Source organism: Ochotona princeps, chromosome 2 (assembly GCF_030435755.1).
Source record: "Ochotona princeps isolate mOchPri1 chromosome 2, mOchPri1.hap1, whole genome shotgun sequence".
Classification (NCBI taxonomy): Eukaryota; Metazoa; Chordata; class Mammalia; order Lagomorpha; family Ochotonidae; genus Ochotona; species Ochotona princeps.
The window spans coordinates 104,641,687-104,757,437 of NC_080833.1; the positions used below are offsets into that span (position 1 = coordinate 104,641,687).

Here is a 115,751-nt window from a genome sequence, read left to right on the forward strand (position 1 = left end):
TGCTATATAGGATCCTTTATCCAAACCCAAGAATCAGTGCTACCAAAATGTATAAATATTGTGCTTTAATGAACTTAAACAGAAATGCCACTACAAAAATTTACAGTTAAAGGAATGGGTGTGTTGCATACCCACTCTATCTCCAAAAGAACCTATCTGGAAAGAAATAGAGGTTGGAATTAAATAAGCAGCAAGTCAGAGTGAGAATGAGGTCTTAAGGCTGTATAGTTGGAACTAATGAACAGCATCTCCGAGGGAAGACTTGACAGCTGGCTAATCTATAAAGCAATTATATTGTGGAGTGTTAGGTTTCTTAATTCTTCAACTCATGAGGAACAGTTGTCTTCAGGACCCAAATGAAAGGATACGAATTGAAGATTAGCACCACCATCTGCAACAAACTCAAGTCTACTGAGTTTGTCCAAGAGCTGGAGTGTGAAAGTTGAAGCAACAAGGCCATCCATATACAAAACACTTAAGTATTAGAATCCTTCCTCCATCCAGACATCTCTGTTCTGCCTTTGGGAATGCCAGCAATTTCAACAAGAATGGGAAAGAATGGTATTTGGATCCGGCTTCTTGGAGTGATCATCAGGAAGTGTTCTTGGTGTCCATTTCTTTAACAGGTCCTGAAGATGGGCTAGCTCATCTTGGAGGCCAGAGATTGTGAGAGCTGAGCGGCCCACCTGGGAGGGATGCAGATAGGGGCAGAGAGGCGTGTTATTGCAGCTCTAGCCCTCTATAAGATCTGTCCACTCTTTCTGGTGTCTCTTTGCCCCTTCTAACTGTGCCCTAAATGAGACTTAATATAAGCTTCTAGCAGTTTCCCCCAATGGTACTTCACTTCCCAGCCCTCCCAGCCCCTGCCTGTTCAGTTGTCATGCCCCTTCTCCCACTCCCAATCCCTGTTTTCTCACCTGGGCCTCAGGCCTGCCCCTCAGGTAGCAGCGTCTCCAGAGCCTGATCTGGGGTCCCAGAGAGCCTGGCAGCAGCAGTCCTGGAGGTAAAGGGTAAACTCCCCAGTGTGAGGGGAGCCCCCACTCTTGGTCAGCCAGGCTTTCGGTGGAAACGGCAGGTCGGGGAAGCCAACGGGAAGAGACTGCCAGCAGAGAGGGACTCTCCCGCCAGGGACACAGCTGGTGCAGGGGGCTCAGGGTCCCTTTAGAAAACAACCACACAGAACTGGGCGGTCCAGGAGTCAGGAAGCTTGGCTAAAGGAGAAAGGGAAATTAATTGGCCACTGACAAATCGGATTACCTCAGTCTGGGATCTATAGGTTGCACTAATAACCAGAGCCACAAGTCTGCCCCTTAGGATTCTCATTAGGCTTCAACTAGGGCTCAGGACAAATTAAAGTTGATTTAAGGCAACTTATGAAATGTACATACATGAGAAAAAGATCAATAATCTTAAAGAAATATAGACGATAACCCTCTGTGCTATTTCTAAGACATTGTCTTTCCCGGAAAAGTCAGACTCAAGTGACAGCTGTAGGAGAAAAGTGAGGCAGCTTCACATGCGGAGTGGAGACGTCTGTCTCCACTTCTCATAGAGCAGCATAAGCCTGTGGAAAAGAGGACTGAAGAAGTCAGATATCTCACCTGTTGTTTAGGAAACCAAGAATCTGGCCCGTGCTTTGGGTTATAGCCAGGATTATGGAACTGTAGTATTTGTTCATTACTGTAGCGTAAATCCCAGTCCCAGACAGACAGTTGCAGGTTCAGGGAAGTCCCAGCTGGAGGCTGGGCTTGTGTGTAGGAGTTGAACTGGCAAGGAAGCAAGAAAAGCATGATTAACAACAACAACAACAATAATAATAATAATAATAACTCTCCCCACTGTAGAGACAAAGCATGAAGTTCTAACCTCTTATCCTGAGAATCACTTCTCATGAAACAAATTGGGACTAAACTTTAAAAGTTCTTCTCAACAAGAAAAAAGAGGGGGACCACCACAGTAGCCTAGTGGCTAAAGTCCTTGCCTCGCATGTACCCGGATCCCATATAGGTGCTGGTTCTTGTCCCAGCTGCTCCACTTCCATTCCAGCTCCCTTCTGGAGGACTGCCCAAAGCCTTGGGACCCTGCATCCATGTGGAAGATCCAAAAGGAGTTCCTGGCGCTTAGCCTTGAATCGGCTCAGCTCTGGCCATTACGGCCACTTAGGGAGTAAACCAGTGGATGGAAGATCTTTCTCTCTGTCTCTCATTCTCTCTGTAATTCTGAATTTACAATAAAAATAAATAAATCTTTTGTTTAAAAAGAGGACAAATGAAAATAGAGGCCACTGACCTGTGCACCCTGCTTTCCGCGCTCCCAGGGAGTATTTCTCAGGAAAGTAAGGGTGTCAGGAACCCTGACACTGTCATGAAGGGCAAGAAGGAAGAACTCCGAGAATTCAAACTCAGCTGGAAACTGCTGGAGGAGCTGCCAGACACAGTCAAGGAAGAGGAGAAACACAGGAGCCTGGGAAGGGAAGAGATTGGAAGCATGATGGGGACCTTAAGAAGGAGGACAGCAACATGTTGGAGGATGGGGGGCACAGGAATGAAGGGCATTAAGGAGGTCAAGAGATGAAAATACGAACTGAGGGTACAGGGTGTTATGAGCTCCATGCATGCTAGTCCCTCGAGCTTAGCCAACCTCAGGACCATGGGGAGGCAGTTTGCTCCCAGTGGATTCCCCTGTCTAATCCTCTCATCCCCTTAACTCTTTGGTAATACTCCCCTACAACACCTAAAACACTTCTAAATTATTCTCACCTCATCACTGGCCCCAGTTCCTCCAAGCCGGGTCAAGAAGGGGTGTCCAGCTGCCACCCACTCTCGCTGGACTAGTGATTGGAAGCCATACAGTGTTCGGGCTTCAGGGGCTGCAAGCAGCTGGACGAGTGAAGAGAGGAGGCCATTGATATCACGATCACCGCGTTCTGGGTGATAAAGAGGAAGAAGAGATGGAAGAAAGAAGGAAGGTCCAGGAAGCTAGGACAAGAGAGAAGGAGAAAAAGGACACATGGTAAGAAGTGAGAGCACAGAGGGGTAAGTTTGGAGGAGGTAGGATTGAGAGGGCACATAGAAGTGAAGAGAAAACAATGACCTTGAATGATTCACTTCATAGACCATCCTGAATAGAAATCCCCAGTTTCACACACATGAGACAACCACAGTGGCCAGATCAATTTGTCTGTTGTTCTTCCCAACCCCACCCCAACCCACCCCAGTACCAGTGCACTGATGGAAGGATGGGCCCAGAAGAGTTGAGACCACCATCATGTTGGGGTCCATAAGCAATAGTGTGAAAGCAAATGTAGCACCGAAAGATGGGAGCTGGAGCTCATGGGCAGGAAAGGAAAAGGCAACTGGAAAGGAAGATGCTAGCACTAGAAGGGGAAAGGAAGCCAAGGGTTTCTCTGCATGACCACAGCCAGTCAAGTGGGCAAAAGAAAAAGAAAAGGAATGGAAGAGGCTGACCCAAGGAACTCACCTTGAAGTACTACAGAACGAACCCTGGATGTCACTAAGACTGAGATGTCACTGGCTTTACGAAGACAAGACCTGGAAGGAACAGGTAAGGAAGATGGGGGAACTGATAAACTTAGGCAAATAGGAACAGGCAATGGGATGGAAGCAGATTGCAAAATCCTGCCCCTTCTTCCAAGACCTGGTAAATGGCAGCTTTCTGGGGAAACCAAGAAGACATATTGGAAGGCTATTTAAGAATCCAAGTAGGGCCTGGCAGTGTGGCCTTGAATGCCCTGGGATCCCATATGGGTGCCGGTTCTAATCCTGGCAGCTCCACTTCCCATCCAGCTCCCTGCTTGTGGCCTGGGAAAGCAGTTGAGGACGGCCCAATGCATTGGGACACTGCACCCGCATGGGAGACCCGGAAGAGGTTCCAGGTTCCTGGCTTTGGATCGGTGCGCTCCGGCCGTTGCAGCTCACTTGGGGAGTGAATCATCGGATGGAAGATATTCCTCTCTGTCTCTCCTCTCTGTATATCTGACTTTGTAATAAATAAATCTTAAAAAAAAAAAAGAATCCAAGTAAATGGAAAGTTGGAAAAGGTTGAATCATAAATTAAGAAGTGGAGAATACCTGACATAGTCCAACCATCGTGTTCCCTCCAGGGCTGACAGCCATTTATCCTCAGCTACAGATGAATCTGACAGCAAATAGAGGGATAAGAAGGGCGAAAAGATGAAAATGCAAGATTCACGTCTACAGCTGGATGGGTAAAGAATAAGTTGGGTAGGAGGTAGGTGTTGTGGCTCAACAAATTAAACTGCTGCTTGCATTCAGTATACAAGCACTGGTTTGCTTGCCAGACAACTCTGCTTTGGATCCAGTTTCCTGATAATGTACCTGGTAGGGCATCAGATGATGGCCCAAGTGCTTGGATCTCTGCCATCAACATGGGAGCCCCAGACAGAATACAAGGCTCTTTGTTTTGTCCTGGCAGCATTTGAGGAGTGAATAAAAGACATCCCTCTTCCTCCCCCTTCACCCTTCTCTCCCTATCCCTACCTTTCACATATTTAAAATATAACAACAAGTAAATAAATAACTCATGTGGGGGTTGCCTAGCACTGAGAGTAGAAATGAAAAGTAACTGTAACTGGCCATGACATTTCCAAGATTTAAATTGTGATGATTATACAACACTGTAAATATAATTCATTGAGGGCCAGGCACGGTAGCTCAACAGCCAAAGTCCTTGCCTTGCATGTGCACCGGGATCCCATATGGGCGCCGGTTCTAATCCCAGTGGCCCTGCTTCCCATACAGCTACCTGCTTGTGTTCTGGGAAAGCAGTTGAGGACGGCCCAAGGCCTTGGGACCCTGCACCCGCGTGGGAGAACTGGAGGAGGTTCCTGGCTTTGGATTGGCGCAGCTCCGGCTATTGCGGCCACTTGGAAAATGAATCATCGGACGGAAGATCTTCCTCTCTGTCTCTCCTCCTCTCTATATATCTTACTTTGCAATAAAAAAAAATGAGTCTTTAAAAATATATATATATATATAACTCACTGAATTACACACTGAAGCAAGATGAAAAAATGAATTTTGTGGAATGTGTACTATAGCCCAAGTCATTAAAAAAAAAAAAACTAAGTTTGGGCCAAGAAGACAAAGTCAGTGAGTCCAGGAGGAAATGGGAGTTGAACAGAAAGCTAAGGGTCATTGGGCTGAAAAGTGACTCGTACACAGCAGGCAAAAGGGCAAACCAGGTTGGGACCAGCAGGTGAGGGCTGCGGTGAGGGGCGGGCATCTGAGCTCAGTCTCACCAGGCACGCAGAGGGCCCTGAGTCTCAAGTGGGCCAGCTGGACATCTGCGAGGCTCGGCAGCTCATCCGTGGTGTCTACCAAGACGACGTCAGAATGGCTGGCCTGCAGCATCGACTCCACCGTTCTGCATGGGAGGGAGCCAGAACATAAGGGCAGAGTCTTTCCTAAACACCTAACTGGTGCCTCCCGTCAGACCTTCCCTCACCTGATGTCCTCTTTGTTAGGGTCGCTGGCCATATAGAAGCCTCCACAGCGGAGGAGGTCACTGCCCCCAGGGTGATGCCAGCACAGGCGCTTCAGGCAGATGAACAGAGGGTCACTAGAGGAGAAACGCCTGGCCCCGAGCCACCCCTGTCCCCACACTACCTTGTGGGGAATATCCCTCCCTCCATGTTGTCCCCTGACTGCCCATGATTCCCTCATGCCCAGTCATTACCCTCAGCCTCACACTGACCGGTCCACGGCCCTGGTGGAAGTGGCCAAATGCTCTCCTGACCTCACTGTCCAGAACTCGATTAGGGACCAAGAAGTAACGGGGAAGGCTGTAAAATGGAGAGTGATGTCACAGTGTGGTTTGTGGAAACATTTTAATGCGAAGCTGCTCTAGAGCACCCAAGACAAGGGAGCTCAGGCTGGGAGGCAAGGAGGACGCCCTAGGAGGCTGGAGTTTGCGGGATGTCCTAGCTGTAAGAGATCTGGGACTGTGGGGAGCTTGGGTGGGGGTGAACCAGGAGCTCACCTGGTAGCAACATCGAACCTCTCATTGACCGTGCTAACCCTCCAGCCTTTGGCTCCCTGCTGCTTCCGCTCTGACTCCCAGTCTTCTGGTGTCTCCAAGAGAGGAACAGGGGGTTTTCTCGACTCAGAACCCTGGCCTGGAGCAGGTGTGAGGTGCCAAGGGAGAAGCAAAAAATGAGAGAAGGCTTCTCAGCTCATGTGTCTTCAACCAGCCTCTGTGTTTTGTTTTTTGTTTTTTTTTTCCCCATGTAGCTCCCCCTAAAGCACCCTCACTCACGAGCCTTGCGCAGTGTTATCCCCAAACACTGTTGGCCTTGACTAGTCTGAGCTCTGGCTTGAACGATGGCCATGGTCACCTGTGGACGAAAGGCCAATGCATTGTTTTGGCTCAGACTGAAGTGAAAGAAAGAAATGGAGCCCGTGGGTGGCTCTCCTGTTCATCATCAACAGAAAGCTTGAAGCTGCACAAGGTGGGGAGGGGCGGCGTAAGCGATAACTGGACTGGGGTCAGGAGAACAAATCCAGAACCACCAACTCTGAGGGGAATCCAAGGAAGGATAGAGTCCAACCCTCCCATGAGGAGGAGGCTCACCCACAGCTGCAGTATCCATAGCAACAGAGCCAGGCTAGCATTCAGGTCCCTCCCTGTCACTCTACCGTCATATTTCCCAGCCTTTTCATCTTTCTTTGAGGAAAGCAGCAGGGGGAAGGGTGAAAGGGACCCCTGAGGGTGGGGTTGGGGGATGAGAGAATTGGGAATGGCCAAGGAAAGAGTCCCAAGGTTCTCAGCAAAAGACAAAAGGAGCCTGCGGTTAGCTTACCTGAAAGGCTTGTGGCTCCAGCCCTCCTGCCTCAAAGCCAACTCTGAGCAGCCGGAAGTCTCGGCCATGAATCAGAAGCTCGTCAGGGATGAACTTCAGCTGGGACCCTGGCCGCAGGAGCTGGACTCGGGACCCACCGCTCACTGGAAGCAGTGGGCTCTTGGGTCAGGGTCCCTCTGAGGAACTCTTCCAGCCCATCCCCCAGCCCATCCCCTTCCACCACTAGCAGTTTTCTGAGATGAGGGGGAAAGGAGCAGCTTCCAGCCCCACACCTCCATCCCTCCCTTTAGTGAGCTCCTTCCCCCAACCTTCAGACTCACCAGCATCTAACCGCCCGATGTTGACCAGAGCAAAGTCATATTCACTGCTCAGGGGAGTGTCCTGGAAGCATATGGCAGATGTTACAGACGACTGAGGGGTACCCCCGTAGAGATAATCCCCACCCAACAACCCTGCAACGTTCACAAGACAGCCCTTAACCCATCGTGTTGGTCTACATCCCTCTAGACTCCCCTACTCGTGTTGCCCTAGCTGTCTCACCTGACTCCGCTGCCATCCACGGGGCTGGAAGGTGACTCGAAAGTTGGTGCAGATCAAAGTTCCAGGCAATTCAGGTTCCAGCCCTTTTCTCAGTCCTGGGGCCCAGGCTAGGATTTGCTCCCCTACAGACAAAGAGAAAGAGCCAGGTTATGTCCACCTCTTGTGCACACCAACTCCTGAGACAAAAGGGAATATTAAAGTCTCCCTCTAGTGGTTAGCATGTGGCTTATCACACCAAGCCACCATCTGCAATGCTGGCTGGCATCCCTTATAAGAACTGATTCATTTCCTGGCTGCTGCACTTCCGACCCAGCTCCCTGCTTGTGGCATGGAAAAGCATGGGTCTTTGGGCCCCTGCACCCATGTGGGAGACTTGCACAAAGCTCTTAACTTTGGTTTGGCCCACTGCTGGCTGTTGCTCTCATTTGGGGAGTGAACCAGAAGATGAAAACCCTCTCTCTCTTTTTCTGTAACTCTTAAAATAAGTTGTTTTTTTTTTTTTTTTTTTTTTTTTAAATCAAAACACTTGGGCCCGGCGCGGTGGCCTAGCAGCTAAAGTCCTCACCTTAAATGCGCCGGGATCCCATATGGGCACCAGTTCTAATCCCGGCAGCTCCACTTCCATCCAGCTCCCTGCTTGTGGCCTGGGAAAGCAGTCGAGGACAGCCCAGACCCTGGGGACCCTGCACCCGTGTGGGAGACCCGGAAGAGGTTCCTGGTTCCCGGCTTCGGATCAGCGCAGTTCTAGCCATTGCGCTCACTTGGGGAGTGAATCATCGGACGGAAGATCTTCCTCTCTCTCTCCTCCTCTCTGTATATCTGACTTTGTAATAAAAAATAAATAAGTCTTTTAAAAAAAATTAAAACACTTTACATAAAGAAAATCTTCCTCTAACCTCAGCACAATGTCCGCTTATGAGGAAATCGAAGACTCTTACCTCTGTAACAAGAACAGGGCCTGGCATACAGTAGGTACTCCAATATTTATTACATAAGGGAATGTGGAAAGCACTGAGTAAGAGGGCCACGAAAACCGAGCTGATCCCAAGGACTGAGTTCTAGGGCGGTTGAGGATGGAGGGGGAGTGAGCCTTGGGCAGAAGCACCAGGAGCCAGGCATGAAGGCACACGTTTGTTTTGGTTGGGGCAGTGGCGGTAGCGGGAGGGTGCGGAGCGCACAGAACCAGGATGGGTGGGGTGCAATCTGGAGGCAGCTCTGGACATCAAATGTACTGGAAGGGTATGGTTACCTGGGAGGCATCCAGAAGCCAGGCAGCCGCCCAGCCGACGACTCCGGAGCTCCGGCATCCTGCTGCCCTGCTCAGACTTTGGTCGGGAGAGCTGAAAAGGATGCAGGGTTAATCCTCCAGACATCCTGACCCCAAGGGGCCAGAAAGACCCAGTACCTCCCCAGAGGCCCACACTCAGCCTCTCCGCTGTGATCAGTGTCTGTCTGTCTACAGGAGCCCTGGACTGGGGCCCACAAGTAGTGTAGGGAGGGGCTGGTTAATGGATAATGAGCCTCGAACTTGAGACCCAGAAGGGCAGAGCATGCCCGCATCATCTGAAGTTAGTATGACACACACACCCTCCTCCTCCTCCTCCCCCTCCAGAAGCTGTTCTTCCCCCTAGGACCTTCACCTCGTCCCTCTCCACACCCTCTGGCCAGCCCCCACCCCTACAATTCCCTCTCCTTACCCCCAGCTCAGGCTCCTCCTTGTGGGGGGCAATGTTGAAACTCTGGCCCCTGCCCCCCCACCACATTGCTGTGGCTCCATCCGGGGCACAGAGCCTTTAAGGGTGGGAGACCTCAAGGATGCTCAGCCCTCGGTGGGAAGAGGCTGAACGCTGAAGTCGAGAAGGCGAGGAAAGGGGTGGGGTGGGGCAGGGCTCGCGAGGCAAGAGCATTGAGGTGCACAGAATACTTTCAGGGGTCTGTTGAAAGGTGTGTCCACCCCAGCCCGAGTAGGCTCCTCGGAAACTTCTTCAGGCTATTCCAGAGGCCGGGAGAGATGCCCAGCCCCTTAAAGGAGAAGACACACAGTTTTGGAGAAGTGGGGAGGAAATGGAGGAACCTTTAAAAGATGGGGAAAACTGGGGAATTGGGAGACAGACACCCAGACTCCCGTCTCCCTTCCAGGCCCAGAGATAATTCTCTTGTTCTTGGGTATTAGAGCTCGGTGTAAGAGGAGCAGTAACACTGATCAAGCTGGAAGAACTAGAGGTACCTTTCCAGAGCAGCTCAGCTTTCTGTTTTCACAAGGGGTTTTGGGGGGGTGGGAGCACTGACAGAGCTCAGGCCTGCTAAGGACTTCCCTTTTGTGAAGGGCAAGCAAAGAAATGGAAATTGGGCCCCTGGGGATTTTTGTCTGCAGAGTTCAGGACCTGGGGAGGGGGTTGTGTAAAGTGTTATTCTTTCTCTCAAGAGCCTTAAAGTAACCCCCTGTGAAGGGCCACCGGAGTGTTGTGCAGCATGCAGATATGTGCACAGGTATGTTTCTGTGCAGGTCTTGGCAGTAGGAGGTCCACGGAAAAGATCTTTCCAATTAACCCTGACCCTCACCATCCCCAGATACCTCCAAACTGCAGTAAGAACCCACTCCAGGTACCTGACTCCACCCCTGCAACCCAGACACCAGATCTCCAAATGAATGATTCATGCTCAGGACCCGCCAGCTGAGGGCTGGAACCCAATCCTCAGCCAAAGTGTCCCACCCCTCAGCCTTCTCCCCCTGTAACCTAAGAAGCAAAGATGGGCTTTGGGAGGGAAGAGCCAAGAGGAGGGAGGAAGGGAATTGTAGCTAAAGGTGATTTGGGGGCAGCCATGCGAAAATCTATCTATAGGCACGAAAAAGACAGGAAACAAAATACAAAGAGTTAACGAGCTGCTGTTTTATTGTTTTCGAGTCTGTACAGAGGCTGCAGTCCTTAGGTGGGGGCCCCAGTTTTCCAAAGTGACACAACTCTCCCCCCACCCCCCCCCGCAGCACACACACCCTTCCGGCTGCAGCTTTAAAAGTTCAGTCTTGGCTGCAACTGTGGAAATAGTGAAGATACTGCGAGACAAGGAGTTGGTCTTAAACAGGAATGCACCTGCTAGGAAGGGAGTCCAGAAGCCCAATTCAAGAAGTGTTAAAAGATACCAAGCACATCTCACCTGCCTGCCTTCTTATGCCCTTGGGAGAAGAAAGTATTCCCAATGCGATACCATTCTTTTATCCCCCCTACTTCTCCCCACCACCCTTCATTCAAGAGCCTCATTCCATTCTTTAATACTTTGAGGTATGGGAGAGGGGAGAAATACAGAGAAAATGTATCAGAGGAATGGGTACCATCTCAGGGATAAAGAAATGAGATCAGCACCTAACTAGGGATGCAGAGGGGGCAGCAGCTGAGGTTTAAATAGCAGGAAGACTACCTCTCACTGCACCCAAACACAGCTAGCAGGTAACTGCAGGAGAGGAAGGGTGGAGAGGCCAGAGGCTGCATCAGATTTTTCCATTTCCAGAATCCCGGTCAGCTAGCAGGTTTGTGCCTGGAGTGCAGCTGCTGGGAGGGGCGACTGGAGGAAGGAGGTGGAGCACTGTGACTCACGAGATGAGTCATGCAGCCAGTTATAAGCACAGAAACAGGCCAAGGTCCTTCCCACCCCCACTCTGCTACCAGCCAGTCCCACCCCCCTGCTCTTTTCTGAAAAGTTGGCCCCTAAGCACGTGGCCTATGTTGGAAGGTGGCATGGGGCAAGTCTAAATGGCGCCCTCCTAATAAATACCTTGTTAATCAACTTGAGTGGAGGGAACCAAACACCCTGGTTATTTGCAGACTGCTTTCTACAAAGAGAGTCTGCATGACTCACCAACTGCAGTTGAAGGGCCTGGAGGGAAAGAAAAAAAAATGAGGAAAATCTGGGGTGCAGGTGACTGCAGGCCAGGAAGGGGCTTCTAATTCTGTCTCGTCATCCGTGGCTGTGTCTGGGACACTGCCTCCCTGGAGAAGAAGACCGAGTTCAGAGGTAGCCAGGTAACTCCAGGACATTCGTTTCTGAAATGCTCTAGTATTAAGAAAAAAGAAGTGTGACTAGAACCTCACACTCAGCTCAAAGCAGCAGGAATGGCAAGACCCCAGTTGTCAGCAGTCACCCCAGGCCAGCTGCATTCCTCTGGCCTTCTCCCATACAGGGAGTCACTGCTGTTTGATTGTTCTGTGGACTTCCCAGCTGGAAAAGGAAAATACTCCTCTGTTCAAGGACCTGCACAGCATTGCGTTTTACACCATCCCCACTGCTTAAAGAAATCCAACAACTCTTATAAAAATCACTGACGGGGCAAATGTTGTTCAGTAAGTTAAGCCACCGCTCGCCATGCCAGCATCCCAAATTGCAACGCCAGACTGAGTCCCAGATGCTCTGTTTCCAAGCCAGCTCCCTGCTAATACAACTTGGGAAAACAGTGGAAGAAGGTCACAAGTACTTGGGTCCCTGATGCCTGCATCAAAGACTCCTCATGGGGGACTGGCCCAGCCCCCAGCTTTTGTGACCATTTGGAGGGTGAAACAGCAGACAGAAGCAAGACATTTTTGTTGTTGTTCCATTTGATAGGTAGGGTGACATAAAGAGGGAGAGGCAGAGAAATCTTTCATCTGCTGGTTCATTTCCCAGGCCAAAGCCAAGAGACAGGTCTCCTTCATCCAGGTCTCCCACATAGGTGGCAGGGGCCCAAGGACTTCAGCCATCCTCTGCTCTTTTCCCAGCCACATTAGCAGAGAGCTGGATCGGAAGTGCAGTAGCCAGAACTCACTGTGCCCACATGGGAGGCAACCATCACAGGTGGCAGGTTTACTTGCTATGCCACAAGGCTGGTTCCTCAGATATTTTTTTTTGAAATATTCTCCCTTTAATTTCTTGATATAATCTTTTTTTATTTAAAAAAATCGTATGAAAGAAAAACTTCTTAACCAGCATAGGTTAAGAGGCATATCCCACAGTTATGTCTGCTTCCTTGGGGATGGGACAGAGAATGTAAGAATGGTAGCATCGCTTAAAATCAAAGGGGTAAGAAGCCTGGAACGGCCCTGCTGTTAAAGTTCAGTAGGTACCCCAGATGCCCTGGATGAAAGGAACTAAGTGCACTTCAGTTTAAGCCTGAGATGATGTCGTGGTTCATCAAGGGCTACAGGGTTACCCCCTTCACTCATAACCCTTTTGTAACTATGAAGTTTTTGCTCATCTTGAGTGCATGACCTACCCCTCCCCAACACAGTAACTGCCCGTTTGCCTCTTCTACCACCTTACCTTCCCCAAATACCACAAACCCAACCTTGTCCATGTCTTTATTTCCCAGGCATTGTGCAACCACCACCTCCTTCCCACCCAACACCTCCCCACAAAAATAAAGCACAACACACTTTAGAATCCCCTAGAAAAACAGCCAGCACCCCAGGGCCCCTCATCCTTAGAAGGGAATTTTCAATGCCTCAATAAAGTTATCTTCCCAAGTAAAAATTTATTTCTTAATAAAAAGCTATAGAGCATAAAGCCCTCATTTAGCAATATTCATCCTTAGACCACCCGCTTTAATTTCCGTCTTTTTTCTTTCTCTGAAAACAGGGTGAAAAATACTTGGGATTGAATAATTTATAAACAAAAACAAGCATGATACAAAATTTCTGTTTGTGTTCATTTTCCTCAGATTTTAAAAACAAAAGTATTAACTAGAAAGTCACTAACACATCAAATCCAAACGCAGCAGGCAACTGGAGAATTAAAAATTTCCTGGTTTTATTCTCTGGGGAAAACCTTGGTCTGTTCCCATTCCTACTGGTTCAGGCCAGCATCCTAAGATACAAGAAGTCTACGGGAAAGCCAGAATTGTGCAAGTTTGGGGCGCAGTTTGAGAGCCACATGTTGGGAGGGGCATGGGGGGAGCATGTGGTGATGGCCTCACTAGGCTTGTTCAGTCCCCAGAACCAGGGACTGGACTAGGGCGAGGTGAGCAAAGCACTCACCCTGCACGTGTCAGTTAACCGGAGACCAGAACCCCAGTCCCCAAGATGAACATTATTTTAATATGATATTGTAGAAGAGTAGATTATGGTAAACAAATCTATGATGAACAATAAATCAACAACTCACAGAAAGATAGGATTTATTCCCATATTGGTTCAATTCTGATTCATTCATCCTGGTCCTGTCAGATTCTGCCTTTAAGATTTTGATATTTTGCTCAACATGGATTTTTGCAGTAACATTTTAAAAACAACACTGCATTAAAAAAAAAAAAAGGACTCATCTGAAATATGAATTACTGAGTACCCAGCAACATTTTGCACTTAAGGGGAGTGCTTTGTCTCCCAGGTTTTACTCCTGCCCCAAAACACAAACATCCCTTCTTTTGGAGCAGCATTGCTTCCTTAAAACCAATCTATTTTCAAATAAAAGCCTAAGAGTGAATAGGAAATGATCAAACTAGCACTCAGATTTGGAAAATAGGTCACTTCCAGGCTTGTCCCAAGGACTGTTGCTAACCTGTGAGCAGTTCCAACATGGAGAAAAGGCTTGGTGAGCTTTGTTCCTGAAGGGGAGCTAGGACGGCAACTTTCCCAAGAAGAAGGAACAAGTGCGAACAAGAGGCCCTTCAACAACCCACTCCCCTCCCTTCACCATGTCTGCCTTGGATCAAATGTGGGAATTCCATTCCATGGGAATATTATAGGGCTCCTGAACACAAACCTCAAGGGAGAAATCCAAAAGCACAAAAACAACCCCAATTTACACTCTGGACACTTAAGTACACTTATTTTCCTTCTTCATATGCACCCAAGAGTGTATACAATTGCATAGTTGATTCTAACTATCTCCCAACCCTCCCCCCAACCCCCAAAAAGAAGAAGAAAAAAGAAAATTGGCCCAGGACAGGTCTTCTGGTTTAAAGCTCTTTAGAAACGGCTCTGGCCAGAGCAGAGGCTGGCCAGACTTGTGCTTTGTGCAAAATGCAAAGGCGCTCCCCCTACTGTGTCCACACCCCCACTCCAGTGGCCAAGGACAGCGTGAGGCAGTGGAAGGGAGTGATCCAGAGACAGACCAGCTCACTGGGAGGAATCTGTGATCTGTGATTAGAGTTCACTAAAATAGATTTCTCTAACTACCTTTTTATAAATTGCCCCTAACCCTCACCCCATGTTTTAACATCAATCCTAATATCAAAAATATCTCTTCTTACAAAGTATTTTTTTTATTATTATTTTAATAAACTAACCACAGATTAAGGTCAACTATGGCTTAACAAAAGAAGCCGGGATGTTAAATTCATTCTCCAAAAGTACAGAGGAAGGAGAAAGAATCACTTAAATAGGAAAAAAAAATTATATATATTTATATATATATAATGTTTTTGATCGTTGGGTCTTTTCCTTTAAAACAAAAAGTCAATAATGTATAAATTGCTTCCTACAGAAACACAGCAGCAACAGATGGAAGTGCTCTGTTTAGGTTTTTGGTTTTGTTTGAAACAGTCTGGCCAAATGTGCGTCCTTCCCGTAACCCCTCCCAAGGCGTAGCTGACCCTCGTGTACGGTTATTGCTAAGTAGTAAAAAAGAACACCTCTGAGTGATTCACCCGGCAAAAATGCAACACACACAGCTACTCTGCTCTCACTTGTTCTGTTCTCAGAGGGATTTTTTTTTTTAAATAAAATTAAAGTCTTTCTTAATAAAGGAAAATCAAACTTTCTTAACTTAGCTGAGCTCAGCCCTCATAAAGGCAAACACAGGGGGGCAGCCAGCAACTACTTCTCAAACTACACAAGGTGACAGAATTGTTTAGAAGAAACTAAAACACAAGAGGGAAAGGATGCCGCTTCTAAGTTGCTCCCTTTGCCGTCTCACGAAGCTGGGGTTGAAACTAGCCCTCTTCCTTATCTTTCCAGATCCTTCCGGAGGAAGAATTTATCCAACCCTCAATCTCTACCTTAATTCAAATCAACAGTAAATTCGTGCCTCTCCTCAGTTTCCCTCCACACTCCCAGCTCCGCCACCATGTGCTTTTGTTCCAACCTAGAAGAACTTTGGTCTGTTTTTTCTTTTATTTACTGAGAACTTCCTTTCCCTGTTCCTCCCCCAGGCTCCTGCCCACCTCCCACCCCCACACACCAAACCTTCCCCTACTACTTTCCCTTAGGTCATGAGGTGGTACTCAGTTGTTTACCAGACAGAAGCACCATCTTTCTCTCCATGAGCCCCCCAGGTTCCATCAATTTCCCCAGGTACTCTGTCAGGGGAACAGTCCAGCCCTTGAGGCAGTGGCTAGCCCTGCCCTGTGCTTGCTAGCATGGCACCATTCCAATGTGCACCACACACTTAAAGGTTTCTGACCAGGCTCCCAGGAAGTTACTGCATTTGCCCACTTCAACATGGAGGCTGGGTCTAGATGAGCCAGTTAATTGAGCTTAACTTTCTTTGTTTAGCCCCCTTGCCCTCCAGGGTCCCACCCACTCAGAACCTGTGCACCAGCAGCTCCCCAGGTGGCTCCCGTTCCCTCCTCCTCAGTTCTTCCCTGTAACAGCAGGAGCAGAAGTTGTTTGTCTCAGGGTGTCCGTAGAAGCTGCAGTTCGGCTGTTTGCATTTGGTCTGGGTTGGGGGGAGTCTCTGGGGACCTGCGGCCCATCCATCTGGCTCCGGGGGCTCCCTGTAACCATTGCTATAGGAATCAGCCACGCGATAGGCAGGTGGTAACAATGCAGCCCTGTGAACTGCATCCTTGGAGTGACTGCCTGGTTCCAGAGAAGGGATGGTGTCCTGGTGTGGATAGGGTCGCCCTGCAGGGCATTGTCTGGGGAAGGTGGCATATGGTGGCAGGCTACCCCCACATGGGCCCCCTGCCAGCTGCCTCCGGGGCTCCTGGCAGTGGACTCCACCCCCAGAAGGCCTGGGGATGGTGAAGCCCCCCGGGGAGCCAGCAGAGAATGCCACTGCCTTGGGCTCTGCAGGAGCAGGCAGCTGCTCCTCCCCACCTTCTGGCTCGGGCTTTTTGGCTGGAGGAGGCCCACTCACTACCCCTCCATTCATGATCTTCCGCTCTGCTTCCTTCTGTTTCTGCTCTGCCAGGAACCTCTCCTCAGCATCAGCAAGGTAGCGCTGGATCATCTCCTCCTGGTACTGGTGACGGTGACCCATCTTCAGGGTTCCGGCAAAGATGAACTTCCCCTCGCCTTGCATCGCGATCCTCATGATGCTCAGGCTTTGCATCACCTCCTGGCTGTACTTGCTGCCCCCATTCCCAGCAGACTCGGACGTGGGTTTCTCCGCCACCGGCCCATCCCCTGCCGCCTCCTCTTTGCCGCCCTTCCAGCTCTTCAGTGAGCTTTTCTTCTTCTTCTCCAGTGTCTCAGTGCCACCGCTCACCCCTGGCCCTGCTGCCACCCCTCCAGGCTTGGAACCCTTGCTGTGCATCAGGCCTCCCATGTTCTTCTTGAGCTTGCTGCCCAAGGTTTTGCCAAAGCTGCCCAGCTTGTTTGCCACAGAATCTGCTCGCCTCTTGTCCTTCTCTCGATCCCGCTTTGCCTTGTCCTTCCGCCGGCTGCCCTCATTGCTGGTAGAACTGCTGCCAACAGACTCCTTGTCTGACTCCCCAGACTCGGGAGTAGAGCGAGGCTCATCTCCAGCTGAGGCCGTGGGGGACTCAGGCTGGGCCAGAGGTGCCTGCAAGAGAGAAGAGCAGTGCTGTTGACAGTTCTCCCATGGGTCTGGGTCTTGCTGAGAGCCCAGGGGCCTTTGGCCACTCAGGAGCTCATAGGGATCTTGGCACCTGTTGCCAAGCAGGAAACGATAAGAATGGCCCACCATCCATTTTTTGGAAGGGTGACTATTTGAGTCCAGGAAAGGGTCACAGAAGTGGGTGCTAGTCTCCCATGGTGCTTGTCAGCAAGTCCACAGGCCAAGATGCACCTGATGTTTATCTCACCTGCCACGACCGACTCCCCTCTGTAACAAGGACACATCAAAATGAAACTTAACAGGCTCAGCATGGTAGCCTAGTGGCTAAAGTCCTCGCCTTGAACACGCCAGGATCCCATATGGTCGCCAGTTCTAATCCCGACAGCCCTGCTTCCCATCCAGCTCCCTGCTTCTGGTCTGGGAAAGCAGTCGAGGACGACTCAAAGCCTTAGGAACTTGCATCCGTGTGGGAGAACCTGAAAGAAGCTCCTGGCTCCTGGCTCCTGGCTTCAGATCAGCTCCAGCTGTTGTGGTCACTTGGGGACTGAATCATCAGACAGATGATCTTTCTCTGTCTTCCTGTCTGTATATCTTATTTTCCAATAAAATCAATCTTTAAAAAAAATGCCTAGGTTTTTTAAAAAATGAAGCCTGACTGCTCCTGGCAGTATTCTGGGGTGAGGACGGAAGAGGTTTTATGGACACGATGATGTCCTTTATTATAAATTTCTCTATGCCCTAGCTGCTCAAACATTTCTCAGAGAACCAGCTCTGACCACTATCATGCTGCAAGCTTTCCTACATTCAGTACTGCAGTTGGCCAATCTGTCCTTCCACCTCTCTTCTTGCTCTAGCTCAGAACTCCCATGCTCAGGAACTCTGAGCTCACCTAGCTCCCTCCGGCATCGCAAACAAAGGTGTAACTACAGAGGGCCAGGGACAAATTAATGACAATCTCACAAAAAAGTCCAGGAAACATTCCTTAAACAATGTGTTTTAGTATCAGAAAGCAGAGCATGGCTGAAGCTAGTGTACAGCAGATTCAGAAGGTACCACTGGATCAGCAAGCTCTCTGTCTCCACAAATGAACACACACAGGGAGAGTGATGGGAGAAGTCCTCACCTGTGAGTCGGAGGATAGGGGGATCCACTTTACATTCATGTAGCTATGCAACAGGTGCAGTTTGACCTCTAGTGACAGAATCACACTGTGGAAAAGAGAAAAAAAAAAAAACACTTAAAAGCCTACTATGACCTTCTAAAAACACAGCTAGAAGGGTGGATGAGGACTATGTGGCCTGGTAGTCAAACCTGGCTGGACTTGAACTGCAGCTCTGCCCATCAGTGAGCTTTATGACCTTGAGTTAGTCACTGAAATCTCTCTGCGGTTCATCTGGGGTTGACAACAGGTATGCATAATAGTATCTATGCTACAGGGCTGCTGGGAAAGGCTGTTGAGAACAACAACAAAGGTTGTTGAGAAGGGGCTCATCAGCACAGTAGCTGAACATTAAACAGTAGCCATTATTATTTCAAAGGAAGTTTTACAAGTTAGTGAGAACTAATTTTTTAAAAAGCTATGAACACTGGATAAGAAGCAGGGCTGCTGGGATTAGAACCAGTGCCCACATGGGATCCTGGTGCATGCAAGGTAAGGACTTTAGCCGCTAGGCTACCGCTCTGGGCCCTGAACACTGAATTTTTAAACCAAGCTCTTGGCTAGGGCCCAGAAAAGCAAGAGCTATTTCATTCATATGCTCTCCCTGGGGAGCTGGAGGGAGATAGGAGAAGGCTATGTAAGCTACAGGGAAGTGGATGGAAAAAGGGTGGCTGGGAGAGAGCTTCTTTTTGTTGTTGCCTATTTAAATTCCAGAATGTGAAAACCTAGAGCCAACTTTTTCAGTTAACTATGTAAAATCCCTCTCACTTGGGCAATAAGAAGTGTGATTTTTTTTTTTTAATCTTGATTTTCTGATCACTGTTTTGGGGATTCTGGGATGTGTCAGTGCAAGAATAAGCTTCTTGTTGTCATACAAAAACAAGGTGAAAGCCCAGCATTTCCTTTCTCTTTTGGAAGGAAAAAATGCAGTTGCATAACACTAGAGTCCTAATACATAACCTATTTTTGACCCTCTACTTCTCAAAGATGCTGAAGTTGGGATGTGACTGATTTGCCTCTGAGTTGAAGAAAACTTCCTGGCGGACAGATATTGTTTGTAAGGATATCCCAGCCATGAGGTAGATGGAAGAGGTAGGCCTGCCTCACCTGGCCAGTCGGACATTGTCACTGTCATCTTTGCCCCACTCCCAGCCTTTTCCAGGGTCCACAGCAAAGTGCAAGGGCAGCAGCTTGTGCTCTGAGTCCATAAGTGGGATCACAGCTGAGAAGGGAGAAACATGCCATCAGTGAGACCCCTTGAGGAAAAACTACGGCAGCTGAACATAGAGTGACTTCGCTAAAACCATGCCATGGGTCTCAAATCCATTGTAGGCACTTCCACTTGAATTATCCCTAACACTAAAATCCAACAGGCAGGGGTGGAAGTTTTGCCCAGTAGTTAGGACACTGGTCTCAGATCTGAATCTGATGCCCGCCTCTGCTCCTGACTCCAGCTTCCTGCTAATGCAGACCCTGGGGAGGCAGCACTGATGGCTCAAGCAGTTGAGTTCCTATCACTCATGTAGGAGACCTGGATTGAGTTTCCAGCTAAGGCCCAACCCAAACCACCACTGCAGACATTTGGTGAGCGAATCAGAAGATGGCAGTGTTAAGCTGGATAGCGCAGAAGCAACTCACTGATGACTAACCTGTTAAGCAGACACTTCCATTGAGCAATGCTTGGAATGCCAAATCACCCTGACCTTACTTTTGTGCAAAAGATCAACACTTGCCATGATGAGTATTTCGCATTATGCATCACAGACATGCGCAAACTGAGGAGCTTCCACCTTCTCCTATCCCTTGTACCTAAGATATATAAAGCCTAGTGCTGGCAGCCATTTCCCTCACGCAGTTAGCCCGCCATGCGGAAGTGGTCCTGGTCGGTTTCTGCCAGGGAGCAGTCTGTCAGACTCTCTACTCTAATAAAATCCTTTACCTGTACTAAAAGCCTCTCTCTCTCTCAAGCTAGTCTGAGTGCTTCTGAACGTAACAGGCATCTCTCTCTCTCTCTGTCTCCCTCCCTCTCAAACAAACACTTTAAAAGCTAGGCTACACAATGTAGGCCAGTAGTGTGTAACTCCTCTACTGGTCATTTAACTCTCACAATGTTCTTGCTGGTTAGGTGTAGTCAGAGATTTCAAAGCTATTGTTAAGACAGGGGCCAACAAAGCATATAGGCTAAACTGGCACCTGCAATGCCAGCACCCCATATGGGGGAACCAGTTAGGAGTCCTCACTCTTTCACTTCTGATCCAGCTCCCTGCTGATGCAGCTGAGAAACCAGAAGATAGTCCACGTACTTGAGTCCCTGCCACCCATGTGGAAGACCTCGATAGAGTTCTAGGCTCTTGCCTTGGGCCTGACCCAGCCCAGTCATTGCAGCCATTTAGGGAAGTGACCCAGGAAATGGCAGATTTTTCTCTATATAACTCCAGTTTACAGAGAGACAAACACAGCAAAGCATCACTGGAAGGACCTATGACCTTAACACATAAGCTTCTACTATATACAGAAAGGAAATAAAGGCTGTTTTCCCAAGGATTTTTTTTTCTGAATTTTAAAATCCTGGTATATCTTTAGTAAAACAGTGTCAACATGTACTGTCTAGACTTCTATGTGTTTTAATTCCTCCAAAATTCCTCCTCATTTCTACTTTTCCAAGTATAAATAACACAGCCCAAAAAATAGCAGGGACAGACACTTCATTCAGTACCTTGTTCCTTGGCATTCTCCTTCTGTTCCATGGACACAAGTGCAGAGAAGTGGGCCTGATCATAGGCGAGCACCAGAGGAGAGCGGTGACACTGGCTGGCTGGGACTTCCAAGGGCAGATAGATCCCTCCAAAGGGGATGGGAGCAAACGCTGCAGGAAACCATGAGGGTTGTTATTAAGGCAGTGTGCTGGCCTAAGAGACAGTCACTCCATCCCTTTCTGCCACTGGAGTCCCTCTTCTTTGCAACTTATTGAGCAATTTCCTCCTATAAATCTGATCAATGAACTGTAACTGCTTTGCTCGGAATCCGAGAAGTTTGCATTGTTCTACTTTACATCCTTTTCTTCTTCTTCCTTCCAAGGGCCGATGCATCTCCTTTCCTGCCCTCCTCCCCCTGCTTGGTCCAGGGCTCTGTGAATAAGGGTGCTCACCTTCCCCTCCAGAGTCCCTCAGCATGGTGTCTGCCACGACGACTATGGGTCTCCTTAACACATGAGCGAGGACAAAGACATGGAACTCTTCTAGGCTCTCATATACTGGCTCCTCTGAACTCTCCACCCTAGACGTCCAGGAGGGAAGAGAATGAAAGGGATGCAGCGGCAGGGAAGGGGGACGGGGAGAGGACAATAAAACAAGAGACCCCTAGAGATCAGGTGTTCAAGGAGGGAAGACCAATGCCCTCTCCTGCCACTAACACAGCTGATTATTTTATGCTACCATGACTTCCCGTTCTGCTTCACAGATGGGGAGAGGACGCTGGGTTGAACACTGTGTTAGGAGTCTGGAGGTAATCCCTATCTCTTAACAATCACCCTGCTGCTCAACCACCTCTTTATGCAATAGCCTACACAGCAGCCTACAGCTGTGCAGCCTCATCCTGTGCACCCACCACAAACATCCCTGTAACATGCTCTTTTATTTTACCAAAAAACCCCTTCTTATAGCCTTTCATTTAAAGAATAGCCTCACAAACACCCAGTTGCCTAACCAAACATTTGTTTAATACTTATTGTTTTGGATCTTTCACCTCACCATTAATCCCTGGCCTCATAAATTCCATCTCCTTGGAATCTGGCCTGTCTTCAATCCACCACCCTATTCACATCATTGGCCCTCTTTCCTGACCTCTACAGTTTACTCACTGTCCTCCACTTTATCATCTGTTCTAGTGCCCATGTAGGCACATTTGGTCCTGTTGCGCTCACACTCAAAATTCAGTGGTTCCCCAGGTCCTCAGGCAATGCTGTTTGACAGTGGATACTTGTTACAGATTTCTGGGTTTTATCTCACCCCAACTGGACTGGACTTTCCTGGAACAGAAGTCCAGAAATACACATTTTATATAATTCTCCCAGATTATTCTTATATATGCCAAAAAGTTTGGGCAGGTTATCATTTTAATCTTCCATTATGTTAGATTTCAAAATTTTAAGCCTATTAACCACATTAAATTAAGCTCTCACATCTCCATAACTCAGCTCCAGCGGCTATAATCACATGATGGATCTTGTTTCAACTACACCTCAATCAGCTTCCCTACAACTCCCATCCCCACCCCACTGGATTATTTGAAACAAATTCTAGATATTATATATTTTTGCCCATGAGTATTTCAATTATGTTCCAAAAAACACAAAGGACTCCTTTCCTAACTATAATGTCATTAATGTCACACTTAAAAACAACAATAATCAAACAGATATGGCCTACCTCTCCCCAACTGTCTCATAAATGCCCACATATTTCCGTTGGTTGTTTCAAGTGTATTTAAATGTATAGATTCCTTTTTCCTTTTTATTTTTCTTAGATTTCACTTCTTGAAGATACTGGGTCATATGTCCTACAGTTTCTAAAAGTCTGGCTAAGACATGATTACAATTTCTTAATGCAGCCCACAAAAATGTAGATTCCCAGCTTCTATCATTTTACACCCTTACTCTGTACTCCAGTAATAATGGACAATTTGCAAAACTCTAAAGCAGAATGCTGTTAATACTTCCGTTCCTCGTCATGGCTCTTCTTCTAATACCCTCTCAGCACAGAGACCTCTAAACGTTGGGGTTTCTAGACAATGGTGCTTCCACAATGCAATAAGGGCTCTGTAAAGATTACTTCCTATTTCCTGACTTCAGCATACTTACCCACCACAGTTGGCTCCATTGGTACCTAGATGCATGCGGGGTTCACTTGAAGCAAGCTTGATCAGTTCATTCCATTCCTTTTGCCATTCATCCTCTGTGTATACCAGCCCTGACTGTGTGACAAACAGGAATGGGACATCAAGCAAATGAGAGGTAACACTGATTCCAACTCACCCACTGTTCCCTGACTCTGATCTCTCAGTCCTTGGTTCAGAACTGTACCACAAAGACAACTCTCTCTCCCTTTCACAGTCAAGATCATAAAAGAATAATCTGTGATCTTTTTCATATTTTTTCTTTTTCTTTTTTTTCCCCTTCAGACAGAGAAGTTTTAATTATGAAGTGAACAGGTGAGTGTGAAAAGAAGGAAGGGGAAAGTACCTCCCGGAAGGGATCCGGGAGATGGGGTGCTTCTTGAAAACAGAGAGGGAGAGACATGCTCTTATATTTCTCTGTCTTCTATTATTTTTGACCCATTATAATCTGACTTCTGTTTCTGTTCTCTACCTACTTCCCTACCCTCTCATATATCATTTTACTTAACTGACTCTAGCAAAGGGAAAAAAGTGATCTTCTAATTGCAAAATACAGTCTTCTCTTGGATTATCATTCATAGACTCCATGTGATTTGTTTTCATGTTAATTTAATAATCTTTAAAAAGATTTATTTATTTTATTTGAAAGGCAGAGAGACAGACAGTGAGACGCAGGGAGAGACTCCTTAACAACTGCTGGTTCACTCCTCAAATACTGCAATAGTCAGAGCTGAGCCAGGCTGAAGCCAGGAACCACAACAGGTATTCACTACAACGGGCATCCCACAAAGGTGGCAGGGACCAAGCATTTGGCCATCTTCCACTTCTTCCTAGGCACACTGCAAAGCAGCTGGATTAGAAAAGAGCAGCTGATATTCAAACCAGCAGCAGCTAACACAATGTTCGTCCCTTATTCTCCAGTTAAGACATTATTTTCCTTTAGTTTCCATAACACTACTTCCACTTATTGCTCTGAATTCTGCCTACCCTACCAAAAATATTGGTATTGTGGCAATTATTTTAGCTTTGATTCCCTTTTGGTGACTTCTTCTGCCATTATAATCCCATCCACTACCAACTATGCGTTTATGACTCAACTCTTCCTCTCTAGGCCTGTGAATTGTTGTATTTATATATCCAGCTGCATAGTGAAGGCCGCCACCTGTCCATGCTACCTCTATTCTATACACACAATCAAAATGGGACTCCTGTCTCTACCAAAACACTCTTTTTAAAATTTTGTTTACATATTTGAGGGACAGACATAGACCCAGAGTTCCCATCTACTCCTCAAATGTCCACAAGGTTAGAGCTGGGTGAGGGCTAAAGTCAGGAGTTAGGAATATAATCCAGGTCTCCCGCGTGGGTGATGGGGGTCCCATTATTTCAGCCATCAGTGCAGGCTCTTACGTTCTGCATTAGTAGGAAGCTGGAGTTAGGAGTCAAAATCCATTGGCATGTGAATACAGAGTATGACTGCCTTAACCACAAAGCCAAAGCCCACCTACCACACTCTTTCATATCTCTCAACTTGTGCATGGGTCAGCCCACTCCCTATCCACCTATTAAACAATTTTTCAGCTTGTAGGATGGAATTCAATGTTCTACTCTTCCATGAAAGTCTTTCCTAAATCTCCCTGGTAGATCACCCACTCGTTCCTTTAGGCCCTACCTCCCAAACTGCCACGCAGGACTTCCATCACAGAGGAGGACATACCTGTTACACTTTGTTGCAACCATGCCCTTATATCCATTTCCTCCTACTATTCTTTTTTTTTTAAAAAAAGATTTATTATTATTGGAAAGTCAGATATACAGAGAGAAGGAGAGACAGAGAGGAAGATCTTCCATCCGATGATTCACTCCCCAAGTGAGCCCAACGCCCGGTGCTGCGCCGATCCGAAGCTAGGAACCAAGAAACTCTTCCGGGTCTCCCACGCGGGTGCAGGGTCCCAAAGCTTTGGGCCGTCCTCGACTGCTTTCCCAGGCCACAAGCAGGGAGCTGGATGGGAAGTGGAGCTGCTGGGATTAGAACCGGCGCCCATATGGGATCCCAGGGCTTTCAAGCTGAGGACTTTAGCCGCTAGGCCACGCTGCCGGGCCCACCTCCTACTATTCTTAAAGGCCAAGATCCTGTCTTATGTAGCATGCCCAGTACCTATATTGCTGGAATAGTTTGTTTTTTTTTTTTTTTCTTTAAAGGCAAAACTGTGTCTTCAATTTTCAAAATGCTACCACAAGTTTCGTTTTGATTAAACATAAACACTGCACAGGTTATATATGAGACACTGTGGTCACTGTGAGATGTACATCCAGGAGGTCATTCACACCTTCCTCTGATCTCTATCCGCTTCCCGTTTTAATGTACACAGCCACTAGGTGGTGTATACTTCCAGCTCAAACATGAAAGAAAACATTCTTATTTGGCTTTTCCAAAATTCTAATACCATCAAGGAGGCCCAAAAAATCAAATCTACTTTTGTTTGGTGTTTGGAACTACAGAATTGAAAGAATCTCCTTAGAGCATCACTCCCTGTTTTGACACCCACTCCACAGGCAGGGTACACAGGTATGAATGTCTAAGCAAAGACATGTAAACAGGCCACATTGCCAGTATGGAGCTTTCATGGTGCTGAGCCAAAGCAGGAAAATGATTGCTCCTGCACTAAGCATTATTTTCCATACATAAATTTCCACTTGAAATTTTAAGAGAAGGGGCAACTGATCAAGAACACAACTTAACTGTTGGCATCTCCTGGCTAAGTAACATCATAATCTAACTTCTCTTCAAAATAATAACTGTAAGAGCAGGCATTGTGGCATAACTGGTTAAGCTGCAGCTTGATATGCTTGCATACCATGTTGACACATCAGTTTGAGTGCTGGTTTCTCTGCTTCTGATCCAGCTCCCTGCAAATACACCCAGGAAGGTATCAGGTGATGGCCCAGGTGCTTGGGTTGCTGCCACCTACACTGGAGACCCAGATGGAATTCTAGGCTCTTGGCTTCAACCTGGCCCAGCCTCAACTGTTGTGGCCATTTGCAAAATAAACCATGATATGGAACATTCTCTCTCTCTGTGTTAAACTTGCCTTTCAAACAAATCAAGCAATATATATTTTTTAAAGATTTATTGATTTTAGTTTGAAAGGCAGATCTTGCAGAGAGAGAAAGAGAGACACAGAGAAATCTTCCATCCTCTGTTCACTCCCTAAATGACCAAAATGGCCAAAGGTGAGCCAGCTGGAAGCCAGGAGTTTCTTTGGCCCATTCTCCACTGCTTTCCCAGGTTATAAGCAAAGAGTCGGATCAAAAGTGGAACAGCTAGGACCCAAGCCAGTGATCATATCAGATGACAGCGCTTCTGTACCCCATGGGAAATCTGGAAGAAGCTCCTGGCTCCTGGCTTAGAATTGGCTTAGTTCCAGTCTTTGCAGCCACCTGTGGAGTGAATCATCGGACGGAAGATCTTCCTCTCTGTCTCTCCACCTCTCTGTATATCCAACTTCCCAATAAAAGTAATATTAAATAAATCTTTAAAAAAATGTGTATAGCCTTAATAGAATGAAGAAAGGAAGCAAGGAGAAAGTAAAGGAAGGAGAAAAACAATGATTTCAACCTAGCTCCTGGAATTATCCTATCACATTTTACAGACTGACACAAAAGGCTATGGAGCAATGATCGGTTGCAAAGCACAATGTTAGCTCTCTTGTCCCTAAGTCTTAGCTTTCCCACCTCAATTCCCGTGGCTGCTTCAGAAGGCACTTACCCTGTGGTATTAAACTGCATTTTTTTCAACTTTCAGGATTTTATGGGGAATAGGCCCCAGGAGACAGTTTCTTCCCACAGGCATTAGGCAGCTTTGGTAACGAGCTATTTCCACCCAACCTCTCCTACCTCTTTGTTCTGCTGAGTTTGTTGCCATCTCCAGCGTCTTTTCAATGCTTCCTTCTCTATCCCCTTCTCCATCAGTGCATACAAAGCTTTCCGGAGCATCAAGTCCCTATCGTGGAAACCCCACATGCCTGTAGCAAGAAAGCAAGGCAGTAAGACACCTTACATTGACTCAACTCCACTTACTAACTGTGATACACAGCCCAGGCTGCATCACGCTCAGAGAGACTCCTGCTGTGACACAGGGATGAAGAAAGGGCATTCTGACTCTGGAGGTTCGGGGACTTTGAGAACTGCAAAGCGGGGAATATACTACAGCCCACCAGCCGCCAACAGGAAGTCCTTACTCCTTAGGCAATCGGCATCAAAGCTCAAGGAACAGCTGAGTTATGTGAGCCATTTTTAAAGCTAAGTGCAAATAATATCTTTAGCAAGCAAATAGACTCAATAATTTAAAGTAAGTGCCAAAAAATAATTTAAAGAAAACATACTTACATACACCAAAATAGTTACTAGTTCAGTAGATTTACACACACACCGAGCTTTATATTGCTGTCCACTGCTGCTCATTACTCCCACAGGTTAGCTCTCTGGGGGAGGCCCCTATTAATTCTGTGTCCTCCTAACTCCATGAAAAATCAGGTTGAGCTCTCACTTCTCCTGTGCCCACAACAAACAGGCGATCACACCCCACATACCCACCTCCCAGACCCCAGACACACTCAGTCTTACTGTGAACCACCACTGTGGCCTGAGATCCAGGTTGGCTGCATCAAGTTCTGCACATGAGATTTGACTCAACTGCTTCCTTTCTACAAGGAAAGGAGGATATGCTTCAAGACTCACCAAGAGAGGCTGCGTGCAGGAGACAGTTCCCATCTCCAGTAGTTGCCAAAGGAAGCAGCCTCTGACAGGTGGGGTCCACACTCACCCACCAGTTCAAACGCCCTGCAAAAACACAGCAGCAGAAAAAAGATTATCCAAGAAGACCATCACACGTCCGCATTAGTTCAACATTTTTGTTTTCAAGATTTATTTATTTATTTTTTTGAATGTCAGCATGACAAAGAGAGATACAGATCTTTACTCCCTGAAACAATTACAATAACCAGCACTTGGCTGGGCTAAAGACATGCGATAGGAACACCACCTGGCTCACACAAGTGACAGGCAGGTGTCAAGCACTTGAGCCTTCATTTGCTGCTCTCCCAGTTGCATTACCAGGGAGCTGGATCGGAAGTGGTGCAGCAGGACCTGAAGCAACATTCTAATAGAGGCTGCCAGTGTAACAAATGGCAATTCAACCTACAATGTCACCACTCTGTTTCCTCCCCTATTTCTAAAACTGATTCCAAATCAGCATCTTTTAGAAAGACTTTCCAGAATAAAACCATCACTCTCTTATACTTCATCTTGACTTCACTTATGTCTAATCAGCCAGAATTCCATGGGTATATGGTTTGATCAGTGGGTCTTAAGTAGGGACATCTGGCAATGTCAGGGCAGTATGTTTGCTTGTCACATCTGGTAAATAGTGGAGCTCAGGGATGCTTCTAACCATAACATAACACCTACGTCAGCTTATACAATAAAGAATGTCAATAGTGCCAAGGTTAGTGGTTCAGTGACAAGGCCAAGGTCAGAGGTTAAAACTGTGCTAGCTACATGGTCTGGCTCTGATTCCCTTTCTCTGGTCAGGAGATCAGTAAATCCTATAGCAGTGAAGCTCAGCATGAATATATCATGAGAAAAACAAAATCAGTTCTGGGCATGTAGGTCTCCCATGACTAACATCTGCAAATGTGAGACTTGGCATGTTAGCATATGTGTGGTGTGATTTTAGAGACATGAACAACCAGACAAAGTACATAAAATATCTAAGAAAATGAGTATGAATTCTCTGGCTATCTCATAATTGTCAACCACCATTTACATGACAAAAATATTTCATGAAGGCAGTTTAGTAGTTTTTGAGCTACTGAAAAGTCTCAAAGACCAATGCTGTGGCACAGCACATAAAGCTGCCAGCTGGGATGCCGGCATCCACTGTGAGAACCTCTTCTCAACCTGGCCATTTCAGTTCTGACCCAGCTCCCTGCTGATGGGCCGAAGAAAACAGCAGCAGATGACTCGAGTGTTTTGGCTCCTGCCCTCACAGAGGAGACCCACAAAAAGCTCTGGACTCCTGGCTTCTGTCTGGCCCAGCCCTGGGCATTGCATTCACCTGGGGAATAAACCAGTGGATGGAAAATCTCTCTCTCTTTCTCTCTCTTTGTTGCTGTTCTTCTGCCTTTCAAGTAAACAAAAAATAAATCTTTTTAAAAACGTCTACAGAAAGAAAAACTGTTCTATATCTGGCTAGTCTAGATAACATTAATTTTAAGTTTTAAAAGTTCCAAATAAATGCATGTGGCTAACATAGATGGGAACAAAATGAAAAATAGAAACTTTCGTTCCATGCCCCTAATTTCTACCTCTTTCTCTGATGACAGTTTTAAAAACAACCGACTAGCCCTCCTAGAACACCCAGCAGTCTCGCCCTATCACATGAGTTACTTTGAACAGCGGTTTAAAACAAACACAGCTATAAAGGCAAACAAACTCAGGAGGCGAGCTCCATACAAATAAATTTTAATTTTTAGCTTAATCACTACTGTGCACTACCTACAGCACTGATCTTTTCTGTTCACCAGGACTCAACTGTAATTAGTTGTATTTTTTTTCCCTCATATTGATTTTTAGCTATTGATTCCTAAGCCTTTCACATGTATGTCTGGCATCCTTCCATCAAATAGGAAATTTCCAGAGCAAAGTGTCTCACTGCATCCATTCTCTAACTTCAAAGAGCAGCCCTGCTCAGTACTTGCTTATCTGATTGACTCTTGGCTTTGACTAGTCAGATCACACAAACCGGAAGCTCCTGATTAGGGCCAGCCCACTGACAGACAGCAGAGAGCAGAGAGAAAGAGAGGAAGTACTCACGAACCTGCCTGTTCCAAGGCCACCAGCATGGACTGCTCAATGAGGTCTCTCTCTATGAAGCTGCGGAAGTCTTCATTATACACAGTGAGATCTGGAAGCTGGAAGGCACAGATGGGCATTTCCAGGGGGTGCTCACTGCTCCCCCCACCCCCACCATTGGAGGAGACATGGGAGCGGGCCAGGGAAACAATGCTGGAACTGGCGTGGGAGATGCCCCTAGACAGGCGTTTTTCTGCAATGAGAAATGGAGTCACCTTAGAATACACACAGCCCACTCAGAGAAATTTCCACTGAAGTGCTGGTGGTTACTGGGTTTCCAGTCAGGGAAAAACTTAGTCTGCCTGCCTACTGTATTTCACAGTCCTTTTCCATCAAGCCAAATACACGTGGAGAACTATGGAAAATAATATTTTTGCAAACACTCGTATTAGCAACAAGCAGTCACTCCTCCTACTCCTGCTTGGAATTTGCTTAACAAGCCCCTTCGTCTTCTCACAACTCTGTTTCTCAACATAAACTCCCCATTCACTTAACAACCTGGTCGTTCTGTGGTAGAAGGAAAATGTGGCTTCATCGAGCTAGATTTGTTCAAATACTCTGCTAATTTTCAGGATTTTAGAATGTAAAAAGGATTTGTAGTATAGAAAAGAAAACTAATGACAGATCCTATACACCTGGGAACTTCCCTCTTTTTAACAGTAATATCTAAAGTATCTATCACAACTGTGCTTAATACTCATATTATCAGAAATGTATAGTGACAGTCAATTATTAATATGCTGCAGAAGAAAACAGTAATGTGGAGAGTGCCTCAGATCACTTCATTTGTCTTGAATACATGGCACTTGAAAGTCTCTGGCTTTAAAAAAGTCAAAATAGCACCAAGAGTTATAAAATGCTTGTACAAAATAGTCTCTTCCTCACTCAACATTCCATTTCTTCCCCAAAAGCAAACTCTTTTATCCTTCTAGAAGTTTTATGCAAACCAAAGCAGAGACAGTTTTTAGAATCATCCTTCAAAACACAAATAGGAGCACTTTACATACACTGTGTTTTATCTTAAACTTTCTGAAAGATTTCAGATTTTTCCAACAGTGTATCAAATTCTACCTAATTCTTTCTAATGACTGAATATTCATGAATGGATAATTAAAATTTATTTAACCACTGCTTTAGTAATGGACATTAAAAATTGTTCAAGTTTTAATTACATAAAATAATACTATATGGGTACACTGCACGTATATGTTTATGTTTTTATCTGTTTAAAAATATATATATAATATATATGCATATGATATATTCCTAGAAGGACATAGCTTTTTTAAATGTTCCTAGACAGGGGCAAATATTAGTAAACTACCCTACAACAGGCAGTGAGTAGTGCTCTGTCTTATTCTGCCTTTCCTGTAAGTTTTATTCTGCCCATTAGATATTATCCTCTTCTATTTCTGCCATCTGAAGAAGGCCTTTATACAGGATAACAGTCAAGATGCAGAAGGCAACTTAAGCACCTGGACAGACCGAGGTCTCCTCCATCTGGATGTGCCAGGCGAAAAGGCAAAGAAATGAAAGCACCTCAGGATCATCAACTTTCTGTTGGCATTTAGCAGTCCTTCTGACCCCGCTGTCACTCCATACACAGATCCATCCCTCAGCCACCCCAGTACCTTGAATGATGTCATCCTGCCGCTGGAGCACGGGCCGGGGAGGCCGAGCAGCTTCTCTATCAGGACACCCTTTTTCAGGGCTCCTGGAGCCACTACTCCCTTCGCTAAAGGGTGGGAGCAGGTTCCCGGCATGGACTTGTCGCAGCTGTTCGAAGTCACTGAGAGCGGCACTCACGTCCCAGTTCTTTCCTGTGAAGAGATAAAGTGAAACGGCAACTGTGTACGCATGAGTGATAGGGAAGCTATGGAGACACAGAAGGATCAGTCTCGCCAGCCTATCAGAACCAGCAAACACAAAGTCTTGCACACGTCAGTAGGTCTTCTTTTCCTTATCCTGCTCCAGTGTTCTGTATGAAACTTGCACCTCAAATACCCAATTACTGATTTATTGCCTATTTCCTCAGTAAGTTCCCTGAAAAGAGAAACTTCCTCTCTATGAATAAGGTTCCTTAGAGGTCTCCTAACCTAAAAGGGAACCTCCTTTTACAAGTCTGAGGGGTAAAGTGATTTATCCACACTCACAGTTAGTGTGTACCAAGGCCAAGCAGGATTCAAGTCCAGTTTCCTAATGATAAGAACCAAAGAGATTTTAGCCTTTCTTTTTTTTAAATTACTTTATCATTTATTTGAAAAGCAGAGTTACGGGGGAAACAGAGAAGGAAAGAGAAGGAGAAAGAGAGAATGAGAGAGCTGTTCGATCCACTGATTCACTCCCTAAACGGGCTCCTCAGCTGGAGCTGGCCTGGTCTGAAGCCAGGATCCAGGACCTTCTTCAAGTTGTCCTATAAATATGCAGGAGCCCAAGCACTTGGTCATCCTCCTCTGCTTTCCCAAGCCATTAACATGGAGCTGGATGGGAAGTGGAACAACCAGGACACAAACCAGCGCTCATATGGGATGTCCACATGGTGGGTAGAAGCCTAACTTACTATGCCACAATGTGAGCCCCTATAGATTATATAAGGTTATGGACATGTGCATTTTTCTAGTGAAAGAGTTGGCAGTGCCTATCAGCTTGTCAAAGGGAACTATATGTTGCTCAAATTTAAGAATTACTAGTCTAATGAAGAAATGACTCCAAAAAATAGAATCATCACAGCGGGTTTTTCTATTGCTTTCTCCAGTTAAATTATTCAATTAAAACATAAATGTGCATAATTGTTCAAACTTCTTTCTATTTTATCCGCTGTTGTCTTAATTCAACTCCTATCACTTAGTCCCACCTCCAACCTACTTGAACAAATCCCATGAGATTTTTCTAAAGCTCAGTTTTGATCATTTCAGTTCCATGATCAAGATCTTTACCAATGGCTTGGTACAGTTTGAACCTGATTTGTTTCTCAAACTTTAGTAGACATTTAATCCCCCAAATCCTAAATTAATGGTCCTGGGAGGATGTAAGCTAGGTCCAGTTATGGTATCTGGAAGGTATCTAACGGAAGGTCTTCAGAACACTGGATACATACTCTCACTAGAGGGTTGGGTATAAAAGCCAGGCTACCCCAGACTCTGCTTCCCAGTCAACCAGTGATCCATGCTCTGCACACATCTGGCCATCCACTATCCTCATCAGACATGAGACCAAGGAGACCACCAAGTCTTGGACTTCCAAAATTATGAGCTGAAATAAAATTCCTTCCTTCATAAGTAATTTTTCTCAGGTAAATGTCATAGTGATTGAAATCTAACTGTTAAGACTTAACCACAGAATAAAACCCACACTTTGCTAACACTCATGGCTTCCTAAGATCTGGTTTACTTTTCCACCCACTTTTTTGTGTTTTAATTTCCTGAACTGTAAAAATACGAATGATGATAAATAGTTATTTCCTGGAAATATTATGAAGTTTGAATGAGTTGCAACTACTCAGAACAGTGCCTGGTTCAGAGACAGCACTATTTACTTACACTAGTACTGCTATTTTCCTGCTTAGTATGATTCTCCGGTTAAGCTTACTTTTTATCCATGCCTGATGATCATACCTTTAAGTCATGACATGCCCCATCTCTTTTCAAATTCTTTTCCTCACCCGGCTTGTTACCACCATCCCCATCCTATGGCGTTTTCACTGAATATTCCCACTGCCTCAAAGGCTCTTTGCAGTTTCTCTACATAGACACTCCCTCCTCTGCTTCAGGTACTTGCTCAAATGTCATCATCTTCATAAGGCCTACCCTGACTGCCTAATTAAAACACATAGCCTGGGCCCGGCACAGTGGCCTAGCGGCTAAAGTCCTCGCCTTGAAAGCCCCGGAATCCCATATGGGCTCCAGTTCTAGTCCCGGCAGCTCCACTTCCCATCCAGCTTCCTGCTTGTGGCCTGGGAAAGCAGTTGAGGACGGCCCAATGCATTGGGACCCTGCACCCGCGTGGGAGACCTGGAAGAGGTTCCAGGTTCCCGGCTTCGGATCGGCGCGCATCGGCCTGTTGCGGCTCACTTGGGGAGTGAATCATTGGACGGAAGATCTTCCTCTCTGTCTCTCCTCCTCTGTGTATATCTGGCTGTAATAAAATGAATAAATCTTTAAAAAAAAAAAAACACATAGCCAGCCTCATCATCCCCCTTACCATTTTCCATTGCGCCTACCACCTCATGACATACTTTATTATTAGTTAGTTATCATACTTATTGTTTACTGTTTTTCCTGCTAGAACGGGGGGGGGGGGTAAGGATTTCTGATTGTTTGCTAAATGAATGGAAGATTTATGTCCTAAAAAGCCACTATGGAGGACTATGTCCTCATGACTGAATGGAAGAATGACGTATCTTGAACACTACGTATTTCCAAATGTCTGTTAAAGCCCCTTAACAATCAGCATTTCCAAACTGAATGTCCACCATCTTCCTGGTCTCTGATTCACGTTCCCTAAATCAGAAATGATATCATGGCCCGTGTGGCAGCCTAGTGGCTGGAGTCCTTGCGTTATATGCACCAGGATTCCATGTGGGCACTCTTTGATGCCCTGGATGCCCTGCTTCCCATCCAGCTCCCTGCTTCTGGCCTGGGAAAGCAGTTGAGGACGGCCCAAGGCCTTGGGACCCTGCACCCACGTGGGAGACCAGGAAGAAGCTCCAGGCTCCTGGCTTCGGACTGGCTCAACTCCAGCCATTGCAGCCACTTTGGAAGTGAACCAGTGGATGGAATATCTTTTTCTCTGTCTCTCCTCCTCTCTGTATAAATGACTTGAAAAAAAAAAAAAAGAAAAGAAGAAATTGATATTCCTCAAGGCCCAGAGATTGCTATCATTTTCAGCTCTTCAGATCTCATCTTTCTCTTCCATTATCACCCAGTTGAGTCTCAGGAATGTTTAGATTCATTCCTTCTTGTGCATTTTAACTGCTCTGCCCCAGTTCAGGGTCTATTAATTTTCACTAAGTCTTGGGTCTTTCAAGGATGACCTCTTTAGCCTCTCTATTTCTAATCTCTTCTCCTCTGTTATTTGCTCTATGCACATAGGAAATTTAAAAAAAAAAATTTTTTTTTTTAAGGCAGAGCGAGAACGAGAGATTTTCCACTTGCTGGTTCCCTAAATGCCCAAGAGCGAGGTCTCCTAAGGGGCGGCAGAAACCCTGTCCCTCCATGGTAGACATCAGCAGGAAGCTGGAAATGGAAGCACAGCTGGGACTCAAATCTAAGCACTCCAATACAGGATGCAGGTGTTCCGAACAGCGTCTTGACCACTGTGCCAAATGTCATCCCTAAAATTCACTTTTTTTTTCCCTAGAGATTTATTTTATTTTCAGTGGAAAGACAGATATACAGAGGAGATACATAGATATACAGAGAGGGGGCAGTGACAGAGAGAAAGATCTTCCATCCTATGATTTACTCCCCAAGTAGCTGCAACAGCCAGGGCTAATCTGATCTGAAGCCAGGAGCCTGGAGCCTCTTCTTCCAGGTCTCCCACGTGGGTGCAGGGTCCCAAGGCTTTGGGCCGTCCTTGACTGCTTTCCCAGCCACAAATAGAGAGCTGGTTGGGAAATGGGGTTGCTGGGATTAGAACCGGTGCCCCTATGGAATCCTGGCACATGCAAGGTGAGGACTTCAGGCTATTGCACTGAGCCCCCAAAGTTCACTTTTAAAGGAAAAAGAGGGAGAGGCATAGGGAGTGGCAGAGGGAGAGAGAAAGAAAATAAAAATGAAGGCCAAGTCCTTTGATTCCTCTACATTATATCTATCCACTTCTCTTTCCACTGTTAGGCTGCAGCCCAAGTTACCATCATTTGTCTCCTGAACTTAGCAATATTCTTTACTGCTTTTGTCAGTGATCACTTCCCGACTTACTCCACACTCTACAAACAGTACTAAGAACTTGAAGTGAATCATGTCACTCCTGGATCAAGATCTTTCACCAGCTTTTCAGCCCAGTGAACTTAGAATAAAATATGAACTTCTTACTATGGCCAACAAAGCCACCTCTTCCCATATTCTGTTTCCTGCCTCTCAATCCAGTTTTCTGGCAGTTCTCATCCTACTTCACTGACCCGTAATTTACCCCAAAATGCCAAACTCTCTCTCCCACTGGGCCCTTCTGTATAAACATTCTCTCTTCCATTCCTTTTTCTTATTATTCCTACTCATTCTTCAAGTTTCAGCTCAACTCTTACTTCCTCAAAGGCTTTCCAGATCTACAATGAGCACTCTCACAGCACCGCAGCTTCTTTTCACACATGTGTATGTGCACAGCCATGTGTGCAAGTGTAAACAATAACATATGACTGTAAACAAGTCACAGTCTGAAAACTGCCTAGATCAGATCCTACTTAACCTCACTGAACATCAGCTTCCAAAGTTACAATACAGGGTAGTTATGAGGACAAAATAATGTATCTCAAGTACTTCATATATTGAATACTTAGAGGTATTAAACAACTGTGACAAGAAGACTGGGGAATGGTTAAGATTGCTTTATTTTTGGCTTCTGTGTTTTTTCTTTAAGGATTGTTCTATTCAAAAGGAAGTATTTGAATTAAATTTTGAAGGATGAAGAGAATAATGGAGGACCCTTCAGGTTGAAAATGACCAAATGTGACAGGGAAAGATGATAAGAAATGTGGGGGAAAGCAGAGGAACTCAAAAAGTTACGCTAGGGCCCGGCGGCGTGGCCTAGCAGCTAAAGTCCTTGCCTTGAACGGACCAGGATCCCATGTGGGTGCCCGTTCTAATCCCAGCTCCACTTCCCATCCAGCTCCCTGCTTGTGGCCTGGGAAAGCAGTTGAGGACAGCCCAAGGCCTTGGGACCCTGCACCCACATGGGAAACCCGGAAAAGCTCCTGGCTCCTGGCTTTGGATTGGTGCAGCACTACTGTTGTGGTCACTTGGGGAGTGAATCATTGGATGGAAGATCTTCCTCTCTATCTCTCCTCCTCTCTCTATATATACATATATCTGGCTTTGCAATAAAGATAAAATAAATCTTAAAAGAAAGTTACACTAACAAATTGCCCCTTCTCCGTGTGCTTACCAGTTGTGCCATTATATATTCTTCATTAAAAAGCACTTGTTAATTAAGATGCTAAAGAATACAGCAGATTTGACCCCAATCCTTCAGGGCCTTGAAATCCAGAATACACACACACACACACACACACATAGATATAAAGTAAACAAAAGCAGTAAAATAAAAACATTACTCAACATAGTATCCTTGTAAGTTAGGTATGGAAGGGAAAAACAGATTCATAAACACCCAAACTCAAATCATTTATTTATAAAGAAGCCTAGATCTAGAATAGGCTTTTAGTGGACTATTACAAATGTTCACTTAATTACCTTGAGCACAAACTTAGAATGGAGAAAGGTACCCCAATAATTTTAAGGCGCAAAGGGTGATTTTAAGGTGAGAGGATTATAGTGGGTCATACCCAAAGTAGATCATAAGAAGGAACTTAGATTTAAGACCTACCACACACAGTATCTTCTTGAGAACCCTAAATATTCCAAATTGTTTGAACCATAAACATCACATCTTTCTTTGTCTTTCCTTACTCTCCCCTACGACTTCTTACCTTCCAGGAGATCTCGGGCCAGCCCTGGCTCTGCTCCTGTGGAACGGACAAAATCCGACAGGAGAGCATCCATGTCCAGGGTCATGTGATCATCAAGTACTTTCAAGTAGCGGGATGCAGGCAGGACATAGATCAAAATTTAGCCTCCACCTGAGGAGGAAGTAAACACATAAAACTCAAATTACACTGCAACAGGATAATTAGAGCCCAATTTCAGCAACTTTTTAACCAAATGGGGAGACTAATTATCATGGTTCATTCATTTCAGTTGAATTGTAAACTAAAACAGTTCAAGATGTATTATGAAGACTAACATTTAGAAAAAAAATATTTAGCCCCCTAGCTCCTATTAATATTCCACCAAAAATAAGGTCTTGATTCCTATATTAATCACAAATCGATACAACTCTGAATAAAGCTTTTTTTCCTGCTTTTCTAGAGTATTAATTTCAACCACGAGTTTGCTTATGAAAATTAAAAAGAAGGCAGCAAATCATCAACCCAAAGAACCCCCTACCTGCAATGTTCTTGAACATGGCACCTTGCTTATTTTCCTCCCAGCATTTGAAATACTTTGCAGTTAAGCTGTCTAGCAACCTCCTCTAACACACACATTTCTTGAAAGCAGGCAGCCTGTGCATTCTATTTACTAATGTATGCCCAGCAAGCAGCACCAGGTACAATGCTCGCACACAGGCTCTCAGTAAATATTGTGGAATAAATGAAAACTGTGCACCAGATAATTTCAGAGTTGACTAGTGATCTGACAGTAGAAGACATGGGAGAACTGATTGCTAAAACTACGCAAAACTCCTGGAAATCAAATGAGCTATTTGGCATAACAAGGGGAATCCCAAAGGTTCATAACACAAAGGTTACCTCTGCCCAAGAAAAACATGATCTCAGGAAAACGAGCCTACCCCACACGTCTTTCTATACCCAGGAGAGATGGTTTAAGTGAACACCAAAGAAAGCAATCACTTGCAAAAGATGTCTTCTTTCAGACCTGACTGGTTCAAAGCCATGTCCCTGACCCCGATAGGCTGGCACCAGCCCAACATTCCTGAGGTTGACAGTCCCAGGTGAGGAAGCAGTAACAGTGAAGGACGATCTCAGAGGCAATTCTGTTTGGTTTCTAATTCTCTGTTGGAAGAAGACCTATTCAGAAGGTCGCCAGGTACCTCCTTGCCCTATCACAACCACCCTTCTCCTGCCAAAGGACAAAGGTAGAATTACTGAAGGCAATAGGTGATGATGCAAAAATGCCTTTTCCAAAACAGCCTACAACCTATAGGTGATTCCCAGGAACGTTTCTTAGCATGTCTCTCCCAACCCCAGGACTCAGCCTGTTCAGCAGCAGTATCAAATCCTGATTTTCTGTATTCCTTAGAAAGAAAAAAGAAGTAGACAATAAGGGTTACAGAATGTGGGTTAAAATTCAATAAGCCAGGCCTGGTGCAGTAGCCTAGTGGCTAAAGTCTTCGCCTTGCACACGCTGGGATCCCATATGAGCACCGGTTCTAATCCCAACAGCCCTGCTTCCCATCCAGCTCTCTGCTTGTGGCCTTGGAAAGCAATTGAGGATGGCCCAAAGCCTTGGGACCCTGCATCCGTGTGGGAGACCTGGAAGAAGCTCCAGGCTCCTGGCTTTGGACTGGCTCAGCTCCGGCCATTGCAGCCACTTGGGGAATGAATCAGCGGGCAGAAGTTCTTCCTCTGTCTCTCCTCCTATCTGTATATCTGATTTTTCAATAAAAATAAATATAATTTTTAAAATTCAGCAAGCCACTAATCTGATTACATTAGTATTTGTTTTCTAAAAAGACCCATTCTATTTTTATTTGAAAAGCAGATTTACGGAGAGGTCTTCCATCTGTTGATTCACTCCCCAAATGGCTGCAATAGCCAGAGCTGAAACAATATAAAGTCAGGAGCTTTTTCCCGGTCTTCTATGTGGATGCAATGGTCCAAGCACCTGGGCCATCCATCCTCCACTGCTTTCCCAGGTCATAAGCAGGATCTGGATGGGAAGTGAGGTAGCTGGATTTGAACTTGTATTCTCAAGGTATGCCAGTGCTGCAGGCATAGGACTAACTTGCTATGCCGTGCTACCTGTCTGTTTTTTGTTTTGTTTTTAAAAGAGATGGTACATGAGTGTTCTCCCTTACACTGCTCTAGTAGTACAGATTCATGACAGGGGAATGATTTATTTCTATTGTAGTCCTAACATTCAGCAAAGCACCTATAATACAGTATGTAGTCAATAAATGCCTAATGCATAAAGGATTAAGCAACTAAGTGAACCCCCATACCAGCCACCACTAAACCACTAACCTGAGCTTAGCAGCTCAGAAATTCTAAGGCACTATCCTGGTCCCAATCCTATCAAAGTTTTAGAAAGTCTCTGAACAGATATCAATCATATCATTACTCACACCACTCTCATACAATTTCTACCTATATCCATTTATATGCAAAAGCGTCAAACATCTCACGGGAAAATAGAAAAGATAATGCACATTTTCCAAGTCTGCTCTACTAATTGGATGACTTTAGTCAAAGGTGACTCTTTTCTTTCTTTCTTTTTTTAAATTTTAGATGATGTTTACATAGTTGATTAGGGTGGGAAGGGTCCAGGCACAGGGGAAAGTGGGTGAGACCATTGTTTTCAAATTTTCCTTTTCTTCTTGTATCAGGATAAGGGTGGAGATAAGGGAAGAAGCTGCACCCAGCCTCCCAATCACCTCAGTACCAGGAGATGGGGAACTGCATCCTGATGTCATCCCAAGGTCTCTGATGTGCAGCATGCTCCAAGGGTTCTGGTTAAGTGGTTTCCATAGTTCTGAAATACTGTCGATCTTGCCAATCCATGGATGAGGAATCCTTCCAAGGTCCATTAGCTGACACAGTCCACCCCAGAGTCTCCATTTGCCCAGATATTTGCTGTCTACGCTTGGCTGGGATAATTGATCAATGTGTTCTGCCCTCCTTCCTCTGCCATGGCACCTGATGTCCTCTGCTGGCTCCAATGTACTGCCATATCTTCCATCTGCATCTGGGTATGCCACCTACTGCTCCATCTAAACCACTGAAGGAGGACCAGTTCTGACACATGCACTCCATAGTTAGATCACAGATCCTGCAATTCTCCCCATGATTGGGGTTCTGAGTCCAGTGGCTCAGTCTGGGGTATCCCCAAAGAAACCTTGTCTGAAGCGATCCCAGACCTGATTCTTATATGTGGTTGCCAGTACAGGGCCCAGCCCTGTCTGTTAAAAGGTGCCTCTTTCATAACCTGGACTTGGACTACATGATTTTCAAGAAGATTCTTTCCAGGTCTGAAAGAGGATCTCCCTCAATTGGGCCTCATAAACTCTGAACCTTACATTCTGGCTCAGTCTGACTGCTTTCAGTGTCTAGCTTACTTTAGTTTCCATTTCAAATTTACCCTAAAGGGCTACTAATTAATAAAGAACTTTTGGCCCAGGATATCTCAAACTCAAAATATCAATTCATGAAATAAATTAGGTCCCTTCATCCTAAAAAACTAAATTCCTTCAGAATCAATGACCGCTCCCTTCCCTAACAAAAGCAAAAATTCCTTCTCCAACCCCTTTTAGTTACTGCATTGATCATAGCAGATATGAGCACTCCAAAAACCGCAAAAACATATATGATCAAAAACTACAAGTATAGCTGCAAAACAAATCTCAATCTTCTCTCTTAAAAAAAAAAGTCAAGTAACAGTAAAGCCACTTAAATAATTTTCCGAAGGAATGTGAGAAGTATACAATAAACACACAAACAGCAATCAGCAAAACGATGCTCAGTAGAAAGAAAAGATATCGAGCCACAGGCTTGTGGGCAATTTTCCAGACATAAACGTCCAGGCGGGGAAAACAAGAAATGTCAAAGTCATGGCATCACAGCCACCCATGTCAACATGGCAGGTTAAGCTACTTAAAAAAAAAAATTTAGAGGCCAACAATATCTAGAAAGACTTGCTCTGCAGCAGAAGTTTAAACTCTGACCAAACTTCTTGGAGACATGCGTCTACCTGATGTCTCCAGGTGCACACCACGGACTCCACCCTAACCTTACCCAACAGGTGAGGCCCTTGCTTTTGTTACATCACCATCAACACCTGGTTTGAGCTTCTCCAATTCTAAATGGGGCTATCAAAGCCAATGACTCATTCGCAGTCTGTGCCTTTCAACGCACAGGAAGGAAAAAATAAACAAAAACAAAACAACAACAACAAAAAAAAAACCCAGAACATTGGCTTTCAATCTTCAAAATACGCACAGGATGCACTCAAATATTTCACTGACTGGTATAGATAGATCTCATTTTAACTCTCAATCTTTTAATCTTCCAATTGGAATGGCTTTCAACAATTATTTAATCTAATTACTGCCCTCCATGCAAGAATCCTCCTTTTTCATTTCTGACAAACAAATCATTGTCTCACTTGAATACAAGTTCTGAAAGTGAACTCATTCCTTAGTCACGATGTCCATTTTATTGTCAGAAAGCTCCAATTATGGAAACCAGTTCTAATAATATTTTTTATTTGAAACAGTTACAAGACAGAGAACTTCATCCACGGGTTCACTCCAAAGATGCTACGTGTATAAGAGATCTTTAAAAATTTTGTGGTTGGTTAGATGGAACTAAGCTTTAATACCCATTGACAAGTACAAGAGCCAAATGGGATGGGGGACAGACTGGTCTACTGCTACACATACTGGCAAATCAGGGTAGGGGGCGGGCCTGGTGGGAGTTATTGTGGGTTGCCCCGACTAGGCTGCAGCTCCCACTGGTTGATGTAAGGGCCGAGTATGTGCTGGGCAGAACCAGACTGGACTGCAACACCCATTGGTTCCAGTGCAACTCGGGACTGAAAACAGAACCAACCCAGCAATTGCAACCACCAGCTGATCGGGGTGATGGACTGTGCCGGGCCCTGTGCTTGCTAGAACATACAAGAATCTGGTCTGGGAATACCTCAAGGTTTCTTTGGAGATCTCCCCAATCGAACTGCTGGACTCAGAACTCTAACCAAGAAAAGACAGAAGACAGAACAGGTCAATCATTCATCTCAGCTATATGTTGGCAGCGATATATGGGGCAAACGGAGACTTTATGATGGACCATATCAATCAGTGGACGACCTCATCGAGCAAAACTGGCAGCGATTCATAACTGGAGAACTATTAAAACCACTTGAGCAAATATCTCAGAGCATGCCCCACATCTGGGACTTGGGGTGGGCGGGAAACCAGGTGGGGCTTCTCCCTCAATATCCTCCTTTACCTCAGATACATAATGGAAACAATATGGACATAATAGTATTACCCACTTCCCTATACCCCCTCAACTTCCCTATACCCCCTCAACCTTTTTTTTTTTAACCGTAATTAACTATGTAAAGATTGTCAACAATACAATAAAATAAATTTAAAAAAAAATTTTGTGGAGAGTTCTTACTGTGAAAAAAACCATACCTGAGCTCAACTTCTAAAATACTGTTCATTTTTTCCCCCCTGCTGTTGGGACCTGGGTTTCACGCCCCCGCACCAGGCAGCGAGGGGTGAGCTGAAGCCCCAGTGGCTGTAGGCGCCAAGTCTCACCCACGGCCACGGCGATTTTCAGGTGGTGCCGTCCTCCCCGGGGGCCACACGTACCTGAGCCGGACAGGAGCACGGGAGATAAAATATTGTTCATTTTGATGTAAAAAATTGGGGCACTCCAAAGATAGTGTTTTCACAGTAAGATATTCCACAAACTTTTGAAGACCCCTTCATACATGTAGCACTTTCCTAACACCCATCTTACACATTAACAATAGTTGGTCATTATTTCTAATTTATAAATATAGAATTAAAAAGCCTTGAAAAGTCATGTGGCTGGTCCAAAGCCTGGATCATCTAAACCCACTGTACCACACTGCTTCCAAGCAGCACTTTTTAATTCCTGTTCCATAAGAAAGGGCTATGACTATCTTAATTATTTAAGACTTAGTTACCTGCCTTACCATTTTCCTCATTTCAAATCCTACCATCTTTCTGAGCAATTCCAATGCTCACCTGCATAATCCAGCCAACAATTCTGTTGGTTCAAGTCCTGACACCTCTGCGCTAATCCAGCTTTCTGATACTACTTCTGGGAAGCAGCAGACAGGGCTCCAGTCCTTGAGTCCTTGCCACCCACATGGGAAACCTGGACTGAGTTCCTGGCTCCTGACTTGAGCTTCACCCAACCCTGAGCTATTGTGGGCATTTGGGGAGTGAATTCGAAGATTGGAGATCTCTCCTTCTTCTGTCATTGGGCCCTTCATAAATAAATAAATACATATGTAAATCTTAGAACAAGCAAAAACCAGACATTTGGCTTAGTAATTGAGATGCCAGTTGAAAAACCCACATCCCATATCATAGTGTCTGCATGCAAGTCCCAGCTCCAATGCTGGCTTCTTGCTAACGCACACTGTAGGAGGCGGCACAAGTGGTTGTCCTTGTTACCTGCATGAGATTCAGTTTGAGTTCCTGGCTCTGAGTGAACCAATGAATACAAGCTATCTTCTTGTTTACCTCTTTTAATCTGTGCCTTAAATAAATTAAAAATCAATTATTTTAAAACGTGGGGAGCAGGCCTGACACAATGGTTCAGCAGCTAAATCCTTGCCTTGTTTTTTTTTTTTTTTTTTTATTAATTTTTTTTCTTTTTATTGTATTGTTGTTGACAATCTTTACATAGTTAATTACAGTTAAAGGAAAAAGAAGGAAAAAAAAAAGGTTTAGGGGGATAGGAAAGTGGGTAATGCTATTATGTCCATATTGTTTCCATCACGTATCTGAGATAAAGGGGGATATTGAGGGAGAATTAAATCCTTGCCTTGTGTGATCTGGGATCCCATGGGCACCGGTTCATATCCCAACTGCTCCATTTCCCCATCCAGCTCCCTACTTGTGGCCTAGGAAAGCAATCAAGGACAGCACAAAGCCTTGGGTTTCTGCACGCATGTGGGAGACCTGGAAGAAGCTCTAGGCTCCTGGCTTCAGACTGGCTTTGCTGCGGACATTGCAGCCACTTGGTGAGTGAACCAGCAGATGGAAGATTTTTCTTTCTGTACATCTGCCTTTCAAAAAAATAAATCTAAAAAAAAAAAAAATCAGGGGAGTAAACTGCTTTTTTGGTTCAGCAGTGAAGGTGCCACTTAGGACACCCACATCCTGTACTAAGCATCCTGTTTTGAGCCTCATCTCCAGTAATAATTCCAGCTTCTTTCTAAGGTACATCCTGGAGGGCAGCAGTTAAATGGATCAAGTAGTTGGGTACCTGTCAGTCATGTAGGACACTCAGATTGAGTTCCTAGTTCCTGGCGTTGGCCTGGCTCAGCCACAATAGCTACCGTGCAAGTTTGAGAAATGAACCAGGGATCAGAAGCATGTTCTCACTTCTCCCTTGCCCCTTTCTCTCTTTGAAATTCAGAAAAATCTTTGAAATTCAGAAAAATCTTTGAAAAATTAGAAACACACAAAGAACTTAACACAATCCCTCTGTGCTTACAGAGCTCCCAATAAGTTGAAACACACACACACACGTACAACTTCACAAACAGCTGCAATAAATGCCAGGGAAGAGAATATTATCTCCTATATGGAGTTGAGTTGAGAAACATTTGCCTAAGAAAGTAATGTTTCCTCTAATAATTGAAGAATAAGCAGCAAATGGGGAGACAAACTAGAAAGGGAAAAATGTCCCAAGGCACAGGAAAGATATCCAAGTTCTGTGGCAAGAAGGAACACATAGGAACAAAATAAAAAGAAGGCAAGTGAGTCTTGGAAAAGACTCGAAATTTCATCCTTTTATTAATGAGAAGCCACTGAGAAACAATCAAGTTCCCTAATCAAAAGAGCACCTTGATTATAGTGAGAATAGTTTGGATAGAACACAAGTGGTTTTGGCGATGACTCCACAGCCCCAGAATTTCCTCCTCACCTGGGAATCTCACAGACACTTAAAACCAACATAAAAACATGAGCTCATTCTTTTCTGTCTCCAGCTCTCTCAAATCAGTCCTTCTGCAATATTGCTGATTCTAGAACGTAATACCACATCCGGTCTACGACCTAAGCCACAAGCCTGACAGCCACCCTGGACTTCTCTCTGACCTTTTCCTTACAAACAATGTTTTACTTTAGAGGGTTCTCACATCTACCTGATGCCTTCCACAGGTTATTGCTCACTCTAATAACCCAGATGTGAGGAAATATCTTCCTACATTCTCCTTTCTCCTCTCTCCACTCACTAATAAGCCTCTTATCAGCAACCACCATGATCAACTTCAAGTGCAAATCTTACAGTATTATATCCCACTGTTCTAAAATCATCAGTGGGTAATGACTAAAGTCTAAAATCCAAATTTCTCAGGCCCGGCGGTATGGCCTACTGGCTAAAGTCCTCGCCTTGAAAGTCCCGGGATCCCATATGGGCGCCGGTTCTAATCCCGGCAGCTCCACTTCCCATCCAGCTCCCTGCTTGTGGCCTGGGAAAGCAGTCGAGGACAGCCCAATGCTTTGGGACACTGCACCCGTGTGGGAGACCTGGAGGAAGCTCCTGGTTCCCGGCTTCGGATCGGCGCAGCATCGACCGTTGCGGCTCACTTGGGGAGTGAATCATCAGATGAAAGATCTTCCCCTCTGTCTCTCCTCCTCTGTGTATATCTGACTTTGTAATAAAATAAATAAATCTTAAAAAAAAATCCAAATTTCTGTATAAGACAAATGAAGTCCTTTCTGATCTGGCTTCACCTAACTCTCCACCTTTAACTATCTCCCATTATTCTTTTCTTTGTATTGGTAATTTCTCAAGTACACTAAGTGTTTCAAAATTTAGTGTCTTTACACATAAATTTCCTCCTGCCTACAAAGACTCCCAGTCTAGCAGGTGAATTCTTAACTCTTCTTTAACTTCATTACTACCTTATCTACAAAACTTTCTCTAGATTCTCAAGTTAAACTGTCCACTTCCCGCTTCTGGAACATCAATGACACCTTGCACTGCTATCATAATATTGATCACAGAGCATGCTATTTGAGTTCATTTATGTACTTCTCTCCCCACTAGACCAGGAGCAATTCGAGGGCAGGAATCTATCTTATTCATCTTGTATCTGTAGCATCCAAACACCTCAAAGGCATTCAATTTGAATTCATGTGAACTGAAATTTATTTTTAGAGTACTCTATAAGACACAGACACACACAGACAGAAAGACACACACACACACACACACACACACACACACACACACACACACACACACACCAGCATTAACAGTGTCATACATGGGCAAGTCTAGAACAATGGCATATCTCAAACCCATTTCTTAAGATTGTTATATGACTGACTGCAAGGGATTTCTCTTTCTAAACACTGTTTAGCTCAGACTAATACTGTATCAAAATTAGTCTGCATGCTCTGAGTGCCCAGCTACTTACCAGCAGGAAAAATGACCCCAAATTAAATGATTATATTTAACAGAGATCTGTTAAAATGCCTTAAGAACATTTAACAACATCCCTCATGGCTTCTACATTCCTATTCCCAGTGCCTCAAGCTTTAGGGATCCATCCGAGTCCTCTGGAAAACCACAACATTCAAGACTGTGGAGAATTTTTAAAGGTCAAAGACTCCTCCACGTCTGTTACGTCAGCCCCAAGGAATCCAGAGAAAGGGGAGAGCGAGACAGAAACACTTAGAAATTTCACACAACTCTTGATTAGGTAGCAGGGAGAGATGAATGATTATCTTGGCAGATTGGTTATAGGTCATAATGGGGTCTTCCAACAAAAACAAATATAACCTTCTGACAGAGACAGAAAACATGACCAAATTCCAGTCTGCAGGGGCATATGTACAATTTAGAGGTATTAAGATGGTTTTGAAAGGAAGAAATGAAGAGAAAGAAAGTAAAATATGTGTTCAAACTTCAGACGTCACTTCATTTAAAAGTCTAACCCTAGGAAGTTTTTCTGATTAATTCTGTATTACAGAGGCAGATGCTGAAGTTCCCAGAGCTGAGCAGCATGCCTCGGCTACACAAGTAAAAGAGTGTAATGAGATCACAATACTTGCACACACAGTTCACATACAAGCACTGAGAAAACATAGGCTGTCGATATGCCAAGACTACCCTTACGGCTTTAACTCCTTTTGACACCACATTAAGAGAAAGAAATGGCTCTGGATTCAGAGATGCATAGGTAATATATAAACACTTTATGCCTCAGTTTCTTTTTTTAAGATTTATTGATTTTTATTGGCACGGCAGATCAGATTTATGGAGAGACGGAGAGACAGAGAGAACTTGGTGCCTCAAGCTTTAGGGATCCATCTGAACCCTCTGGAAAACCACAACATTCAAGACTGTCGAGAATTTTTAAAGGTCAAAGACTCCTCCACGTCTGTTAATGTCAGCCCCAAGGAATCCAGAGAAAGGGGGGAGAGAGACAGAAGCACTTAGAAATTTCACACAACTCTTGATTAGGTAGCAGAAAGAGTGTGTGTGAACCATCCCCTGGTTCACTTCCCAAGTGGCTGCAGCAGCCAGAGCTGAGCCAAGCTGAAGCCAGGAGCCAGGAGCTGTCCTCTACTGCTTTCCCAGGACACAAGCAAGGAGCTGGATGGGAAGTGGAGCAGCCAGGCCAGAAACCACACCCAAATGGAATGCAGCACTTGCAAGATGAGGATGCAGGGCCAATGCCTCAGTTTCTTTGTTTATAAAGTGAGGAATTATCCGCATTTCAGACCTCTTGTTGCGATTCAATTAAGAAACACAAACCCACTGGGGAGCACCTGGAACACAATAAATCTCAACGTCATTGGTTTATTTTTGCCCAACACTGCCTCACTCCACTGGTACCCAACATAGCCCCCCACCCCCAGTATCTTTACTTAAAAGCTCCTCTCTTCTGCCAAATAACTTCCCTCAACAAGTTCACACACACACTTTTCTAAAGTTTTGTTTTATTCTACCAGTCATACTTACCAACCTTCACTCTACTACTCTACTCATTTCAGGTTCAAAGATTTTATAATATTCTCTTAGTGTGGTGTGTGTTACCTAATTTTTTTAATTGGAAGGCAATGTTTACATTCTGCATATTTCTGGGTTGTTTACTACTTCTACTGCAGGGCAAAGCAGAAGAATGCCTATTTTCTCCTCCTAAATTAAATCTAGAGAAAAAAAAAAAAAAAACAAAAAACCTCAACCCAACCTTACAATTAACCATTCCCAAAATAATGCAGCTGTTTACCACATACTGTAGTTAGTGGACATACCCCAGCTGCTCCACTTCCCTTCCAGCTCCCTGCTTGTGGCCTAGGATATAGCAGGGAAGGATGGTCCAGGGCGTTAGAACCCTGCACCTATGTGGGAGACCTGGAGGAAGTTCCTGGCTCCTGGTTTCAGATGGGTGCAGCTCCGGCTGTTGAGGTCACTTAGGGAGTAAATCATCCATCAGACAGAAGATCTTCCTCTCTGTCTCTCCCCCTTTTTGTATATCTGACTTTACAATAAAAATAAATAAATCTTTAAAAAATAAATAAATAAAATAAGATGGCAAAACCCCAGGGCTACTGGGATTAGAACCGACACCCATATGGGATCCTGGTACGTTCAAGGCAAGGGGCGTACTAGGCCACGGCACCGGGCCCTGGAACCAATTTTCAAATATTTACTTAGCCAGCAATGTCTCTCCCCTGCTTGACTCTTTTTTTTTTTTTTAAAGATTTATTATTACTGGAAAGCCGGATAAACAGAGAGGAGGAGAGACAGAGAGGAAGATCCTCCATCCGATGTTTCACTCCCCAAGTGAGCCACAACGGGCCAGAGCGCGCGCGCTGATCCAAAGCCGGGAACCAGGAACCTCCCCTGGGTCTCCCATGCGGGTGCAGGGTCCCAATGCTTTGGGCCGTCCTCGACCGCTTTCCCAGGCCAGAAGCAGGGAGCTGGATGGGAAGTGGAGCCGCCGGGACTAGAACCGGCGCCCATATGGGATCCTGGCGCGTTCGAGGCAAGGACTTTAGCCACTAGGCCACGCCACCAGGCCCTCCCCTGCTTGATTCTTAACTACTAGACATTTTACTGTCAGCAAATTTCCATTTAATGACAGAAATAACACAAGGAGAAAAAAACTTTTAGTGTGCCTGGCATGGTATTCTAGTGGCTAAAGTCCTCGCCTTGCACACTTCATGATCCCATATGGGCGCCTGTCTATGTTTCGGAGGCCCCACTTCCAATACAGCTCCCTGCTTGTGGCCTGGGAAAGCAGTGGACGGCGACCCTAAGCCTTGGGACCCTGCACCTGCATGGGAGACCCAGAAGAAGCTCCTGGCTTCGGACCAGCTCAGTTCCAGCGCTTGTGGCTACTTGTGGAATGGATCAGTGGGCCGAAGATCTTCCTCTCCTCCTTTCTGTGTATTTGACTTTCCAATAAAAATAAATAAATCTTTTTAAAAAATTTACTGTACTATCTGCTCTTGGATAGCCATAAAAATTAACTCACTTTGTACATTTCCTCTGGTAAATTAATTTCCCTTTGCATAACTACTAATTTTATAAATGTTTCAAACAATTAAAAACTTTCTTTCCAAAAATTATATAATAGTTCAAAGACAGATTTCTTGTATTACTATGTTTTGAAAATTCTTATTTATCTGAAAGGCAGAATGACAGAGACAAAGACACAGACAGATGGATCAATTTCCCATTTGCTCATTCATTCCCCACATGACCACAGCAGCTGGAACTAGGCCAGGCCAAAACAGGAAGCTAGGAACTCAGACGGAAGACCCTACTACTGGCCAGCACCAGCTCCCTCCCAGGTGCAACTCAACAGAAATCGATTACGGAGCAGAGACACAACTCCAACCCAGGCATTCTGAGATGGAAAGCGAGCAGTCCAAGCAGCACCCACCACTAATACTATTTTTTAAATTCTCCACTATACAGTTCCATCTTTCTGAGCCGTACCTAAAACTTATTTGAACTCCCCCAGGCCAAAAAGGAAACAATGACCTTGTACTTGATATTGTTATATACTGCACTGTATTAGTTGGTCTTCCCAGTGTATCTTAAATCTTCAATTTTTCTGCCATTCATTCAAAAATTACCAGTAGATACCTCACAAATGTTTGTGGCTCTAAACTATTCATGCATATGGATAACTTAAAACTATCTAGCCCAAAAATAGACTTCTGAATTAGTTGCTGGTTTCAAATTAACTTCATCAATATACATAGCCAGAGTCTATATGAACAAATGTATTTATACAGCTGTTTGCACGCTAAAACTAACTTCTCTTTCACTGTATTTTTTCTTTTTAAAACACTTTCACAAATACAGTTTCACAATAAATGTTTAAATTAGTCTTCGAGGCACTTAATCTCATCATTTCAGATGAAACACACAAGCAGTGAGAGAAGTTTACAAAGTTAAAGTGATAACAAAATGACTGGACGCAGGTATTTCCACTGACTGTGGGCTATCAGCTCTTCATGGATTTACCAGTGAAATCACATGAATCTAGTCAAGCAAGCTCTACAGATTCAGAACCTTAATGTCTTGCCTCCCAAAATACCATCGACACTGTCTCCTAGTCATTACCATCCTCTCTACCTACCACAAAGCACATGTGCGTGCAACACACACACACACACACACACACACACACACACTTATTCCCAGTCTGGAGTTAAGATGCAATCCTAACGGAGGGTATCCTGAGCGCTATAATACATTGTGCCTTTCATAGAATAATTTTCCTATTGGAAACAATCAATCCTTTTGGGCCTGGTGTGGTGGCCTAGCGGCTAAAGTCCTCACCTTGAACGCCCCGGGATCCCATGTGGGCACCAGTTCTAATCCCGGCAGCTCCACTTCCCATCCAGCTCCCTGCTTGTGGCCTGGGAAGGCAGTCAAGGACGGCCCAAGGCCTTGGAACCCTGCACCTGTGTGGGAGAACTGGAAGAAGTTCCTGGCTCCTGGCTTCAGATTGACGCACTACCAGCCGTTGTGGTCACTTGGGGAGTGAATCATCGGATGGAAGATCTTTCTCTTTGTATATCTGACTTTGCAATATAAATAAATTAATTTTAAAAAAAGAAATCTAGGTTCTTGGCTATACCTCGAACCATTAAAAAAACAATCCTTTTATATTTACCACATAAAATTAGGTTATCTGAACATAATACAATCTGACAGATCCAGTACCTGAGACTATACACCACACCTTCTATCATTTACATAATTAAAACACCATGTTTGGATCTTATGCAGCAAAACAAGCCTGCAGATGAGGTACAGAAAGTCTGCTTTCCCTGCTCGATACTTTAGAATCATAGGACGTCTAGAACTAGGGCATCAGAGATCATTCTGCACCCTCAAGTTACAGATAAGAGCACTTACAACCAGTTGAGTGAGATTAAGTGGCTTGCCCAAGTCACAAAGTTAACCAGTAGTATATCTGGATGCAGAACAGAAATCCGTTGGCTCCATGCCAATTGTTAGTTAACTTCACATGTATCTCCAGTCTCAATTCAATTCTCCATGTGATCCACTTCATGTATTTATCCACAAAATTGCTTTTCTACCTGCCTTCTGACTAAATATCTTACTTCTATAGATGGGTATCAAAAAAAAGGTACAGGGCCCGGCGGCGTGGCCTAGCAGCTAAAGTCCTCACCTTGAACGCCCCGGGATCCCATATGGGCGCCGGTTCTAATCCTGGATCCACTTCCCATCCAGCTCCCTGCTTGTGGCCTGGGAAAGCAGTTGAGGATGGCCCAAAGCTTTGGGACACTGCAACCGTGTGGGAGACCAGGAAGAGGCTCCTGGTTCCCAGCTTCGGATTGGCGCAGCACCGACCGTTGCGGCTCACTTGGGGAGTGAATCATCAGATGGAAGATCTTCCTCTCTGTCTCTCCTCCTCTCTGTATATCTGACTTTGTAATAAAAATAATTAAATCTTTTTAAAAAAAGGTATATACTCATGAAATCTAATCACTTAAGCAAATCATATTTAGAAAGAGAAGTCCCCTCTATGGGAATCATTCAAGTATGCCAAAATGATGTGGAAATATTCTAACACTACATCCCTAAAGTTTGAAGTTTGGTAGCAAGAGGGTAGAACAGAATTATGTGTCATAGAAGAATACCATTTATTTTCCACTGATAGATTAAAGCTATAATATAGCTTTTTAAAAAATATAATATAGCTTTTCAAACAGTGTAGAAAAATCATGGCTTTCACTAAATTCTGAAAAGGATAAAACGTAAAATGAAACCAAGACAAATAAAGCACCAAATTTTAACATGGTATTTCTCCTTATTCAAAAAAAGTCTGAAAGCATCAAAGCAGTAATTTCCTCCACATTCACTTACTCAAGGTAGTGGGACAGTGACACTTTTTCTGGTTAAGAAAAAAAAAAAGCCATCATCAATCATTTCAGGAGCCACCCCCCCGCCAGGTCACTGTGGTTGTTTGCTCATGAAAACCTTAACCTCCTGACTCAACCATTCAATAAGTGCCTAAGGACACTCCACACCCGGCAGACTGCTAAGCGAAGGTGAGGACAGTCAGCCAATAAGTCATTACCCCTCCTTTCTACAAGTTCTACCAGTGGGCTGGTCACAGACAAAAACCTCAAAATAGGTAACAGCTAACTTCCATGATTCAATAGAGATTCACTGAGTGCTTGGGACCAGAAAGAGAAAAAGATAAAAGGGAAATTTTAAGAGAATATCTTTTAGAAATTTAGCAAACAACCTGCTGTTTTGGATTATAAAAATCCTATGCTCCTCTTCAGAAATGCCAGTGACGGGCCTGGCACAGTGGCTTTGCAGCTAAAGTCCTCGCCTTGAACGCGCCAGGATCCCATATGGGTGCCGGTTCTAATCCCGGCAGCTCCACTTCCCATCCAGCTCCCTGCTTGTGGCCTGGGAAAGCAGTCAAGGATGGCCCAATGCATTGGGACCCTGCACCCGTGTGGGAGACCTGGAAGAGGTTCCAGGTTCCCGGCTTCGGATTGGCGCGCACCGGCCCTTTGCGGCTCACTTGGGGAGTGAAACATCGGATGGAAGATCTTCCTCTCTGTCTCTCCTCCTCTCTGTATATCCAGCTTTCCAATAATAATAAAATCTAAAAAAAAAAAAGAAATGCCAGTGACGAGAAGCTGATTGTGTAGTCTTTTGATAGTAACATTTAACCACATGTTTTGGTCAATGGCATTGTTTCCTTCACATTACTATTTGGGAAGCCAAGTAAGTACTCATCATGACCAATAAATTTTTTTTGTGTTGCTATTACTGTTTCTTATTACTATTAATTACTAACCACACTATAAGAGGATGGTTGATCTTAACCAAAAACTGGGATGAATTATTCCTATGCAGAATGTACTTTAAGGTCAAACAGATGACAATCCATATTAAATTTTAGACAACCCTTCGCAATGACATAGAGTCACACCAAATATTCAGAGTAACAGCTCTCTGCTTTTCTTTCCCCTTTCCAGGAAAAGTACAAAATGTATCAGTTACTACACACATCATCTGGCATATAGCCCACTGCCCTGGGGCTTTTCTCCTTGAAATAAACCCAAGAATCCAACCTTTCTAAAAGTAACTCTATTCCGTTACTATTTTTTTTTAAAGATTTATTTGTTTTTATTGGAAAGGCAGATTTACAGAGTAAAGGACAAGCAGAAAGAACTTCCATCCGCTGGTTCACTCCCCAAGCAGCTACAATGGCCACAGCTGAGCCCAACTGAAGCCAAGAGCCCAGCGCCGTTTCTGGGTCTCCAACCTGGGTGCAGGGTTCAAAGGCTGTGGGCTGTTCTCTACTGCTTTCCTAGGCCACAAGTAGGGAGCCACATGGGAAGTGGAGCAGCTGGAACATGAACCAACTTCCATATGACATCCTGGAGTATGTAAGGGGAGGATTTAGCTACTAGGCCACCACGCTGGGCCCTCCATTACTTTTTTTTTTTTTTAATATTAATAGTAGTAAAGTGGTGATGACAACAATCACTGTCAGCTTTGCAGTTTAAAACTTCTCACTGACAGAAAAGAAGAATGAAAAGGGAATAAAAGGAAATATCATACATTAAAAATCAAACCCAGTTTAATTAGAATTGGAAAGTCTGTTCTTTTCACCAAAGGTAGAATTCAAGATATTCCTTTTACCAAGAGCATAGGATTAACTCTGGCAAAGTGCAATCACAGATTTTTCCCCTTAAATCCTTGGCTTAATTAATTCAATTTGTAAATATTACAAATGTAATGTCAGCAAAAATCTGATACTATAAACTGTTACTCCAATCCCTTTCCCAAATTCTTAACCCACAACACAATTAAATGCCTAATAAATGTACTTCTAATGGAATGTTTAACAATGAGGAATCTGCCCTAGGGAGACAAACTGACAACATTCAGCATTCATGTACATGTTCAAAATTTAACTAACATTTATTGTGCAACATACTTGTCGATTACACAAAGCCACATGAATCATCAACCTTATGAGCCTCACAGCCTATGTACTTCTGGATCCCTAATACCAAATATTTCTAACATCTGAAACTCAGATTCCAGCTAACCAAACCCTAGAACATCAGTGGAACTCAATTCTCACAGGAACGTAGCTCCTAGCCCTCCAAGTTGTAAGTATGTTTTTAATGCTTTCTACTAAGCGATGCTTCAAAAAAAAAAAAAAATATCCTTGGACCTGTTATTAAGCTGCTAACTTCAGAACAACCCCAGTCATCCTAAATAGGTGAGTGGTGATAATGGCCACAATGGAAAGCTCCCTCGGGTAACACACTAAGGAATAAACCTAGGATCCCAACAAAATTGAACACAGGTGAAAAGCAGCCATCATACTTTTATATTCCTCCCAATCTCAAAGCTTTTTTCTAGCGATCTGAATGGAGAATATTTTCTATTGTAACTTCAAGGCCAGTTTGGCCAGAGACCCCACTAACAAACTTACCAGAAATAATTGAGAGAAAAAGAAAAATTCAACACGACTATGTGACCAAATACTAATCACTGTGCTATGAGAAAGAACTTACAGGTGGGCAGGGAACTTTTTAGGAAGTCAGGGAAAAACTTTCCCAGCCCTTACAACACAGACATCCAGATGCCAAAGCAGCTCTGTGAGACTGCCAGCGCCACTCAGGTATGAGTAAGTGGAGACAATGGGGAAAGAAGGAAGGCAGAGAGCCAGCAGGCATGCTTAGCAGCATTAATATTTCTTTTTAGATTCACCAACAATTTTTTTAACAACAACAATCCTAGGAATTCTACCTATTTTATGACTTGATTTATATATAGTCATAAAAAACACACAATTTATATAAACAGCAGCATAATCTAACAATGGTCATAGATATTCTCTTTGGAATCAGAGTTGTATCTAAATTCCGGTTTTGTCATTTTCCTGCTTTGTGACTCTGGGTAAGTTACTTAACTTCTCTGTGCCTGAAGAGGAATCCCAGCTGATATTTCCCCTGGTATCCTTAGCACCTGAAATAATGCTAAACCACAATAATAAGTATTTGGGGTAAATCAATCTGTAAACAGGTGTAAGAATTACCTGACAAATGGAATTCCTATGAGTATCATAAAGAGGGACTGGCGCTGTGGCACAGGGGTGAGGCTGCTGCCTGCTACTCCAACATTTCATGTGGGTGCTGGTCCAAAGCCTGATTATTTCACTTCCAACTAATTAATTAATTCCAATTAATTAGCTCACTGCTAATTAGCCTGGAGAAAGCAGCAGAAGATTCTCCAAGTGCTTGGATCCCTGCACCTACATGGCAGCCCCAGAAGAGGCTTCAGACCTCTGGGTCCTATCTTCAGTCTGGCCCAACCCTAGCTGTTGCAGCTTTTGCGGAGTGAACTCTGCCTTTTAAATAAATAGCTAAATCTTTCTTTCTTTTTCTTTTTTTTTAAAGAAATTTGTGTGTTCTCTATTTTTTTTTAAAGATTTATCCACTTTTATTACAAAGTCAGATATACGGAGAGCAGACAAGACAGAGAGGAAGATCCTCTGTCCGATGACTCACTCCCCTAGTGAGCACAACGGCCGGTGCTCCGCCGATCCGAAGCCGGGAACCAGGAACCTCCTCCGGGTCTCCCACGTGGGTGGAAGGTCCCAAAGCTTTGGGCTATCCTCAATTGCTTTCCCAGGTCACAAGCAAGGAGCCAGATGGGAAGTGTGGCTGCCGGGATTACAACCGGTGCTCATATGGGATCCCGGCGCGTTCAAGGCAAGGACCTTAGCTGTTAGGCCACGCCGCCGGGCCCTAAATCTTTCTTAAATAAGAGTATTAAATAATGTAACACATACAGAACTTACCCACATTATGAATGAGGGTAAGGTCTTACTATCAAATGGTATTGTTCTCTTTCCTTTGTCACCACTAGGTTAAAAGTTCTAGAAAGAACCAGCTGGGGGTAAGGACTGTAGAAGCCAAGCACTAACAACGTTTAATACTAGAAATCTAGTCATAAAATTCAGCAATATGTAGTCTTGGCAGATGAAATTAAACAACAGTCCCAGGCCCTTACGGCAGGAGCATAATGACTGTGGGTTGATTCAGAAAATGCCATCAAGAATCCTCAGGTATCAAACAACAGACAAACCCTAGCCAAAAAAGAAAGAGTAAGGGTCAGGTATTATGAAATAGCCCATACCTGATTCTGGAGTGCCGATTTAGGTCTAGATGAGGGCCCAGGTGCTTGAGTTCTTGCCGCCTATATGGGAAACCCAGATGGAGTTTCCTTAGCTATTGAGGTCTTTGGGGAGTGAATTAGCGGATGGAAGCCCCCTACTTCACTTCCTTCCTTTCACTATTATCCTGCCTTTCAAGTAGATAAAAATAAACATTAAAAAATAAAGGAAAATGAGTGTCATCTTAAATATACCTAACTATAATATTTTAAAAAGCAAATCCTCATACTTAAAACGTCAGTTTGAAGCCCAGCTGCTCCATTTCCAAGTCAGCTTCCTGTCAGTGCACCTTGGAAGGCAGCAGCAGATTACCAAATCCTTGCATCCCTGTCTCACACTTGGGAGACCTGGATGGAGTTCCTGGCTGCCGGCTCTGGCTTGACCTACCCCTGGCTGCTGTGTCCATTTGGGAGAGAACTAGCAGATGGAAGATCTTGATCTCTTCCTCTCTGCCACTTTGCCTTTCAAATATACATATATACCATTTTGAAAACCACAAAGGATTTTTGAAAGGTTATTTGATCCTCTAAAAGTCTATTAGCAAAATTTTTCAATTGATTCACAGCATTTACACTCTTCTTTTAGGTCATAAGATTTGTTCAAGTTAATTGCTCTTAACTGCTGACCCGCAATTAAGCCTTAAAGATTTAGGCTCAAAACTACCCACTCTCCCAGTACTTCAAAAGGACTAATGGACCTCTGAGGCTACTTCACCTGTAGCTTTTAACCAAAACAGCCTACTTACTGCTGTGTGTATTGGGAGTTTGGGAGGAAAGGGACATTTCATGTTCAAAACTATCAGAGAGAAAATGCACTTAAATGCAAAATCTAAAGGAATCTTTTTACTGGATATGAAGAATTGAATTTCACACTAAGGTAACGTTAGGAAACTCAGGCTACTGTTGCACTGCGAGTCTGACAAAACTAAGTATATATACTTAGTATTTGAGTATAAGGAAGACCTATGCAGAACTGAAACAGCCTGTGGCTAAACCTCATCATAATGTGGTCTTCAGCTTCCCATTTCATTTCCCAGGCATCTGTACTGTTTTTAACCACTTGATCCTCCACATAAGCAGTAGGAAATAGTAGAAAAAACACTGGATGGTTAAAACAATTGGCTCTATACCAAGTTTTGGCACTTATAATTTAATATTTACTATTGATGATAGTGCTTCAGAAAGTGTGAAAAAGTGGAATTACAAATTAAGTTTATTTCGGCGTGTGCAAAAATTCTGAAGTCCATACATACCTTTTTCATAGTATGCATTTTTCCAGGAACTTTCTGATCCTTAATAAGCATGGATTTTAAAATTTTTGTGCACCAAAATAAACTTAACTTGCAGCACCAATTTCCAAACTCCTAAATGCACTTTTATTCTAGGCATGTGAACATAAGCCATTTCATTTCAACTCTCTGGATTCAGTATTAACTGAGAATATTGGGCTAGAGTCAGCATTTTTTTAAGGTTTCCATTAAGGTACCCCTTTGGAGAGAGGTAGCAGAACCAACAACCCAACTTGCCTACTGCTATAACTCAGATAGGAAATGTGTGCATTGTGTTGCCTACCCTTCTCCTATAATAATCAGTGACCAAATTCTACTTAGTTCCTTTTAAATCACTCAAAGCTCTGCTGCTTATTCCTTGGCATTACCTGTGAAGAGACTCTTTTTTCATGGACTGCTGTTAACACCTTCCAACTGTTCTATAGCCCTCCAGTATAAACCACAGAGAGGAACTGATTTTCCTACAACACTGATTTACACATACAATTCACTGCTTGGAGATTTTCCACTTTCAGTGCATACAGTAAACCACACTCCTTTGCCTGTGAAGGCACCCTCACTGCTCTCCTAAGCAACCCTGTGCTAGGAGCTCTCTACCTGATCTGCCACCAACAAAACAGCTTCATTCATGTCCTTCCTAGAGTGCTTCCCTTCTATACTTAGCTGGTCTTCTCTATTCTCTAAGGCCTAGATTACTCTATGGGTAAAACAGTCCCTACCTACTCTCACTAAACTTCTATATAATCTATATAACTATACCCTCCACTTAGTACATAATAACCATTATTTTGCATTACTATTTATCTCTCGATACAAACATTCAGCATTCATAGGTAGTTATTAAGTTCTTAATGATTTATAACTCTTCCTACATCCGAGGCCCAACTTTTTCAGAGTAGATACACAATAAAATGCTGTTGGTGGTTAACTAATACTTAAAACAAATCATTCAAATTTGCTGGGCCTCAGGGGCCAGCATTGTGACACAGTGGGTTAAACTACCTCTTGCAACACTGGCATTCTAGGAGCACCCATTTGAGTCCCAGCTACTCTGCTTCCCATGTGGGAAGGCAAGAGAAGATGGCCCCAGTATTTTGGTCTCTGCCACCCACATGGAAGACCCAGATGTAGTTCCTGACTCTTGGCTTCAGCCTAGCCCAATCCTGTCTCCTCTTCTATGTCACTAGTAACTTTCAAATAAATAGAAAAATCCTAAAAATAAGTTTTCTGGAACTTACCTGAAAGTTATGACACTATGCAAACTTCCCTTCAGACCTAAAATGTTACATAATAACACCTTCAACTGCTACACAGCCTATATCTGTTTCTCACATCATGTATGTACATATAAGTATGCCTTATACAACCCAGAATGTAAATTCCCAAGGCATCAGTGTTTCTACTAGTTGTTTGGTTTATCTTCCGGGTAACACCTCCTTGATATCTCCTTAGTGGACCTTGCCCAGTTTCAAGTACACAACAGGTGTTCAGTAGAAAGGAATTTATAGTCTTTCCCCAGGCAGCAAACATCAAGGGAAATTGGCATAATCTTAATTTTTCATAATGAAGTAGTATATCACAAAAAAATTACAAAGATGATGTTGAGAGAAGGAATTTAATGTTGTTAAAATCAGAGACTACCTTGCACTAAATAGCTAGGAATTTATTTTAGGCAACCGAAGCAGCTAGGATGCGGCCACTCTGAAGTCTTCACTCTCAAATTCTATTTTCAGAGTTCTGAGAAGGGGTAAGGGAAGTGTCTATCCCTGGCCAGTAAATAATAGGAGCCAAGTATTCTTCATGTCAAGAAACCCTGTCCCCCGGTACTGATGAAATATTTCAGGAAACAAATGCTTTAGCAATCAACTGAACATCCAGTTCAGAGCAGACAAAAGCAAATGCTAAGAAACACATATGAGCAGGTAAATGTTTAAAAACAGATGAGAATTTCCTGTTAAAAATATTTTTGCTAACAGCTTTGCATTTGCCAAATGTCTTGTTTTAATTTCTCACATGGACCTGTCATTGTGTAAATATCAAGATTTATTAAACACTAAAGCCTTACAGAGAATTCTCTTTTTTCTTTGATGTCAGCTATTAATGATTCAAAAGGCACTAGAGTAGACCAAAGCATTTAAAATGACCTTGGTTTTTCAAAGAATTATTTTCAAGCACAAAACTTACTTGTACTTTCAAAGCCACCTTCTATATATTTCTTAAGCAAGTATCTGTGGCCTGGATATAATTTGGATATATTTAAGGTACAAGGTTTATAAAGATACTGAGCCAGTATCTTTTGAAGGATAAGAGGAAACAGAATCTCTTTAAATATTTATACCTATCCCCTTTTCCCCTGCTCCTGTTCCTTAGTCCTATTGTTTCATATCTGCTACCGCCTGCCATCCGCTCTGTTTCTTCACTTTTTCTCCCAACTGTAGCATCTGCCTTCCCTTAATCTTTTGAACATTTCTGGGGATCACAAGGTAATAGTTAAAAAGACGCATACAATTTTGTCTTCATCATTTTCCCCATTACCAGATCTCCCTTAATCAAGACTAGGGAAAAGATGTGGAGGTGGTAAGAAAGGAGAAGTAAAAAGTGACTTACTTACAGGAATGTAAGCTCATCAGAGCCAATTCAATCAACTACATGTAGATATTTATAGCGTTAGTTTATATCAGGTTTATATTCTATTTTCTACTCTGGCCTTCCTACAATTCTCATACATTTTCCTAAAATCTTTTCAACTATGCCAATATGTACTTAGTTTTTTTTCTTCTTTTTTTTTTTAATGTAAAGGATCTGAGCTAAACATAACTGCAAAAGAAAGCTGCATGGTAAAGTTCAAAATGCATTTTTGAAGTATAAATGGAGTTGGAATTACCTACTTCAAAAAGGTCCTTGATGTCACTCTTCAGGACCCCCAGAGGAACTCAAGATCTGAGGTATCAGGTTTATACATACAAAATTGCCACTACTTGGTGGTTGTTTACCAACAAAACAACAATTTCACATAGCTCAACTTAACATTTTATTTCTTATTTGGGGATCTGGGGAGTTTCCATGTGGCCACAACAATGGAACACTGGGACTAAACACTACAGAACAAAAACTTCAAAATGTCCTTCTGAAGCTTTTAGAACTTGTTTGTGAAGCTCTGAAACAACCTGGCTTCATCAATAAAAAGGAAACTGTGGTGAAATTGTACATACATACATTATGTATGAATATGTCTATCAGGCTTGCGTCTTGAAGAGACAAAGACTTCCTGGTTCTGAGCAATTAGTTTAGTAAGTAACTGAACAGAGGCTGCTTTTCCTTATCATCCATCTCCAGGGAAAGTGTCAAGACCTTGACGACAAAAGCAGAATTTGATAGCCAGCAAAAGGATTCTGGCCGTAGGAGCATACTGCCTCAAAGCCACCAGGATCAGTTCCCCCAAGTTTTCCCAGTGGTATGATATCACCTATCATTTTCCATTTCATTTTCCAAGCAATGTTTGCTCTCCTCTCCCACAGGAAGTTAGTCCTATCGCCATTTGTGTCCTTTTTAACATAATTTTCACTGCTTGATGTCTCTTACTAAGCTTTGTCTTTCCAAGAGGCCACCCAGTATTCAAAATAAACAGCTCACCCAACACAAAAGAATGGTCTTTATTCTTTTATTCATTAATCTAACCATTTAGTCACTAATAATCATTAAATAGTCACTAATAGTCACTAAATGCCTACTATGTGTAAGCTATGTCACAAGTCACAGAAGTGATACAAAGATAAGAGACTACTTATCTGTTTTCAAGGAGACAGAGGATGCTTTGCCAAAGGCAAAATAAACCAAAAAAATAGACAAGAACCACCAAAGTCAATAGAGTGATGGGAGATTCAGAGGTGGAAAATAGCACACACTGTTGAAGAAAAAAAATTAGGCACTTGTAATGGAGGAGACAGTTTACACTGTGTGTTTAAGGATCGGTGGTAGGCTTCTTTCAAAACAGGGCAAGCAGGGAACACAACAGAGCAAACAGATTTAGAGATGAAGTGATTGAATCAATAGGAATGAACATGTAGGTACATCTAAAAGAATGTTGAGAGCAAAGTTATGGAAAGGTAATTACACCATGATGCTATTTATGTAAGATTTTCAAAACAAAACTCTATGCCTTTTTTATGGCTCTATAATTCATACAGGGAAAGTATAAAACATAAAGTGGAATGATGCAAATCAATTCAAATCAGCAGTTATTTCTCAACAAAGAGGAAGGGGAAAGGATGCATGGTTGAGACATCAGATGTATCTAACATTTTCTATTTTAAAAAGACTGAGAGGGAGCCAGCACTGGGGTGTACCAAGTTAAGCCCACATGGACACCAGTTCAAGCCCTGGCTACTCCACTTCTGATCCAGTTCCCTGCTAGTGTGCCCGGGAAAGCAGAAAATGCTTGGGCTGCTGCCTCCACATGGAAGACCCTGATGACGCTCCTGGCTCCCAACTTCAGACCAGCCCAGATCTGCCCGTTTCAGCCATTTGGGGAGTAAACCAGCAGATGGAAGGAAAATCTATTTCTCCTCTCTATATAACTCTGTTTTCTAAATAAAAATAAAACTTAAAAAAAGAGAGAATGAATAAGAGATCTAAAACAAATATGACAAAATGTTCATATCCACTAAATTTGAGCTGTAGGATAAAATCTGTTAGGAGTTTTTTGGTCCTGAACTTTTCTAGATGTTGAATTATCTTACTATGCAGATGTTTTAAATTAAAAAGACCAGGTAACTGGAAAAGAAGGCTCACCAAGACAAAAGAACAACAACAACAACAACAACAAAAAAGCCCAAGAGAACAGTCAGAGGTAGGTTGACCATTTTCACTCTAAGGGATCACATGGCTGGTTTAGTTTAAGAAAAAAGAGGCTTCACATCCCTCACACAGCATGCACAGGAGGTGCTCAGAACACGGGGGAGTGTGGGGGCTGACAATAAAGGCTAACAAGGAAGTTTTGACTGTCATCCCAAATCAGATAGCTGAGGGGAGCATACCTCCTTCCCGCATAACTCGGATGCCGCAGTAACCAGTCATCTCCCTTAAAACAAAGCCAAGGGAACTTCCAGTGGCATCGGAATTCAGATAAGGACTCACTGTGAGTGGCTATTCTGTGCCTCCCCTCCACCAAACACTCATAAACAAAAACAAACTGTACCCTTGCCCACTTGAGAAAGAATTAAGAATTGGCAGCTCTGCTAAAGTGGACAATTTCCAAATCAAGGCCCATGTCTGGGGACAATGACGACAAAAGTCAGAGAAAAGAATAATGAACTCACCACTCAGTCAAGTTTTAAGGAATGTTTAGGGATGGAACATATTTATCTTTCTGCACACCCACCCTTCACCCTCCTATCCTCTTGCTCCCCAACCCAGGAATTGAGGACTTTAAGAGATACTCTATCTTGTTCTTTTATTCTCCTCCAGCAAATATGACCAGTGCCCCAAATCCAGATTCTCACTTAGTACTTCAAAACCAATTTTTCTCCAAAAATCTAATGAATTAAAGACATAGGGAATAAATTTCTAGAATCCTAATGTGATGACAATGCTTGTTTGTTAGATACTTTTTATGTATTGCCCAATTTACCATAGCCTATTTCTTTTAACAATTTTCACTGGTACAATTTAAAATTACGTTTAAAAAAAACTTGAAAGAGGGCTTGCAGCACTGGCATCCCATATGGGTGCCTGTTCCAGTCCCAAATATTCCACTTCTGATCTAGCTCCCTGCTAATGTTCCTGGGAAAGCAGCAGAAGATGACCCAAGTGTGTGGGTCCCTGCCACACACGTAGGAGACCCAGATGAAGCTTTTGGCTCCTGGCTTCAGCCTGGCTCAAACCTAGCCGTTGAGGTCACTTGGAGAGCAAACTGAAGATCTCTAATCTCTCTCTTTCCCTCTTTGTCTCTCTCTCTCTCTCTCACACACACACACAGGTAACTCTTTCAAATAAAAATATGTCTTAGAAAAGAAAGGAAAAAAGGGAACTTAACAAACAACACATGTATACACTTAATATAAAAAGAGATACTGTGATACTCTTCTTCATCTGAGTTATTACAGTTGAAGAACCTTAACACCCCATTCAACCCATTCCAGGAGACCCAACTGCTCCAGGTCTAAAGTCCCTCTACCTGGTGGCACTTTCAGATAAGACCTAGGGAAGCCAGACCTAGGAATAAGTCTCAGTCAATCCTAGAAAAATGTCATTGTTCACTTTGGATTAGCTACAAAGCCCAGAATAGGATGATAGTAGGTCTCTCTGTCCTCCAGCACAATGGCAAAATGAAACATGCACTGGAATGGGAGTTGGCATGCAACAGAGAGATGAACTCATACTTATTAATAACCTACCACATGCCAGCCATCAAAGACTGAACTCTAGACCAAGCTGTCAATGAAACTACTTCCGTGATCCTGAGTCAACTTCAGGCATTCCATCTAAAAACAAATGAGGAAGACTAAGAAAGCTTCAAAGTTCTCTCAAGTTCAATGATGCTCTAAGCATGACTACTCTCAACAATGTGTTATGGTTCCGAATAATGAAGTTATTCAAAGACCTTTTGCTGTGTCCCTCTTCAGTTCACCTTATACACTACAGATATTAATAACCTTCCTAGGATGTGAGATACTTTATCATCTGATGCCTAAGATCTTTAGATAGTGCACCAACTATTGCAGTTCCTGAGAGAGAAAGCTTTCAGGATCGAGCACTGCCTATTCCTCAACCCTGTCCTCCAGCCATAACAATCACTTAAATGTTACCTGAAGAAGTCTGTTCCATTTCTTTCAGCTTTTGTTCATGGTGTTTTCTCAGCCTGGAGTGTGTCTCTCATCATCTGTAGGATATATTCTTAACTCATCTTTCCCGATTCAGTTCTAATGCTGTCCCCTCAGAAGCTCTTTCCAACCTCCACACACCCAAGGCAGAATTGACCTTTGCACTCCCCTGCCCCACTATACTCTTCTACTGCAAGTACCACACCTCTTTCCACTTGCATATTGATAAATATGTCTTCTCCCACTGACTCATAAGTTCCCTCTGGGTGCAAGCCTTATCTGACTCATCTCCATCTTCCCAGTGCATAGGCCAGTGCTTACAAGATAGGAGATGCTCAACAGATACTTGAGGAGCAGGCAGCAATGGAACAGAAATCAGGAAAGGAACAGGAAGAACAAATCAATGCAGGTGGCTTTGAAGAGTGGAGAATGTTAGTGCTTGGTTTTATTTGCTTTCTCCAAACTCCAGTCCTCAGAGATATTCTCTTGTTACAGCTACCAACCGCATTAATGCCAATGAATTCAAACCTCCATTTCCAAACTTATTAACTCTGTCTCCACCCTAGCTTCTGGCTCATATTTCTCACAACCAGAAGAGCTTCATTTGGAGATTTCAATGCCACCTTAATATACCACATCCCAAACTGAACTAATCACATTCTCCTTAAAATTGTGGAAAACTTCACAACTTCTTCATATCAGTCATTATCTCAGGCACTCAAGCTTAATGTCTGGCATATTGACTCTCCACACTCCATCATCTCCCACACCTGTCCTTCTCAATTTGAAGTTTTCCTTTACAATCTATTTTACACAATTTGAAGTTTTCCTTTACAATCTATTTTACACTCCTCACCTCAACTCACCTTTTTAACTTATCTTCCCTCCAAGCCAACCTATTTCTTATTACTATCACACTAATTCTGCACTTTTCATTTAAAATGTAAACTATAGTGGGTACTTGGCCTAATGGTTAAGACACCCACATCCCATAGCAGGTTCAAATCCTGAGCTCCACTTCAAATTGCAGATTCCTGCTATTGCACACTGTGGAAGCAGCAGGGGATGGCTCAAGTACCTGCCACTCACACTGGAGACCTGGGTGGAATTCCTGGCTCCCAGCGTCAGCTGTTGTGAACACTTGTAAAGTGATCAGAAGATAGGAACTCTGTCTCTCCCCACCTCAAATAAAAAATAATAAAAATAAAATATAAACTTGTACCTGGCTTTTTAAGACACCCTTTAAACATAGCCCCACACCAGCCTACCCAACTTCCTTTTACTATTTGCTGCTACTCACATCTCCTCACTGTCCCAAGAATAGCTCAGGGATGATCCTACTCCCAGGTTTCTGCTTGATCCCTTTGGACTCCAAAATAAAATGATTTTGTTGTTGTTACTGTCCTGATCCTCATCCCTTATACTTAATATACTTTCATTTATTTTTAAGATACAGAACAAATGATAACTCCTCTGTGATAACATTTGCTATAGCCAGCTTGAGTATTCTTCTCGTCTAAACATCTATGGTATAAAGTTTGCACCATGAAAATGATAATAAAATTTCACATTTTAAAATCTTGTTGGGGATATAAACAGAGGCGCAATAAAGATGGTCACTCCTTCCTCTTCCCTTTCCTCTGAACTCAATTGTAAGCTCTTCAAGAACACAAAATTGTCATTTTTCCTGATCCTCCACAGCACTTAGCATAGAACTAAAGATCACTAAATAGTCATCTAGTGATGTCGTATTCAATAGTTTCCCCCTCCCAAAAAAACAAAACAATCCTTTCAAAATGCAACTGAAAATAATCCCAACACAGCTATATTCTTCTCCACCTCTGATTTCCAGCTCAGATATTCTACAATCTCCTGACTCAGGAGGTAAATAATAATCCTGTGCTCATGACATCACAAACACATAGTTTTGTAATGACTGTAAGAGGTGGGGGAGGGCAGCAGGGATGAAAGAAAGCAGGTCTACTGAATTAGCCTGGAAGAACAGCTATCCAATTTTGTTCACTCCTTAAATATGGACATTCCTCCCATCTTTTCTTTAATCAATCTTATTTTCTTTCTATTTGTTTAGTTGTTTTTTTTTTTTTTTTTTTTGAAAGGCAGATTTACAGAGAGAAGGAGAAACAGAAAGGAAGATCTTCCATCCACTGGTTCACTTCCCAAGTGGCCGCAATAGACAGAACTGAGCCGATCCGGGGCCAGAAACTGGGAGTTTGTTCCAGGTCTCCCATTTGGTTGCAGGGTTCCAAGGCTTTGGGCCATCCTCTACTGCTTTCCCAGGCCACATGCAAGGGAGCTGGATGGGAAGTGGAGTAGCCAGGACACAAACTAGCACCCATATGGGATCCTGGCACATGCAAGGTGAGGACTTTAGTCACTAGGCTACCATGCTGGGTCCACTGATCATTTTTTTCAAGCAAGTTTCCTTCAGATGGAAAAATCTGATGAATTTTCTACCAAACTGATATTTGAAAAACCCTTTATAAAATCCATGTCTCTTGAGAAAATCAGCTTAATCTTTGACAAGGCAGCAAGAATGAGTGGAGACAGCCTGGTTGGAACACCAGGTATCACCTACCAACATACCTGAGGCATCAGGCAGACAGCCTGAGGCACCTCACTTGACCCATTCAGACTCTGTAAAGAAGTGGGTCTGCAGTAACATATTCAACATAGTCTGACCAATTTCCAGAAACTGCTCATTCATTTCACAGATTTCTGAGGCCAAATCTTTTAGTATATGTGCTGCCGAAGCGAGCACAAGGCCAAATCTTCAATCCAAGCTTGACAATTCTTCAACACCAGTGTATTATTTAGACACCACCAGGTTATACAAGCTTAGAAATGCAAATTCATGACAACTTAAGTATGGTCACCAAAATAGAAACAAACAAAATCTAAAATCCAGTTTAAAACACAATGCATGGCCCGGCACTGTAGCCTAGAGGCTAAAGTCCTCACCTTGAACGCACCGAGATCCCATATGGGCGCTGGTTCTAATCCCGGCAGTCCTGCTTCCCATCCAGTTCCCTGCTTGTGGCCTGGGAAAGCAGTCGAAGACGGCCCAAAGCCTTGGGACCCTGCACCCATGTGGGAGACTCGGAAGAGGCTCCAGGCTCCTGACTTCAGATTGGCTCAGCTCTAGCTGTTGCGACCTGCTTGGGGAGTGAATCATTGGATAGAAGATCTTCCTGTCTCTCCTCCTCTCTGTGTATCTGACTTTCCAATGAACATAAATAAATCTCAAAAAAAAAAAAAAAAAACACAATGCAATTTCAAACCAAAAATTAATTCAAGTTCTGAATTATCTACACCAATATTCCCTACAACAGCAGATAAAACTTTAAGTTAAACACAGTTCAAACATAATGCTGTTCTTACCATGGGCTCTTAAGGAAAATCTAATGACAGTCTTGGGACTTCCCCAAAAGCTGGTGCACAAGCAGAGCTCAGCACAGTGAGGCAAAACAAAAACTTGTACAAGGAATCTCACCTCCAGGCTGTATCCCTTGGGCCGAGGTCCGTAGAGAGGAGGGACAGTCACAATGTACTTGGTGCCTGCCGACTTGTCCCTGAGTTCCTGGACCAAAACGCTCAACACTCCTCATTAAATCCATCCTTTGTTCAAGGACCTACAATGACTCCATTGACCTTTCTATCAACACCCGCCAGGCTCTGGCCTGGGAGTCCCCTCCACCCTCTTGCAGCTCTGCTCCCGACTTGACCAACTCACATTCTCTCCAGCCACTCTCATATATCCCACCCTCACCCCCCACATGCAACTTAGTAATTCATGCCATTACTGCTCTCTGCATCTTGTACATTTTCCACCTGGAAGTTCCTTTTGCTTTTATTCCTAATACGGAGTAATTATTTCACTGACTTAGATGCTCTTAACGCACATCACAGATAAGGATCAAGAAGTAAACCTGTCTGAAGTTACATAGTAAAAAATTAGAACTAGGATTTGAACCAAGGTCCATCTAACTGCACAGCCAATAACTACAACTAGTCAATAGCCTCCCACAACCATTTCACAATTTACTGACTCAGAACTGTCTTCTAGTTTATCATTCTGATTCTTATTTTGCTATTTCAGCTTCTCTCTGTTCTTATATACTCCATTAGCAGCACATTACACTTGATTCTAATTGTTGCTTCCTAGGCCTAAAACTTACAATGATCTACAGTCCCATTTCTAGACCATCTACCCACTCGCTCATGCCTCACCAACTTAATTCCCCATTTAACTCAAGTGGGCCTGAAGCGGTAACCTAGTGGCTAAATCCTCACCTCACATCCACCAAGATCCCATATGGGTGCTGGTTTTTGTCTTGGCTGCTCCACCTCCCATCCAGCTCCCTGCTTGTGGCTTGGGAAAGCAGTGGAGGATGATCCAAAGCCTTGGGACCCTTCACTCACATGGAGACCCAAAAGAAGCTCTTGGCTCCTGGCTGCAGATCAGCTTAGCTCTAGCCGTGGTGGCCACTCGGGGAGTAAATCAGCAGATGGAAGATCTTTCTGTGTCTCCTTCTCTGTGTAAATCTACCTTTCCAATGAAGATAAATAAATCTTCTATTCAGCAAAGTACTTAAGATGCAACTGGTGGCCATGTGCAGAGTGAACCAACAGATGAAAAATTGATCCCTCCCTCTCTGAAATTCTCTCAAATAAATAAATCAGTATTAAAAAAAAATAGACTTGGAGCACTCACATCCCACATCAGAATACCTGCGTCCAACTCTTGGCTCTACTCTTAACTCCAGTTTCTCGCTCATGTGAACCCCGGGAGGCAGCAGGCTCAAGTACTTGGGTCCCTTCAGCTTGCATAAGAGAACTGGACTGAACTGCCGGCCCTCTGCTGCTGTCCGCTGAATGCCCTTGGAGAGTGAATGGGAGATCTCTGCTCACCTGTCTCCCCCTCTGCCTTACAAATAGAATGACTGACTGAAATCACACATTTGTGACAAAAACTGCCCTGCATCTATGTTCCAATTACATAAATGTTAAACTGCATAAATTTATCAAAAACTACTGAGAAGATTCCAGTCTGATATTTCACAGAAAAGTTACAGTTAAGGTCACATTTCAAAGCTTTGTTTGAGGATTTTTAGTGGGATGAGTATTTAGCATAAGGATGCTCCCCCACAAAAATATCTGTACAAACACACACGTATATATTACAATAACCTCTGCCAGCATCTTCTGCATGCTCACCCAGAGGGGTTCCAAAGCTTTCTAAGTGGCATAGCTATCAAGAAACTTATTTTTAATACTTAGTTTCCCCATTGTAATTCACTTGGTTACATATATTGAAATATATGGTTACATATACTGAAAACAAAACTTCTAAGAAATGGAAAAGCGAAGGTAGTGTTGTGGTATAGTCAATAAATCTACTGCCTGCAATGCCAGCCTCCCCTCTGGGTACCAGTTGGAGTCCTGGCTGCTCCACCTCCCATCCAGCTCCCTGGGAAAGCAGCAGCGGATGGCCATAGTGCTTAGGTTTCTGTACTCATATGTGAGACCAGGAAGAAGCTCATGGCTTCTGGCTTCCACTTGGCCCAGCCCCAAACATGCAGCCATCTGTGGAGTGAACCAGGGAATAGATTTCTGTCTCTCCAATTCTCTCTATAACACTGGCTTTCGGTTAAACATAAATTTGAAAAAATAATAAAAATCTTTAAATGGAATTAAACGGGACCTGGCACAGTAGCCTAGTGGCTAAACTCCTCATCTTGCACACACCAGGATCCCATATGGGTGCCGATTCTAATCCCAGAGGCCACCTGCTTCCCTTCCAGCTCCCTGCTTGCAGCCTGGGAAAGCAGTCAAGGACGGCCAAAAGCCTTGAACCCCGCATCCACACAGAAGACCTGGAAAAAACTCCTGGTTTCTGGCTTCAGATCGGTTCAGCTCCAGCTGTTTCGGCCACTTGGGGAGTCAATCAACAGACGGAAGATCTTCCTCTCTGTATATCTGCCTTTCTAATACAAATAAATAAATCTTTTAAAAAAATAGAATAAAATGGCTGCCACATGGCAGTTATTCCTTAGTCTATTTAGTCCCTTCAATTCCCACTACCTGGAATAACAAAAGCAATTTAACTAAAACAAGATGGTTGGTACATGCAGACAGAAGTAGATTTTACCTCTATACCATCCAATTCACAGGGCTAAAACGATTCCTGATAGACAGCAGACTCTTTCTTGGAAGGTATTATGATTTTTAAAAGTTAGATTTTATTCCCAAAATCAAATATTTCTTTAATTAAAGGTCTCAAAATAAATAGATTTAATTAGGAGCCAGCACAGTGGTATACTAGGCTAATCCCCTGCCTGCAGCACCAGCATCCCATATGGGCACTGATGTGAGGCCACTTCCCACCCAGCTCCCTGCTTGAGTCCTGGGAAAGCAGCAGAGGATGCGCTGAGTCCATGGGCCCCTGCACCCACATGGGAGAATCAGAAGAAACTCCTGGCTCCTGGTGTCCGATGAGCCTAGCTCTGACAGTTGTGACCACTGGGAATGAACCAACAGATAGAAATCTCCCTGAGTCTCTCCCTCTCTTCCTAACTCTTTCAAATAAAAAAATTTTTAAAGATTTTTAATAGATTTAATTAGCTTCAGGAAAATTTTTAAATCGCTAATGACCCATGGCCACCCAAATCCAACCAACAATTAGCATTCATTACTGCTCACCCTGCCTTGTACAAGTCAGCACAAAATCCTTTCTTTGGCAAAGTTATCCTTGTTTTTTTTCTGAGCAAGTCTTTGGTATCAAATGAAAGAGGCAACAACAAAAAAATAGTAATAGTTTGAAAACTATCTTCTGTCCTTTTGCATTTGGATGCATAATGTCCAGATATCTGTTCAATTCTAAATTATTTATGTTAATGGATAATTATTGACAACAAGGTGCTGATAATCCAAAGTGGGTGAACAAATCGAAAAAAAAATCTATTTCTGTTTTAGAATATATGTTTCAGCATATTTGTCTTCTCAATTACCCCTAACATGAGCTAATATTTGTATGCATTTGCAATCGCTGAGTACATAGCAACCGGCCACTTAGGCGGGGAGGTGCTCCCAGGCATGGCAGTTCAATAGCAGAAATTAGAACAGGCTGCTATTCAGACTGAAGATGAGCCACATCCATTCCAATTATTTTTGCAGTGCTGTTCCGCCTTCAAAGTATCAATAGACTAGCACAGTCAGTCGTTTGGTTACTAAATTTTAAAAGAACCGCTTGAAAAACAATGAAGACAAACAGTGTAATTAATTCTTCATTGTTTGCTTATAATGCATTCATTTGTAAATTATGCACAGCAAATGTTTAACTACAAGTCTGCCTCTCCCTGGCCACCCACCCAGCCTAATTCCCAGCAGTCCCCTCCATCACAGCAGGCCCATGATCTCATTTTCGGAATAGTTTCAAAAGTCATAAAGTCCAAACTGTGTCCTAAAACTAGCAGGGGCTGAAGGGGGGCCCAGGAATTGGGTGGCAGTAGTTGCAACCCTGCTGTTTGGACACCTGCAGCCCACATCAGAGCACCTGAGTTAAGCCTCGGCTCCACTCCTATCCTGGTTTCTTATTAATATGCAGCAGGCGCCGGATGAAGCGCTAGACAGTCCCTGCCACAAACGCGGGAGACCCAGATTGAGTTCCAAGCTCCTGGTTTCAGCCCAGATACAGTTGCCAACAACTGGAGGGTGAACTAGCAGATGTCTGTCTTACCACCTTTCAAATAAAATGAAAAATATTTTCTTTTCCTAAACCACTGGGATTAGTTACCCTGTCCGACTGGCCTTGCCACCACTCATTCTCTCTTGAGCGTCTTTTCCCACCTAGGAAACAGGTTCTAGAAGACAAAGAGACTCAACACTCCTCAGGAAGCTCCAGCTCATTCATACACGACTTAGAAAAAGTCAAAGATGGAAAAATGACCAGCCTTCTACTGCATATCATATTCTATACAAAGTTGAAGTTGAATAAAAGGCAAAATACTGTTAATTCTTGGCTTGATGCTCAGGCAAAAGAAAGCTTGTGAGAATTTCCAGGGCAGGCCTGGTGCATAAAATTTCTCCAGGCAATTTCCTTTCACGATTTTACGTATAAACTGCTCCCAGAGAAGCCATCGAGCTTAGGCCGCCGACAGACTGTACCAGGCAGGGGGATAGCGCGCCCGTGAACGCAGAGCTAAAAATACTCCGGCCCAGTAAACAAATCTCATTCCATCCCGACCCGAGCCACACCGTTAACCTAGTCATTAGGAGGAGAATGAGATCACGCAGCCCCCGGCTTACTCATCTCCAGCTTCTAAAGTTTCCATCGGCTCATGGCAACTTTTTTTTTTCGTAAGTTCACAAGCGTGTCCTAGAATCCCTCACGCGCGCGCACACACACATCTTTTTCGCTCCCTTCCTCCATTACTGGACGCACCTCAGTTTGGCTATGGATCGGGAAGGCAACAAGCTGCTTCATTTCACTTTTATACTGGGACATGAAAATGAACTTTATTCTACTCTGGGGCTAGGAGCCTGCATGTTAACCACCTTAAAACGAGAAAAACAAAAACACAACTCCACCAGCCCCCACCCCGCTCACATCCCCTGAAAAGTCTAGCTAACCAAAGGGTACCGTTCAAACTGCCCAGCACGGCTTAGGAAGGGAAGCCAGGAACGGGGGACGGCGGACAGGAACGCGGGGCACAGGTGAAGCGAGGAGGAAAGAGAACGCGAAAGGGACGAAGCGGGGAGCGCTCAGGGCGAGGAGGGGGCGCCCAGGGGCGACGGGCTCTGGGCTGCAAGAGAACCCGACAGGGGACGAGGGACAGCGGGGAGCAGGAGAGGGCAGAGTTTGGGAGTCGGAAGAGGTGGGAGCAGACGGGAGGGGGAAGGTGTCGGGCGGGGGTGGGGGGCTCCGTTACCCTCGCGACTCCCGGGGCCAGGCCCTAGGCCGGGGCGGAGCGCGGGGCCCGGCCGCCTCTCCTCATTCCTCGGCAGTGACCCCCGGGGCCGACCGGCCCCTCCCCCGACGACGATGGAGGCGGCGGACACTGCGACCGCGGCTGTGGCTCCACACAGGATCTTGGAGCTGGAGAGCAGACGGGACTGGCCTTCCCCACTGGCTTTTCTCTCTCTCTCTCTCTCTCTCTCTTTTTTTTTTTTTTTTTTTGCCCGCTCCACACCCGAGCGCCACTCCGACTCCGGCGGCTGGTTCAGTCAGGATCGGTGGCTTTCGGCCGGCCGGCCGGAAACAAGCGCCCGTTTCCGGCCGGAGCGGGTTGGCGGTGACACCCCAGCCGCCCCGGGCCTCCGAGCAGCCCCGCCCCGAGCAGCCCCGCCCTCAGCGCCGCTCCCGGGGCCGACGGCCGGTGTGGCGCTTGCCCCGCGCGTGACCCCGTGTTTTCCATCCCCGCGTTCCTGAGGCCCGTGGTCTGGAGCCTTCTTGAACGGGAGCTGGCCGTGGGGAGGAGGAGAGGGACCCGGGTGGGCGCTCGAGGCTTTGAGGTTTAATGACTTGGCCACAGCACTTGCCCAAAGAGCAAATAGGGGCCGGGTAGTTCTAGAAAGGTGAGATACTGTAGAATGAGGAGACTGAAATTCTAGTCATCCACAGTCGTCACTCTGACCAGAGGGAAATGAACACTGACCAGAGGGAAATGAACATTTCTTTCTGGTCGATCAACAGCTGGTTATGCGTGGCCCTTGTGAACATACCTTTGCATGAAATACTGAATATTTATATACGTGAGTAGCGATTGTGGACACATCTGCTTTAGGCTGTTAGCTTAAAGTTATGCTGGGACTAAAGCTGAGAGTTGTGGTCCACCCTATTAAACTGCTGCTTCTGATAGCCACATTCCGATTCAGAGTGCCTGGTTGGAATCCCTGCTTCTTCCAGGCTGACCTTCCTGTTAGTGCATGACCGGGAGGCAGAGCTGATGGTCCCTGCGCTTGGTCGCCTGTCCGCCACCCCACTGGAGGAGACCTGGAAGCAGCTCCAGGCTCCTAGCTTTGGTCTGGCCCATCCATCGGGGGAGTGAACAAGCAGGTAGCAGACCTCTAACTGCTGCCTTCCAAGAGATGGAAATAAATCAACATTGTGTTGTTATGTAGCACTTGTCTTTGTAATGCTTGTTACAACATGACAACTGATACTGGAATTCAGCTATCTGTTGAGTCCCTGCTCTATGCCAAGCACTGTGTCAGTGATACTAGGAATACAAAAGTTAACAAGACATAACCCTGGACGTCAAACATCTTATAGTTTAGTAACATACACAAAACTGCATTGTGTAAGGCAGAACCCTTATATGTGCTATGTGAATTACAATGGGCCGTTGTTATAGGAACACAAATAGACAAAGCCATTCCTAGCACATTTGCTACATGGGTGAATATATGTTAGGAGAATTTCAACTGTTTCTACTAATAACTATGTCTAATGACAACCACAAGATGAATTCATGCTCTGCTATCATCTAATGAAGAAATTCTCAGTTTTAATTCTGGTTTCCAACACTGTAGCCTGCAGATAATTTTAGAATTATCCAACTCAGACTGGGAAAGCAACACCTAAGACAGGTATTTTCCCAGGCAACTGTATAGGGGAAGTTGAAGATTTAGAACTAGGTAGAGGGCCCTGCCTACACACCAAGGCCTAGAGGGTGACAGTGGTTTGCATGGAGCGTGCTCAGGACCCACAATACAGATTGGCAAGCGGAATCATGTGGAAATCACAGATTTTGGCCACTGCTCAGGGGGTAGATCTAGGGGGGTAGGATGAGATTTGGCCAGCTGTGTTGATATCAGGCAGAATAATATGGTTCAGGCCCAGCGGTATGGCCTAGCAGCTAAAGTCCTTGCCTTGAACGCGCCAGGATCCCATATGGGCTCCAGTTCTAATTCCGGCTCCTCCACTTCCCATCCAGCTCCCTGCTTGTGGCCTGGGAAGGCAGTCGAGGATGGCCCAAAGCTTTGGGACCCTGCACCCGCGTGGGAGACCTGGAAGAGGTTCCTGGTTCCCGGCTTCGGATCAGCACAGCACGGGCCGTTGTGCTCACTTGGGGAGTGAATCATCGGACGGAAGATCTTCCTCTGTGTCTCTGCTCCTCTATGTATATCTGACTTTGTAATAAAAATAAATAAATAAATGCAGATTCACTCGTTGCTAGCTAAATCCGAGGTAAGACCCGCAGATGGAGAGTCTCAAAATCAGAAAGGAGTTTTATTTTACCAAAGCCCTCCAGATCTGATAAATATAGCAATACTTCAAAAAAAATTGTGGAAAATTAAATTAAAAGACTAGCTTGTTTTGGTGCAAAAAGTTTTAAACACATGGGTAAGTTTTTTTTGAATATAGAATATGCCTTTTCCATAAACTTTTTAAAAATCCCTCATATACAATCTCAACTTTTTTTTTAAGCTTTGTTTCCTTTTTTTGAAAGGAGAGAGACTGCTCTTTCATGCACTGGTTTACTCCCCAAATGGCCACAGTGGATGGAGCTGGGCTGGTTCAAAGTCAGGAGCCAGAATATGTTTCCCATGTGGGATTTGGGTCATCTTCCAATTCCTTCCCAGGTACATTAGCAGGAAGCTGGAATTAGAGCAGCTGGGACTCACATTAGCACCTTCTGGGATGACAGCCTCACACGCAGAGGCTTAGCCCACTGGCCCAATTTCAACTTTTAAACATTAAAATGAATTTATGTTTGAACTCCATTTTTACACAACTTTTTAAAGTCCACTTACATGTCTTTCCAGCCTTTGAACTCCACCATCATGAACAAAGACACCACCCTCAGTACCACATAAGACTTTTTCCTTTGGCAGTGACCACAGATTTGCAAGCTGGGCCAAGTTGCTGGTCAAAATGATTTAAGTGGCCACACATTATAGGCTTGCCTGGAAACGTAGGGACCAGGAAGTGATGGGGTTGCAGTTGCTTTGTGCCTGCTTCTTGCTCCGACCATCGATCATTCATTGTTGTTTGTGCAATTGTTCAATGGGCTGCTTGTCTTTGGTCAGTCCAGGCTGTGTGGGTAGCAGTGTGGTCAGCTGGGCTGGGAGCCAGGCCACCTGGCTTCTGCTCCCAGCTCAGTCATCCCCTAATCTATCAAATGGCTCCCTTCCCATTCCTATGTGCCAGTTTCTTTGCCTAGGAACTAGGAGCCTCTTTGCTTGTGAAGTGCAACCATGCAGGCCATCACTAAACTACATGCTTAAAAGCAGCTCTCTCCTAGAGAGGTCACAGCAGCAAAAGACGGATTAGAAGGATAGCACACAGGTGAAAGAATGGCAAGGAAAGAATAAAAACAGGAAAGAATACCCCATCGGTGTACACAAGGGCACACACCCTCTCCCGCTATCCAGTGCAAAGTTCTTTTCCATATAAAGATGTTCTGGTTTTGTTTACTCCTTTTAGCAATTATAAAGGCTGCTTTTAGGAGCTCTCTGAGCTTTTTCCAGCATGAGTAGGCAAACCAGACTTTTGCATTTCATCAGAGAAAACTCAAAAAGACTTCTTCAATATTGGCGCGCATGGACAAATTGGCACAAAATGTTCAGAGAAAGCTATTTTTTTTTTTCAGCTAACTAGAAAGGGGGGGGGAAGAAATCATTTACTTTTAAATGCTTTTGTGGTGGAAAAGAAAATCAAACCAAAATAATTTTCTTTCCTATACCAGCACTATAATTTAGACCAGTGGTTCTGTAGAGTTTTTATTTATTTACCTTTTAAATTTATGCTGTACTAAGAGCCTCAGAATGACTAACTTAGAATTCTTGGGACACAAGGCTATGAATTTATATCTTTAAAACAATATCCAAGGTTCATATACATTAAACACAATCATGCCCTATAACCAAGCGATTCCCCTTCCCAGGATCTTACTCAATAGACAAGAAAATATGTGTCACATGAACCTTAAACAGCTTTAGTCATAATCACCCCAACCTAGAAACATCTCCAATGTTCACCAACAGAAAAGTACATACCTATATTGTTCATACAAGAGGACACAATTTTTTAAAGGACCCTTAAACCCAGTGTGAATTACTCTCAAAAAAAATTTTTGAGCCAAAAAATCCCATGTAAATGAAATTCAAGAACAGGCAAAACTAATCTGGATGATGGAAGTCAGAAACATGATTGCCTATAAGGAGTGGGGTGGAGGAAATCGAATAGAAGAGCATATATTTGAATATTCTAGAGTGAACTGTCCTGTATCTTGGTAAGGGTGGCTGTTACACATGCACATCACATTATATGTGAATTCATCTTAATTTTAAAGGATTTTTTAAAATGTGAGTTACAGAGAGAGAAGGAGCGACAGAAAGATCTTCCATCCATTGGTTCACATCCCAAATAGCTCAATGGCCAGAGCTGAGCCTATCCAGAGCCAGGAGCTTCTTCCAAATCTCTCACATGCGTGCAAGAGCCCAGGCACTTGGACCGTCCTCCACTACTTTCCCAGGCACATTAACAGGGAACTGGACAGGAAGTAAAGAGGCTGAGACTCAAATCAACACCCATAAAAGACACTGGTGCCATAGACAGAGTTTTAGCGTGCTATGGTGCTAGTCCTATTAACTTAATTTCAAAAACAGAAAAAATAAATCCAGGTTTCCTTTATAACACTTAACCAAGCTCTAAGGTTACATTCATTAATGGATGATTTGATCACTGTTTGCTTTACCCAAAATCAGATCCAGAGCTCCATGAGGTAAATTCTCCATTTGAGAATTTAGTACCCAGTGTGGCATCCAACCCCTGGTGGTCATTTATTCAAAGGTTGCTGAGTGAACTGGCTCACTCTCTGAAACTCTTCCAAGTAAATAAATACATTTGTTTCATACAAACTGATAAACCAATTCAGTAAATTGTGGGATACAAAATCAACATACAAAATATTGGCATTTTTATATACCAACAATGATCTTGTTGACAGACAATGTAAAAATATTCACAATAGCGCTATCAAAATTAAATATATAGGAATAAACTTAACCAAAGAAGTAAAATGTCTGTACAATTAAGAAGCACTGGTAAAGGAACTCGGCGCAATAGCGTAGTGGTTAAAGTCCTCGCCTTGCATACCCAGGATCCCATATGGGCTCTGGTTCTACTCCCAGCAGCCCTGCTTCCCATCCAGGTCACTGCTTGTGACCTGGGAAAGCAGTCGAGGACGGCCCAAAGCTTTGGGACCCTGCACCCGCGTGTTAGACCCGGAGGAGGTTCCTGGCTCCTGGTTTCAAATTGGCTCAGCTCCAGCCATTGTGGCCACTTACCATTGGACTGATATTTCTCTATGTCTCTCCTTCTCTCTGTATATCTGACTTTGTAATAAAAATAAATCTTAAAAAAAAAAAAGCACTGGTAAAAGAAATCATCAAGGACACATAATAAAAAGGAAAGTTTCCTTGTCATGGATTGGAAGAGTTAATATTAAAATGTTCACATTATTAAAAGCAACCTATAGACTCAATGCAATCCCTACCAAAATATCAATCACGTTTTTTACAAAAAGAGAAACAACAATCCTAAAATTTGTGTGGAACCACGGAAGACTCAGGATATACAGAATGATCCTGAGCAAATAAATAAATAAATAAATAAAACCTGAGGTATCACAATATCTGACTTCAAAGCATACTACAAAGACATAGTAATTAAAACAGCATGATACAGGCAAAAAAAAAAAAAAAAAACCTAACATAGATCATGGGAACAGAATAGACGCCCCAGAAGTTAATCCATGTATTTATAGACCCTGCCTTAAACAATGGTACCAAGAATAAACACTGAAAAAGGATAGTTTCTTTTAAAAATGGTGCTGGTAAAATTGGGTAGAAAAATGGAATTAGACTCACCATGTATGAAAAGCAGTTCAAGAGGGATGAAAAACCTAAAGTTAAGACCTGAAACTATGACATTAGTGTAAGTAATGATTTTCTTTTTCTTTTACATAACACTCCAAAGTGCAGGAGCTTCTGCAGGGCAAAGGAAGCAATCAGTAGAACAAAGAGATATCCAGCAAGAGGAAATATTTGTGAACTATTTATCTGACAAAGGATTAGTTAATATCCAAAGCCTATCAAGAAGTAAAAATAAAAAAACAAGCAAAATCCAACACAAAAAACAACCAGTCCATTTAAGTAGTAGGCAAAGGACCTGGACAGTTCTCAAAAGAAATAATAACAAATGACCAGCAAATGCTTAATGTCACTAAGCCATCAAGAAAATGCAAATTCAAGTCATGTCTCCTCTGTTAGAATGGCTACTATCCAAAAGATGAAAAGTAGCAAATGCTGCTAAGGATGTGGATAAAGGAGAACTCTTATACACTATTGGTGGGAATGTGGATTAGGAGCGCTTTAGGAGCCCATGTGTCTTAATCTTTATTCCAGATTCTTGCCCACAAACAGAGAAAATTCAACAGAGCACAAGTGAGGGCAGCATTGATTTTAAAAAGAGAGTAAATACACATTCACACCTGAGTGTGGACCACCCTATGCAGAGGGATCCCCATGGGTGTGCCCAAGAGTCACTCATGAAAAAGCAGAATGGCAGGAGCCAGAAAAGGGTCCCCGAGTATGGCTTTGAAACCCAGAGTGGAAGAGGTGTCCCTCCCTCTTAAAAGATAAGGAGCAAAAGCATTAACTGAACTTAGAAACAGGGTGGCGTTTAGCATGTGTGAGGCTGTCTGAGAGTTTCACAGTACCTCCACAAGGGGTTTGACTTCCACATAGCCATCACTGTGTCCCCACTTTCCTTGTACTAGATAAGACACAAACGAACATACTAAGATCGACAGGTAAGGAGGAGCTAGAGCTACAATGTAGGATTGGAAGAAACTCCAGTTTGTCTGCTCCTATATAAGTCCTCCCTAGTTTTTCCATATCACAGTCACTATGGAAAACAATATGGGGATTTCTTTTTTTGTTTTTAAGACTTATTTATTTTAATTGGAAAGGCAGATATACAGAGGAAGATCTTCCATGCGTTGATTCACTCTCCAAGTGGCCACAACAGCTGGAGCTGAGCCAATCTGAAGCCAGGAGTTCTATATGGGATCCTGACACTTTCAAGAAGAGAACTTTAGCCTCTAGGCTATTGCACTGGGCCCTGGGAATATCTTTTAAAAAATGGTGGGGGAGGAAGAGGAGGAGGAGGAGGAGGGGAGGGGAGAGGAGGGGAGGGGGAAGAGGGGAAGGAGGAGGAGGAGGAGGAGGAGGGGAGGGGAGAGGAGGGGAGGGGGAAGAGGGGAAGGAGGAGGAGGAGGAGAAGATAGGCCCAGCGTGATGGCTGAATCTCTACCTTGCAAGCACTGGGATCCTATGTGGGCACTGGTTCATGTTCCGGCTGATCCACTTTCCATCCAGCTCTCTGCTCATGGTCTGGGAAAGCAGTGGTGGATGGCCCAAAGCTTTGGGACCCTGCACCTGCACAGGAGACCCAAAACAAACCTTGTCTCTTGGCTTCAGATCAGATCAGCTCTGGCCATTGCAGCCACTTGGGGAGTGAACCAACAGGTGGAAGATCTTTCTGTCTCTCCTCTCTATAAATCTGTGAATTTTTATATTTCCAATAAAAATAAATCTTTCAAAAAATAGATACAGAACTGCTGTATGACCCAGCAATCCCACTCCTGGCAATGTGTCAGGCATGAAATCACTGTACAAATCATCTGCTCTAACACTCACCACAGCACCATTCACAATACCCAAGACGTAGAATCTATCAAGGTGTGCAGTATCAGATGGATGGATAAAGAAAATGTGTTTCATATATATTCAATTAAATATTATGCAGCCATAAAAATAATGAGATCCCATCATTTGTAGTGAAATGGTGAAACTGGAGGATATCCTATTAAATTAAATAAGCCAGGCGCAGAGAGACAATTATTGCATGTTTTCCCTCATAGGTGGAAGCTATTTTTTTAAATTCAATCTGTACCTCTGTTCATAGACCAATGATTACAAGAGGCTTGGAGAGACAGTGGAGTTTGGACAGCGGGCAAAACATCAGAAGTAGACCAAATGAGTTCCCAGATTGGTACAATATAGTCTGGAGTCTACAGTTCATGATAACCTAATAGATATTGCAGGAACAAAGAGAAGAAAGAAGCTCCAACTGTCCAGTCATAAAAGAATGTCACAAAGGGAAAATGTGGACTACCCTGCTTTGCTCAGCACACCTTGTATCCATGCACTAAAATCTCATACCACAGTTCATACATGTGTACAATTACTGTTAATAAAAGCTTTTAAGACTTCCAGGAAGTGCTCAACTGTAAATGTGTTTACCAATCCGTTGAGATCCAACATTTACCCTGACTTTTATTTTCAGATATTTGCCCACAAGGAAATATAATCAGTCAATGAAAAAGAAAAGAGAGAAGAGTTCAGTGACACGGTGTTACCTTCCTGCACTTCCTCAAGAAGTCCTAGGATTAGGCGTTAGGGGAACTCCTAAATTAAAAACCCCTCCCTGCCCGCTTGCAGTCCCACAGGTGACTGGGAGTACACTGTTGTAAATAGAGCTTATCAGGAGAGCTGGGAGGGGAGGGAGTATTCCTGACATATCCTCCTCCCACCCCCTCTCCAGGATGTCAGCATGGGTTTCTAAGGTCATCAGAGGCCAACAGATAGTTCTAGAAGCCAGCTCCTTAGGCTCTGAAGAGAGTAGGTGCCATCTAACCTGATCGGAATGCCAGCCAGGTGGGTCAGTTTCGTCTCCACCTCACAGGAGACACACCTCCAAGTCTAGAGGAAGCAAATATTTGTCGACACATTGGTTGAGACAATGAGGAGAGGCCAGGGAATGAAATGACTAAGTCATTCAGCCCCTTGTCTGGGCCAAACCTGGGCTCCTGGAAAGTGGCAAAGCATTCAGGGGAAGATGTGAAACTAGGGCTGGCACGGTGGCATAGCACACTAATCCACCATCAGCAATGTTAACATCCTGCCTGGGCACTGGTTTGTGTCCCAGCTGTTCCAGTTCCAATCCACTGTCTGCTAGTGGCCTAGAAGAGCAGCAAGGACTGGCCCAAGATGTGGGAAACTCAGAAAAATCTCCTGACCCCCAGCTTCAGATCAGCCATTTAGAGAATGTAGTTGCCATTCAGAGAATGAACAGGCAGATGGAAGATCTCTCTGTAATTGTGACTTTCAAGTTAAATAAGTAAATATTCTTAGTAAAAAAAAATGATATGAAAATGCATCTAGCTTGGGACAGTCATTGGAGCCTTTTCTTAACTCCCCCTTTCTGTGTCACCGATGACCCACACTGACCTCTTGTGATACAGCTCCCTGTTAATATGCCTGGAAAAGCAGCAGAGAACGACCGAAGTGTTTGGCCCTCTATTGCCTCTGAATTTCCAGCAAAGCCTAAGATACAAAGGTTGTGCAGGTGGGCGTGGTGGGGAGCCTATTCTCTAGTAAAAATGGAGGCAGTTGTTGCCTCTTTGGCAATGTGGTGCAAAAGAGCACACTGGAGGCAAAGAAATGATCCCTCTATTGCTCTAAGCAGTAAACAGAGAGAGCAGCAGGCACACCCTCCCCTCCAGAGATCCTGGGAAGCTCCTTCCGGACAGGGAAATGGGCTGAAGGCAATTTCGTTTGAGCTTCAAAGCACTGAGTACCTTCAGGGCCACTCAGAAGGGAGGTGAGCTCTGTGCTTCCCTCACAGTGGCCCCGAGAAGCACACAGCGTCCACCGTCAGCACCACCGCTCTTAAGTGCTGGTGGCATGGAAGTTCATTTCTCATTTTCCCTTCATCAAAGCGATTTGCCCGGAAGCCTGCTCCATCACACGCTTTCTGCCCCTCTCCAGCCGTGCTCAGCAGCATTTCCTCCTTCATGCTCTGTGTATGTCCCTTGGAGTTCTTGCCCTCTACCCAAAGGGTAGAATCTAGAAGAACCCTCAGATCTGGGATATTCTGGAGTCCTTCTCCTTAGAACAAAACAAAACAAAAAACCAAAAACCAAAACAAAACATAGCAGCTCTTTGCCAGACTTACTGCCACCCATGCTCTTTCTTCCTTGGCTGGCCTCCGATGTGTAAACTTTGCTAATAAGAAAGAGTTCCAGATAATTCAGAGAGGGAATTGAAATCCAAGGGAGCAAGAATCAAAGATCCCACCCAAGTGTCCTATTTGGTAAAACTGGTATGAGAGCAGAACAATGGAGAGGAAACAGCAGACGAGAGACAAAAAACCAGGCGGTCTTCCAGCCCCAGGCCCTTCAGGAGCCGTGGGTCAGGGCACACAATCAGTCCCCCAAATGACACAGAGATGGCATTAAGAACATCAAGCACAAAGACGTGAATCTCTTTCTTTTTAACAAAAACATTTTTTAAAAATATTTATTTATTTTTATTGGAAAAGCAGATTTACAGACAGAAGGAGAGACAGAAAAATCCTCCGTCCGCTGGTTCATTCCCCAAGTGGCCACAACAGACAAAGCTGAGCTGATTCGAAGCTGGGAGCTAAGAGTTTCTTCCAGGTCTCTCACACAGGTACAGGATTCCAATGCTTTGGATTGTCCTCAACTGCTTTCCCAGGCCACGCAAAGAGCTGAGTGGGAAGCAGAACAACTGGGATACAACTGACACCCATATGGGATCCTGGCATGTGCAAGGTGAATAGGCTATTGTACTGGGCCCAGTTGTTTTTGGTTTTGTTTTTTCATAAAGTTTATTTAAAAGGTGAGGAGATCACTGCCACACAGGGGCCATACTCAGGGATAGAGTGGGCAGGGAGGGCAAAGGTGGGAGAAAAGATATTTCTACATTCATCTTGTGTTTGCAGGAAGAGAGAGGGCACCCCTCCCCATTGCGTGGCTTTTTATGACCCTGAATAGGGAAGTGGCTGTATGATACCACCCTTTAGTCCTGGGTTAGAGGGAGTACATCCTGGGCAAGGGGTCAATTAGTTGACAGGTAGACAAACAGTATTACATAGGTGTGGTGGGTCTGGCTCTTAGCTTGCTACCTGCCTACCCCATTTCATACCCACTCAGTGATTTCTGACCCTTATTCTGAAGGTTTCCTGAAGTATATAGATTCGTCTCATCTTCTATAACTATTTCCTGCTGATCAGGGGCCTAGGCCTTGTATGTTCTGGATTTAGAAATCTATCTCTATCTCATTGGATGAGTCTATCTCCTAGTCTGGAGAAATTATAGCCAGCGCCAATGGCTGAAAGACATGAGTTTCTTAAGGGGATGGACCCGATTCCTGAGGAATATGCATTTTAGTTAAAAGCACAACAATGTCCTGAAGAAAATGCAAGACAAAAGGCTAGTACTGTGGCATAGACTAAGCTTCCACCTGTACACTGCTGACCCACGTGGGCAGCAGTCCAAGTCCCAGCTGCCCCGCTTCTCATCCAGCTCCCTGTTGTGGCCTGGGAAAGCAGAGGAGGTTGGCTCAAGTCCTTGGGTTCCTGAACCAATGTGGAAGACCTGAAAGATGCTCTAGGCTCCTAGCTTTGAACCAGTCCATTACAACCATTTGGGGAATGACATAGCAGATGCCTTTCAAATAAAAATAAATAAATCTTTTAAAGAAATAATTGAAAAAATAATAAAATGCAAGCCAATAACACCTAGGCTAGGAGTACACGTGCTGAGACTCTCAATGACCCCAAAGAGTATCAGCTTATAGCTCAATCTACTGTCCCATACTGCCCACCCACATTTGGGACGTATGCTCATTTTTGCATTGCCAAGAATCTTAGGCTGAAAATAAAAGTCCAGGCTTGGAGCAAGGTCAATGTTCAGACTTAAAGCAAGCCTAAAACCCAAGCCCAGGCTCCACCTGCAGCCACTGTTGCAGTCCTAGTTCCTGCTAATCATCCAACTCTCAAAGGTGCTCCAACTCTCAAAGGTGCCCAGGCCCCCATGAAGGCTCACAGTAATAGTGTCTGCCAATGCAAGAAGAGAAGGACTGGTATGGTACCTGGGCTGCTGTCTGCATAGAGCTAGTGTCCTCCTATTTATACAAATAAATGTGAGGCAGCGTCTCTTAAATACACACACACACACACACACACACACACACACACACACAAAGGTGGTGTTAAGTAATCCAGTAGGAATGACAAAGGATGATTCCGAAGTGATCAGTCGATGCCATCATAAGGTCCCATGCAGCACGCTGAACCCTGAGACTGAGAAGGCCCCATCCTTCCCATAAATGAGGAGTATGACACTCAGGACACATGTACACCCAGAACCCAAGAACCACTTCAATGCCACTCTGTAAGTACCCAGCAATCTGGAATCTCCATTCTCAATAGCCTGGGCCCTCTTTCAGTCTCTTCCTTTTGTTTTTTTAAAGATTTATTTATTTATTTATTTATTTATTTATTCATTTTATTACAGCCAGATATACATAGAGAAGGAGAGACAGAGAGGAAGATCTTTGCTCCGATGATTCACTCCCCAAGTGAACCGCAACGGGCCGGTGCGCACTGATCCGAAGCCAGGAACCAGGAACCTCTTCTGGGTCTCCCACATGGGTGCAGTGTCCCAATACATCGGGCCGTCCTCGACTGCTTTCCCAGGCCACAAGGAGGGAGCTGGATGGGAAGTGGAGCTTCCGGGATTAGAACCGGCGCCCATATGGGATCCCGGGGCGTTCAAGACAAGGACTTTAGCCGCTAGGCCACGCCGCCTGGCCCTATTGATTTATTTTTATTGCAAAGTCAGATATACAGAGAGGAGGAGAGACACAGAGCAAGATCTTCCATCTGCTGCTTCACTCCACAAGTGGCTGCAACAGCCGGAGCTAAGCCAGTCCAAAGTCAGGAGCCAGGAGCCTTTTCCAGGTCTCCCATGCGGGTGCAGAGTCCCAAAGCTTTGGGCCGTCCTCAGTTGCTTTCCCAGGCCACAAGCAGGGAGTTGGATGGGAAGCAGGCCATCGGGATTAGAACTGTCACCCATATGGGATTCTGGCACATTCAAGGCAAGGACTTTAACCGCTGCCAGGCTACCATGCCGGGCCCCAAGCTTCTTCCTTTGGTTCAGATTCCAGAGCATAAAACATCAGCCCCGTGGACTTGCTTGCCACCTATTCCAGACTACAACTCCAGTTCAATATTTCTACATTTGAATCTGCCTTTTCTAAGTTGTGTTTATTAAGGTAGGATAGAATATATTTTGACAAATTGTTACCTTTAGGAAGAACTTGTAAGTATTTTGGCATTGATCTAGGTCATATTCTTGCCTAAGGCTCCACAAATGTTAGAGGTAGGCCTATTTGAAATAAAACGTGCTTCAGATTAGAGAAGTATATATTTAAGGGGAGATGTGCATCTGTTTTTTATTTAAAGTCTTGATTATAAACAGATTTTTTGTTGTTATTTAAGGCTACTGATTTATCTTCAGAATTTTCTGTGAAGCCAAGTAGTCCCATGTCATATACTCTTGCATGGTTAAAATCACACACTCTACAAAGATATTTGGTGTCAGTAAATGGTTGTTGGCACTTGCTGGTACCTTAGTTTCCAAACAAAGGTGTGGAGCCCCAGGCCTTGTAAGCAGTCCCTCCCCTGCTCTGTCTCTGAGAGGCCCCTCCCACTTCTGCTCTTCTACTGGGCTTCTCTGCCTTCTAATGCTTCTGTGAGTCAGATGTCTAATAAGACAAAATAAACATGGGCCCAGCGGCATGGCCTAGTGGCTAAAGTCCTCGCCTTGAATGCCCCGGGATCCCATATGGGCGCCGGTTCTAATCCCAGCAGCTCCACTTCCCATCCAGCTCCCTCCTTGTGGCCTGGGAAAGCAGTCGAGGACGGCCCAAAGATTTGGGACCCTGTGCCTGCGTGGGAGACCCGGAAGAGGTTCCTGGTTCCTGGCTTTGGATCGGCGCAGCATCGACCGTTGCAGCTCACTTGGGGAGTGAATCATTGGATGGAAGATCTTCCTCTCTGTCTCTCCTCATCTCTGTATATCTGACTTTGTAATAAAAATAAAAATCTTTCAAAAAAAAAAAGACAAAATAAACTATTTGGGGGCCAGTGCCATGGTATTGCTGGTATCCCACATTGACACCAATTCCTGGCTGCTCCACTTCTGATCCAACTCCCTGTTTTTGGCCTGGAAAAGGAGTGGAGGATGGCTCAAGTGCTACCTGGAACAATCTTCTGGCTCCTGACTTTGGATCGTCTCAGACCCAACCATGGCTGCCATTTGGGGCTTGAACTAACGAATGGAGTATCTCTCTCTTTCTCTCCCTTTCTCTGTAAATCTGCTTTCCAAATAAAAAAGAAATCATATATATATATGCTTTGTAAAAAAGATTTTTATTTTACTTGAAAGGATCACAGTAAGAGAGGGAGAGACAGAGAGAAGAAGGGAATGTGTGTGTGAGAGAGAGATCTTCCATCCTCTGATCATTCTCCAATAGTTGCAATAACCAGGATTGGGCTGCTCCAAAGCCAGGAGCCAGAAGCTTCTTCCAGGCCTCCCTTGTAAGTTCAGGGTCTGAAGGACTTGAGCCATCCTCTGCTGCTTTCCCAGGCCACAGAGAGTTGGATCAGAAATGGAGCATCCTGTACTAGAAACATGTCTATGTGGAATGCCAGCGCCACGGGCAGGGGATTGGCTTGTTACACCACTGTGCTGTAGTGGAAATGAGACAGGCTAGCCTGGGAGGCCCCGAGGGGAGTATTTACCCATAGCGGCTGGGAGGAAGCGAAGCCAGAGGCTACACGTAAACCTACATGTGGGGAGGTGTGACTGGAGTTGCGTTTTAATACAGTGAAGCAAGAACTTGCCCTCTTATCTAGTCTAAGAATCAAAGTCAGAACCCAAAATAGCATAGATGTCATAGCTCAGGAACTCCATCAGCTTGAGTTCAGTGGTGAAAGCAAGTATGCCTTGAAAGAGACAAATCCTGCCTCAAAGCTCCCTGTTAGAGGATGGGTGGACCTGGGCTGAACTCAGGTCAGACTCACTGAGAAAAGACGTGACCACACCAACCCAACGGCTCCAGATTGCAGCCCTCAGTGAGTATTCATGCATGGTGAAATGGATGTAGAAATTAGTCAACAATATTATGGGGAATAGAAGATATACTAAAATATGTAATATACATATCATCAGCAAAGTCAGCAGCTTTCTGAACAGAAGCAAAAGGAAGAGAAGGTGTGAGTAGGAGCGTTTTTAAAATTCACAAACACTGCAGATACGATGGTCACACTAGACTTTGTCTTGCTGCCAAATACAGCATCTGATCCAGTCATCTAAAAACAAAAGAGCTTCTTATTCCGAAACAAAGAATAAACTGCCGCCCTCTCCTACCTCCCACTCCTGTCTTCTACTTCCCAGTCCCAGGGTTCACAGCTGAATTCGTGTTGGAATTCATCGTGGCACAAGTTGAGGTCAGTGACCTAGTCTTGCCCTGTGACAGCCACCGCAGAACCTCATGCCTCAGGAACGGAGGCAGCTGATGAAGCCGAGAGGGCAGCTCCAGCCCTTGATGGGCTCCAGAGGCAGCTGGGCAGCACCCAGGAACACCTTAGAAATGCAAGTGACAGACTTTTGGACTCCAGAGACCCCAGTCCCCTGCAATGGCATCTTACCACCCTGTCTCTGATACAGGCTTTCAAAACCACCCAGAACCAATGGGACTCTCTTCTCTGGGCAGAAGGGTCAGAAGTTGCCCTCTGTCTCCCCTCCTTATTCTTTGACTTTCTAGCGTCCTCCTGGAGTTAGCGTCTATTCAGTGCTGCATGTTTTTTAGCACGCAAGAGGGAAAAGAAACATCCAAAAATGCTCTTTACGAGTGCCTCTATTCAGCAGCACAGCGCATTATCCTCCAACACGATGTTAGCATCCGCTTCATCTGTAACCATGGGGTTATCACAATCAACTGCTAGAAAAGACACACTACTTACCTGATATGTGCTCTAGAAGCAGATTTGGAAAGTTGAGTTACTAGACTGTTCACAATAACTATGACCAGAAACCTGAGGGCGGGACTGTGGAGTAACTGGGTTGTCCAAGTCCCCAAATGGGAGTGCCTCTTTCAAGTTCCACGTACTACACTTCAGATCCAGCTCCCTGTTAATGCGGTCCTAGGAGGCAGCAGGGGATGGCTCACGTGGTTGAGGTGAGATTTGTTCTGGGTTGCTGACCTAGCCCTGGCTGTTATAGGCTAATGGGGAGTAAATCAGCAATCTCTCTCTCTGGGTTGCTGACCTAGCCCTGGCTGTTATAGGCTAATGGGGAGTAAATCAGCAATCTCTCTCTCTCTCTCTCTCTCTCTCTCTCTCTCTCTCTCTCTCTCTCTCTCTTTCTCTCTCTCTCTCTCTTCCTCACACACACACATTCACACACTTTTTGTTTTGTTTTAAGATTTATTTGGTTTTCTTTGAAAGGCAGATTTTACTGAGGGGGAAGGAAAGACAGAGAGATAGGTATTCAATCTGATTCACTCCCCAGTTGGTTGCAATGACCAGAGCTGAGCTGATCCAAAGCCAGGAGCCAGGAGCTTCTTCCTGGCCTCCCAAATGGGTGCAGGGTCCCAAGGACTTGAGCCGACCTTCAGTACTTTGCCCATCCATAAGCAGGAAACTGGATTGGAAGTGGAGCAGCCAGGACACAAACCCAGCACCCACATGGGATGCCAGCACTGTGGGCAGAGGCTTAGACCATAATGCTACCATGCCAACCTCTGACATAAATTATTTTTAAATGAAAGATAACAAACATTGTTGAGAATGTAGAGAAAAGGGAATTGTTGCTTGCAAGTAAATTTGTACACCATTTTAGAAAACAGCGTGGAGTTTTTAAAAAAAATTTTAAAATAAAGGTGTAAATAAATAAAGGTTAAATAAATACACTTGATCTTAGCCAAAAGGCCAAGAAACAATTTATAAAAGTTAAATACATAAAGGTGAATGTTGTGGCACAGTGAGTGAAGCTGCTGCTTGGGATTCCTGCATCCCATGTCAGAGTGCCTGGTTTGAGTCTCTCCTAGTCTGTTTCTAAGCCAACTTCCTGCTAATGTGCCTGGAAAGGTAGCAAGTTGAGGACCTGCCCCCACGTGAGAGACCTGGGTAGATCCTGGCTGCAAGCTGACCCATCCCCGGCTGTAGCAGGCATTTGGGGAATGAGTCAGTGGATGGAAGATCTCTGTCTCTCCTTTTTCCTCTGTTACTCAGAGTTTCAAATAAAGAAAGAAATAAACATTTTAAAATAACTAAAATAAAAATTATCATATTATCCAGCTATCCCACTCCTGGATATATATTCAAAGGAATAGAAATTAGTATGTTAATGAGCTATCTGCAGTCTCACATTCATTTCAGTGTTGTTCACAATAGCCAAGAGAGGCACCCAAGTGCCCCTCAGTGATGAATGGATTAAGGAAGTGTGCCGTGTACATGCAATGGGATACCACATAGTCTTTGGAAATAAAAGGAATGCTGTCATTTGCAACACTATGATTTAACCTGGAGACACTATGTGAAGTTTAACACACACACGCACACACATATAGTGATATTCACATGTGCAACAACAACAACAAAAAGTTGAAATCAGAAGCAGGGAGAACAATAACTACCAGAAGGCAAAGGGCACAAAGTTTCAAACTGGAGGAATAGGCTTTTGGAATCCGGGCACGCTAATATTTATTTCAAGATTGCTAAAAGAGTAGATTTTTAAAAAAAGATTTATTTGTTTTTATTGCAAAGTCAGATATACAGAGAGAAGAGGAGAGACAGAGAGGAAGATCTTCTGTCTGGTGATTCACTCCCCAAGTGACCACAACGGCTGGTGCTGCACTGATTTGAAGCAAGGAGCCAGGAACTTCCTCCAGGTCTCCCACACGGATGCAGGGACCCAAGACTTTGGGCTGACCTTGACTGCTTTCCCAGGCCGCAAGCAGGGAGCTGGATTAGAACCGGCACCCATATGAGATCCAAGTGCGTTTAAGGTGCAGACTTTAGCCACTAGGCCACGGCACCGGGCCCTAAAAGAGTAGATTTAAATGTTCTCAATACAAAAACGAAATACCCATCAGATAATTGGTGTGTCCACTTTTCTTTTATTTTTTTTTAAAGATTTATTTATTTTATTACAGTCAGATATACAGAGAGAAGGAGAGACAGAGAGGAAGATCTTCCATCCAATGATTCACTCCCCAAGTGAGCCGCAACGGCCAGTGCGCGCCGATCTGAAGCCGGGAACCAGGAACCTTTTCCGGGTTATCCCACGCGGGTGCAGGGTCCCAAAGCTTTGGGCCGTCCTCGACTGTTTTCCCAGGCCACAAGCAGGGAGCTTGATGGGAAGTGGAGCTGCCGGGATTAGAACTGGCGCCCATATGGGACCCCGGGGCATTTAAGGCGAGGACTTTAGCCACTAGGCCACGCCGCTGCGCCCATGTCCACTTTTCATTTACTCTTTCTGCAATGTATCCCTACATCAAAACATCATGCTGTATTCTGTAAATATATATAATTATTTGTCATTTTTTTTGTTGAAAAGGTAAAGTAACCTGACATAGTGACATTAACACATCCTGCTTCCTCCTGTGTGTGTTAATAAATGATAACAGAGTTTAGCTACTTCAGTTGATAGCAATACTGTTTCCTTCCTCATTTTGATGTTGTCAGATACAGGCTGGTGTCAGGGAGATGAAAGAATATTTTTCGATGAAGCATCGCTACTTGATGCTTACCAAAACATCTTTTAAACATTAATTTTTACAAAGCTATGAAATAAACCTTCCATCTTACAAATGAAATCTAATCCCCATTTAGTCTAAGGATCTATGATCTATTTTAGGTCACAATCGGTAAATCCTTTAAAGAGAGCCATTTTTCATGTCTTGAAACAATAGCAAAAAGTAACACTGAAGTCACAGTTTTTCTGAAAGGAGCTTGTCCCTGATGATGGCCTCTGCTCTCTGGGGAATAAGGGCTGTCCCAGGCTTATGGGGGACATCAGCTTAAACAGGAAGAGAACAATAAAGAGGATGAAGGATTTGCAAACAAAGCCTGGGAACAGATGGCTTAGTGAAGAGGGCAGAGAGGGCAAACATATTCAACTGTACACTACTTTCAGAGTTCCTAAAACTTGCAGAAATTACTCTTCTTTTTAAAAAAAAGGAATATTTTAAAATATTATTTATTGATTTGAAAGGTAGAGTATTAGAGAGAAAGCGACAGAATCTTCCACATGCTTCTTCCTTTCCCTAAATGCCCACAACAGCTAGGGCTGAACCAGTCCAAAGCTGGAGGCTAAGAACTCCACCCAGTTTTCTCTTATGAATGGTAGGAACCCAAGGACTTAAGCCATCGCCTGCTGTCCTGCAAGGAGTGCATGAGCAGGAAACTGGATGGGGCAGCAGTGGTCCTATATACACAAGCACTCCAACACGAGGGGGAGAATTTCAAGCACCAACCTAACCCGTTGTGCTCTAGCACCTACTCCCAGAGATGATTCTTCAGCTTTTATGACTTTAGAACAAGCTATATAATGGGAATTATTAAGACAAATGTAGATAATTAAGACAAATGCCTCAGGGAGTAGAAATATAAACAGTTACCATGCTTGGGTCCTTGGCTCCAGCCATCACAAACATGTGGTGAGCTGGGCCCAGGCCTGCCCGAGTTCCAGAGGCTTTTCCCTTCCCGGTGAGTATGTTGAGAGGGGAAATCTGCAAAACAGGGCAGCCCGGGCTCCACCACCGCCAACATCATGCAGTAGGTGGGACAAGCAGGGTGCAACCTTGGGGTCTGGGTGGGAGAACTTTCAACAGCCTGTTGGCTGCTGGCAGGTTCCAGGCCAGGTCGGACTCCATGCTTGGGTCCCTGGCTCTAGCCATCGCGAACATGCACATGTGGTGATCTGGGCCCAGGCAGCAATGAGCTCTGGGGTCTTAGGGGTATGGAACTGCTGCCTAGGTACATCCATGTTGAGCACACTGTGCTTGTGAGTTGTGACTCAATCCTGAAGGACTCTCAATGACAGAGTAACTTTTCCTTGAATGTAAGTAAGGGTACTGAGACCTGGTAGTTCGGAGGACAGAGATTGGACAGTTTTTATGGGTCAGACTGATATACCAGCCTACTTTAGAGTCCTGTGTAGAACTTGTTATTACCAAACAGTGCTGAGCACAATACACCAGTCCATACGAAAGCTAAGGCTAGGGGCTAGTCTAGCATGGCCAGATCCTAGTATCTGACAGAATGTTTGATCAGGGGACGGGTCACATTAGGCAGGGCCATGACACTAATCAGCACACAAAAGAACCATTTCCAGGGGATATATTCTGTGGGGGATTTGTGGGCCAAACCTTGTGGAAATATTAGTTCCACTGGTTAGCTCAAGAGTTGGGGTGGTGATGGGCTGAGCTAGGTATGACCATGGAACCTGCCATCACTCATGGGTAAAGGAATCGACGACAGTCCGGGCTGGTCAAGGCAGCAGCACCCGAATGTGCATCCTGAAAAGGGTGTGAGGTGGGCTGGGCTGCAACATTCACCAGCTCATACAAGGCCAAATGGAAGGCCAGACTATGCTGGGCACTGACCTAACACCCATTGGCATATATGAGAACTGGGTCTGGAAGTGGGTTAAGGGGGGAACTTGGGAAACTCCCCTAATGGATCATAGCTCCCACTGGTAATCACATGGTCCAGGCCTGGGGGTCGGACAAGCTGGGCAAAGTAACTCCAATGGCTGGCTAATGTATGGGTTGGTTATGGAAGGGGGCAGACCAGGCAGGGTCAAGCAAACCTTAGCTCACAGAGAAGAACAGAAACCAGGCTGGAACACAGGTCATGCCAAGCTAGGCTCTTACACCAACTGGTCTGCATGAGCCAAGATGCCAGACCATAGCATCTAAGACAAAGGCCAAGATAGGTGAGGGGCTATGACAAGCTGAGTCAAAGCAACTACTAGAATGCGCACAATCTTTGGCTGGGAACAGACCCGGTTGGGGAGCTAAGGAGACACCCTAACTTTGTTGGGGTTCCCTCTGGTGAGTGCGGAGGCTGGAGTAAGGGCTGCGTTTTGATCTGGATATGGCTGCAGTCTCCCTTGGCACAACTGTGGACTGGGACTGGACGCACCAAGCTGGGCTAGACACCTGCACCATCTGGGGCTCTGGAGGACCAGGGTACATGTGGGACGGACTAGGCTAGGTCTCTGCCCCTTCTGAGCCATGTGTAAGCAGTGTCTGGGTATGGACGAGTCTTGGCTGGGTTGAAACATCCAATAGTAAGAACCAGAATGGACTGAAGGCCAATCAGGAAAGGCCACTATTCCTGCTAGGACAGGAGGTGAATTGAGCAAGGCTGGTTCATGGACCCACCAGTATGTGCGAGATCTGGCATTGGGAGAGGTTCTGATGGAGGAGCCTGGGCAACTCCTCTGGCAGGACACTGCAGGTGAGCAAAAGGAACATGATAAGGGGCAGCCCAGGCCAGGGAAAGGTAACCACCAGCTTACATTTGGCACAGGTTGGGGGCAGACCAGGCTGAACCAGTTCACATGACCTACTGGCGAATCTGAACACCATAACAGAGTATGGGTGGGACCAGGTTCAGTTGTAACACATACCAGTACACATTACAGCCAGGATTGGGTGCATGCTGGGCTGGGCTAGACTGTAACCCTCACCAGCTGGAATTGGGGAGTGGGCTGGGCCGGGCAGGGCTATAGCACTCACTGGCAAATGCCGAGGCGAGGTGGGCCATACCAGACTGGGACGCAGCATCCAATCAGCACAAGTAGAAACCAGGGAGGGAGTGGGTATAGCTGGTAGGGGGAATGTGGAGGGCCCCCCTGCTGGAACACCTCACCCACTGAGTGCGTGAGTCGGAATGGGGGCAGACCAGACTGGGCAGGATTATAACACCTGTGGGCTTCATGTGAGCCAGATCAGGGATAGAGCTAGGCTTGGTTGACTGTCCCTACTGGTGCAAGCATGAATCAGAATGCGTGAGGATTGGTTGGGCTTTGCCACAGCATCAGATGGCAGATGCTAGCACTGGGGGCTAATTCTGTGAAGTTAAATGGCAGAATCACCAGTGCATGATCCGGGAGTGGGCCCAGGAGAGAAATAGTGGGCACCTCCCTCTTGGGTTATCACTCCTACTGGAGAGCATGGAAACCAGGACAGGGTCAGGCCTGACTGGACAGAACGGCACCCGCTAGCATGTGTGCGGGCTGGATAATAGGCCTGGTTGGGTTGAACTAGGCTTCAATGCCCATTGACATGTATGAGAGCTGAATGGGGTGTGGGACAGACCGGACGAGTCTGCGGTATATACAGGCAAGCATGGGAACCAGGGCAGGGAGTGGGCCTGGTAGGGGTTATTGTGGGTCGTTCCAACTAGGCTGCAGCTGCCATTGGTTTATGTGAGGGCCGAGTGTGTGATGAACAGAATCAAGCTGGACTGCAACACCCATTGGTTCGAGAATGGGGCTGGAAACAGAACTGACCCAGCAATTGCAACCACCAGCTGACTGGGGGCGACGGACTGTGCCAGGTCCTGTACTGGCAAGTACACACAAGAATCTGGTCTGGGATCACCTCAGACGAAGTTTCTTTGGGGATCTCCCCAACCGAACTGCCATGGAGTGCAAGTGTCAAAGCTGAGCCTCCCCAGAGGCTCAGATGGAGCAGTGGACAGCATATTCAGAAGCAAATGGAGGATCTGGCAGTACACTGGAGCTACAGAGGACAGCTGGTACCACAACAGAGGACGGAGGACAGAACAAATCAATCAACCATCCCAGCAATGTATTGGCATTGAAAATCTGCACAAATGGAGACTCTAAGATGGGCTGTGTCAGCCAGTGCATTCTGCAGTGATTTCATCGTGCTTGGAATGGTGAGATTGGCAGCGATTCAGAACTGTTGAACTACCAAAACCACTTGAGCAGGACCGTCAGAGCATGCCCCACATCGGGGACCTGGGATGGGTGGGAGGCTGGGTTGGGCTTCTCCCTTTATCCCCCCCTTTACCCCAGATACAGGAAAAAACAATGTGGAAACAATAGTCTTACCCACTTTCCTGTAGCCCTAACCCTTTGTGCCCTAATCAACTATGTAAAGATTGTCAAAAATAAAGAAAAAAAAATAAACAGTTACCATGCTAGAATGTGCCATGTGCCAGGCACATGTAAAACTAAAGAACTCAAATTGATTTTCTCATTTGATTCTCTCGACCTTTAAACTTCAGTCTTCAGGAAGGGTTTGTAAAACCCACCACCCACCCTTAGCTGAGGTGAAGGAAGTGAAAGAAGATAGATCCCAGGAAGGACTGCAAATCAAGGACTCAGAGAGTTCTAGGATTCTCCAAGCCTCCATCAGTACTTCTTTCCACATGTTGAGCTTTGTTCTGCCTCACTATAGACTGACTTCTTCCCCACTAAGGGGAAACAGCACAACTCCAGAGTCTCCATCCCACATTGCTGGCAGCCAGGAGGACTGAGTCCAGCTTTTCTGCCCAAGTTCAAACTTTGTCTTTATGATCATGATTACAGCTATGATAATAACTTTTTGTGTATAAGGCTGAGTGACAGCGAATGGGTGGAGGGAGAGACAGATTACCTATTCAGTGTTTCACTCCCCAAATGGCTGCAACAACCAGAACTGGCTCAGCCTGAAGCTGAGTATCAGAACCTCCATCTAGGTCTTCCTTCTGTGTGGCAGCACCCACATTAAGAACAAGCTGGGGGCCCAGCGGCGTGGCCTAGCGGCTAAAGTCCTCGCCTTGAAAGCCCCGGGATCCCATATGGGCACCAGTTCTAATCCCGGCAGCTCCACTTCCCATCCAGCTCCCTGCTTGTGGCCTGGGAAAGCAGTTGAGGACGGCCCAATGCAGTGGGACACTGCACCCGCGTGGGAGACCCGGAAAAGGTTCCAGGTTCCTGGCTTTGGATCGGCGCGCATTGGCCCGTTGCGGCTCACTTGGGGAGTGAATCATCAGATGGAAGATCTTCCTCTCTGTCTCTCCTCCTCTCTGTGTATATCTGGCTGTAATAAAATGAATGAATCTTTAAAAAAAAAAAAAAAAAAGGACAAGCTGGACCAGAAGTGAAGTAGCTGGGAGACAAACCAGCACTCCTGGCATCACAAGCTGTAGTTTAACATGCTGCATCACAATGCCAGCCTTCAAATCAACCACTTCTTTCAATCTGATAGGGGGATGCTAGCTGGATTGTGTTGGTGCAGGTGTCAATTCTCAAGCCAATCAATTACGTCCAGTGCAGCAGATAATGAAATGATCAATTTGAGTCAATTACTGTATCAGGGAAATTAGTCACTTAAGAACATGGAAACTCACACGAGAATTACATGATGGGGGATAAAGACGTGGTGAAGTGCTTATGTTTATACTTGGGACAAAACAGTATAGGGGAAGCAGTGCCAGGAACATCTGTGTAGACCTGCAAAGCTCAGGAACAAGAATGACTTTGACTGAGAACACATGGCAAGCGAGATGACTGACCACAAATGTGGAGTTTACAAACATTCCTGAGAGATTCCTAGAGTTTTGGAGAGGACTCGGCCTGCTGGTGCTCTCCCAAGGGAGGAAGGAGACGTGACAGAGCACATGGCCCTCTGCTTTGAGAACACTTCCTGGACATTGCACACATCTCTGCTGACGTTCATCAACCAGAATTTGCTCACCAGGACCACGCCCCGCTGCACAGGAGGTTGATAAATGTGTGATTGATCTATGTGGCCGTTTGCCAACTTAACATTAGATTCTTCTACTAAGGAAGGAGACCAGCCAGATAGAAGAAGAAAGCTAGCAACATAGATCACAGGCCATACAATGAATTCTGATTATTTGTCTGACCATAATCAGACTTGGCTTCTCTTGGGAGGTTGTGCTCTCCCACTACACCCAGATGATTTTGAGAGAACTTTCCAACAGTAATATCCTACTTCCTGGCCACAGAGACAAACTCCTGCAGTTCAGCCAGTAGCACCAGAACATTCCGCTTTGTTGCCGAAACTTACTGTATCTGGGTTTCTGTACCCTGCAGTCAAAAGCATAAGACTGACTTAAATTCTAAATGTCAAAACAAATGAAACTGTTATACACATAGTCAGCAGCATTAGTCACGTGCTGGGCTCCTAGCTTAATCACCTTTTTAATGTTTATGCTCCAGAGATCATAAATCAAATGTCAGGGCATTGCATTGAGTGCCTTCCATATAAACGTGATAGGCACATGTTAACTAGGCTCTGGGGATTCAAGGTCACAGTGTTATCCCTAAGTTCAGGGTGCTCACTCTCCAAACAGAAGGTGGGGATTACAAGAGGACACAAAAATTAAAGCGATAGGCTCAACGTTTTCTATATCATTTACCAGCAGAGAAGATTCCTTATAATAGTTCATTCGTTGTTCTACTAGCTCTGTAAGGATAAGTGCTATACGAACATGTAATTTTTAAAAATTTCTAAATTGGAGGGTGCTGGCAACATGGCATAGTGAGCTAAGCTTTTGTCAGTGGCACCCGCATCTTGTGCGGGAACTGGTTTGTGTCCTGACTGCTCCACTTCCCATCCAGCTCCCTGCTTACAGCCTGGGAAAGCAGTAGGGAATGGCTCAAGTTCTTGGGACCTGGCACCCCTCCATGAGGGAGCTGGAGGAGGCTCCTGGTTCCTGACTTCGGACCAGCTCAGTTTGAGGACTGGCCCAGAAAATGAAAGATCTCTTTCTCTGTCTCTCCTCTCTCTGTAAATATGCCTTTTAAATAAAAATAAAATAAATCTTAAAAAGTCCAAATTGGAAATATTTCTTTTTTTTAGTGTATTTTTTTTCTTTTTATTGATTGCATTGCATGATGTGACACAGTTTTATAGGCATTGGGATTCCCCCCGCCCCTCCTCAACGCCCCCCTTGGTGGATTCCTCCACCTTATTGCATCACCACAGCTCAAATTCAGTTGAGATTCTTTCATTGCAAGCATTTACCAAGCACAAAGTCCAGCATCTTATTGTCTGGATAAGTTCAACGGTTTCTTGGGGAGACCATCTCTGGTCTGAAGGTAGAGCCGGCAGAGTATCATCCCGATCAATTAAAAGCCCCGACATAACATCGGTAACAATTTATAATGTTATGGAATTAATTGACATGGTATTGAGTAACCAATGTGTTAAAAAAAAAAAAAAAGAAAAAAGAGAATGCAAATTCTGAACCACATCCTGTGACTTCTTCATTGGGAAATATTTCTTTATTATTTCCCTGTGAAGCAATTAAATACTGTTCTATTTTTGTCATGAGATATTTTAAGTTGAAGAATGAAGAAATCTAACTAATTTGGTGAGTTTGAATTACTTGGATGATTAATTAGCCAAACTTAGGTGAATTTCTCAGGTGTTTTCAACACAGAGGCTATAAAAGAGATATGTTTTCTAAAGTAAAGATAATATAATAGTATCCAAATCACAGAATCTTAACTTTGGGGCAGGCACCATGATGCAGTATGCTAAGCCACCACATAAGGTACCCAGCTCCCATATCTGGTGTGCACTCCAATCCAGCTCCATGCTAATGTGCCTGTGGAAGTAACAAGATGGCCCAAGTCTGTGGGCTCCTGCCACTCAGGAAACCCAGACGATGGAAACCTGGCTCCTGACTTTCGTCTTGACTCGACCTTGTTGTGGGCATTGGAAGAGTAAAACAGCAGATAGAAGAGCTCTGTCTATCTCTGTCACTCTTTCAAATAAACAAATAAATGTGTTTTTTAACAAAATAAACATTTTAGAAACTAAAATTTTAGTCTCAATTTTCTGAAATAAGAAAAATGGGCCCGGTGCGCTGGCCTAGCAGCTTAAGTCCTCGCCTTGAATGCGCCAGGATCCCTTATGGGCGCCGGTTCTAATCCCGGCAGCTCCACTTCCCATCCAGCTCCCTGTGGCTTGGGAAGGCAGTTGAGGACAGCCCAAAGCCTTGGGACCCTGCACCCGCGTGGGAGACCTGGCTCCCGGCTCCGGATTGGCACAGCACCGGCTGTTGTGCTCACTTGGGGAGTGAATCATCGAACGGAAGATCTTCCTCTCTGTATATCTGACTTTGCAATAAAAATAAATAAATATTTTTAAAAAGTGATTTATTAGATAGAAGGTAATACTCCATAAGATTCAGGTTTTCAGGCCTGGCACAATGGCTCAGTCGCTAAAGCCCTTGCCTTACAAGCACCAGGATTCCATCTGGACATTGGTTCGTGTCCGGACTGTTCCACTTCCCATCCAGTTCCCTGTTTGTGGCTTGGGAAAGCAACAGAGAATGGCCCAAAGTCTTGGGACCCTGACCCCCCGATGGGAGACCCAGAAGAAGCTCCTGGCTTCTGGTTTCAGATCAGCTCAGCTCCAGCTGTGGCAGCTACTTGGGGAGTGAACCAGTGGACGGAAGATCATTCTCTCTGTACCTCCATCTCTATAAATCTTCCTTTCCAATAATTAATAAGTAAATAAATATTTTAAAATACAGGTTTTTTCCTAAATTATCCCTGTACAGCTATGCTGTTTAAAAGAGTAATCTGTTAAAATCAGACAGATTTGGCAAGGCTATAGGCTTCAGTTGTCAACAATGCCCTCAATTCAAAAGAATCGTGAAACGAAGCACGTGGAGTCACACAAGCATTAACAAGTCCTATACAGCCTTGCTCAAGCGATGGTAATCACCACATTAAATCCCATCAAGATTATTTGGTTTAATGTAAGGTTTGGTTCTCAAAAGAAGCCAAGCAAAGCCCAACTGGGAGAAAAAAGGTGAAAGAAACATTAAACGCTATCATAGCAATTTATTTTTCCCCAAGCATGTTTTTCAATAGTGTTTCCCCCACACACACCCTATTTTGTTTGAAAGGCTGAGTGAGAGGCAGAATCAGGTCTCATACCCACTGGATCACCCCCGAAACTCCAGCAAAAGCCAGGGCTGTGCAAAGCCAAAAGAGCTGGCAACGCAGACCTGAGTCTCCCAGGCAGGTGCAAGGACTCAAGGACTAGAGCCTCACCTACTACCCATGGCAGGTGCATCAGCAGGACAGCCTCAGAAGCAGCGTCGGGACTGGCAGGCAAGCACTCCATTACGGGATGTGGGTGTTCCAAGCCACGTCCTAAGCATTGCACCAAATGCTCCCCTCTCCAGAATTTCCTTTCTGTATTAGACTAGCATCTCATTATATGCAAATGCCATGTTTTGTTTATTTATTCCTTTATCAGCCAAAACTTAAAGGACAATTTATAAATTTAAATTGTGTATCAGTAATCTTTAATGTTAACTGTATTCAATGCATATAACAGAAAAAAAGCTGACTTGATGGTGGGAAACACAGCTTCAGTCCCAAGTTCCAAATGGGTAGCAGGTATTTGTTTATGACAATTATTAGATGGATGATTTCAGTCCAAATTGTCGTAAGTTTAATGAAAAGATTTCAGTGATAAAACAATCTGTACTGTAGTATATTAAAAGTAAGGTCAATGCATCCACAAATAATTGATTAAATCTATTGTCCACAGTTTGGACACTAGTAAGCTGCAGGGTGTCAACAATTTTAGGAATATTTCAATTGTGATTTCAGCACACTCATTCTCAATACTTGAATTACTGTCACTTCATTGCTAAAGGATGCTTTAAGTTCGTGCCGGTAAAGGTTCAAGAATCAGGATCACCATGGTGGTGTTTCCGGTTAATTCTCCACCTGTGGCACCAGTATCCCATATGGGCACCAGTTAGAATCCCAGCTGCTCCATTTCTGATCAACCAGCGGAGGACAGCCCAAGACCTTGGGCTTCTGCACCCACTTGAGAGACCCAGAAGAAACTCCTGGCTCCCAGCCTCAGAGCAACCCAGCTCTGGCCTTTGTAGCCATTTGGGGATTGAGCTGCACAGATGAAAGATTTCTCCCTCTGTAACTCTGACTTCCAAGTAAAAACAAAAATTAGTATCTTGAAAAAAAAAGTTTGAGAATCCAGAGTCCAGAAATTTTAGTCACTTGATCTAAAGTAAGCTCTAAGAAAGCATTTAGTCACAGAGGTGGCTGAGTTCCTCAGGCCCCATAGTCCCTAGGACAAGCAATGTGGGAGTTGCATTTCCATGACTTCTCATTTTTCTCACAAAGAAATCAAGGACCAGAGAGAGAGAACTCCTGCTAGATCAGATGCAAGTAATAGGGGCAGCTGCCACGACTCTCCAAGGCCGATACTCTCTCTTACCCTGCGCCACACTGTCAACTCCGAAATGCAAGTTGTCATCCAAGATTGGTAACAACCTCCTATCCCTCGGGCCCCTCACATTGTGTATACCTGTCTTCTGGGAAGCGCCAGAGCCACAGCAAGTTCTAGATGTCTTGCTTGTCTCCGAGTAGGTCTGAGCTTCCCAACAAGGCTTCCATTCAGTAGAGCCTGTGTTATGTTACCCACGCGTCTGTATCAAAGCCTTTTCCTATCAGCTTAGCGGAAATGGTCCTTCTATTCAGTGAATCCTCCCTGTCACTGTGCAGGGCCTCACCCCCTTCTGCTTCCTCAGGGAACTTATTCTATTAGCGTTTCATTTATCCTCTATGTTTTCAATTTCCCCTTCCTGGGGGCCCCTCCCTGCAGCCAGCACGGCTTTCATTTCAAATAAAGAAAACAAAACCCAGCCTCATAGATCCCGCACTCCTTCAGACTCCAGGAGCCCCTTCCCAGCCAGACGTCTCAATGATACTGACCCTCCTGGCTCTACTGCCCTGACTCCCACCTGCTCTTTAAGCCACCTGAACTGGGCTTCTGCCAGAGGCCAAGCCTGCTGGCCTGGACGCTAGAGACCTCCTCCTATAATGATCCCAGTTGCTGGCGTAGACTTTCTTTTTCTTCTTCTTCTTCTTTTTTTTTTTTCATTACATGTGGTTTTAAATTGTTTACCATTGCTGTTGCCACACATTTTTCTTAGTGATTACATAATATGCATTTAGATTATTAAATTTAGTTATTATGTTATTGCTTCATTTCTGAGGTGGAAAATTTTTTACTCACTTATTTTTGGAGAGTCAGAGAGAGAGAGAGAGAGAGAGCTTATTCTCTGGCTCACTCCCAAACGCCCCCCAGGCCAGGATGGGCTGATTAGAAGCCAGAACCAGAAGCCAGGACTCAGTCCACATCTCCCACTTGGGTGGCAGCAGCCGGTTGTTGGAGTGCTCACCGCTGCCTCCCAAAGGCTGCAGCAATCGAGTGAACTCAGGCACTCCTGTTGGACACAGGTGCCTGAAGCCATGTCTTCGCAGCTAGGCCAAATGACAGCTCCTCTATCTCATCTTCTAAAAAGCTTGATTTAAAAAAAAAAAAATATTGAAAACCAGAATTACAAAGAAAAAGGTTCACACCTCAGGGCTGAGCCAGACTGAAGCTAAGAGTCAGGGGCTTCCTCCAGGCCTCCCACATGGCTACAGGCGCCCAGGCACCTGAACCGTCTTTTGCTACTTTTCCAGGCACATTAGCAGGGAGCTAGATTGGAAGTAGACCAGTCTGGACTTGAACTGGTGGCCCTATGGGATGCTGTCATCTTTGGCAGCAGCTTTACCCTCTACACCACATAGCCAGCCCTTTATTTGATTTTTGCACTGGTTGCCACTGTTACAGAGTACCACATTATTTTCATCTAATGGGTTGCATGATTTACCTGTTAATTTTGTTTCCCATGGAAATCCTCTAATCCCAGAAAACAATTCTTTTCTTTCTTTCTTTCTTTCTTTCTTTCTTTCTTTCTTTCTTTCTTTCTTTCTTTCTTTCTTTCTTTCTTTCTTTCCTTTCCTTTCCTTTCCTTTCTTTTCTTTTCTTTCCTTTTCTTTTCTTTCTTTAGCTTTCTTCCTTTCTTTGGAAAGAAGACTCACACAGGGAAGGACAGACAGACACATACAGAGAGAGGAAAAGAGAGAGAGAAGGCAGAAAGACTTTCAATAAAATAACAGCATGTGAGCAGGCCAAAGCCAGGAACCCCATCCAAGTCTCCCACATGGATGGCAGGGCTCCAAGCACAATGCCTTCCCAGGAACAGTGGCAAGAAGCTGAATTGAAAGCAGAGCAGTCCAGGATGTACTTGAACCAGCACTCTAATATCCGATGATGATGTCTCAAGCAGTGGTTTAACCCACTGTAACATACTGGCCCTAAGACAATTTTCTTTCTCTAGTTTTTATAAAACACCATTCTCATGTTATCAAGTTGATTTCACTTTCAGTAAATGCAGAATGGCAGTGATGAGCTCCTTTGTCTGGGAATTTTGAAGTTGTACCAATACACATAAAGTTAAGAGCCCTGCATCAAGTTATGATTTTTTTCCCTGTGGTTTTTTTTTTTTTTTGCTAAGATTTTTTTCTTATTTTTTTCAGGAATGGATGTCGAATATGATTGAATCCTTTTTATTCATCTGTTGAAACAATCATGTATCTTTCCAAACCCTTTCATATCTTAGGTATCTGGTAAATGATATTTATAGACACTCTAATATTAAATGATCCCTATAAACCTGGGGATAAAAAACCTGGGGATATAAATCCCTATAAAACCTAATTAGGCAGGACAGATCCTTCCTTTATAAACACCTTATGAGCTGGCTTTGTAATATTTAAGATTTTGCATTTGGACTCATGATTTAGAATGATCTCTAATTTCTGGCGCTGGTACGTATGGTTTGGATGTCTGGATTCGCCAGGCTGTAAACAGAGCTGGCATTTCACTTTTTCTTCTGTCTTTGCACTGGGTTAAGTTATCATGATTTCTCTGTCTCCAGTGTTGACAAAAACTCACTGGAAGCAGAACCGACCTGTTCCATCATAAGCTGCCGTCCCAGCACAGAGAACAGTACATGACACCTGGCAGTGAGTCAAGAAGTCTTGAATAAATAAAGCTGTCCTCACCTTGAACTCTCACAATACATAATATCTTATTGCTGTAATTGGCATACTCTATTCCTCCCTCATCTCCCTTACTAATTTTTTACTTTTATTACTATTATTATTATTGAGACAGAAAGAGCTCCTACTTGCTGGTTCACCCCAAGATACCCAGCAGAGCCAGTACTTGGGTAAAGAGAGGTGGCCTCTCAGTTAAGACGTGTGTGTCTGTGTCTGATGGCTGCCTCTGAGTCATGGCTCCAGCTTCCTGCTCAGGCAGACCCCAAGAGGCAGCAATGAGAGCTTCAGTCATTCGATTCCTCCTACTCATGTAGGATACCTGGGTCAAGTTTCCAGCTGCCAGCCTGGCACAGAAGGTCCATCATTCACCTCTCCATTACTAAAAATATGGACTCCCAGGGGATTTTTTTTTTGTATGCATGATTGTCCCAAATAAGAATCTAATAAATTGTAACCCAATAAAAAAGGTTTTTTTTGGAAAGATTTATTTATTTTTATTGGAAGAGGAAGATCTTCTGTCTGATGATTCACTCTCGCCCAAGTGGCCACAACAACCAGAGCTGAGCTGATCCGAAGCCAGGAGCCAAGAGCTCTTCTGGGTCTCCCACGTGTTGCAGGGTCCTGAGGCTTTGGGCCATCTTTGTTTTTTTGTTTTGTTTTGTTTTGTTTTTTGTTGATAGAGACATCTTTATTGTTTCAAAATTATTATATAAATGAAATCATATGGTATCATATTCTTTCATACTGACTCATTTCACTTAGCATAATGCCTTTGAGATTTATCCAAATTATTTTGTGTGTGAATGGTTCATTCTTTTTTTTTTTCTATTCATTTATTCATTAATTACAGTGTATTACATGACACAATTTCATAGGTACTGGGATTCTCCCCCTTCACCCCAAACCCCTCCCCCATGGTGAGTCCCCCCACCTTGATGCATAACCACAGCCCAAGGTCCACCGAGACTCCCTAATTAAAAGCTCACACCATACAGAGTCCAGCATCCCACTTGTCCAGTCAAGTTCAATGGCCTCTTAGGGAGGCCCTCTCAGGTTTGAGGGCAGAGCCAGCAGAGCATCACCTCGATCAATTAGATCAGCAACAATCCAGGTACGATGAGACTGGTGCAGAGTCCACTTATTGACATAGTCCATCTTAGAGTTTCCCCTTGTCCAGTTTTTCGCTGCAAACATATAGCTGAGGTGGTTGATTGATCTACTCCATCTTCTATCTTTTCTTGGTTAATGTTTTGATTCCTCCATTTTGTTCAGGGGAATCCCCAAAGAAACTTTGAGGTGTTCCCAGTCCAGGCTCCTAAATACACTACTAGTAAGCACAGTGCCCGCCACAGTCCATCACTCCGATCAGCTGGTGGTTGTAATCCCTGGGTTGGTTCTATTCTGAGCCCCGACCTCCATTGGAACCGATGAGTATTGCAGCTCTTCCCGGCTCTGTTTGGGCCATCTTTGACTGCTTTCTCAGGCCACAGGCAAGGAGCTGGATGGGAAACAGAGCAACCAGGACACGAACTGGCACCCATATGGGATCCTGGCGCATGCAAGGTGAGGGCTTTAGCTGGTAGACCACCACATCGAGCCTGTCCAATAAAATGTTTAAGTTTAAAATTTATTTTTATTGGAAAGGAATATTTACAGAGAGAAGGACAGAGAGAAAAATCTTCCATCCACTGATTCACTCTCCAAATGGCCACAACAGCCAGAGCTGAACCAATGTGAAACCAGGAGCCAGGAGCTTCTTTCAGGTCTCCCACACGGGTGCAGGGTCCCAAGGCTTTGGGCCGTCCTCGACTGCTTTCCCAGGCCACAAGCAGGGAGCTGGATGGGAAGTAAAGCAGCTGGGACACAAACCAGCACACATATGTGATCCTGCTGCTTGCAGTTAGCCAATTGGGCTATTGCAAGGGGAGGATTAGCCAATGGAGCTATCGCACCAGGCCCATTCAAAAAAATTTTAGTGCCATAAAAAAGTGCTGTGTTTCTGTAGGCATGTATTTTTAAAAAGTTCATGGAAATAGAAAAAAAAGATAAATTTATTTTGGTGCAAATCTTAAAATACTCACCTGCAAGAGGTCTTCAACAAGTTCACGGGAAATGAATATTATGGAAACAAACTCTGTATGGGTTTTTCAAAAATCTTGACTTGCCTTTTAATTCCTTTTTGCCACAAACTCTTTGATAGTCCCTCCCAGTTTAGACAAGTTGCAAGGCCAAGCAGACACAAAACTTTTCTCCATGCTGTTGTACTTTCTCGTTAACTTGGTCTTGCTGTTTCTGGCTCGGTGCTCACTGCTGTTTCACAGTGCCTATTCCCTCTATTCTACCACCATAAAACTTGCCTGTCCTAATTTTGATTTCCTCAGGCAACTATGGTCACAGGCAGCATTAATCAGAGAAACTCCTTTTCATTAGCAGAGAACAGTCCTGGGAGAAGCCTGAAGCATCATATGCCTATGCAATGCATGAGCGTTTTCTAGAAAACCTGTACTTTCTCTGATTACAAAATGCATGTTTAATATCTACGAAAAAATGAAGCCCCAAAAAACCACCAGAAAATTTAAAATGCAAAATAAATCTCAGCCAAGTCATAACATTTTGGTTTTAACACAGCATAGTAGCCAAGTGAGATTTTTTGCAGCCTATGCTTGGAATTCCATCTTTGCTACTTTCTAGGTTGTTTGACCCTGGCTGGGTTACTTAATCACCTCTCTGGATTTCAGCTTTATCATCTATAAAATAAGGGTAGTTGTATATCTATTATTGCTGCTAGAATTAAATATGCTAACATATAAAGTGCTTAAAAACAATCATTGGCACCCCTGAACCTGTGTTGGAGACCCGGAAGAAGCTCCTGGTTCCTGGCTTTGGATCGGCTCAGCTCCAGCTGTTGTGGCCACTTGGGGAGTGAACCAGTGGATGGAAGATCTTTCTCTCTGTCTCTCCTTCTCTCTGTATATCTGACTTTCCAATAAAACAAATAAATAAATGCATTTTTAAAGCCTGACACAAACTACATGTTTGCCATTATTTTTGACTAATATTCCCCCAGATAATTAAGGTAGATTACCCCCAAAATAGAAAAGAGATAAATCTATAGTCACATATAGTCTTTTCTAAAATTGGAATTATTTTTATCTATACTTTTCCTATTTGCTTTTTAAAAATGTATTAATTTATTTAAAAGTCAGAATTACAAAGAAGGAAGAGGAGTAGAGATGAGACAGAAAGAGCTTCCATCCTCTGGTTTACCCTCTAGATGCCTGCAACAGCCTGGGCTCCACCAAGCTGAAGCCAGGGGCCGGGGGCCAAGAGCTTCTTTCAGGTCTTCCTATGAGTGGCAGGCCCAAACACCTGGACCATCTTCACCTGCTTTTCCAGGCTATTAGCAGGGGCCTGGACTGGAAGTGGAGTAGTCATATTGGCGTCCATATTGAATGCCAGTGTCACAGGTAGTTGTTTTATTCACTATGTCATAATACCGACCTCTTCTTATTTGCTTTTGTCATTTAAAAGTACACCATGAGGCTCAATCCAGCAGCCTAGTGGCTAAAATCCTGGCCTTGAATGTGCTGGGATCCCATATGGGTGACAGTTCTAATCCCGGTGGTCCCGCTTCCCATCCAGCTCCCTGATTATAGCCTAGGAAGGCAGTAGAGGACGGCCCAAAACCTTGGGGCCCTGCACCCATGTGGAAGACCTGGAAGAGGCTCCTAGCTCCTGATTTTGGATTGGCGTAGCTCCAGCTGTTACAGTCACTTGGGGAGTGAATCAGTGGATGGAAAATCTTCCCTCTGTCTCTCCTCCTTCTCTCTGTATATCTGACTTTCCAATAAAAATAAAATAAATCTTTTTTTAAAAGTACACCATGAATATTTTCCCACATTTTAATATTCTTTAACAGTAGCTGTTTCAACCTGGCAAGCCTGTGTACAGAATTCAGACTGCATTTTCTTGGACAGAAGTATTCAGTGGGAGCATAATCCCTGCAGTTGCACAGACCTCACCCTCTCCAGGGTTTTAACACTTTTATTTCACTTACTGCATCTGGAGGCATTTCGTCTTTGTGTTCACAGCATGAATCCCAGTCATAACATGTTACTTTGGTCTATGACTATGTCATCCTTAACCAATTTCTATTGTTAGATATTTCAATTTGCTTCCAATTCACTGGTATAAATAATGCTAGGAAGAATTTCTATAAACATTTCCTTTTCATACATCTTTCCTGTATCTCTTTTCCTTAAAAAAATATCTTGAAGGTAGAAATACTGGGTCCAAGTGTGAGTAGTTTTAAGAGTTTTAATACATGTTATAAAATTGCTTTATAAAATAATTTTTTTAAGATTTATTCAGTTTATTACAAAGTCAGATATACAGAGAGAAGGAGAGACAGAGAGCAAGATCTTCCGTCCGATGATTCACTCCCCAAGTGAGCCGCAACGGCCGGTGCGCGCCGATCCGAAGCCGGGAACCAGGAACCTCTTCCAGGTCTCCCACACGTGTGCAGGGTCCCAAAGCTTTGGGCCGTCCTCGACTGCTTTCCCAGGCCACAAGCAGGGAGCTGGATGGGAAGTGGAGCTGCCGGGATTAGAACCGGTGCCCATATGGGATCCCAGGGCGTTCAAGGCGAGGACTTTAGCCGCTAGGCCACTGTGCCGGGCCCCTATAAAAGAATTTTACTGCTGGGGCCTGGCATGACTTAGCCATACCTTCATTGGCTAATCCTCTACTTACAAGGCTTGCATCCCATATAGGTTCCGGTTTGTGCCCTGGCTGCTCCACTTCCCGCTCAGCTCCCTGCTTGTGGCTTGGGAAAGCAGGGGAGAACTGCCCCAAGCCTGGGGACCCTGCACCTGTGTGGGAGACCTAAAAGAAGCTCCTGGCTCCTGGTTTCAGATCAGCTCAGTTCCAGCTATTGTGGCCACCTGGGGAATAAATCAGCAGGCAGAACATCTTTCTGTCTCTCTGGAATCTGCCGTTCCAATAAGAATAATTAAATCTTTTAAAAAAAGATACATCTTTTAACTAAATTGTACTGTTTAAGATTTCTACTAGCCCACTTCCTAGACTGGCTTCTGATTTATCACTTTTCAACTTTCACCAATAGGGGAAAAAATCTATTTAATACAATAATACACATATTGTATGGATGGCCTTTGAAGGAGAAAATTCTTTCCCCCAACTTCTCAAACTCATTCAATTCCCTGCTGCCCAGACAACTAAATAAAATAATTGGAGGAAGATAAGACTCCTAGCTAGATCTTTAAATAACATCCAATCTTACCCAAGGGTCTGTGCTTCAAAGAACTTCCAAGTGGTAAATACTAAGATATGGGATCTCTTTAGTCCCAACTGATCCTATCATTAAGGGGGAAAATGCAAACAAATGTAATTATCATTGTGGTTGTTAATAACGGCAGCAGCTATCACCTGCTACTCACAGGGCTGGGTTCAGGGAGCGGCAAGCACTTTACCTTCGTTAACCCTCACAAGGATTCCGCAGATCCATATCACAGTTATGATAATAGAAGTTAGGGCTACCTGGTTCAAGAAGCTTGCTTGAGAGTCAGTGGCAAAGCCAGGATTCAAGTCCAGGTTTCTTCAGCCAAAGGCACAGTTCTAAATAGTCTCTAAGCATGTTACTCCTAATAGCACTTTTCATTTCTCACGAGGCTTTCATATGCATAGGTTGCCACTGATGGTAAATGTCTGTGTGGTCAACACACATAGTAGATAACTGGGGTTGGGGGGCAGAAGAGGGGCTGGAGGGGCTGAGGGGGCTGAGAGCATTTGGCCTGGAGGTTAAGGGGCCATTAGGGACCTCCACATCTCACATTCAAGTGCCTGGGTCTGAGACTGGCTCTGCTCACCCCATCCCAGCTTCCTGCTAACACAGGCAGCCAGCGATGGCTCAGGTACTTGGGTCTCAGCCACCCACGTGGAAGACCTTGACTAAATTCCTAATTCCTGTGCTCTGTCTGATCGAAGGCACAGATGAGAACACTGTCTTTCCATTTCTGTCTCTGCCTCTCTGCCTTGTACATAAATAAGATAAATGTCTTTATAAATATAAAAATGCAGAGTCTCTTCGTATAAATAAATGCAAATCTCATATGTTCATTGCTGGCCTTTAAGGTCAAGACCAGTAGCACACCAGCAGTTAGAAGTTAAAAATCGCTCCCACGACACTCTGAGCTAGCCATAGCTGACAGCCCAAGCTCTCCCCACAGTGAGGTTTCTACCAGCTGCAGCAGGAAAACCAATTACAGACCATGACAGGACTGTTGCCCTATGCCAACCCAGACAGCAAGTTTTGTTTTTGTTTTTTTTTTCTTCTGTTTCTGCTCCCAGCTGTCAAAGCTACCTTGAAAAAAATTTAAAAAGAAAGGAAGAAAGGAAGAAAGGAAGAAAGAAAAAGGAAAGAGAGAACTCTCACCTCTGCAAACATTTGGAGAAGTTCATCTCTCTGGCTTTTTAGTGAGATAGGACTCCAACAGTAACCCGGAAATCTCATATTCCATGCTATAACTAAAGTGCCAGAACTTTCAGTAGTTTTGAAACTTACTATTACATTAGATTAGGCCCCGAATATGTGTAGGCTGGGACTTGTTGAAAAGAATGTGAACATTGGGCCCAGCGGCATGGCCTAGCGGCTAAAGTCCTCGCCTTGAACGCCCCGGGATCCCATATGGGCGCTGATTCTAATCCCAGCAGCTCCACTTCCCATCCAGCTCCCTGCTCGTGGCCTGGGAAAGCAGTTGCGGACGGCCCAATGCATTGGAACCCTGCACCCGCGTGGGAGACCTGGAAGAGGTTCCTGGTTCCCGGCATCGGATCAGCGCAGCACCGGCCGTTGCGGCTCACTTGGGGAGTGAATCATCAGATGGAAGATCTTCCTCTCTGTCTCTCCTTCTCTCTGTATATCTGACTTTGTAATAAAAATAAATTAAAAGAAAAGAAAAGAAAAGAATGTGAACATTGCAGCTTTATTATTTTAAGCTTACTGATGAGCCTTTTTCAAAACATCAGCATGGGTCCCAGCACAATGGCTTCGCAAGGGAACTCCCTCCCTGCAGGGACCCTGCACTCACGTGAGAGACCGAGAAAAAGCTCGTGTCTGCTTCAAACCAGCTCAGCTCTGGCCTTTGCAGCCATTCTTGTTTCACTTATATTTACATATATATATATACACACACACACATATATACATACACATTTATTTTTAATGTTGTCTACACAGTTGAGTAGAATGTATGCCCATGTGGGTCACTGATTAGGGTGGAGAGAGCCAAGGTATGGAGGAAAGAGGGTGGGTCAAACATGTCCAATGTTATTTTTCCTATTCTCCTGTATGTCAGGAAGCAGCAGGGACAGAAGATGGCACCACTCGTTGTAGTCAAGTGACATCACACCAGGGGATAAGGGACAATAATTTGAAATCATCTTAGAGACTTCAATATAGAGAAGAGTGTTCTAATGGTGTTTCCTGAGTGGTTTTGAAGAGTTTGAGACATTGTTGGTTTTGTTGTTCCAGGGTTGAGAAAATATTTCCAAGGTCTATTTGTTGACCAAGTGCATCTTAGTACACCCACAGACCCAGGAACACGCTGCAAAGATTGGCTAGGAGAGTTGTTCAATCTGTTCTGCTCTCTGTCCTCTGAGGTGCCACTTGATGTCCCCTGCTGGCCTAGAAGAGCCAGCTGTCATGTGTCCCTTGTGTACCTACGCATGCTGTCTACTGTGCAGGTATCAGTAACTGAGGAGCCCAGTCCCCATATGTGTGCTCCAAGGTTAGATCAAAAATCCTGCAGCCATTCTTGGAAAGCGAACCAGCAGATGGAATATCTTTGTCTTTTTTTCACTCTCTCATTCTGTAAATCTGTCCCTCAAAAACAATCTCTTTTTAAATGTTTATAAAAAGATGCCAATTTGATTTAGTGTACTAATAAAGTTCATTGCATTGTGAATTTTAGCCTTCTTCATAAGATTAACACTTGACAGAGAGGGAGAAGTACAGAGAGAAAGATTGAGAGAGAGATCTCCCATGCACTGGTTCATTCCCAAATGCGATAGTCAGTGCTTTACCAGGGTCTCCCACATGGGTGACATGGACCCAAGTGTTTGAGCCAGTATCTGCAGCTTCCCAGGGTGTGCATTAGCAGGACGCGAGAACCAGAAGCAGAACTGAGATTCTGTCCCAGGGACAGTGACATGGATGCAGATGTCCCAAGTAGCTGTGTCTAATCATTGCCTCCAAAGTCTAGTCCTTGGATCCGCATGGGTAGTATGTCAGGAGCATGGAGGAAGAGCTTACTATACTATGCAGGCTGCCAAGTGGCACTTGTTGGCTCATTTGCAAGAACTGGGCTGGGGACAGGCCATGCCACTGCATCTGTCAGTGCACACATGAGCCAGGTCTGAGGACCAGACTAATAGGGGTTTTTTAGAAGTTTCCTCAATCAAGCTACTACACCCACAGATGCATGTGGGAACCAGAGCTAGGAGCAGGTCAGGCCAGGCAGCTGCACCTACCAGTGTGTGCACAGGCTGGGGCATGGGGTGGGCTGGGCTAAGCTGTTATGCCTGTCAGCACACATGAGAGTTACATCTGAGGACCAGCCTGCAGGGGTTCTTAAAGATCTCTCCAAGTAAACTACTGTACCTAATCCCTGGCCTCAGGGAACATCCATAGGTAAGTGGTCAGCCTTAGTACATGCTTAAAACTTGAAAAAAGAAATACTTGGTGGGTAGAACACAGGCTACCACTCCAGTGAACAATAAGAGGATACTGTAAAATATCTGTGAAAAGACAGAATTGAAACAATGAGTTTAATGAAAAAAATTGAAATCCATGCTTTACTTTATAATACTTATCACATAATACAAAAATATCTTGCGACAAAAAAATGTTGCACTAAACTCATACTTTTAATTCCATCATCTCCACCAACTATTTGAAATATTGTCATACTGTAGACTTAATCCACAAAGTTCTGGAGGGTAAGGCCACACAGTGGAAGTTAGCAGGAGGTAGATTTTAGCTCTGATCTGTGGAACAGATTGCAACAGTTTAGCTTGTCAAGAGGACCCGGGCTTCCTGTAAGTTAGTGAGACCACCCTCATCGGGGCATAGTCAAGCTCATAGTGAATGACTTCATGCCAGCTCTGCTGAGGAGGCACTTCTGCATCAAGCTGAAAGATTTCCTTCCCTCCCA

General features: G+C 44.4%; 2 protein-coding genes and 1 pseudogene across 5 annotated transcripts; all 3 read right to left on the reverse strand.

Annotated features, from left to right (window-relative positions):
- Positions 1–392: 392 nt before the first annotated feature.
- On the reverse strand, positions 393–9,280 carry MTMR11 (myotubularin related protein 11). Its single transcript, XM_012928112.3, has 17 exons — positions 9,079–9,280; positions 8,631–8,721; positions 7,382–7,503; positions 7,162–7,222; positions 6,842–6,984; positions 6,298–6,376; positions 6,022–6,157; positions 5,737–5,824; positions 5,488–5,576; positions 5,282–5,406; positions 4,092–4,158; positions 3,481–3,551; positions 2,760–2,926; positions 2,290–2,463; positions 1,602–1,766; positions 918–1,211; positions 393–686 (listed from the first exon to the last, which is right to left on the reverse strand). Exons 1-17 carry the CDS (start codon positions 9,142–9,144, stop codon positions 540–542), a joined length of 2,085 nt encoding a protein of 694 aa, XP_012783566.1. The 5' UTR covers positions 9,145–9,280; the 3' UTR covers positions 393–539.
- Positions 9,281–13,132: 3,852 nt separating this feature from the next.
- OTUD7B (OTU deubiquitinase 7B) lies at positions 13,133–74,796 on the reverse strand. 4 transcript variants are annotated; one of them, XM_058660185.1, is made up of 12 exons: positions 74,560–74,796; positions 37,699–37,848; positions 31,688–31,876; positions 30,022–30,249; positions 27,882–27,983; positions 27,039–27,166; positions 23,107–23,219; positions 21,397–21,524; positions 20,965–21,114; positions 19,356–19,470; positions 18,213–18,297; positions 13,133–17,074 (listed from the first exon to the last, which is right to left on the reverse strand). In XM_058660185.1, exons 2-12 carry the CDS (start codon positions 37,781–37,783, stop codon positions 15,869–15,871), a joined length of 2,529 nt encoding a protein of 842 aa, XP_058516168.1. In that variant the 5' UTR covers positions 37,784–37,848; positions 74,560–74,796; the 3' UTR covers positions 13,133–15,868. The 4 variants fall into 4 exon arrangements, with proteins under 4 accessions (XP_058516168.1, XP_058516169.1, XP_058516170.1 ...); XM_058660186.1 differs by lacking the exon at positions 74,560–74,796 and adding an exon at positions 65,597–65,822; XM_058660187.1 differs by lacking the exon at positions 74,560–74,796 and adding an exon at positions 57,466–57,559.
- LOC118758771 (small nucleolar RNA ACA64) lies at positions 43,246–43,358 on the reverse strand (annotated as a pseudogene).
- Positions 74,797–115,751: the final 40,955 nt, after the last annotated feature.

What these genes read in the sequence shown, in the direction of transcription:
- MTMR11 (XM_012928112.3), bottom strand. Translation starts at nt 9,144, where the DNA reads ATGTGGTGGGGGGGCAGGGGCCAGAGTTTCAACATTGCCCCCCACAAG. An exon ending in GGCTTCTGGATGCCTCCCAG is followed by an intron (nt 7,504 to 8,630) that starts GTAACCATACCC and finishes CTTTGTCTGTAG; the next exon opens with GGGAGCAAATCCTAGCCTGG. An exon ending in GAACTGGGGCCAGTGATGAG is followed by an intron (nt 2,464 to 2,759) that starts GTGAGAATAATT and finishes TTCCCTTCCCAG; the next exon opens with GCTCCTGTGTTTCTCCTCTT.
- OTUD7B (XM_058660185.1), bottom strand. Translation starts at nt 37,783, where the DNA reads ATGACCCTGGACATGGATGCTCTCCTGTCGGATTTTGTCCGTTCCACA. An exon ending in GGTGGCCTTGGAACAGGCAG is followed by an intron (nt 27,984 to 30,021) that starts GTTCGTGAGTAC and finishes GTGTTTTTGCAG; the next exon opens with GGCGTTTGAACTGGTGGGTG. An exon ending in AATGGAGCCAACTGTGGTGG is followed by an intron (nt 21,525 to 23,106) that starts GTAAGTATGCTG and finishes CTGGACGTCTAG; the next exon opens with GGTGGAGAGTTCAGAGGAGC.